Below are 144179 nucleotides of genomic sequence, written 5' to 3' on the forward strand. Positions count from 1 at the left end.
CTTCTCAAAACAGTTTATTTGCATTTTTTTGCCTTGTTGAAAACGTTTTTGTAATTTCCCTGGCCCAGTTCTTAGCAACAGTGTCTCTTGCTGTGGCAACTTGAGAATCGTGAGGCACTCACAGCCCTGTACATTGACTCAGCCTATAGGACTCAGGCTCTGGGCACCTGCTTTGCAGGCAGCAAAGGGGGGGAGACAGGCAAGGGCATGGTCAAGTAAAGACGTGGCTAAGAATGGCCTTGGACCTCTAGCAGCTGGGTGGCTCATTCAGCTTACACATGCATAAATGAAGGACAGCTTCTCCTGGAAGACAGTCTCAATTTGAACATATGTGTAACAACAGACGGCTGTGCCACGGGAGTGGGGGACTGGTTCATTTCTCCCTGAGGACCCCACAGAAGACACGAGTATTGGGTTTGAGAGCCAAGGCCCTGAGGGCTTGTGGACAGGACAGATGGTCATCACCACACTGTCAACAGCACGCCTGTGTCCTCCTGCGCCTCCTCATTGCAGTCTCTTTCCCCCCACGCTCTCTTTTTCTTTTTAATCTTCACCCGAGGATATGTTTGTTTGCTTTTTATTGATTTTTAGAGAGAGAAGGGGGAGAGAGAGAGAGACAAATATCCATGTGAGAGAGAAACATCGATTGGTTGCCTCCTGTACCCACCCCGACCAGGGATCGAACCCCAAACCTAGGAATGTGCCCTGACCGGGAATCAAACCTACAACCTTTCAGTGCACAGGACAATGCTCCAACCAACTGAGCCAACCGGCCAGGACTCCTTCCGCTCGCGCTCTCTTTTTTTTCTCTATAAGAAAGTTTTTACTTTCCTTTATCTTTTTATTAACTTTATTGGGGTGCCAACGGTTAACATGAACACATAGGTCCCAGGTGTGGGTTTCTACGCTACACGATCTGCATATTGCTGTGTGCCCACCACCCAAAGTCATCTTTTTTCCTCTCTTTTGCTTCCTTTCATTCCCAGTGCCTTTTCAAGGTTTCTCATCATTAGGCTGACTTGAGGGTAGAGACAAGATGTGTTTTACTTTCAAAATTTAGAGATTGTGCTCTAGCTCTAAAGTCCCTTTAATATGTAAATGTTGGTTTAATTTTATAGAATTTGGGCCTATTACTTACCTATCTTCTTTTAAAACTAGTCTCCACTCCCCCACCCCAAATAAAAGGTTATTCCTCTAGCCTGTTTCTCGCCCATTTCTCCTATCTGCCCTTCCTGCCTTCCGTCTCTGGCCCTCTGTCAATGTAACCAGCAGTTTGGTTGAACAATGGTGAGATTCTGTTTTCTTACCCTAGTAGGTGTTAGGAGCTCTTTTTTCTATCAGTTCCCTCTCTGTGACCCAGCTTCCCCATCTGTAAAACGGGATAACAAAAGTCTCTCCTCAGGGAGCTACTGTGAGGATAAACAAGTTAATTTACGTAAAAAACTTAGAATAGGGCCTGTATGTAAGGAATGCCAAGCAATCTCAGCTGTTGTTATTTACAGCACGTTGCTGCCTTGGAAACGTAAGTGGGGTCAGAGGAGAGTGGGGGGGCAGGGAGTAGGGAGACCGCAGCAGTTCTTGGTATTTCTCCCTTATAAATATAGTCCATCCTTTTACTGGAAGAGAAGTTCAAAATCCCAGACATATTTTGGATCACTCCCCCATAAAGCCATTAATAATTACATGGTATTTGTCCAAATTTGGGTAGTTTTCAGTCCCCTTCCTTCCACCTAGAGAGACTCATCTTGTAACTTAGAGCCCTGAGCTTGGTGGTTCCTTGGCTGGAGGTGCTCAAGGTCATCAGGGCATGTGCTGACGTCAGTCACGTCTTCTGACCCACCAACATCTGAAGGGACAACTGACTTCCTAGCTGGACATCCACCTCTGCTAATTAGAGGCCTTTTATCAGACACTCGCACCTTCTAAAATGTGCTCCTTCAATCCTTTTCAATCCACATAATTTGTGGTCTGTCCATAGCCTCCCTCGCCCTGAGTGCTTTCCTGTGCCCTCTCTTGGACTAGCTCTTCATCTTTCAGATGTTTTTTTTTCCATCTACTCTGATGACCAGCTGCCCTCTGCCAGCTGGCCCCACAGGGCTGTTCTCCAAACACCTGGCTGTTTTGATCTGCTGCACACATTTTCCCAGGACTTGTAATAAGGCATTTAAAATAAAAACAGTGGTCAGAGGTTCCTTTTCATTTTCTCTTCTCAGGGCTAAACCAATTGCCCCTTTCTGTATCCTTAGAAAAATCAGATCCACCAAGAACCACCTCACCCTCAAAGAAAAAATAGGCCACTGACCAGACTTGGGGCATACAAGATTCTAGATATGTTTGCATCTTAATTTAAATGAACTTACAATGTTCTTTTCCTGCCCGTGACCTTCTGTTTAATGAATATCACATTTTCTCAGCAGTCAAATATGCCAGCAATTCTTCATGCAATGTCCGTAGAGCTTAGAGCTTCCTCTACGTCCCAGGCACAGTGCAAGGAACCAGAGATAAGATAGACATGGCCTCTGCTCACCTATCACTTACAACACTATCCTTGGCCTGCATGTAACTTTGAGAAGAGAGAAATTGCTCTCTTTTTTTTTATCCTTACCTAAGGGTATTTTTTTCATTGCTTTTCAGAGAGAGTGGAAGGGGGGGAGAGAGAGCGAGAGAGAGAAATACCGATGTGAGAGAGATACATCAATCAGCTGCCTCCGCAACCCATGTGCGTGCCCTTGGCTGGAATCGAACCCAGGACCTTTCAGGCTGCGGGCCGATGCTCTAACCACTGAGTCAAACTGGCTAGGGCTATTCTCTATTTTTAATGTGCATTAGAAAAATCCTTGTACAAGCACTCCTTTTTCTAAAGCTACCCTTATGGTGTGAGGTGTGATGAATATGTTTAGATAAGGGATTTTATCTAATGATATTTGCATCCTGCCCAAAAAGCAAATCTGATCAAATTTGGGGAGGAAGGAGTATAGTATTATATGCCACGGGCCCCTGGTATAAATTGACTTGACTCACAGCTTCTGACTCATTGTGAGTAACCCCGAATAGTAATTAAGAGCTCGGGATTTAGAGCCAAAGGGTATGTGGCTTTAAATTTTAGTTCTGTCACTTACTGTTTGACTTTGGTAACTTCATTAACTTCTCTGATTTTTATTTTTTTTTAAGGGGTAGTACCACCTACCTCACAGGATTGTTATAAACATCTGATATTAATGTATTTCAAATGCAGTGCCTTGGCAATGGACAATCAGTAAATGGTAGGCAATCACTGTGATGTCATTGTTACAGTGTGGTCACGAGTAATCTCATGGAAGTGCACCTTCAGTCCCACATGCTCTGACACTGGTGTGCAGGACTAAACCACTGAGCTGATGAATAAACTTAGTTGCCAGCCAAGCAGCTTTGCCAAGGTGCTACTTCTTGTTAGTAATTCTTGAAGTGGCAGAATCTTTGTTTATTTGTTAAGAAAAGAAATGTCTGTCGTCACATGAGAAAGATAAACGCATATATCTTCCAGTGAAAATATAATTTGGGAGGAAGCCGATGAGCTGTAAAAACATTTCTATATTTGTAATTTCTGGGAATACTTGAAGATCTTAAACATATTCCCTATAGATAGCAATGTTTTACGATGCTTTATAAATTATGTTATTATTTCATAATCCTTGTAACAAAGAGAATGGCTTTTGCTAAATAAAAGTGAAACATAACTTCCCACTGAATGAAGTGGTAAGACCAGGGATCAGTTGGTTCTTGAAAAAAATAGTGGCTGCCACTTCCTCTTCTTCCTCAGGGTTTGATGGTGAGGGGAGGAGCCAGGGGCTCCACAAACACACCCTTCTCACAAATACACTTTTAAGACTCCTTTACTTAAGGAGTTTTACTCCTTAAGTAAGACTCTAGAAGAAGGGCCACAACTCCAGGAAAAAGAAATGGAGCTCTAACCTAGCTGCTCAGAAACTCCAGGGGCTTTGTGAATTGCCAACACTGGTAGTACAATCATAGTTCCTAGCTGGTCTACAGGAATCAGCTAAGACATCTCCAGGGATACTTGTCATGGCTGTAATGGAAGTGTGCATTCAAATCATCAAGGATTTAGTTGACGTGTGGCTTCCAGCTCCAAGGCCATGCTTCCCCTAGGCCGCTCACAACCAGCGACTGAGCATGACGTGGGGGCAGGAATGAGAGCCAGCCCATTCCTGCCCAATGGGGCTTTCTTCTAAAAGACACCTTTGCTCAGGAAACCCATCATCCTGGCTGAGACTTTCTCAGAACTGTGCTACAGTTGGAGGTTCTACCTATCCAATCCCTGCTTCTGTCCTTTCACAGGTATCAAACCTGCATTGTGATCTGAAGACCCTCCTTGTCTACAACTGTTCCCCTCCCTGCTTCCCCTTTATCTACACAAGCTTTTCCCCCAATGATGCCCTTGTAGGTCATATCCCATGTTGGCTACTTCTCAGAGAGTCTGAACTAACACTCCCATCCATGAGATGTGATTCACAAAATAATTGGGTATATTAGCTTCTGGATGATAAATCAGTTAGTAGGGTTGCCTGGATCACTATCTCATGAGGGTTGCTGGGATCAAGTCTGGCCACAAGAAACGTGTGATTGATTATCAATGTCTGCAATGGGCACAGAAGGGGATGGGAAGGCACGTGTGCCATGTCTTTGCTCATCATGAGCACAGGGGCTAGTCCAGGCTACCTGGACTTTTAAACTTCCCTGCCTAGGTTATTCAATGGAAAACTGTGAAATTAGAAAAGTTGTAAAATTACAGTTTCAATATAGAACTTTAAACTGACTAAATATCAGGCCCTCTGAAGTTTATATATTCTCCTTGGGACAGCAAGCTAAAAGAGAAGCAAGGTTCCTAATTTTTAAACCTCAGTTTCTTCATCTATAAAACATGACAAATATTTCCTGCCTCCTGGAATAATTATGAAATTTAAATGAGATTATACAAGGAAAGCTTATAGCATAATATATGACGTTATATAAGAATTCAATAAACATTAATGTGCAATATTACAGAGCCACTTGAGACATAAAACTATGATTTTAAGATACATTTCTCTATATTTTTATACTGCTTAATAGTTTATTCAAGGCAGCACAGCATGGTTTACTCATGCATTTAACTAAGGGATATGACAAACTGAACCAAAGTAATAGCATGGTTGGATTCTTCCCTCCTTTGTAACGTAGGAGGCTCACAGGGATCACACTGTTATTAAATGTTCAGGCCGTTTATATAGAATATAAATATCTAGATGGTGAGACAAATAACATTCTTTGAATTACGGAAGAATACTTTAAAAGGAATACTTCCTCAGTGATAGTCTCTCAAGCATAATATTATAAATCAATAACAGCCACACAACACTCCCTATGTACTCAATAAAAAATTCTCATCTAAATCAATATTAGAATTCATAAGGGGTACTAATCTTAAAACAACAGGACTTCCTTTTCTAAAAAAGAAATAATATGTTTCTGGTCCGCTCAGTCTGCAGATCTTACAATGACCACTGGGCACCTTCATTCTTCTCCATAAGCACGTCCCCAGGGCTGTCCAAACCACTCCTAAACACACACACACACACACACACACACACACATTCATAAACAGAAACTTCTAGCTTGTCCCCTATTTCAATGAGAAAATTAAGCTATCAATTCTCAACTCTCAAAACTTCCTTCCCTATCCCTATCAATTTGTCTATGTCCACACACCCATCTCCATCCCCTTTCAGGTGCTCCTCTAATTTAAGATCAGTCCTTCATGAAGCTTGATCTCTTCCTCTAAAGTGGAATCTGATTGGTTAGCATTCTTCCCCCTCCTTCACTGTAGCTTTCTCATTATACCAGGCCCCTATTCAGCAGGACATATATATTAATCTATTAAATCATCTCTCATTTTGAAGAGCCTTCCTTTGACACCCGTGTCTCCTTCCATCCTTTCTATTATGGTCCAGCTGTTCTTAAAGCATCGCAATCTGATTTCTACTATGAGCGCTCACTCCCTCAAACCATCCCAGCTAAGGGCACCACTGCCCTGATTGTCAAATCCTATAGATACTTTCAGTCTTTATCTTACACGATTGCTTGGAAGCTTCTGACACTAGCGATCACTCCCTTCCAAGACTTCCTTCATTGGTTTCTACGACATCGCTTCCTCCTTGCACTTCTACTGCTAATAGGATACTTTCTTAGCCCTCCTTTGACATCTCTTCTTCCTCTGACCATTCTTTCATAATTTATCCAACAATTAGTTATTGAGCACCTGGTATCCTGCCAGGGACTGGGGCAAAATGTTGATCCAGACACAGACAGTACCATCAGGACTTAATCACAAAGTAAACAAAGAAACAACGAGTCCATTTCACTTAATGAAGTAACTCTATGAAAGTATTTAGAGGGAGCGCTTTCCCGGGGAGAAGATTACTTTGGAGGTGGGCCTTGAGGGAGCAATAGGAGTTTGCTGGATGCAGGGAGTTGAGCAAGGGAATGAGGCAGGGAATGTTCTTGGAGGGGGATCAGCATGTGCCAATGCCTTAAAGTTTAGATAGCATGTGCATTTAAAGAACTCCAAATGGTTTAGTTTGACTGGTATATAAATTGTTCTCACTGCCAAAATACAAAACAAAACAAAACTTATACTCCTCCTATATTCCCCATCTTAATGCATAACATCACAGTCTATTAATAAAGCAAGAAACCTAGGAGTTATCCCTGAATCATCCCTTTTCCTAACATAGCATCGAGGTAGTAACGAAGGTTCCATAAAGTAAATTTTATTAATATTTCTATTATTTGTCTCGCCCTCTTTTTTCTCTATTTCTGATTTAGTTCAGACCTGCCATCATTCCTCACCTGGACAATGGTTCCTCACTCACTAACCTCCCTGCTTCTAATTGGAGAGGGTCCAGTCTGTCCTCTAGAAAGCACACAGAGTGATCTGCCTACCCAGTGCTTCCCCAACTTTAATGTTACAAAAATATCATTTAGAGAGCTTGCCAAAACATGGATTGCTGGGACTCTGATTCAGTAGCTGTGGACAGGGCCTGAGAATTTGCATTTTTAATAAAGGTCCCATCTGATGCTAATACAGCAAGTTCACAGACCACACATCGAGTAGCACTGCTCTAAAACAAATCAGTGGTTACTCCGCTGCTGAAGCACCTCAGTGCCTCCCCCGTACTTACCGGATGACTTGCAAATGCTTCACTTTGGGACTTAAGACCCTCGTGATCCAGCGACTGCTGACCTTGGCCACCTCGTTTCTCATCACACCTCTGCCCTGCCCGTGCCACTCACAGCTGTTCTGAGCTGTCTGCAGCTTCCTGAATTTACTCTGCCTCCTTTGTTCATTCTCATAAGTCGTCCTGGAATCCACCTTCCCAGCACCCCTGGCCTCACCGTCCTCTCCCTGGCAAACACAGAATCACCTCTTATAACTCATCTGGAGTGTAGCATTCACTATGCACCCACATCGTGTCCCGAAAGAACTGACAACCCTCCCTTCCATGACTCCACTCTTTCTGCATGGATAGTTATCATTAATCCATAAACACTTCACACATTTATGTAACTTATTTGTCTACTTGACTATGTTTTTCAAGGGCAGGGACTGTGACTCATTTATATCTATAACCACATATGCAACACAGTACCCATTACCTAGCAGTTGCTCAATAAATGCATGCTGAATAAACAAAAATTAAAACAGTTACAATTTACTAGGCACTTACCATATGAAAATCACTGTGCTAAGCACTCTACGCACGCATGCACACACACACACAAATTAACTTAATCCTCAGAACAAGTCAATGAGGTATGCATATCATAATGCCCATGTTACAGACAAGGAAACCAAGGCTTATAGAATTTAAGTAACTTTCCCAAGGTTACACACCTAGTAAGTGATAGAGCCAGAAACTGAAACTGTCTTATTTCAGACTCCAGCCACTTCACTATAGTGTCTTCCTGCGGTGTAATTATGTTACCAAATCATCATGTTGCCAAGGATTCCACCTCAACACACATTATCTTCAGTTAAGAACTTTAAACATTAAATTAAGAAGGAATAAACTAGCCCAGCCGGGCGTGGATCAGCAGTTGAGCGTCGACCTAGGATCCAGGAGATCGAGGTTCAATTCCCGGTCAGGACACATGCCCGGGTTGCGGGTTCCATCCCCAATGACTCTCTCGTCATTGATGTTTCTGTCTGCCTCTCTCTCCCTCTCCTTTCCTCTCTCTGAAATCAATAAAGATATATTAAAAAAAAAAAAAAAAAAGAAGGAATAAACTAAATATAAAAGACTCTACCAAGTAAATACACAAAAACCACACATGGCTTATAAAGGGTTTATTACTTTCGTTTTTAATGCATTGCCACTTTAAATTTTAAAATAAAAATTTAAGATCACTACCAAGAAATACCTAAGCCTTTGCCCTACACTTTTTAAGAGAAAACAGAATGTCCTTTCCAGTAATAATACTAATTATAATGGCATTATTCTACCCTAGTATTTCTCAAAAAAAAGATGAGCTCTTGGACATGCTCCAGGAAAAATAAATGGTCAAATAAATTTAGAAACTCTGCACCATACAGTCTGCCTCCTGAAGATTCACAATGAATGTCAGTTAAGAACTTCTAGAAATCCTGCAGTTTGGGTTTAAAAAAAGTTAAATATATTCCTTGAGTGTCCCAAACGTATTTGAACATAGAATCCTTTAAGAACTAACGTCCTATAGAACACACTCCAGGGAACACTGATTCTGGCAGTGTCTTTTTGACTTAAAATAAATGTCATGAAGCTGCACGACAGCCATTCTTTGCAATGTACACGTACTTTGAACTGGCCTGTTCCACTCATGGGCTTCTTTGTCATGAGCTCCTTACTTTTCATTTTCTTTGAGCATCAGGAGCTATATCTTTGCTATTTTACTGGCAAACCCTCGAGACTGAAATTTTATGTAATTCTTAATACACTGAACACAAAAGGATATAAAATCCTTGAAGGAGATGGTACATAAGGTAAAATGGATGGGAACATAATAAAGCTAAGAGTAAAATTAGCATTATACTTTTTAGAGCTATGTCCCATTTGAGCTCTAACTTTCTAATAGCCAAAGCAAAGAGGGAAAAACATGTTACAAGATGAATCACATCTTTAAGAGAAAAACAAACCAACTGCCTGGGAGTAACATGTTTTTCCCTGGCACTGAGACCCCAGAGCAATGTCTCCTCGAGATCTCCTAGAGGGGACACTGTGGGGTGGGGCAGGCAACGCCCTCAAACACATCCTCACAGGAGAATCAATAGCAAAGGATGCTCAGCTATTGCTGATGAAAACCTGCAAAGCAAGCCAACAGCAGTTCAAATTCTGTGGTGCAACTGAGCCAAAGCACTTAGACAAGGACCCAACAAGGACTGAGGTAGACAGTTCTCTAGTGGTTTTCTTCATCCAAAGGAAACACTTTCTGTATCTGGAGAATTGGATGGACTGTAACATCTGCAAACACTCCTTCATAATTATGATTTCTCACAACCAAGTTTTGATAGGGACTGAACCAGAAAGAGGTCAGGTACTCAAGGTTAGACAACCTGTGTTGCTGGTTAAAAGCAGATCCGTATGCCTGGGGTGGGGTGAGAAGCCAGCTTCAGGAGATACTGGGGTGAACATAAGAAATATGAATCCACTTGAAAAGATTTGAGACGCTTCAGGCACCTGGGGGAAGAGGGCGGAAGAAGGTTCCAGGTAGCTTGCAGAGAACAGGCTGGGCTCCCCGTGCCCCCGGCAGCCCTTAGTGAGCTGAACGATCTTGCTGGCCGCCCGCAACTCATTTCTGGCTCGGCCCAAGAGCGCTTCAGCGGCTTTCCAGTGGCTCTCCTGCCCATGCTTGTGGGCTAAACTCTCCAATCCAGACGAGCACCATGCACTTCCTAACGGCGGTGTCACTGACAATGTATAACATGAAACCAGGCAGAAGAAAACCAGAGCGAGCTATTTTCTGGGCTTTTAAAGGTAAGCCTGAGAAACGCACGCGGGGTGCCTCGGCGGCCGACGCGAGCCACGCTCGGGGACACTCGCCGCGGCCTTCTCTGTGCCGCAGCTCACGACACAGCTCTGAAGGACAAAACGCACCAAATAACCTGGGATGCTCTCCACGGACCACGTACAGGGCACAGCCTGAGACCTGATACGCTTCACGGGTCACGGAAAGGTGAGAAAGCGAGTCTTAGGAACCCAATAGATCAGCCTCAGGACTTTCCTCAGCCGGTACAAATCTTTTGCAGGTTGTCTTTCTACGTCTCTATCAGCTTTACCCTCAAAGCAAGCAAACAGGAAACAATATAAAACGTAAAGGCCAAGTCCGAGCTAGTTAGAGAATAGCACTGCTCAGAGACAGCTTTACAGGGATTTTAACCTTTCCGTGATGACTGTCATTCAAGATTTCAATTTGTTCCAGGCATCTATCCTGCTTTTAGTGTCTTTGGTGCTTGTAGAGTGGAAGGTACAGCCTCCTACCCTCTTCTCTCCAAGACCAGTTATACTTCTATAGCATTTAGCAGGGATTTGAATATAAAGCTTTGACAAACAGAAAATGGATCTGATGGCACGTGTGAAAAGGTAAATAAGAGGCCTGGTGTATCAGCAAACAGTTTACTATGTTGCTGGGAATAGCTTAATGCCACATTTTCATTAAAGAAATAATCATGAGCATATCACGACTCATTTGCCATTTCGTGGCACTGAGGGAGAGTTCATTATTTAGAACATCAATCACATCGGTGTTGTTTTTTCTCCAGCTACTAGGGATTTTTTTGACATTAGAAATGGAAAAACCCAGGCTGTCTACTCTCTCTATTTAAATAAGCATGCCCCTAAGTGAACAAGCAAGCAAACGCCCTTTCCTAAGGGCAAAATGTCTCATGATTAATCAGCATTAAGCATATCTTCTGCCACCCCAGCCCTGGCTGCTCCCTCCTTGCAGAGATTTCACCTTGTTTTATTTTTCATGATAAATTGTGATTAAAACGAACCTCTGCCTTTTTCTCTGCCTTTTTTTTTAACCTTCAATGACTTTTAACTACGCTTTACTCGAATAAGCCCTTCTGGCCATCATTTTTTCTTCACCTGCACCAACTCAAAAATCTTATACTCCAAAATTTTACATTTTTGTTGTTGTTAATCCTCACCTGAAGGTATTTTTTCCATTGCTTTTCAGAGACAGTAGAAGGAAAGGAGGGAGGGGGAGAGAGAGAGAGGAACGTTGATGCATTGACTGCTTGCCTCCCACAAGCACCCCAACCAGGGGCAGGAAGGGCACCCACAGCCCAGGTACTTGCCCCACCGGGAATTGAACCTGCAATCCTTAGGCCAACTCTCTAACGACTGAGCCACATCATCCAGGGCCAAAATTTTACTTTCTTACCACAAAATATTATCCATCCAGCTTCTGAAGGTTAGGAGCCCAGGTTCAAGGTGTTAGCTGTGTTGGCTTCTTCTGAAGCCTCTCTCCTTAGCCTGTAGATAGTCATCTTCTCCCTCAATCTTCACATGGCTTTTCCTCCGTGCCTGTGTCCAATTTCCTCTTCTTATAAGGACACCACTCATATAGGATTAAGGTCCACCCTAATAACTTCATTTTAGCTTAATTATCTCTTTAAAGACCCTACCTGCAAATATAGCCATTTCTAAGGTACTGGGTGTTAGGACTTCAACATTTGAACTTGGTGGGCGGGGGGGGGGGGCAGAATTAGCCCACCATGGTGGGTAAATATGTAGAGCTGTAGGCTAGGAATCATATTCCATCCTTCCCTTTCCTGAAGGCATCCTTATTTGCATCCCTCACAATGATGCCTGAAGAATGTGTTTTAAGTGAGCTGGTTTCTAAACCTACAGTCTTAATTTAGACTATACAAAGTCCTAAAATTAAAAACAAAACACCATAGAGTTCTACACATTTACCAGAAAATTAAAAAAAATATTTATGCGGGTGTCATTTTCCTAGCAATCTGATTAATACAGCATTTTATTTGTGAATGTATTAATAGGAGGCCTGTTTTCACAAGAGACTTGAGCATCTGTGTCATCTATTCATTCTGAGGATTGAGCTCCAGGGAAGAGCTGCCAGAAAGGGTCCACTCAGAAATCATGGCTGGAGCCCATTTGCTTTGGGCATCAAGCCTGACCCCTTTGTAACCACCAGGCCCACTGCCAACAGGGTGATAGATTCACAGCTCTTCTTCTCGCCTTGCCAAGCAGCAGTTTCTCTGCAAAGAACCCCCTTTGGTCTCCAAGCAGCTTATTTGAGGCAATCCCTTGCCTGCTGGCACTGTAACAACAGTGGTAAGAACCACAGCTTAGAGCTGCAAAGACCAAAAGCCCTTACCCTGCTCCTATGGGCCACTTGGCACTTGGGCCCAGCACCTGTTCCCTTCCAGCAGCTTTCTGTAACCTCTACACAAACACACACACACACACACACACATACACCCATGCATGCACACAGATACACACATACATATATGTGCATGTACACAGATACATGTACACACAAATGCACACATACATATAGACCTCATACAGGAAAGGACACTCAGTCAGTGTCTTGCCCTCAAAGAACAGACATTCCAATATCTCTGGCGCTTTCAACACAACACCCTTCTCATTTTTGGATAGAGTCAGGTGACTAAGGCAAATGAACCAGTGTTATCAGGAACATGTGCCGACGGCCTCTTCACCAATGAACAGTTCAGGAGTCCTGGACCTGCGAGCAGGAGTAGTGGCAGAACAGGTCAGGCTTTCCTCTTTCTGTAGCTGAGAGAACTCGGCGGAGTGTGAGGAGTCAAAAGCAAGACTGACACCTAGAGACTGAGGCAGACCCGTACCCACTTCCTGCAATGAATTCCTGCCGGTGACCTGGGGCAGCTCATCCCAATGGCTGTTTCCAGCCCCCAGAAGGAGATGTGTCGGTGTAAGGAGAACATTCTCAAATGTTAGGGGAAGATACGAGCAATATTTTCTACATTTTTCTATAAGATCACCAAAATATAAAATATTGACTGTAGGGGGTAATATGAGAAAACAAAAGTGGCAGGATCGACAGAAACTCATTGTTTCTGCACCGTAACTTACTTTCTGTTTATGAAACTATGCAGCGAGAGAGAGAAACGCAGCACCTTCTGGACACAAGGAGTGGCATTGAAGGGAACTATCTGGAGGCTGTCCTCTGATTATCTGTGAACTATGTTCTGGGCTACAGACTTCTTGTTCTCATTTTAACCCACTTGTCCTGATATGAATTTGAAGAAAAGTTGTTTTATTTAGTGCCACCCTAGATAATCATGCTTGGAAACATAAGCATAGATTTTTTAATACAAATTCCCTCCCGCTCACCACAGGCATTTCACAGAACTTCTTTGCACCTGGATGGTGAGGACCCCTTATTCTGACACCAAGACAGCTAACACAGCGATGTAACGATGAGTGCTTACGGAAAACAAGACAGAGAAGGACACGCTCTGCCATGTATCATTTGCATGAGCAGCTCCTCAGGGGGTGGCAGGCCCTTGAAAATACGCAGAAAGAGAAAGCTGGTGTTTTGCCCTAAGGAACAGAAGTGCAGCAACCTAGACTCGTGACAAGGCAGTCAACTGGCGGAGGGCCCTTTCTGTCCCAAATCGAGCAGCTTTTCCCAAAGCCCCTGCCCTACTCCCCAACCCCCACACACAGACACCAAGGGCGACAGATTCCCCAGGCCAGCTCAGCATTGGTGAGGGCAGTGGGTCTGATGGCGCCGCGACCGGAGCTCACCCTGGTAAAGGAGCTGGTGAAAGATGCAGCCACAAGGGTATGTGTAAATGATCGTGGGCAAAGGCTCAGCTTCTGCAGGGAGACAAGCCTTTGCAGAGAAGGAAACAAAAACGCTTTCCAGAGTTCTTACTATTTTTAGCGTCACAGAAAAATATTTACAGTGTTCAATCACCCCGTCTATTGAAGGCAATTTATGTGCATTAAGAAATAAGCTCATCATTTGAAATGGTAATGAGAGACATCGCAGCTATGCACGCAGATGTGACTGCACAGAAGCCTGACAGATCAGGAAGGATCCCAACACTCCCTGCCTTATCCTGGGGAGCTCCCTGCTATTTACAGCTGTGTGGAGCCTTTATTCAGCATCCTTCAGCTTGTCAGACACCACCTGCTGTTCATTTCCAAATGGGAAACTCGAGTGGACACAGCGGCATTGTTACATGTTTTAGTGCTGTGCCACTGAGTACAGGGTGGGGAGCGGGGAGATGCAAAACAGGGCACGTTTCATTACACACCCTGCCATTCATTTCATCATTGGTTAACCTTCCTTGTGCCTCTAGGTGTGCCAGGTGAGGTCCTCACATAAAGAATGAAGTCCTTGTCCAGGGAAATGATAAAAGCAGGTGAAGCTCAATTTCTTTACAACCAAGGTGTCTGTCTGAAAACTGTGCACAAACACAACACATGGACTATTTTAAAAAGCTCCACATAACCATGGAGCCTAGGATTGGTTCTGCTCTTCTCTGGGTATCATTACTGGGATAACCAGAAGCTCTGTTCTACAAGGAAACAGGAAGTAAATGCACAGTTCACTGTGCAGAAACTGTACCAAATGTCTTCAAGTGTTTCCAAATGTCCCTTGGGAAGTAAAATTGCCACTAGGTTGAACCACTGGCTTAACTGGACTACTGGGGAATTTTTGATTTCTTTTAGGAAACTTTCAATTTCTTAACATGAGGGTTCTCTTGTCAGGTTTCACAACATAACTAATAGCATCACGCAAAGATGCAAAACTATTGTTTCCTTTATTTAATATCAGTCGTATGCCAACCTATCCCATTCCATCCAACCTTCTCCTTACATTTACTTAACATTTTTACAGACATCACACTCTATTTAAGCCCTGAAAATACAAAAGTAAAAAAAAATACAGTCCTTTCCCGTAAGGAGTTCAAAATTTCAAGGGGGAAACAGACTTTTAAACAAGTAAATAAATAAAGTCCAAATACCCTGCAAAACTTGCTATAGTATCACCCTTCCATATCCCCTTTCCTATTGGCCCCTCGCACCATCTACATGACTTCCAACTTTGTCTCACCCTGGACTTGATTAAGAAATTTTGAACAGGTAGCAATTCAGCATTCTATCCATCCATCATCCATCCATCCATAATTTTATTCCTCAGCATAAGGGGACATGGAGTTGTCACGTACATTTTGCATGCGCCGTCGGGGTGATTTTGACACACCTCCCCTCTGCATAGCTGTGGTCCACTCAGGCATATACGGATAAGAGAGAATGTACAGAAACTCAAAAAGGAGGTAAAGAGCTCAGATTTTAATATTTTCATATTCATTTTGCTTTTTTATCAGCTTATGGTACACTAAAGGATCAAAAACCTGGGTATTGATGTGTGAAGCCTGATCTTTGGTCTATCTTCAAAGGTCTGAAAAGAGACATTTTAATCTGCATAACAAGACCAATTATGAACAACTATTCCTAATGAATACCAATTCACAATTAGTAAATAAAAAAAGAACCATAAACTCTTAACACTCCTTCCCCTTCCTCCAAAAACAATAACATCAAATATTGGGATTTTATAAATTTGGAGTTAGTATCCTGCTTTCAGCCCCAACCCGATAGAAAATGAATGCTCTACAGCACAATGGGCTTTCTGGCTCCATAAAAGCCAAAGATCACTTTTCTGCCTCATTTTATTTCCCCTCAACAGCCTTCTGCAGCTCCCAACTCTCTCCTTTCGGCCTGTGTGCCATGTCTCTCTCCTGGTTTTCTTATCCCTCTGGATACTGCTCTTCAGTCTACTTTGGTCTCCTCCTGCGTCTCAGGTCAGCCTCTAGATATTCGAGTTCCTCAGGCAGGGCCTGGATTCTCTTCTACGCTATATCCCTACCTTTCCCTATGTGACTTTATGGGTCTACATAACAGACATTGAAGTTGACTTTCCAAATTGGTTCTACTCCAGGTACTTTGTCTAAGTCAACAGTAGAAATTTCAAGACTGTTGCCAGTTACTGTTTTGGTGACGGGCAGGCCTAAGTCAATTTGGACCAATAAGATGTGAGCAAAGGTTTGCTCAGGCATCCTTTGAAAGGGTCCTTTTTATTCTTGAGAGGCACACATAGTCAGCGTGTTTGTTTCTCCGTCTCTCTGCCTTCTACAATTCCCCACCCCACACCCACCCACACCCCCTTCACATATGAACGAGGAAGCCCGTAGCTCTGATGTCAACCACACAAAAAACAACTTAGGGATAGAGAAGACACTGGCACAGCACAATAAAGAGAAAAAAAATAGTTGGGTCTTTGAAGGCATCATTGAAGCATTTGATAAACCACACCAGAAGTCTGACCTATGTCTGGGCTTCCTCTATGAGTAATTATCATTTAACCTAGTTCAATTTGGGTTTCCTGTTACATGTAACAGGAAATTTCTAATCATGAGGTTAGGTCTCCTGGCAACCAGCCCCCATCCTTAGGTGCATCCCCAAAGTCACCTCATTAACATACCAAAAGACACTTTTTTTTCACTCTCAACAGTAAGAAATTCCAAGAGCCAGGAGCTGTGGGTGAAAACCAGATAACTATGAGAAATACGTTTTGGTCATTTGAATGACCAAGTCCACGTTTCTTATAAATCACAATATAGCAAATAGCAAATCAGATCATCCACTTTCGTACTTCAAACCCTCAATGACCTCTCACCAAACTAGAATAAGACTGAAATTCATCTTTACCTAAAAGGTCCTATATGTTCTGCCCCACGACTGAGTCTCTAACCGCCCCTCACACCACTTATTTGCAAGGCCCTTTCTGCACCCTTCTGTGTAGCCCTCCAGCCAAGCTCATTCCCACCTCGGGGAGTTGTCTGTTTTCCTCTCTGCCAGGAACTGCCTTTCTCCCAGGCCTTCATGTGGCTGCTTCACTCATCATTTGCAGCCAGCCCAGCCCAGCCACTATCACTTCATCCCGGCACACAGTCTTCACTTTTTGGCACGATGTTCTTCGTTACTTGTTTACCTGTCTGGCTGTGCTTGCTAGATGACGGGCCTTAGGAAGAGAGAGCAATCTTGTCAGTCTTGTTCCCTGTTGAGCCACCACTTCCTAGAACAGTGCCTACCACATGAGAGCTAGTAAATAAATATCTGTTAACCAGGTTACATGAGTGGATATGGATATAAGGTTGGACGAATAGGTTATGGAAAAATACTCTTTTGCTTTATTATCTAAATGTCTTCAAAAGACATTTACAAAAATCGTCTTAGGACAAACACACAGTGAAGCCAAACTGATTTGAAGACCCGCTATGACTGCATTAGCTGGGGACTTTGGGGGCAAGACAAATAAACTCCCTGTGCCTGTTTTCTCATATGTGAAATGAGTTAATAATAGCATCTACCCCATAGGATTATTAGAAGACCAAAATGGGATAGTATCTGGAAAGGACTTACAACAAGATCTGGCTCAGAAGGACTGTATAAGTTTGGCTATTATTTGGTATTACCATTGTTATTCCAGAGCTCCTCTCTAGAGTGAGAACAGGCAAATTCTGGTCCAGTGTCAAATCCAGCCCTCTACCTATTTTTGTGGATAACAATAAACCACAGCCCTTCATTTACACCTTGTCTATAGGTGTTTTTGCTTTATGATGGCAGAGTTGATTAGTCACAACACAAAAGCAATAATGTCCACAGAGCTTAAAATATGTGCTGTTTGGCTCTTCTCAGAAAGTTTGCCAGCCCCTATTTTAGAGTATATCCCAAGGGTTTAGATAAATGTATATAAAGAGAGTAATGATGACTCTTTATAGTTATGTTTTGCTGGATTAAAAAAAAAGCAAAAAACAAAAATACCCAACAGCCCTTAGCATCTGGACCCTGGTTTGATGGCCCCTGTCTCCAGTTGTCTGATGCTTTGCAGAAGCAAAAGGCAAAGCTGCAAGTGCCCAAGGGCCAGACCAGCAGCTACACCCACAAGAGAGTGATAAGGAAGCCACATGACCACAGAGAAACGCTGCTAATGGCTGTGCTAACTCTCCCAGTAATCTTCTTTTTAATTAAATAGACAGAATTCAGTAATTACTTATGGTCCACTGTGGAGCAAGCCATAGAGAAGGGCTTACAAAGAATTTCTTAAGCTTAAAAACTAAATGGCTGTGCACATATTGATTAATCAAAGCGCTCAGCATCAGCATCTGAGCTGTGTCTCCAGTTTCCTGTGACATAACACAATAGGCTTTGGTGTCTGCAAAACCCAACTCCATCTCAGCCCCATTCTCCTTCACCTGCTTCTACTACAGAGGTTGGAAACAAAACAAGACAAACTTCTCAGCACCTCTTTCAAGGAGAGATATTTATGTCACAGTTCTGGACAAAAACATGTAAATGAAAATCTCTTGGCAGCACCTTTCCAATTTCTGTCTGCATTTGCCTTGAATATGAACATGGCATCTGAAACTGCCACAACTAGCTAGTGATCATGAAGGAACAAAGACATCGCTCAGCATAGTTTTGAGCCTTTACCCTAAACCAACATCAGCAGTGCCTACACCTTGCCCTGAACTTTTGAGAAGAATTAACTGCTCTTTATGTGAGCCAGTTATTGTTTTGTTCCTTTGTAAATGATATATTTCCCAAACTGAAAACTGGAGGACTAATGAAAGGTAACATGTTACAAGAGAAAAGGTGCAGGACTAGAAGTCAAAAGATCTGGACTCAAATGCTGACCCTTCCATTTATTAGCGAGAGGTCTTCATGGCGTTAAGATCATTTTCCTCTATAGTTCCAACTGTTTACCTCGCTCTTAGGGTTGTTAAAGGCTCAAGTCGGGAAACATGGGAACATGCTTAGAGATAAACTATGAAGCGTATATACCAATATGATTAAAACATGTCACCTAAGGAAATGATTTCAGGGTTTTTTTAATCTTCACCAGAGGATATGTTCATTGATTTCATTTATTTATTTACTTATGTATTTATATTGTTAACAGTATTACAGATGTTCCCCATTTTCCTCCCCTTTACCTCCCTCTGCCCAGCCCCTACCCGCCCCCAAGCCTTCACCACACTATTGTCTGTGTCCATGGGCTATGCATAATGCATATAAGTTCGCTGGTTTATCTCTTCCTGTCCCCTTCCCCCCTTCCCTCTGAGATATGTCAGTCTGTTCCATGCCTCCATGCCTCTGGACTTATTTTGTAGGTCAATTTATTTTGTTCATTAGATTCCATATATAAGAGTTCATGTGATATTTCTCTTTCTCTGACTGGCTTCTTTCACTTCAAATAAGGGGGGGGGAGGGGGGAAGGGAGGGAAACATTGATCAGCTACCTCTTGTATGTGCCGCAACCTAGGTGTGTGCCCTGACCTCGAATCAAACCCACAGCCTTTTCATATATGGATGATGCTCCAACCCACTGAGCCACACTGGCCAGGGACAATTTCAAATTTTAATCACACAAATTGAATATTCCAATACAGGGGAACATGAGTTTAATTTATTTTATATTCTCTCCCTTGGTAGTTTACTTGGGTCATCAACAGGAATAGCTGGTCAGAGAAGCTAAATGTCCTGTTTAGTTGAAAGAAAGGAAGTGACTGTTTAAATATGAGTTAATCGTGCCTGTTCAGTGCTTTAAGTAGAGTTTTGTTGGCTGTGAATTAGACTGTAGTCCTGATCTACCCAGTGCTGAATCTGCTTCACCATGTAAGAGATAGAATGTTAGGTGTTTTTTAATGTGTGAAAAGAAAAAGCACATTAACAAATACAGCATTAGTGTTGTCATAAGGGATTATGTAGAATTCTCCCAACTCTCACAAAAAATGTTTGCTTAAATGAAAAAAACGAAAAAAAACACCCACACTAGTATGAAAGATTTAAGGCTGTATTTAAAGAAAACATTATTTTCTAGCACTAATTTAAGCAGAAACATGCATTCCTGATTATGAGATGAGAGAATGTAGAGAAATAAATCTTAACCCACCTTCTATGTATTAATCTGTGACACATACTTTGACTATACTAATACTGACATACCAGGATTTTTGAGTATCTAAACGCCCATGTAAAAATAAACCGGTTTAAGATATAGAACAAAACCGCCTTTATGTTCCTTTGTGTACTCTTTCCCAACCCAACTCCTTCCCTCCCCACCAGAGGTAAACTCCAGCTTCAATATTGATTAGTCACTTCCTTGCTTGAATACTCGTTCACCATCCTCTGGCTTTTCTCTGTGGCTTTATCACAAATGTGTAGCTGCCGTGTACATGTGTGGGCTTAAACATATCCCTAAAAGAAGTAATTTAGTTTTGCTTGTTTATGAACTTTACCAATACAGAAGCATACTATATATATGCTCAACATTATTTTTGATAGTCGGCCACATTGATACACAGAGCTATATTTCATCTACTTCTACTGTTATATAGTATTTCATTTATTAATACATGAAATTTACTTATTAATTCTTCTGTTGATGAACATGTGTTGTTGTTTCCAATGTTTTGCTGCTATGAATGTTGTCATGAATTTTCCTTTTTTATAATATTTTTATTGATTTTTTTCCTTTTTTAGAGAGAGAGTAAGAGAGAGGGAGAAAGAGAAACATCTATGTGAGAGCAGAACATTGGCTGGCTGACTCCTGCATGCACTCTACTGGAGATCGAGCCACAACCCTGGCATGTGCCCTTGACCGAGAATCGAACCAGCAACCTTTTGGTGCACAGGATGACGCCCAACCAACTGAGCCACACCTGCAAGGGCACCAGGAACATTCTTTTACTCCTCTCCTAATGTCCAGATACAGGTTCCTTTGTGATTATACTGAGGAATGGAATGCTCATAGGCCATAGTCATCTCCATTCTTACTTGCAAATATCTACATATTTTCCAAAGTGTTTATATAAATTTATATCCCTCTCACCAGCAGCATATAAGAATTTCTCCACATTCCTGCCAAGAACTGCCATCCTCAGACCTGTTGCTGATATCTTGTGGGTATGAAATGGTATTCTGTTGCTTTTTCTTGAACCCACCTGACACCCTCTGACATCTGTATGGCCTGCTTCCTCACCTCCTTCAGGTCTTTGCTTGTGTCACTTTCTCAGCAAGACTTTCCCTCACAATCCAATTTAAAATTGTAGCCTCTAGATATTCCCAACCCTTTTCTCACCTTATTTATGCCTATTGGAATTATTACCTTCGTATCCCCCCAAATTTGTATGTTGAAGTTCTAACCCTCCCATACCTCAGAATGTGACTGTATTTGGAGACAGGGCCTTTAAAGAGAAAATTAAGTTAAAATGAGTCATTGGGATGGGCCCTAATCCAACATGAGCGGTGTCTTTATAAGAACAGGAAATGTGGACACAGAGATGCACAGAGGGAGGACTACGTAAAGACACAGGGAGGCGATGGCTGTCTACAAGCCAAGGGAGAGGCCTGAGAAGAAACTAATCCTGCCAACACTTTGATCCCAGACTTCAGGTCTTTAGAACTGTGAAAGAATACATTTCTGCTGCTTAAGCCACCCAGTCAGTGGTACTTTGTTTTGACAACCCTAGAAAATGTAATATAGACATATTATATTTTTATTAGTCTCAAAAATATACTCATAAACCACAGTTCTCTGACTCATTCCTGCCCCATTTGGAGAACATAAAGCAATAATAGTGGACATCTTCTTATTCTTGACTATAAAATAAATACTTTCAATTTTTATTATATGTTAAACTTGATACTTCCAGTGCCTATAGGTTTTGCATATCTGCTTCTGTGTTCTTTGTTCCTGCTATTTCTCTCTTACAATGGCTTATTTCCTCATGTCCATAGGGGTATTTTAAATTATGAGTTCATTTACTTGGAACATCATCTTTGGGATTTTTTTTGAGGCCTAGAAGCTACACCGACCATCGCACATTTACTACACAGCTTGGACTGTTCGGGCACACACAAGATAGTGTGAATTCAAGCCATAATCCTGCATGAGTGATAGCCTGTGTTTCAGGATTATCAGAAGAGGCAATTTTTTTATTTCTTTGTTCCCTTTAGAGCCAAAGCTAAAAGTGCATGTCCACACTATCTCAGGGCAGCCAACTTTCTGGCATACCCACTGAGCACATTGTCTTTGGGGGTCCAGGGTTTGCATGCTAACTCTGCTCTGACCTAATCTGTTTTGAGGCCATAGGCTTCATTTCCCCCCTCGGTACACACAGGCCTACCCTACTAACCCAGGCTGCAGGCCACTGGCATTCAGCAGATACATCAGGTCAAGGCCAGGTTTGGGACTTTGCTTAATTCTATAGAGTCAAATTCCTTATCATACCTGAACCCAAAGAACTGAATTATTCTGCCTCCAACTCAGCTATGTATAAAGTGTGTGTGTGTGTGTGTGTGTGTGTGTGTGTGTGTGTGTGTGTGTAAAATATCTTACTGGACATTTTTAGATATATGCCAGGAAAGAGTTCTCCAATCATCTTATTTATTCTATCACCAGAAATAAAAATATTTAATTCACATACATAAATAGAACTGTTGGGCCTCACCAAGATATACTTAGTCATAATTTTAAGAGTGTGGCCCCCAAATCAATATTTTGGCAAGTTCCGTAGCTCGTTCTAATGCAGCTGGTCCTCCAACCGGTGGTTTGGAGTCACTGCCTGAGTTGGGCATCTTTTATTCATGATGACGCTTCTAAGGAGAAAGTTTAGCCATGCCTGCTTTATACAGAGAAGGTATAATACAATAGAGTCTAAACCTGTTTGAAGGCATTAAATACCTGTGTGTGTCTGTTATATCTGGCTCAACATTACTACTTTGAAAACAAAGTTACTCTGCTCATAATTGCTTGGTACCCTGAGAAATCCTCTTTCTACCCTATTATATGTCATAAAAGTGGTTATATGAGTAATTTACACAGGATGCTTTGGGGTTAGGGGGGCTTACTGGGATCATTTAAATTAATCCTGCACATTGGGGCTACGCAAAGTACAATGTAAGTTTCAGGCTTCTGCTTCCCATGACTTGTTCAAGAGCCTCGAAAGGTTCCTGAAAACCTGAAGGAGTCGAATCTTTATCCCTGAGCAGCAGAGCTAGTGACTAGTTTCTGTGCTGGCTTTCCCTGCTGACATTCACCGATCAGACAGAAGACAGCGTGTAAAAAGGCCATGCACTTTTTAAATTACTATTATTTTTTAATCCTCACCAAGGACATTTTTTCCATTACTTTTCAGAGAGAGTGAAAGGGGGGGGGGAAGGGAGGAAGGGAGGGAGGGAGGGAGGGAGGGAGAGAGAGAGAGAGAGAGAGAGAGAGAGAGAGAGAGACATCAACTGGTTGCCTCCCAGCACAAGCCCGGACTGGGGCCAGGGCCTGCAACCGAGGTATGTGCCCTTGGCCAGAATCGAACCCAGGATCCTTCAGTCCATGGGCCGATGCTGAATTCACTGAGCCAAACCAGCCAGGGAAGGTCATACACTTTTTGTATCACTAATTAGAATTATTCTAAATCATTATTCCTTGCAATTTTATGAAGACTCTTTGTACGTTAGCAAATGTGATAGTGACATCAATATTGCTAATGTGTCCCTTCCCTTTCAAAGAGATTGTATGTTTTTAATAAGCAGTTATGGATTTATTTTTCCAGCAGGTATTTACAGTGCATGTGTTACATGCTAGGCATTGGCCTGGCTATGTTAGATCTATTACTCCTGCCATAGCTTTTCATGGCTATCAAATGTTGAGTGTGTAAAATACAGATCCTGAAACGGAAAAGAGATGTGCTCTACGACGTAGCACAGGTCTACGGTGAACTGATCCTCACACTCTGCTGAGCCACTGCTATGCGGAGCGCCCTGGGGGAGCTTGGCTGGGGGGGGGGGGGGGAACGTGGGCATTGCGAGCAGTCTAACACACACAAAGGTAATGTCTGCTGGAGCGCTGGGAGGAGAAAACCCAAAGCTCCACAGTCAAGCCCCATGACACGATCTCTGGCTGAGAGAACCAAACAGAGTCCCTCCCAGAGCCGAAGAAAACTATTTCTACATGTCGAGAAGGCTAGAAAAGTGTCATAGACTGCAAAGGGACAAAATTCATTCCATTTTCTCTGGCTTACGAGGAGTTGTAAAATTATAGAATAATCTTTTTCCCCAATAGTAAGGCAGCCTACTCGAAGACTCACAGATATAGTCAAGTGGAAGCAGTTTAATTGGAAATGATATTACTCATAGTAACTACTGGACAGGCCCAACTAGTTATTTCACCCAGTGAATTAAAAGTGCTGCTAAATGTTCCTGTTACAGTATCCACATCTGTCTTTTGTTGTTTTAGAACAGTGGTTGCAGTCAATTCATGCAAGTATCTTGACACGGACTAACATTACATATGTAATTAGATTATCCCACTTCATTTCTTTCTTTTCTTTTTTTTTTTTTTTTTCAAATTTAAAAAGGTCCATCTCTAGCAACTACCACCCACTCCAAATTAGCAGGATGCTCCCCCTTTTTGGAGTTTTTCCCTCCCCGCCCCCGATTTGTTCAAGAATCTTGGAAGTTTACTAAAAATCCTATTCCAAAAGACTAGAATTGAGAAAACTGGAAACTGCTCAGGCTCCAGCAATTTTCACTTTTCAATGGAGATTTCTCCTGCGGCTGCCACACAAACTCCACAAAATCACTACTGAGAATTCACACAGCTCCTAATGCCTTTGTCCCTTGCTTATGGCTCCTTGTGGCTCAGATTCTTGCACAGGCCAAGCTGGTTTACCAAGGAAAGGAGATCCTGTTCCCTCAGGGTTAACCCCTTGACTCCTACGGCCTTTTTTTTTTTTTTTTAATTGGAGTGACATGGTTCACAAAACCATACAGGTTTCAAGCATACAAGTCAACAAAACATCATCTGCCTACTGCATCATATGCCCATCACCCCAAGCAAAGTCTCTTCTCATCCCCATTCCCATCCCCCCTTTGCCCGCCTCCACTAAGCTAAGGTAACACAGCCAGTGTCTATTCCTAAGGCAATGCCAAGCTGGGTACCTAGAGTGAGCCCTTCACCCCGACCTGTAAACCCTAATGTTGAAACTGCATTGCCAGCTGAGACTTCTCAGCCAAAAGAAAAAGGTCACATCATTTCTTTCTTTCAGAACTATCCTAAGGACAAAGCTATTTCAAAGTGGCTTTTCTCCTTCTGTCTGACAAGTGACTTGAAGAGTTAATGGCATTCCTTCCAGAAAAGAAATTTCAATTCTCTTCCAACAAGGGATTGTACTATACATTCATTTGAGTGCTAACTGCAAAGTCAGGTGTTTCTGCAAATAAAAGCACCCTTTTTGTTCCTTCTAAAGAAGTAGAAAAGCAAGGAGGCGATTGGGGCTAAGAAACTGCTGGCATCTTTGGCAAATCCTTGTGGGTTTTTTATTTGCTTTGAAGAAGACACAGCACAGTTTTTTAAAAATATGGACAATGCTCAATGAATGGTGCAGCTCCCACTTATTCATATTTAGCCCAGAAGAAAATCTACATATTATCACAAGGGTCTGCTAGTTGAGGCAAAAGGAAAAATTTAGCAGACGTGCATTCCCTCTATCAAATTGTGCAGGCTAATTGCTCTCCACCCTTGAAGAGTGCAAAGGTCAAAAGGCTAATATGTAGCTTAATGGGGAAATTATGTAAATTAGCCCAAATCGAGCACAACATACAACCTCCATAATCAGTAAACTATGCAGTTCACTAGCAAATCAAGGGAAACTTCCAGTTATTTGATAAGTAAAAAAAGAAAGAGGAAAACCCAGATTGATGCTTCTCAACCAAAGTTGATTTTAACATGCCAATAAGAAAAGAAAATAAAGCATTTTAGAAAAGGGGCATAAACTCAAGAAATACAAGGAGACAATTTGGGGGGAAATCACAAGAATGGGAGCACCATGGAGATACGATGCTTTCTATTCACTCGTGTGTTTCAATCACCTAGAACAATGCCTGGAACCTAACAGAACCTCAATAAACATTTGAGAATAAATATTGAATGGATTATTAGATCAAAAATGTCATGAGAAAGCATGACCCTGCAAGTTTTGAACCGAGAAAATAAAGCTACATATTACAGTTTCTCATACTTCCTCCTAAACTTATTTCATATCCAGTATGGGGTCTACTCTATAAAAAAAGAAAAACCTAGAAGAAATAGCACTGATAGAAAAATAGCTTTATTAAAAACAACAATAATAAATTCTCTGTGCTTACAAAAAATACCTATGTTCAAGGCAATTCTGTTTTCTTTTACCTCTGGTGGTTAATGCCTCGCCTAAATATTTGGGAGCATATGGCATGTTATTATCCAGTCTTCAGAGAAGAGAATGAGACATAGAGAGATGGAGGGGTTTTTCAAGAGTCACCATGAAGTAAATACTCAAATACAATTGTCTTTCAGGATAAGAGTCTATTTCAAAGCCATACTTTATTATTACCAAACATTTCCTTATCATTCCTCCCATTAATACAATTCTAAAATGACTCCTGTGTACCTCTACATAGTGTAAAAAAAAAAAGTCATTGTTCTTTATCTCTCAAATCTTGCCACCCTTTCAAAATGTTTCCCTTATATGTTTCCCAGTTGGAAACATAGTAGGAAACATAGTACATATAAGAAATTACATTTGTTATATAGTTTTTATTTACCATATTCCAGAAGAATTTAAGGCAGTTTACAATATTGTACATGCCAAAACCACAACAGATTGCTATTTTATAAAATAATAAGTGGGTGAGGAAATGAGGGCAGAGGGGAAATGAGGTATGGAAGATAAGATGAAAGCAAGGATAAAGTTATGCACAAAATGCAAACTATGAGGTTTGTGCATTTGCTCCTTAGTCACTTGCTTCTAAGCTTTCCAGCAACCAAGACCAACAAGGAAACAGCCATATGATTCTATCTCCAAAAGGTAAACCAGTTAAACTGGTCATGAAAAGCATTCTTGGTCCTGAGAACAAAGAGAAAGAGCTTGCATGATCCCCATTAGGATAGAGCATAATGCTATAAACAACATCCCCAACACCTTCCTGGCAAATACAGTGATGAGTGCCACATGGACTTTTTTAGACACCCTTCAATATGAGGGGTCATCACCAAAGGTCAATTCAATAAAGCAATTGTGTGGGGGATAAGAGCAGCAAATGATGAGGTCCAGGCACTGAGATCAGTAGCTTAATCCAGAAATTGATTTTAGCATGTTTAGAGGAGTGGAAAGGCCACAAATCCTTCAGCCAGTCTTCACAAATGCTGCTTTATGAGCTTCTGAGAAGGACCAAGGGGTGTGTTCAAACCTGTATTCTTTAATCAGGATCAAGAATATAACTATTAGGTGCTAGCAGACCTGGAGTGTATAGCATCATATGCAGGAACCCATGGAGACCCTTGTTCAAAATTATTAAGAATTTCCAGATGGTGATAGCAGAGTATTAAACCAAGCAAAAGACCCTTTTGAAGGTGGGGCCCGATGTGATTGCAGAGGTCACACACCTGTGAAGCCAGCTCTGACCATGTGCTTTAACAGCCAGACAGGCTATTTAAGGCAAGATCTTGGGTGGCCTGGAAAGAAGAGCCTCCTTCCCGTTAAGCATCCCTCTTATCCTGGAGAAATCCAAGATTCTCCCTGTCTAACTCATAGATGAATCAACAATTATGACACTCAGAGCTCAATGACACAAACATGGCGACATTTTAAGCCTGAACAATATAAAAATAGATATTATCAAATGCCTAGTTTGGCTATTGAATATATACATATTTAATGCATATATATGTAAAGCACCTGTAAAATATTTACTCTTGAGAAATGAAACTTCCTTGTACACACTCTAAAATGAATAGCTTACAACGTGTATCCTGGGCAACCAGATAATACACTTTCCTGAAAGTTAATTATAATCCAGTTAATATTAGAAGATGTCTAACCTATCATGAGGACTCTATTTTTGAAGTCCTTCCTTCTGGCAAATAACAGATAGCAGAGCTCATTGCTTACTGGGGCCCTTCTTAGATTGTGGTTAAAGCCACTGTATTTGCAAGTAAAAGAATGTAGGATCTCTCATTCTCTTGAAAGAAAGAGGGAATATTTATCCAGCACGCTCAAAACAAGAATCAAGTTCAAAAGAAGAGGAGCTGCAGCATATCTCTGGTTTACCCATGTAGAAGTGATGACCTTCATTTTCTTTACTCTCATGCCTTCCAATATATTCCACCCATAGGAGCAGCCCTACCAGCTCCTGCCAGCTGAACCAGTTGGTGTTTGTTAGGATGTGTTATTATTATTAATGATTATTATCCTAGCATGCATTGTACATCCTAAGATACAGAACACATTACACATTTCTCAAAGGGCTTAAACGAAGAATGAATTTTTAACTCTCTAATTACAGGAGGGCAGGGGTGAGGCACACTCGGGGTTAATTCACTGACTCAAAGATGTCATCAAAGACTTGGGATTTTCCTGCCTATCTGCTCTGCCCTTCTTGTCACTAGCAAGATGGCAACCAAGCAGACACAGCAGTATGCCGAATGGTGTCTCATTCTGAGCATTTATAAGCCATTCCCAGAAGCCCCCAGAAGATTCTGCTCAGGTCTCATTGACCAGAATTGGGTAACACGTTCATTCCTAAGTGAACCGCAGGCAAGGGGACCAGAATTACCACAATCAGCTGGGGTGGGAAGGATGCTAGGCAGTCAATTGCAATGACCTCTACCTGAGCCCTGGGCCACTGCAAAATAGACCAGGTTTGAGCACAAGACCTAAGAGGAACCTATCCATGGGCATGGTTGAGCCACTGACATTCTTGTTCTCAAAAATTTGAACTAAGGTGCATAGAGCCTGAGGGAGTTGGAAGCTAGCTCATATGAATGGCAGAATACTAGATTAAAATTCCTGGAACTTGAGCTGCTGAGGTCCTCAGGACACCTGAGTCTCACATTTCCTGGAGCCTGGTTGCTCAGTTTTCCTTTGATTTCCATAATACCCCTCATAATAAACCCTCTTTACTTAAGCTAGTAAGCTGGAGTAATATTCTTGCAAATAAAAATTCTGTGTTCAAGATAGCCTTACTGGAAATTAAGATCCTAGATAGAGTCTAAACCATTTCTGGTCATACTATGGTACAGCTGTGACCAGTTCTCCTAGTTTGCCTGAGACTGAATGAGCGGCTTCCTGAGATCCAGGACTTTCAGTTCTTAAAACCAGGCCCATTGGTCATCCCAACTTCAATAATGGCTCTATACCAAATTCATAAAACCCCTCCCATATGCAGTGTTTGTTCTTAGAACCAAAATTTGGGAGCAGATCAGCAATAATTATATACCTACAAACCACCTTATATTCTTACTTTCAGACTTCACTGCAGTTTTAAGGTTCAGAACATCACAGTGATGTTCAGTCCAGGCCCCAACATGACATAAAACTCCCAATGGAAGTTCAATACACAGTGAGAAAATAAGTCCAAAATGAGTGCCATTAACCTAACACAGGGCAGCAGCTTTCCTGAAAGAAATGGACCGTCATGTTGAAGTCAAAAGGCATTCTCTGAGATGACCTGAAAGCATCCCTTCGAGAGGAAGTTATCCTTGGTGGGATCCAAGCCCTGCTGAGGCAGTGCTGACGCATGAATAAAATAATTACGACTAAAAGTACATCACATTTCCTCATAAAATAGGATAAGAAGCCTCTTGTTGCCTTGAACACACACAAGGAGGAAAATATGACAACATTAAGCGAGGATAGTTAAGTTGTCCTGAGAAAGAGCATAGTATAAAATGACAAGAAAATGGGATTCAACAAGCAGGCATATTTCCTCCCTGTCTTTAAAAGCATAATCAGGAATGTGACAAAACAAAATTAATTCTCTCTCCTCACAGATATGAAAGGACATCTTTTTTGTACCTATTGTAGAAAAGGCAGCAAGAAAATGAACAGGAAAACCAATTTCACCTGAGGCTGTGGGCAAACGAGCAGAATCCCATTAAATTCAGTAATAATGTCAGGGGAAAAAAAAAAAAATCCTGGGTCTTTCTCCATCCTGTCATTTTACATCAGAATTAACAGGGTATTCAAATCTGAAATTCTTTTTTTTTTTTTATAGAAAGTAACTCTGATCTCTTTAGGCCTGTTCTTCCTCTCAAGAATCCATATGCTCCTGGATGACAATCTGACTCATTTGCATAGATACTTCCCCACCAAAAAATTCAACATATTGAGCACCAAGAAATATCTTTTGGACAAGCACGTGAAGGAAATGAACAAAGGGAAAAGAAAGCACTACTTGGATTAAAGAAGTTGCTAATATCAAAACTTAAACTTGGTTGGCAAACTTTCAAATAAAAATTAATAAGAAGGTATTTCTTCATGAAGGCATAGAGCATATGCATGTATATACATATAAATGTATGCATTTCTACCTCACCTCTTTCCCAAAAGGTTAAGAGGCGCTTGGTAAAATAAAGACAAAATAAATTAATTAGCTAAGATTTTTAAACAAGAGGAGAAAAGTAAATATTCAAAATATAACAATGAGTCAAGTGGTTGTGATTGAGTGAAAAGACCAACTATAATCTTCCTGGCAAACAAGACAAAGAAGAAAAGGTGATAAGTCACATAAGCATTTGTTCTGAGAAAAGGAAACTGACTACTTTCCCAAGGGAGATAAGGCTTTTCCTAGGACCACCTCTTATGGAAACTTCCCATGTAGGGAGGAAGCAGGGACCCTCAGTGACATAACAGACAATATCTTTACAACTTGGGGGCAAATGCAACAACATCTGAAAAGACGGCACCTGATGGAGTTTAAGCAACAGTTAAAATAATAGCCACCTAACAAAGAAAAATTTAGATTCACATAGCTTAGTCCATAAATAAGTATACAGTATCAATAAACAGGGACATATAATCTTGCATAGGCTTTAACAGAATTTTCCCCATAATATTAAAACTGTATCATAATAATCAAAAGAAACATCAACAATTTAAACAAACACATATTCCTGTGCATTTATTATATACCTGATTCTGGGCTAAGTCCTTTACCCAATATTACGTCATTAGCATTTGCAACAACACTATATAATAAGTATTGCTGATGTTTGGTAAGAAGAAAACAGAGACTCAGAAACATGAAGAAACTTTATCCAAGAAACAGTTCATGCAGCACAGTCAAAATTTAATCTCAGGATCCCCGTCTCCAAACTATTATAATAGTAGCCTTCGTACCTTCCTGCCTCCCTTAGTAACACAGTTATGCCTGAAACCCACTTTTTTTTAATGTAAAATATGGGACTCAATACATATTTCAACCTTCAAATATGTATTTTTTTAGAAGATGGAATAAAGTTTTGAATGTATATTTAGAAAAGTGATGATTCTGCATTTGGGCATTCTATAATTTATTGTCTAAACTATACTTCGAGGCCATTTAGAGGACATCATCCCTGAAAAATGACTTGAAGAAACTTGTCATGAATCAGAGCTTCCTAGTTAGAAAGAGCCTTGAAACAATTTTGGAAATAAGAAATATTCACCGAGAGCCCCAGGCAGCTTATTAGTTGAATCGCTAAGGTAAGGCAGATTACAAAGTTCCATTCAGAAGAGGACCCAGCGTCTACAAAATCTTAATCATTTCTCTGATGAGAAACAGACTTTTCAGATGTCCTCCACATCATCTCTACCCAGCGTCATGCCGTAAGGTAATGGTGGGCCCCTGATTACATCGCTCGTGGTCCTAAAAGCAGAATCTCCCACTAGGATTTGCTATACTCAAGCCTGGGGAGGGGCGTTTCTCCTCCCTGAAGTAATAAAAGTGTGCGTAGTGAGATATAAACTCTATAATGATGATTAACTTCTTTCTTTTTATCCAGTTTTATTGAGATGTAATTGACATGTAATACCGTGTAAGTTTAAAGCATACAACATGATGATTTGAAACACTCATCTATTGTGAAACGGTTACCATAACAGAATAAGTTATCATTAATCTTACATAGTTATCATTTCTTTTTTGTGGTGAGCACATTTAAGATCTGCTCTCTTAGCAACTTTCAAGTATGTAATACAATATTATTAACTATAATCACCATGCTGTACATTAGATCCATCAAACTTATTTACCTTATAACTGGAATTTCTACTCTTTGACCAGTATCTCCCCATTTCCCCCACACTCCAGCCCCTGGCAACCACCTTTCCACTCTATGATTCCATGAGCTTGGCTTTTTTAGATTCCACACATAAGTGAGATCATACAGGATTTGTCTTTGTCTGACTGACTTCACTTAGCATCATGCCCTCAGGGTCCATCCATATTGTTGCAAATAGCAGGATCTCCTTCTTTCTCATGGCTAAATAATATTCCATTCACTATATACACCACATTTTCTTTATCCATTCATCCATAAGCTAGCGCTTAGGTTGCTTCCATGTCTTGCCTATTGTGATTAATGCTGCAATGAACATGTGGGTCCAGATATCTCTTCAAAATCCTGATTTTATCTCCTTTGGATATATGCCCAGTAGTAGGATTGCTGGATCATAGGATAGTTCCATTTTTAATTTTTTTAGAAACCTCCATACCTTTTTTCACAGTAGCTGTATTAATTTACATTCCCACCAGCAGAGCACATCCTGACCGACATTTATCTGTCTTTTGATAATAGCTATTCTAACAGGTGCAAAGTGATAGACACCTCAGTGTGGTTTTGATTTGCATTTCCCTGATGATTAGTGATGTTTTCATACACTTGTTGGCCATCTGTATGTCTATGCATGCTCACTAGCCATCTGCCAAAGCTTGCTCTCACCACCGTCAGAAGCATGCAGAGAGCCAGCTACAAGGTGAGGGGGGGTGTGGGTGCAGCACACAGAGCACTGGGGGTGCCCATGGACGAGGCTTGCCCAGCAGCTCATGGGTGGGCTTCTCGATGGAGTCTGAGATGCAGTTAGTAGGATCCACATTCATTACCTCTCCCACCCCAGAATCCCATCTGTCCCTCTCCCAGCTCTTCACACCCCCAGCCATTTGGTTCATGACTCAGTACTCTGGGTGGGGTGATCCAGAAACGGGCCTCTTTGGCAGCATCCACCACAGCCGGAAAAGCCAGGCACTCACCCACAGGCTCTCACTTTCCCCAGCGAGGGGAAATCAGGTCAGAAGATCCATCTTGGCACAGGAATATGCTTCTGGGGGGAGGGGGGAGTAAAGTCAAGCTGCAACTCTTACCCTCTCCAATGCATCCAAACTCATATTTGTTGCTCCACAGCATGCTGCTGAAAACCTGGGCTTCCACAAAGCTCTCTTGTCCCGGGGCGATTGTCTAAGACTGTTTCCAGGGACTGCCAGACCACAGTCAAAAGGGGCTAGAGCTGATTCATGGGCCGCTGCAGGGTCCACAGCCCCAGTGGAGGACTGTGAGCTTATACCCGCGGGCAAGAGTCCTCCCAGGTTGCGTGGTATGGTGCTGGACCCCACAGCTCCCGCAAAGGCACTTCTGTCCACAGATAGATGCCAAATTGTTGTTGAAGGGAAAGATTCGAACCAGGGATATTTTAGTCAGTCATGCTGCTAATGTCATTCTGATTTTTGCCTAATGTGCTGTTCAGGTGATTTATTGAGTCTGTTTTCGTTTTGGTTTCCTTTCTTGATCTTTATTAATTTAAGGGTAAGGAGGACAAAAAAAAATTTTTAATTAATTAATATAGAATAGTCATGGATTTGAAAATTCCCAAAACTTTATTATAAAATATAAGGGGAAAAATGGGGTAAAGCAATTAGATTTAGGAATGTCTTTTATTAATAAAAGATACTTGAAAACTATAGGGTCCAAACTCCATCTTAATCCCTCACCTCAGGCCACCTGTGTGTATAAGCAGAGTTGAACAGAGTTACATTTGGGGCAAGCATGAAAGGGAAATGATGGCTTTTGATGCAACCTATAGGAGATCACAAAAGAGATAGTTTTTTGTGTTTTTTTCATTTCCAGAATGCTGTCCACCATACTTATGTTTTTCTCCTTGGAAGAATATTATTGGGGTTTCCAATCATGATATGCCCTCAATCACCAGCTCCAGGCACGGCTCCAGAAGTGGGCACACATCTCCAGGACCAGTGACTGGCCAGGAGCCTGGCACACGACCCTCCAGAGGCCAACAGGTATCCTCCTTGAACTATTTCAATAATGGCCATTAGGGAAAAGACTGTCCTTAACCTGCTAGACAGAGAGAAGCATAACCCTATGAGCTGAGGGTTTCCAGGAACAACTTTTTTTGTGACACAGGAAAAAGACAAGTATGCAGTAGGAGAGGCTTCCAGCAGCATGCCCAGCGGAACAGAATAAGGTCAAGATAACACTGATTTAGCCATGTACCTATGTCTGTCGTCTACCACTGGACTTCCCTGAAAGGGGATTCAATAATTCCTCCATTTATTTCATGTGCACAGATCTGGGGTTACTGATTCTATGGATGAACCAAAAAAGGGCTAACTCCAAAGTAATCTAAATCACAAGCCCCTGAGTTAGAGGTATGAGTGATATTTCCCATCAGTTTGTCTCACAGCATGATTTTAAATGAGTGTTTATGTGCTGATGAAGGCTGTGCTCATCTACTTACAGGAGACATGCTATTTATATACAATTTAGAAATCAGATACCACAGGTGAGAATACGGATCGATGGTCCCTGCTGGATGTTATAGTGATCTCTCTATCCCTTCTCTGGCGTCCTCTATGTAAGAGGGGTCACAGCTCAGAAATCTGGGCTCTCTTGATTATGGAAATTGCAACCCCACTAGAAGATTTAAACTCTGAACTATAAGCCCTGATGTTTTCAATTAACAGACTACTGGCTATTAGGTGTGTTCAACCTTGGGCACTGTCAGGATGTGAAATGGTAACTGCAGCTGCGCTCGTTAAGTACAAGGGTCAGACGTAACTTCAGAGGTCATCCTCTGAGGCTGAGGCTCCTCTCTGCGGGGGGCAGCATGGGTAGCAACCTGACTAGAGGGCTGGGGATGACACTGGGTTCCACCTGAGGTAACATTATTAACTGTAGAACAAAGTGACAACAATTTTAAAATTCTCTTAATATTTTATACAGCTAAATAGGCTGTCAAATGCCACTATAGCTAACAAATATTTTTAATTTCAGGTATTTTCAAATGCTGAAGAGCACAAAACAAAACAAAACTTCTCCTCCTTAGATAAACCCTAACACTTTTCAAGAATAAAATTATTACATTTAGTAAAATATACATGTAGTAAAATTTTCATGCAGTTTAGAAAGACATAAGATGTAAAATTCTCTCTCCTCCAAATCCCACTCCTTTCTCTCCAACTCTGTTAACAATAGTTTTTAATGCATTCTTCCAAAATAAAATTATAATTGACTAGCATATTGTATCTGTGTGTATATCATTTTACTTGTATGAAAGAGATCATTCACACTGTTTAGCACTGTTTTCTTTTTACTTAATTTTATATCTTGGAGAACATTCATAGCAACACAGGGAGAATTGCTTCACTCTTTTTAAAGGCTGCTTCATAAAAATCATGATTTATTTGGCCCATTCCCAATTGATATCCACTTAAGTTGTTTATTTCTAGGGTTTTCTGCTATAGCAAACCAAAGAACTTATATGCATTATACATAACCCATGAACACAGACAATAGTGTGGGCAGGGTGGGATGGGGTGGAGAGGGTCAATGCGGGGGAAAGGGGATCTCCGTAATACTTTCAACAATAAAGACAAATTTTTTAAAACAATGCTGCAGCATGTATGATATACATGTATGCATATGTACATATATATCATAAATACACACACATATATATCTCACAAAACACACACACACACACCACAAATATACTCTTATAGAAATCACGATTTTTCCCCCCCTGTGATAAAACTGCACTCCTACTTAATTCACAGGACAAAATGCAATTAACAAGGTCCTTGGAATAAAGGTGGTACATTCTGCAAATGCAAAGAATCACCATTAACTTCTTATCCTTAAAGATTTAATAGTTTCTTTTATTTGAGAAGAGTTGTCACTAAGTTTTGTTCTAGAGAGTGAAATACAATGAGCCCTTTTCCCTACATCCCATTTCATGCTTTTGTTTATATTCTTGGATTTAATAGTTTGTCAAACTTTCCTATTTTTCAGAAAAATATTAACAGTAAAAATATAAACAATACTCATTCTTTTTCTATGCTAAAAAAACAAACAAACAAACAAACAAACAAAAAACCCACCTTGTGGTGAGTTTGTGTATGTAAGTGCAAAAGTACAGGTCTTTCTTAGAATTTTTCATCAGTGGTGTATCTAGTCCTTCCAAGAAAGGAGGGCTCAATCTCTACTCAGGGGCATGTTTATCTATAAATCATATTTGTGCACACATACTTATCTCAATCAATATATAAACAGGAACAAACACCTGATTTCATGAGCCAGGTTCTTGGCTCTTTCTTGAAGCAAAAGTCACTTTGTAATCACAATTGCACCTCTAAGTGTGAGAATACACATGCTTTTTTAAATTGAAATGTTTATAGATAATAGTAGATTCACATGCAGTTGTAATGCATGCTTTTGATAAGCACTCACTTAGCTTTTGCATATGTACTTTAGAAGCCCCCAGACCTTCTAATACAGTTACACAGCCTTGAAACTAACTTTAAAACTTGCTAACTAGGTTCCATCCACGAGTAGCATATCTCATAGCGCATTCATCAGGACATTCCACAGTGCGTTCCTTGTGAATCAGGAAAACAGGGAAAAGGGGACTCATTTCCACAAGGTTTCCTCACCAAGAAAATATTAAGTACACTTCCAAGTTAGTTTGCCCTTCTCACACAGTGACTGGCTGCCATGAGTTACCACCTTCTCTGGCGATTTATCCCTGGAGAAAGCATGTAAGATATCAATGAAAGGAACGACCACTGACTACAGAAGAATAATAAATGCCAACAGATTCTAGCACAAGGTCATTTTTAAACCATAACAAGGGCTTTCAACTTGAATTCCATTTCTGTTTCTTTGTTTGTTTGTTATTGAGGGCAAAGTTTTGCTACCCCAATTCTAGCTGTTCTACCAGAAACATTATTGCTTTTTTGCTGACTCTTTAAAATAAGGTATTTGGCCATTGTAATTCCTTCCTACCAAAGACAAGAGATTGTTGGTTAAACATAAGGACTTTCTACATGAAATTAACTGCTCCAAAAAAAGGGAAGTTGAAAACACAGATAATATTTTTATTACTAATACTGAATTGTCCTTTCGTGTGTGTGCATGAGTGTGTGTGTGTGAGAAAGAGAGAGAGTTGCGAGAGAAGCAGAAACATTTGATCTGAAAGTATACAAAAGGCCTTAAAGTCTAGGATCTGTTCAACCTAAAAGAAACCTTTAAAAAGCTTCAACTTTGCAAAGTGATATATAGGATGCCTATTCACTCACCCAAAGTCTTCCCTCTACAGCTCCTTAAACAACAGCCACTAAATGGCATTGAACTAGCGGCACATTTCCCCCACGACATCTTGGTATGTTTGGTATGTCTGAGTTTTTATCTGGTTCTTATGATGATTCTAAAATGACAGCAGGGAATTTTAAAAGTTAGAAGCTTTTTTTTTTAAAAAGCACTTGAAGTATCACATCTCAGAAGTGAGCCCTGTTAATATTCACTTCATTTGTATTCAGTGACAAACTAGATGAGAATTTTTCAGACTCTGATACAGATTGCCAAATTGCCCTTTAGAAAGGCTACACCAATTTACAGTCTCACCACCGGCGCATCAAAATGTCCATTTCACCAACCACTGGATGTACTGAAAGATATGATCATACTGAGGAGTTAAAATTTCTTTTATTTTGCCAAACCCTTTGGCCCAATTCAGGACTCACCAAACATTTTCTGTAAAGGGTCAAAGAGTGAATATTCTAGGCTTCTGGGCCGTACAGCCTATTGCAAGTAATTGACTCGAAAGAAGCCACAGCGAATGTGTGAACAAATGGGCAGGCTGTGTGCTGGTAAAACTTGATTTATAAAAACAGGCAGCTGGCCAGATTGTGTCCATGGCCATAGTTTGCAAACTGCTCTCAAAACTCTCTGTAGTGTGATTTCTAACACTAATCTCCAGACAATTCTGAGAAATTGTGGGGGGTGTGTGCCTATATGTGTATTCTTATTGTAATACCTATAAACAAGTTAATTCATATTAAGAAAATAAAAAGAGGAAACAGCAACTTAAAACTGACAGTGTAGAGATTCTCTAACTTCCAAAAAATTATATCCATCTTCACCATCATAGCTAAAGCTCTTAAAGCACTTTGCAGCTTACAAACCATTTCTCATTCATGACCCCATTTGATCTTCAAGCACTATGAAGTAGCTGTAATTATCCCAGTTTTTCAGGTGGGGAAACCAAAGCTCAATTGACTAGCTGTGAGACTCAAGGCCAGAGGTGACCTTGTGACAGCAGTTGCCCTTTAAAATGTACCAACCAGAAAGTCAGCACAAAAATCCCTCAGAGCCCACCCAGCCAGGTGAAATTACACACATATCTTGCCTCTGCTTTTCAGGTGAATTGTTTGTTTTTTCTTTAAGACCTGAACATTCTGTCAGTGGGAATGGGTGGTAATTAGTAAGATAAGAGATTGATCTTGTATTCTACTCTGCTAATGTCTGTTTTGTGCCAGAATTGTCCCTATGGCACTGAGCCAGAATGAATGAAGCAACTATAAATGTCTAAGCAAAAGCTTGAAAAATAAATTCACAAGAAAGAAAATCTATTATTAGGGATATTGTGAACTAAATTTAAAGGGATATTCACAGACTCTGCTACGAGTTTACACAGTAGTGAAGACAGAGTTAGATGAAACAATAACAGCAAAAGATAACTGCAATTATTTTTTAATCCAAAGAATAAAAGATACCAGCAAGGGTGCTAAAACATATTGAAAGATAGAGGTAGATGATTTTTTTCTTAACTAGAGAGTATTATTCTGTGACCACAAATAACATTCTGCTGATTCTGACCACTTTTTCATCTGATCTGTGTGTCTGGGATCCATGCACAGTCCCTGGGCAGACACAAACCGGAGTTAGGCACAGCTCTTGCACTCCAGGCACATTCTCTGAGACCTGCACCTTGGTCGGTGAAGGACTTCCAACCACAGTCCTTAATAGCCAAGTTGGTCTATGGCCACATTTCCTCCCCTTCTTCCCTGTTCTTCAGCACTTGAGGGAGGTCTTTAAGAAATCCCTCACAAATTTTGCTTCCCACAGTTTCCACAGCTCCTAAATTCAGCCCACTATACAACAGCTCCCTGGGTATCCTGACGTCTTTCCCTTGAATGCACTAGGCAAGTGAGGCTGTGTTGCAAGCAGCCAGCTCATTTCCAGCTCGGCTGCATGCAGATGGCTGTGCTTTCAAAGTGTACATGCTTTACAGGAAGTGTGCAAAGTCAGCACTGTATTTTGGAACAAGAACAAGCCCAGAGGCAACAGAGGGCTTTCACCAGAAAGCAGCAGGGAACTGCTGAGACTTTCCTTGGAAACACAACCTTGAAAATGTTTACAAAATCCCACTGCATAAGTAACTCATGGTCCAGCGGCAATCTAATCCATAAAATGGGTAGAACCAAACTGGAAGGAGAACTGCAAGGGGCAGGAAAGCTGGAAATCAATCTCTGGGTGGAAAAGTAACAGTGCCTGGTGTGATTTGTAATTCCAGCACCTTCCATTAAGTTATGTAACCTCAACAGGTGAGTTCAGCTGTTTCGGCTGCACCTTCTCCATTAACAGCTATGGAGAAGATGATGTATTCTGTGAGGCTTGTGTGAAAGGTGAAAGGGAATGAGCTTTCTAAACTGTCAAGGGCAACCCTAAAGTAAGGCACTGTTATGGATCTTGCCCTATGAGAAATCACTAGGGAAGCCATAAATTATTCTCATGCAGGTTTACCAATACCACCTCAGAGACACACTGAACACCAACTGGCCCTTCAATAGCATCAACATGAGCACCGGGCACACAGCCAGTCACTGGCATGGAATGGTGCTTTAGGTGAGAAGCTACATTAAGGAAGGAAACAGATTGTACCCATGATTTCAGAGGTGTTGCAGTGTATACTCAAAAAAGAACTGAAATTTTAAGGTTTGATGAAAAGTACTTAAAAGAGCCAATCACCCTGCCCAGGTTTTTGTAGCTTTCACATAAAGTATTTGAATACCTCCATCTTATACTTAGCTTACTGGTCTAAAAAAAAAAAAAAAAAAAAAAAGATTTTAAAACAAGGAAATTACCTACATGGGAAAGAAACTAGAAGTGCTCTTTTCTGGCCATTTTCATATAAAAATGTACTTCTATTAGACTGAATCATATCTAATTGCTTTTTTTAGTAAGTCAGACGCACTCAGCTACTGGCCATTTCAATACAATTGATCAGAGATTGAACACGATATAATACAAACGACCTTGTCCTTCATGAGTTCACTATCTAATACTTGCTAAAACACATCCCACATAATCTACTTCTTATTGCAGCTTTTGTTCCAATTCATTAAGTGCTTGCTTTAAGAAAGCATCTTTTAAATGATTTATAAACTTATACATTCAAGAGGCAGTGTTTTAAAGGAAGTAATAGAGTCTATACCATTTAAATTCTTAAAGGAGCTACTCTTAAAGGGAGCTGCCTTCTCTCTCCCTCTCTAATAAAATTCAACTTCCATATTAGGCTGACTTCTCCAGAAAAATAGAAACAATGTGTGTGGGGGGGTGCGCATGCATGAGAGAGAGACAGAGAGAGAGACAGAGAGAGAGAGAAGGGAAAGAGAGAAGGGAGAGAGACTGATTTTAAGAAACTAGCTCATGCAATTATGAAAGCTGATCATTCCAAAATCTTCCAGGGTGTGCCAGAGACTAGTGACCCAGGGAAGAGCCAGTTCTGCAGTTCAAGTCCAAAGCTATCTGCTGTCAGAATTCCCTCTTGCTTAGGAAGGGTCAGTCTTTGTTCTGTTCAGGCCTTCAAATGATTGGATGAGGCCCACCTACATTATAGAGGGCAATCTGCTTTACTCAAAGTCTAGCAATTTAAATGTCAATCTAATTCAAAAACACTGTCACAGAGACATCCAGAACCATGTTAGACCACACATCTGGGTTCTGTGGTCCAACCAAGTGGACACATCAAATTATCCGTCATAACCTCAGAATATTCTATGTACTACAGTGAGCACAACTGCAGACAAGAGGGAAAGTACTGTGTTTCCTATTACCATTAAATTTATAGTTTATATTTTATTTTACTGTAATGAAATTGTGGCTGTTTTTCCAGGGAGTCCTTACAACAGAAATTGCTTCCTTCATCTCTTTCCAGTACTATTTCTGAGGGAGGCCCCATTCCATCTCCCTAAAAGCATTTTATGACAGGTTTGTGTTCAAAACTCAAGTTTAGCTTCAAGATTTTAATGGCACTTCTTGAGATAATATTTTTTACAACAACAAGCTTCTGAAACCACAGAAAATTTACACAGCCTCTTCCTGTCAGCAGCTAATAGAGCTTTTGCTCTGTTGAACTGTTTATAAAAGGAGAAAATGATCCATGGCCAGGAGACACTAAATTATTTTTAAATCTATTGATCACCTTTCCCCACAACCCTCTCAATTTATTCACTTGAATTTCACCTGCTTAACTGATCTTCATAAGAATCATTAAGAGAGAAGTAATAATAGTAGCTAGAAAACACTCACTTTGAAGTTCATTGTCATTCACCCAGGAGCTTGGGACTCTGGGGTGCAGGCTCTAGGAGCAGCTGCAAAACCCTCTGGGAGTAGGGAGCAGAGCAGCGATAAAGGCAAAATTAAACTTCTAGCAATTTCCCGCTCTGAGGATTTAAGTCAGTGTTTAATCTCATTGGGATGTGGCTTTTCCTGTTGGGTTTTTAAAATTAAATTTGTCAAATACAATTCACCTAATCTTCTATGTAGTATTATTCTTATTAGGGCATTACCATGTAAAACATATTATCATTATAGGACTATTACAAGGGCTAAAGCTCAGAAAAATAGAGCAATTACCATCACTTACAGATCTATGGAGAGGCAGTGTAGCATAATGGACAGACAAGTCTAATAAATTTGATTTCAAAAACCACTAGTGACTCCCAGCGGGGTGGGGCTCAGCGGCTGAGCATCGGCCTAGGATCCAGGAAACTGTGGTTTGATTCCCGGTCAGGGCACATGCCCAGGTTGCGGGCTCGATCCACAGTCAGGGGCCTGTAGGAGGCAGCAGATCAATGATGACTCCCTCATCACTGATGTTTCTCTCTCTCTCCCTCTCTCTTCCTCTCTCTGAAATCAATAAAGATATATTAAAAATAAATAAATAAAAATAAAAACCACTGGTGAGGTTCAAAAACATTTCATTGTTCACAATCACCTTCTCCACAGTCAGGCATTTCTCAGGGTTTCTAGGCAGTCTATCTCCTCTCTCTGGGGAAGGAGGAGGGGTGCACAGTGGGGCCCCTTCCTCTCTCTGGGCCTGGAAGACTGACCCAGGAGGTACACTGGAGGCCCGGGGAGAAGAGCGCCCCAAGTATTTTATTCTTCTAGGCCTTTGTGATAGTATTTATATCATATTAATATGTCGTATTAGAATATTTATCTGATATGAGACAGCCTTATTCTCAATCTTTCCTTTATTCTTCCAATAGATAATATGCCCTTTTTTTTTTTTTTACAAGATCCATGTCTCGTGCTTCCTCTGTATCCCTCCTATCGAGCTCCACAACGCTCGGCACATAGGAGGAGTTAAGTGAAAACATAATGATCCACTGGGTTTTGCTTTTTAATTCCGGGTGTCGGTGGATTGAAGTGGAGAAGGGGAAAGGGTAGTTGTTTAATTCTGTGTGTTTTTATGGTTTTACTAAAATATAAAAGCAAATGAAGCACACTGGTTATTGTATCCTGGAGATTTCACATGGACCTCAGGCATCGTAACTTTCCAGGGCTATGAAAGAAAGGCCCACCCGCTATCCTGACCCTCACTAGTCGGGATGAAAGGGGAATGGAACCGAAAGTGCGTGATGTGCCCCGCTCTCCCTTCTCTCGGGCTTCTCCCCGAGAGGCCCATCTCTCCCAAGCAGGCCTCACTCAGCCTCTCTCCTCCCAGGCCCCGGTCCTAGCCCAGCCAGTCAGGTCTGGAACTGGAAAGCGCCTCCGTGTGCGTGTGCAGCTGTGGCTACCGCTGTTAACTCCGCAGCACACATCCCACCTTGTAGACTGGAGACCAGAGAATGAAGCTGATGAGCAGAAAAGAGAGAAGGGGGACAGAGTGAAAACCGGAGATCCAGCCCCTTTCTGAGATGGGGCTACCTCCCTCCTCCCGTGGTTCTACTATCTATCCCTGCATTCTTATACATAATCCTTTTTTGTTCAGCCTGTTTCAGTTGATTCCTGTTACTTGCTAATAAGAATCCAAATTAATACAGTGGGGGTACATTTTGGAAGTCAAGGGGTAAACAGAGGATATGACCTGGTGCCTTTGGGGACAGATATATTCACTATAAAAATTATTTCTTTCCAGTGGAGCCTCCAAGCCGACTTGGGCATCTGGTATTTCAGCTACCCAGACACTCAACTATCATTCTTATCTTCCGGCTGCTTAAAGTTGAAATTCAGTAACCTCGAAGTGTGAAAAAATTCTATACAGCATGTTCTTTTCCCTCCAGCCCAGCAGATGCACAGCTGCCCTCAGAGATTGTGCGACTGTTCCACAGGCCGTAAAAGGATCTTCATTACTGCTGGTGGGATCACACACGCTCTTGGGCAGAGCCACACATCATGAATATGTAAGAGGGAAATTAGCATAAGAAATGTTACCCTCCCATGCTTGCTAACTTTTTAAATTCCTCTATTTTTATATCCATTTCCTTGATTCAGCCTCTACACATATATGCCCAGAATCCTCAATGGCCTATCACCCCATTTCTATACCATCAGCATAAAAGTTCATTTCAACTTATCTACCATCCTCGTTGCTCTTCCTGGATGTTCCCATAGCATATCCACACGTCTATCATATTTTATTCTAAAATGCACATCTTGTAAAGGTCTTTTTACTTCTGTCTCTCTCACAGGGGCTTGGTGTGATACCCTTATTGAAAACGGCTGTATCTTACTGTTGTAACCACAGTGTCGCATCCAATACCTAGAAACAAATGTTTGACGAATGAGCACATGAATGACTGAGTGAATCAATCACTTGGTTCCACCCAGTGTTCCTCATATTCCAGTCACATATTTCAAATGCACTCTCCCCTTCTTTTATAGTCAGGGTAAGTGACCAGCGGGTTCCTTGGCTGAGTCCTACAATTAGATCTCTTTTCATTTAACACCTCATTCTTAGCAAATTTTCTTAAGAGAGCATGAGAGTCTCTTGGCTAGGTTACAATCCCAGGCATTCAATCAGACACTAATCTAGCTATTATTGTGAAGGTATTTTGTAGACGTGATTAAAGTCCACAGTCAGTTGGCATTAAGGGAGCTCATCCTAGATAATCTGGGTGGGGCTGAGTCAACTAGCTGAAAGACCTTAAGAGCCGAACTAAGGCTTCTCAGAAGAGACGCCAGCTGTGGTCAGCAGCTTCAGCCCCTACCTGACAGTTCTAGCCTTCCTTTCCTTGCCCTATGGATTTTGGGCTTGCCCAGCAGCCTCACAATTGTGCAATCAATTCCTTGAGATAAATTTCTTAATATATGTTTCCTGCTTGTTCTGCTTCTGTGGGGGAACCCCACTAACAGAGAGATTATCAACAGACATAACAAATGTTCAGTAATGGTGATGGCCACCAGTTTCTAGTATCTTTCTTAATCTTTGACATTCACTTTTTACTTCTCAATCACCCTATCTGCCAAAGTTTTCCCCAGACAGTCCTCAAGAAGCTTTGTGTAACACAAAAGTGAATCTACACGTGCTGGAACGGTCACACTCCTCACAGCTGGATTGTACTAGTCTCATCCTGAGCTACCATGTTGGTTAAATATTTTCTTTCTTCATGTTGGATGCCTTAGCTTTGTTTTCACTTTTCCCATTTTTAACCACTTTTCTTGCCCCCTAGGACAGTCCCACAATAAAATGTGCCAGCTTCACAGCTTTTTCTCTGTCACCAGGATTGTCTACCTTTACTTCATAAGCTGATTACCCTGTATCTTCATTGTTATCATAAGAATTCTAGTGCTTTCAAATTTTTACCTGCCAACTTTCCCTAGCTTTTGGGGGGGGGGGGATTCAGTTTTGCCATAGTTGAAGTCTCAAAGGTATTTTGTTGACTTGACAATCACATTGATTGTTTGCTGTAGCATGTAACAACCACAAGGGTTCTATTAATCAACTTTCTCATTTTATGTCCATATGATAAATTCCACTTGAATGTTGTGCTTCAGTCCCACATTCTGGCCAAGTTAGTCTAAGTAGCTGGCTTCATATATCAGATATTGGTTGCTTTGGGTGTCATTTTCTCAAGGTGTAAATTAAATTCTTCCCCCCAACTTTTATTCTCATAATGCAGAAAGATGTATGACCTTAAGTAATTTTTCCATTTTATATATCTTTTGAGGAAGATATGCATTCACAGATCTCTTATTTTTCATCAACTACATCTTTCAACTCAGGCTCCATGCAAGAGAAATCTCACCTTGGTATAGCTCTTCTGTTCTGTATTTGTACTGAGAATACAAGGTTTCTTCCGTTCAAATTGTTTTCCTGATGTTTGAGCCTATAAGAATTAGCACTGAGTTGCTTCTTGACTTAGAAAAGGGTGTCTTACAGATCTCCTTAAGTAACTGGTAGCTCTTCTAGGTACCTGCCAGATACTGATGTTGTGGAAGTATTTAAAGGTACAATAAAAAAATAGGCAGAAAAGCTGTAGGATTTTCTGCATGGAGGAATGTGGTAAATTATTATACATATCATACATAGATTTAGCAGTGTTAGCATGTCAGGTTCTATGTAGAAGGGGCCACAATACATTCCATTGGACCACTAGTGTGGGGACGGGGCCCAGAGAGCAGGTGGTTTTGAACAAGCAGGATTTTGAAAGGTGTCTTCTAGATCCATGATATAAATTGATACCTGGAATCAGAGGTCAGATTTTGCATTCATTGTGGCCATGGGAGGGGGGCAATTCCATTATGAAATCCATAATGATAGCAGTCTATCAGGCCTTGTGGATTAAGAGCAGATCTATTTTCCCCATTGGAATTGTGGGCTTATCTGGTCCAAGCACATGTGACCCAATGGCTGGCGTGCAGAAATGGGTTCTGTCACAGTTAGTGCTACCAAAAGTTCCTATAGCCAAGCTTGAAGTCTTGAATGGCTTTTAAAAGTCAGCCAGTTAGTAATACTGCAATATGACAAACTCTTGTGAATTTACATTAAAAAAATCCTCCCCTAGAGGTGACCCAAGAAATTCAATTATTTTTATCCTTTATCCCTAAAACATAACTCATGACTGCATATTTTTACTCAAATGATTTCCTGAGTTATATCTATATCCTCCTTATCTTTGCTGTTCCCTGTACTGGCTAAAATTCTTCTTTATTCCTAAATGAAAAATACAGGCCTGCAGATAATCTCATTCTCCTGTGCCAAGTCCTAAACATATCTGTGACGGGAGCTGTTTAAATATCACAATCTTCCATCTACTCAACCCACTATTTTTCCAATCTCTCTAGGAGTTAGTGTTTTGTAAGCTAAACAGGAAAACAGAGGATTCCAGAAGTTCTGATCCAACTTCCCTTGACTCACTCATTCACGCAACTAATATAACCAGAGTACTGACAGTATATGAAGGAGGCCTTGGTGGGTTCACAGTTCTTTAAAGTCTAAATTTTGGGTAAATGCCTTAAGGTTAGACTTTTTAATACTTTCGTAACACAGGTCTGAGCATATCTACAAATTCACCCAATTTTACAGAGGCTGCTGCTATTTTCCAATGCATATTTTGCAAATCACACACAAAAAATGGGAGTTTTATAATCGCCCTCATTATTGGAAGACAAATCTTTAGAATGAAAGTACAAAAGAGATTCCTTTATTACTTGGAAGCCCCCAACTATGTTTACATGGTCACTTCCTCTATCATATGAACAAATTCCTAAAACTATCCTGAGTAGCAGCAGCAACAGGGATTAAAAACGCCCTGCCTGCTGTTTCACTGGGGTTTGCGCTATAACTGCTTTGCACCCACCTATTTGTAGATTTCATAGTCCTCAAATTACCCTAATTGCACAATCATCAGATGTGAGTTGTGCATTCACTTATCCATTCATGTAACACGCATTTATTTGGCGATCGCTTTGTATACTCATGTGGTTAAGTTGCACCCAGGATCCACTCATTCATTTATTCATCATTCAGCAGGCATTTATTGAAAACTGCTCTGTCCCAGCACCTGGTCTGGATGTGCTGTGATGACAGAAATTTCAACACTGTGGTTCCTGCTCTTGAGGAGCCAGCAGTTCATTGGGGTCATCACAGTTTGATTCATAAAGAGAGGAACTGCCCCAACTTCTCCCATTAGTAAGGCATGAAACATCACCACAAACTTTCCCCTAACTGGATGTCTCTGCTCTCTTCTTCTCTTTCCAAAAGGTGCAAATTTTTAAAAATCTTCCCCTGTCCTCCCACGGGCCGTGCAGAAAGCAAAAGCAGTCTTCCTTACGCACCCCTCCATTTTCTCCTCTCCCCTCTCTCACAAGGGACCCATGTCCGGGCCATTCCAGCATGTACACAGTTAATCATCACAAACACTTTGTATTTTGGGCCTAACTGCTATTAGAAACATTTGTCAAATGAGGAAACAGATGCTGAAATTAAGATACTTCCCCCAAACCACACAAATCCATGACAAAACCAGATCGAAGATCTAGGTCCTTTCACTGCGCTGCACTAACTCCAACATAATCTCACCTGAGCTAATCAATAGTATCTTCCAAGAGCATACTAGCTAACCTTCGTTGAACCAATCTAATTTAGTTTTCCTTTATTCCTGGAATCATGCCTATTCCTTCATCTAAAATTTTTTTTTTCCACTTCACAATTAGAAACGACAATAGAATGACATTAAGTTGAAGCCAAACTGGCAGGTTTTCCTGACCAGGTTCTTATTTTACCTGGTACTCGCTGACCTCCCTAGAAAGAGTTTATCTGCAGGCAAAAGTCAACTTTTAAAATGCTGAGGTAGCAAGCTTGCTTCTAAGGATGCTGAGCAGGGTGTTCAATAAATGATTTCCTTCCTTTATTTATGAAGGGAGGGCAAGATAGGAATCTACAGACACACTGGCTCTCAATCCTTTAAATACAGACACTGTTGAAATGCACATTACAGAGATAAAGAGCACTAGAAACATAAACATAGACTTCCTCTAGCAGCTGATTGGTGTCTGGAAGAACAAAGAAACCAACATTTTGCTTAATTAACCTTCACGCTTTCTAGAACTAGAACTCTTGTGAGCACAGACTTCAGGCTACTCCCCAGGTTTAAGAGGTAGATTATCAGAGCATCCTACCTGTCTAGACTGGGATTCTGAGGTTCTCTGTGTATGACACTGGGTTGGCAGCCATGTGAGCACCTACCTATGTGTATGGACAAAGACATCTAGCAGCTGTTTCTGGATAAAAGAGAGGGCAGAAATATTGGTGTAAGCCTGTTGGGGGGGGGCAGTTACAGAGGAGGAGGGGACAGATGAGCATAGGGGACGGGATACTGTGGCACACGTCTTTCCTCTTAGATTTAGGAGGAAATCTCAGTGGGCAGGGTGGGGAGACCAGAAGCTGAAGGTATTGCGTTCAGGAAAGACTGAAATTCTGAGATCAAGCAGTGCTGCTTTGAGGCCTAAGAGCCCAAGTTCTTCGCAGAGCTGGGGCGAGGGGTGCGCTCCCACTTCATCACTGAAGCATAGCAGCTCCCTGCAGGGTATGGAGCAAAGCTACACAGCAGTGGGTCCCACCTACCCACCAGGCTGGCAGGTAAGCAGTGTTTTCACGGAAAGCTGACAGCCGAGGCAGTGACAGGCTGCCCTCAAGTGACTCTAGTTAGCAGATTTCCACTAGGAAACCTGAGAAGTCCATGTGAAAAACTCTTGGGAACTTCCAGAAACACATGGTGAAAGAAACTTGGCCCATAATTGAGTTGTGAATGTCAGCAGGTAGCTGCAAGGAGCTAACAATATATAGTATTCGATACTAATATTTGTACTTGGAACCTGGTGAAACGGATGTTTAAGTAAAACATTGCATAAAGCAAAAAATTCTATAGTTGATTACTTTTAAAATTTAATAGGAGGAAAACAAGATGGCAGCATAGGTAACAACTGACCCACTGCCGCCCGCAACCACATCAAAACTACAACTAAAACACAGAAGCACCGTCACTCAGAGCCTCCTGAGATCTGGCTGCACAAAAGCCCCACAACCAAGGAACTGAAGCAGCATCGAGACCAGTAGGAGGGGCGGAGACGCGGGCGGATCGGGCTGAATCCCAGAGACGAGGCCTCCGGCCCACACCCGGTGCCTCGGGGTAAAGCCGGGAGGGAATCTCGGCAGTGGGGGCTTCTCAGAGGAGTGAGCGGTCCCAGCCCCCACATCAGGCCCCCAGGCAGGGCTCCGGGGCCAGGAGGAGACGTCACCACAACTCCGGGCCGTGAAACCAGCGGGGACTGTCCCTGAGGGTCGCGGAGGCTGCGGGAGCCCCAGCAGCTCCTCTAAAGGGCCCGGCGCGGACTCACTCGGACGCTCCCTCTGAGCCCAGCACCGGGCAGCAGCTTAAAAGGACCTGGGACACTCGGGGAGGAACTAACCTGCCTGAGATCCGGGCGAGAGGCGGAGGGCGGCTTCCTCCCAGGCAGAAGGGCTGGCGGAGGCCATGGCTCCTTGGCGAGTCCTCCCCGCACAGCCGGCAGGCAGGCGCCATGTTTGAGTCGCCAGCACCTGACTCACACCTTTGGCCCCGCCCCGTGATTCCCGGAGGCCCTGCCCCTCCCCACCTGCAGGCTCATCCAGGCCATTTCCAGGGGCTTTTCTGTGCAAGTGGCCTCTTGAGCCTCATGCTTAGGACTTTCCTAAAATCTCTCAAACAAGCATCAGCTGCCCCATAGGGTTTGATAAGTGGCCCAGGCCTGGCACTAGCGGCAGCTGCATTGGCTTATAGCTTGGCCTCCCCTGGGCACCTCCAAGCCCAGCACAAGTAGCAGCCAACTACGGTTTGCTGTGTAGCTCATGCTGGGTGGCCCTGGGCAAGGCACTGGCACAGGCTGACTTTGCACCTCCAGGGAGGCCCCAGAGACAGTGCACCTGGTGGTCAGACTGAACCACGCTGGATTACAACCCTACCACATCCACAAGTGACACACTCAAGGGGCACACTTGGTGAACACCAAAGCTCCACTGAAGTAAATCCTGCTCCATAGGAGTATCTCCAGCGCAGCAGCTCTTTGGCCATAGTTGCAGCTGGTTCTCACAGCTGATTGGTCTGGGGGTCAATTCTTCCCAGTGGCCCCAACAGCAACCAAGACTCAACTACAACAGGACAGTGCACACAGCCCACACAGGTGAGCACCTAGAAGGCCCAGCTCAGGTGACTGGGGAGGCTGAGCGACTCGACCCTACAGGACACCTACTACACAAAGTGACTCTACAAATTCCAGGAGACACAACAGCTCTACCTAATCCATAGAAACAAACACCAGGAAGTAGCCAAAATGTGGAGGCAAAGAAACATGTCACAAAGAAAAGAACAGGAGAAATCTCTAAAAAAGGAATTAAATGAAATAGATCCAAGCAAGCTAACAGATACAGAGTTCAGGATAATGGTTATAAGAATACTCAAGGATATTAGTAAGAGTATGATGAAAATAGTTGAGAAAATCGATGACATAATAAAGGACCAATTTGAAATGAAGGCTACACGAACTGAAATGAAGAATAATTTACAGGGAATCAACAGTAGAGTAGAGGACGCTGAGAATCAAATCAGCAATTTGGAACATGAAGAAACAAAAAACACCCAATCAGAAGAGCAAAAAGAAAAAAGAATCCAGAAATATGAAGATAGTATACGGAGCCTCTGAGACAACTTCAAGAGGCCCAACATTCACAATATTGGGATGCTAGAAAGAGAGGAAAGAGAGCAAGAAATTGAAAACCTATCTGAAAAAATAATGACAGAAAACTTCCCCTACCTGGGGAAAGAAATCGACTTACAAGTCCAGGAAGCACAGAGGGTCCCAAACAAGAGGAACCCAAAGAGGCCCACAGCTATACACATCGTAATTAAAATGCCAAAGGTCGAAGACAAAGAGAGAATTTTAAAAGCAGCAAGAGAAAAGCAATTAATTACATACAAGGGAGCACCCATACAACTGTCAGCTGGTTTCTCAACAGAAACTTTGCAGGCCAGAAGGGAGTGGCAAGAAATATTCAAAGATGAAAAACATGAAACTACAACCAAGATTGCTATACCCAGCAAAGCTATCATTTAGAATTGAAGGCCAGATAAAGAGCTTCTCAGACAAGGAAAAGCCAGAGGAGTTCATCACCACCAAACCAGCACTACAGGAAATGTTGAAGGGTCTCCTTTAACAAGAAGCTAATGAACAAAAGAATCTGATGAACTAAATAGCTCCAGAGACATTGATGCATGTATCAGATCATATTTCAGAGGGAAGAGGGAAGGGGGATGGAGGGTGGGAAGAGATTAACCAAAGAAGTTATATGCATATATGCATAACCCATGGACACAAACAATGACAGGCTGAAGGCCTGGGGACGGGGTGGGAGTGAGGTAGAGGGGGTCAATTGGGGGGGAAAAATGGGACACCTGTAATACTTTCAACAATAAAGATAATTTTTTTAAAAAATTTAATAGGAAAAATCCAACAGAAATAAAAGGGTAGAGAGCGAAAGAAATAAACTTAGTTTAAGCTTCATAGCGTAAAGATTCTGGGTTCTGACCTTCCTCTCAAACAGGATGCCTTAAAGTCCACTCTCTAGAATTTCCTTGGACACATCTGTCCATTCCCTCTGCATTTAAGTCATACCAACCCAATAATATCATACAAAACTGAAGCAACATTTGTTTAAAGCCCCAGGTAGACTAAGTTTCAGTAGAGGTCACTAGACAGACAAGCACAGCCTGTTCCTCGTTCTGACTTCCCTACTCAGGATTCCCATACCCTCTGCATAGGCCCGAAGGCCAGAATCCTAGCCAAGATTTCTCAGACTCTTCGACCTTGGAGCTAAATTCAATCAATCCAGTGCTTAATGAGAATAAACTGGAGGGTGGATAGGGTGCTCTGACAGTCACTCTAGACAGTATTTCCCTAGGAGAATGAGATACTAAAAAGATGAGAAGGATGAGGGGAGGTTCTAGTTGCTGCCTGGGCACAAAGTCAGTGCTGCTGGTTCCTCTAAAGCTCAACAACAAACAAACCCCAAAGATGAGAGAACATCTTTATTTTCCCCCAAGGGGTCTCTGAACAAAGGGATAGCTGATCTGTAAACAGAGTTCTTAGGGAAGTTCTCGAACCACTGTTCTAGAGTGGCTCCTAGGCTCTCACTGACAATGTCTAAGGTGTGCAAGGAGAGCTGGTGATCCTTCAAGGTTTGAGGGAAGACACCAGGCCACAGCCCAAGAGGCAGATGGTGGCCCTTGAGGAGGTGCAGCTCAATTAAGACCCTATGAAAGAAGACAGGGGGCCAGCTCACCTCATGGAACCCTAAGGAGACTCCGCCTTCCCATCCCGAGTGGAGGGGGCACACAAAGATGTGAAGTAGTTCATGCCAACAAGGGATGGTCAAAAAGACTCCTCATCCAAATTCTGTAAACGACATTGGAAAATGGGACAAAACTTATTACGAGTAGTAGAGAGCCAGATGCCTGGGAATTTATCTCCTGGAAACAGAAGTGAGGCCTGCCCAGGGGGAAGTCGCCTGAATGGAGGCCTGGATTGCGCAACCAGAGGCCGCTGTGAGTCTGCTTCCCCTTTCTGATGGTAGGAATGAACAGGGTTATCTTGTTTCTGTTCCACCACTGTCCATTGCATGCAGGGGGTGGGGAGGTTGATAATTTTCCATGGGGTTGGGGGTGAGTAGATCTATCTCTAGATGAAGAGAAGCTAGATCCAGAAATGACATCAAGATACTCATGAGATCCTGGACCGTGAGTTTAATGTCATCACTGTTATCATCTCCACTTTAAAAATGAAATGCCACACCAAATCCATTCATTCTGATATGTTCTCTATGCACGTGAGGTATTTATCCATCTAGATGAGGTTAACTTCTGCATTTAGCCTCTGGCTCCCGTGACCAATGCCCTTTCCTCTCCATCTTCAAGACATTGCTGCATGGATTGATTCCTTTTTTCCCAGCATCTTCAACCTCTCTGGTCCTCTCTACTGGCTCAATTAGCTTTGTCTCCTTTTCGTTTTTGTTTTGTTTGACCCCTAGATAGTAGTGTTCCCCAAATTTCTCTTCTCACCTAGTTTCTCACCTTGCTCTTTTCAGTCTGTCTCAAGTTTACATTTACTTTCAAGGGCTTAATAACTGCATCCTTAGCTGGTCACTCCCACATCTACATCTAAACTAACACTACTTTAGTACAGTGTGCTATACCAATACTTTAGTAGGATTACTTTGGCAGCACTTTAGGAGTGATATTAAAGTAGCTAAAAATGTTGCTTTTAAGAAGAAATTGTATGGGAAGCACACACAAAACCCACACATTGCCAAATTTTATTTGTCCCTTGGAGCAAAACAATTGGCTAACAGGCATTCAATAACATGATATTTGAATTGCACGTCTACGTTCCTGTATGTTCTAGTTTGAAAACAAAGCACATGTTAACTCTGGATTTCAGGACATCACAGTCACCTGTTGCATTAAATGCTTTTGAGCTGCTTTTGATCACAGTGTGGGTGTTTGTTACTGACTTCTGCTCACTGTGACTGAGGCAGGCCTTTCTAACTCATTAAAATACAAATGATCCCTCAAAAAAGCGTGAAGCAATAGAGGCACAGAGAGGTTTAGTAACTTGATGAGTATTACAGGGTTAATGAGCGCTGGAGGCAGCATTTTATTTGGGCGCCTTGGCTGCAGAGTCATTTAGTAGTTACACGTAAACTGGAAGTTATATCGCCTGATGCCATAAACATTCTACCTTATCACACAACCTATGTTTACCAGTAAATAAATAGTAACTCCATTTGACGTGTGAAAGTACATGATCTTTAGAGGCTTAAAAGATTTTTAGACATGTTTTAGAGAGCTAAGAGGAGCACAGAGAAGAGAGTGGAAGAAATCATTCCCCCGCCCCCGAGATCACGAGGGCCCAGGACGAAATCCAGCAGCAGGCGGCCGCGTGGTGGCTCGGCCCCGCAGCTGCACCGCTGGGGGAGGGGCGCTGCAGTCGGTGACTCCTCAGCCCGGCTCTGCAAGGGCGGGCGGGCAGGGCTCGTCCCCGGCGCACCGCTGCCCTTCCAGGGTAACCGCAGCCAGTCTCGGGAAGGGCATCCCCTGCGGGAACACGAGCGGCGGGTGCTTCCCGAAGGGCACCAAGGGCGGGAGAAACCTGTGCGCACCCGCGGGCGGCTTCCTCGCGGCACCTGGAAACGCAGCGTTTGGCAACTGAGTCCCAAATCCCCCGAGCAGGTAACAGGGGCCCTGAGGACAGTGCCAGATGGCCCTGGAGCGCCTCAGACCTCCCCCACCCAGCTGCCCTTGGGGCCCCCAGAGGACAGGCCCCGGTGCCGCCAGCAGCGCGCCGCCCCTTAGGCCCTGCGCTCACTGCGCACCCGAGCTCCCCGAACAGAACCGGGAGACGGGGCTCTCCTTTCTGCCTTTGTCCCGCCTCTGGAGCGGCTGGAGAGGAAAGACTGTGCCGAAAACCTCTCTCTAAGGAGCCCCAAGTGGAAACAGGCCTCATCGGGAGGACGCCGCGCCCCTGGCTTCCCGGCCGGGACACGGGCGCGGCAGCGGCCCGTTCGGGTGCTTCTGGGGAAGCTGCCAGCTCAAGGCCCTCATTAAGCAAAGGGCTCTGCTTGCCCGCGACAGTGGCCATCCTGACATCTCACCTGGGGACTGGAGCTCGGGAGGGACCCGCTTGGCAAGGGCGGCTGTGCGTTGACCGCGTTTGACCTCCCCAGGGGGAGAAGCCAAGCGCCCCGAGTGGCAGTAATCACGTTAAGTGCCAGTTTCCTTTGCCAAGAAAACCAGGACGCTCTTTTCTTTCACCCTCCCCGTGGGGGAAAGTCCCACTGAGTCACTCGCTGGGTTCTCTGCTTATCCTGCAGCAGCGCCACTGCTTTTCCAACCCACGGCCGTGGGTTCTGCAAGCCCGCGCCTGCGGTCCCACCGCGCGCCAGCCACGGCCCGGCCACGGCCCGGCCACGGGCCCAGCCACGGCCCGGCCACGGCCCAGCCGCGGGTCCAGCCGCGGGCCCAGCCACGGCCCAGCCGTGGGCGGGACCGGGCGCGTGGCCTCCGCGACCCCGTTTGAAGCGCGGGCCGCTCGGGGAGCTCGCTCGCTCGTGACCTGGCGCAGGCAAGTCTTTGGTTTAGACCATCCGCCAGGCCCTGGCGCAGAGGAGAAATAGTCCCGGGCCGCCAAGTGAGAGACGCCAGAGGCGCACTTGGCCGTGGCCCTGGTTGAGAGCGTAGAGTTGGGAGGGTAGACCGAGTTCGTGGCTCTCCCAGGGGAGGCTCTTTACAACTTTTCTCTGCTATCGAAGCACTGTGTGTGTACAATTACTACAGAACTCACCCTGAGTGACTTACCCAAGCACAGTTATGCTCCCTGCCGCCACCCCCGGTGAACTCCCAGCTCATTCATGAAAGGGATTCACTTGTCTTTTACCATCCAAATAATCATGGGATACTTTCAATATTTGTGAAATAGGTGATTTGGTCTAGATGAAGCCAAACCACCTTCTCCGTCAGGGCCTAAAGAAGACCTGAATATAAATTTGGTGTGTCTGTGGGCAGTAGGGTGGGAGACAATTTATAGCGTACACCTTGTTACCTGATAGAGTAGGTCAAGGAAGGAAGGAAAGAAGGAAGGAAGGGAGGGAGAGAAGGAAGGAAGGACAGAGGAAGCTAAATAGAGAAATGAAGAAAAGAAAGAAGAAAGAAAAAAATATAGAGAAAGATATTGACGTTGAGTTGTATGAGTTCTTTAAACACACACGCAACCCAATTAAAAATTGGGCGGAGGACCTAAACAGACACCTCTCCCAAGAAGACATACGAATGGCCAACAGATATATGAAAAGATGCTCAACTTCACTAGCTATGAGGGACATGCAAATAAACCCACTATGAGATACCACCTGACACCTGTTAGAACGGCTGTTATCAAAAGAAGTCAGACAGAAAAAGTCAAGAACCATATGACTTCACTCATATGTGGGATATAAAACTAAAAGCAACAAATGAACAAACAAGAAAAACAAATAAAAACTCATAGACATAGTCAACAGTATGGTGGTTACCAGAAGGAAGAAAAGGGGGGGGTAGTAAAGGGTAAAGGGGGGTCAAATATATGGAGACAGAAGACGATTTGATTTTAGGTGGTGAATACACACTACAATATACAGATCATGAATCATAGAAATGTACACTTGAAACCTATATAATCTTATTAAGCAATGTGACCCCAATAAATTTAATTTAAAAAGTTATTGAGATGCACAGGCTAGGAATTATGGCTGCAAAAATGCCCAGTGCTAGGTTATATCTTTGAAAAAAAAAAAAAAAAGACAATTATAGGCTCTTTGCCCAGTACAATGACCTTTTTGTGGTCAAACCCTCAATATTAATGAAATGCTAAAAAGCTAATTTTTTTGTCAATCATTAAAATGAATGTATTTAAGCAGCTACAATCTCCATAAACAGGCTTTAGGTGTCCAGCTAAATTAGACTAATCTGACACTTACCTATGCTTGAGCTCAGTAGAAACATAAAACTTAAACTAACAAAAACTGGTTGCATAAGAATTTTGTAGTAGCTTCAGAGCTTGTCCAGAGGGAAGGGCAAAACTAAAGAATTCCTGGAGGCTTCAAACTTCAAGAAATGTCACAAAATCTACCTCTAACTCTCCAGGCTTTTATAATGAAATTGCTAAATTAACAGAACCTTTGTGACTTTAGGGTGCAACCCTGTGCCCCTGGACTTGTGAATTCTCTGGAAGGCTCAGGCAAGACACAGACTCAACAAGATACAATGTCAGGGGGGAGGAGGGTACATCTAATAGTCTCTGCCTTTACGCAAGGAGGAGTTGTACTAGAGATCATCTCTGGTCACTTCCAGCTCAGAAACTCTATAGTCATTACTTGCAATGATTGAAGATAGTGGTGGCAGTAATAGTAGTACTAGTAATTCATTTCAAGTGTATTTTTTGAGGAGCTACTATGTTCAGGTCTCAGTTAACATAAGTGATTAAAACAGATTTTTTTTTAAATCCCTGTCATCTTGGAATTTATTCTATTGGTGGGAAAAATAGATATTAATACACAAAATAAATTAATTGCATAGTATCTTAGAATGTGAAGTGAAAAGTAGGCAGCTTGGAGGTTCTTCTGGCGGGAGTAGGTTGTGATTTTAAATAGGATGGTCACTGAGAAGTGTTGATAAGATGAAATAGTTGTATCACGGTTGAACAGAGGGGAGGAGCTGCAAACCTCTCTCCTTCCCTCCTCTCCTCCTCTCACTGCCCCAGCAAAGAAAGAGTCCTTAGCACTCATTTGCAACGTTTGGTATAAGGATAGGTGGTTCTGGATTCCATGCCCTCTTCTTTCAGCTCTATTGCCCAGTTTTTGGTTTTTATCACTGCACTTTCTAATGCCACTCTCCTGAGAGGCAGTATGTGCAGGGGGTAAGAGCACAGGCTCTGAAGACTGGAGTCCCAGCTCCACCACCCATGAGCTCTACAACTTTGCCCAAGGTTGCTTAGCCTCTCCATGTCTCACTTATCTTGTGTGTAAAGTGAGACAAACAATGGTATCAACTGTTAAAAAAGGGACGACAGACCCCAAATGGAGCACTTGTGCTAAGCCCTACATCAGCAAAGACTTAATACTTAATTGCAGTTTCAACCTCTCCCAGGAATGTAACCTAAAATCTGGAATTGCATGGTCAGTGCTAGTGACATAATCTGCCTGATAGGTCCCTTTCATTCCCCATAGGATCGTGACCTTGCCTGAAACAATCCGCTCTTTGATAGTATCTTCCTTTTCCCACCCCCTTCTGCCTATAAAGGGCTTTCATTTTGTACAGTTCTCCGAAGCTCCTTTCTATTTGCTACATGGGATGCTGCCCAATTCACGAATGGTTGAATAAAGCCAGTAAGATCTTTAAATTTTACTCAGTTGAATTTTTTTTAAGACAACCTACAGAATTATTCTAAGGATTGAATAGGTGAGTGCATATCAAATGCTGAAGAGCAGTGGCTCAGAGCTGGCTCTGGACTTTGCAGTGCAGCCCCCCACGGGCTCCCTGACTGAGTGTCCTGCCCTCAGCATCACTGCAGCGGTCTTAGTGGCTGGCTTGAGCAATGACTTCAGGAGATTATAGCAATCATCAGAGTGTAGAATTAAAATAATAAAGAAAAACAATCAATGTGAGAGGAGAGAGGGGGGAGGGATTATTTGGGCTGTACAGATCATTTATGAAAACAAAGGAAAAGCACAGAGCTAAGCAACTAAATCAGAGGTTGCAATTAGCTCAATTGTAGAGCAACTTGGTCCCGTTTTGAGCAACAATGGCAAGTGATCGCTGTTAATGAGATAAATTAAGTATTCTGACTACTCAGCTTTTATAGAGATTTGTAGCCAGTACAAAGACCCAATTTTTATGAACTCTTCTCCATTCTTCTTGTGTCATTTTTTTATACTTCTTTTCACTTTTCTGTAAGAAAACAAGACAATTATGTCCATGAAAGCTCATCCTTCAGAACACATTGTGTAAAATTAAATGTGTGTGTGTGTATGTGTGTACACGAGCCCACAAGCCTGTTTTAAATAACCATAGCCCAGTGTTGATTATGTAAGACTCTGAGAAACCTGAGAGGAAACAGAAGGAGAAAAGGAAGGAGAGAAAGTTGCCTCAGCGTCCTTGAGACTCAGTAATACAGAAGCCAAGAAGAAAACTCTCTCCAATCACAAGGGAAACTCACACTTTACCGAAAGTTCACTATAATATCTTTAGTACTTGAGCAAAAAAAAACAACAACCTAGTGAAATCAGGGTGGTGATTACACAGCTGAACAGAGTACAGTCTGGGGCATTTATCTCCCCCCCACACACACAAAAATGCAAAAAATAGCATATCAAGTACGATTCTTAAATGCCCCTTTGCATATATAATTTGCAAGATTTGTCAACATCCCTTTATTTCTTCTACCCCATTACACTATTTTGGCAGCCTGGAATTGCTATGAAAATTCATGCTTTATTTGTAGCTCAAAATAGTTTTTCTCAGGCGTACATGGGTGGCAGGAGGGTGCTGCTAATTGTTACTGTTCCAAATATATCCTAAAATGTGTGTTACATGGGCAGTTATGCATGAACCAGAGACTACGAAGGTCATATTCTTGAAACTTGTTTTCATGCAAATGCAGCTGGGATAATTATAGCTCAAAGGGGATCAGAGCAACATCTTTCATGATATTTGGCCTTAACTACCTTCCTTCCTATTAGCAATGTTGCTGCTGCAGACAATGACTATATTATGCAGTCTGTAAGTCTAAGTGTGCTGTTTATTCTGAAGTGACAGTGACAACAGCAGCTGCTGGGAGAGGATAATGGGTGCTCCAGCACTGGCTGTGGGGTAGTCAGCAGTAAGGCCTTCTTCACGAAAATGCCCACACCCCGAAAGGCATGAGGTGATGCTACGGGTGGGATTCTGTTACTACATTTTAAAAATGTATATCTATTAAGCTGTAAAATTAAGATCACTACATTTTACTTGTAAACTATACCTCAACAACCACAAAATGATTATAATGTATCCCTTGATTCTTGCTTAAGATAGGAGACAAGCAAAAACAGGAAATAACATTTCTTATGGTCAGAAGACTGTTTTCTGCAACCAATTTTAATCCTGTAAATTATGACTACTTGGTTTGACCTTGGGTGTGTGTCTCTTTCCCTTTCAAAATTTCAAGAGCACAAGGCTAAGAAGAAAAAACTCCTAGGCTAGGGATATAACACGATACCATAATGGAAGAATCACCAATTTTCACTCTATTCAGTTATCTCCTGGGCTACTACACTGAAAGCAAGGAAGCCCACATTTCCATAACACTTTGTATTCACCAACCCAAACTCTCCATCCACTGAAATGCTTCCTTTCAATGAAGAGAAAAGCCACCAGCCCACTCTACCCACAGTTTCGGCTTTATCTGGCTGGCTTATAAAGGATACTTGCCCCAAAAATGATAATGTTAATTGTCAAATGGGGCCCATATTAACATTTAGAAAAGGCAATGACTGTATATTTATTTGAGGGATAGAAATCGTTTATATTCTATTCTGTACCTCTAAGCATGGACTCAAGTGTTTCTCCATGCCTGGGAATGCTCTAGGTGCTGGCATAAGGAAGCATACCAAGAGGAGACTCCACTTCCTGTCTTTCCCACCTCAAGCCTCTTCTGGAGGCCTTCGGAGGAACAATACTATGCCAAGCTTATGAATTAACGAGCATTATTAAATGTCTACTATGTGCTTAAAATTATGCCAGGTACTGAAGACACAGAAAAGATGTTCATTTTACTGTTAGGAAGGCTTTGTTTCATTTACTAAGAAATGCTTTGCTTCTACAGAGCTGGAACCTGTAATGTATTGAACTTGGCTGCATTCTAATTATTAAGATTTAGAATTACTGAGAATGGGAGACCCAGACAAAGGTATTTCTCCAATGCAACAACAGTTTACTTTTTTCTAAATGCTGACATTAGCCCAAGTCTATTGATGTACTTTCCTTGATATTGTTGCTCTTTTACAGCAAAGAGATAAAGTAGGACTCAAAGTACCAAGGCTCAAATTATTCTTTACTAGCACAGGGGTAGAATTATAAAGGAACATCTCTTACAGAGGCATTGTTCTAAGAATTTTACAGGGATCCACCTATTCAATCCTCACAGTGATTCTATAGTCTGATGCCATTATTGGTCAAATTTTATACATGAGACAAGTGAGGCACAGAAAGGATGAGTGATTTGGGCAAAGTTGTAGAGCTCATGGGTGGTAGAACTGGGACTCCAGTCCCAGCAACCAGTCTCCAGAATTTGTACTCTTAACCATACTGCCTCTCAGGAGAACAGGATTGGAAAATACAGTGATAAAAACCAAAAGTGGGCAATAAGAGCTGAAAGGAGAGGGCATGGAATCCAGAACCACCTATTCTTATCCCAAACATTGCAAATGAGTTCAAAGAGCTCTTTCTTTGCTGAGGGAGTAAAAGAAAAAGACAGAGGGAGGGAGGGAAGGAAAGGGAGAAAGGGCAGGATGCAGTGCTTTCCCTCTGTTCAAAGTGACACAACTTTCCTTCCCATAAATTAGTGGTCTGTATTGGCACACATGAAAAAAGGAAAGAACTTCGCAAATGTGTATATATCATTCTTCATCCAGCAGAGAGCCCTAAAGCAAGTCAGCAAAAACAGCACTCTGCCAAAAATGAACCTTCATAGCTTCCAAAAAATCTATTTAGAAAGCAAACAGCACTTAAATTTACTTGAAATGATACCCTTTACTATGACTGCTCCAGGACATGGGATTCTGTCCTTCTGGGGGGAACTGAGGAATTTCCCCAATGCTGACTGGGTTGATTCGGACTTTGTGCCCTTTCTCAGGGCATGGGAAGAAGTCACCATGACCTACCAGCCTGGAAATTCTGCCAAGAAGCTGAGAGTCATGGGAATCTGCCCAGCCAGCTTCGTGGAGGTCAATGAACGCAGTCTAGACATTAAGTCTTAGTCTTAAAAAGAGGAAAGCAGATACGATATAGTTTCAAAAGGCTGAGGAACCAACTGTGGGTAAATATCTTAACCACTGATATACTATCTTGGGCTGTGTTTTCCCAGGAACCTATTCATCAACATTGATGAAAAATGTGAATCTTCCAGTAGCTCATTACATTCTATGTTCTTAATCATCTTTTCCTGAAGGAAAATGACCTTGTCTATGTGAGTGAAGCATCACTTGTGTCTATTAAAAATAAAAACAGCAGCCAGTGGGCTAAGAGATGATATGGGCACGTGCTCTGCACACTCATACATCATCAGTGACAGTGGAGGGGCCCAAGTCAAAGCCAAGGGTTGGATGAAATAGAAAGAAATCAAAACGACCACAAATAATCCCACAAATTACAGCCACCAACAGATGGATTTCCTTTAGGTTCCCACACACTCTAAAACCAATACTTTTTAGATGATAGGGATACATTTCCTAAATACTCTACTTTTTAAAGTTGTCATTTGAATGGGTTAAGATTTCTGAAGTCCAGGGAGAACAGAAAAACAGCTGTTTCCCTGCCAAAAAAAAATACAATAAAGGATCAAAATGCTAGCTGAATTTTTTCAATAGACTCTCCAACCTGAGTAATCTATTTCTACAACCATAGGCAAGGATTCTGGATGGGGCTCTAGGTTCCCATATGTAGATGGACATTACAAAAGGATAAAGCAGGCATTTTGATGGCAAACTGGAAAACCACTGTTTTTCATTTCCAACTAATTGGTGAAACAGAAATCTCTAACCTTTAACCCATCCCTGGGATTCATCTTATCCCTGACCCTCACCCCATCCATCACCCTCGGCTGTCCATCACCCCTAGCCTATCTCTGGCCTGTGCCCCATGGGTGGGAGTCAGGGTCAGAGCAAGGAGCCAGGGGAAGGAGGTGAGAATATCTGTTTTGCACATTACCTTTAAATTAAAATGCTGGAATTTCAATAGTGCTGTGTAAGAATATCCCAACACAAAAATTACTGAGCCAACGTATCTGGGTCCAAATATCTTGCACTGAAAGATGGAAAGTATCAAGACACCAAGATAGAAGTATCAATGAACATAAAACAGGTGGCAGGAGACATCGGGAAGCATGCTTGAGGCTCATGCTCTGCCGCTCATCTACCCAATACACATCCCCCATGTGTCAACTCCAGTTAAACAGTGTGGGCTGGAGAGGTTACAGAGGAAGAAAGTCAGAAAATATGAATTAGGCCTGTCCTCCATGAGTTTGCCTTGAGTTTAATGTGTACCCTAGAGTAAGTCATTTCATGTCTTGACATATTTGTTTTTCCTCTATAACAGATTAACAATAACAACTGCCTTGCAGTAGGAGGCACTCAATCAATAATAATGAATGAATGAATTCGTGTATATCCCCTAGATGTTTTAAGGCTTTCCAAATTAAGGAGTGAACTGGTTGGTCTTTTGCTGAAAATAAGAACAGGGGTTCTTACAACTGCATAAGGTGGTGTTTAGAAAGTAGGCCTTGGGATATTTGCTGTCTTTGGCTAAACACTTCAATACCCACCCCCCACCCCCAGCTAGCCAGTAACATCTTATTTTAGTGTAGAAATTACCTTCATAAATAAAACCAGAATATCAATATTCTTTCCTCAACAACTATGAAAAAGAAAATAGCTGCTTTTTAGAATAATATGGTACCAGAGTGATGTCACACTAATGAACAATCATGTATGTAGCAAATCTATTTATTAAATAAATACTTATTGAGTTCTTACTACCTGTGGGATATTGTTTTATTATTCCTAAAGGAATCAGCTATTTTTCCTTCCCTCTAAGAGTTGACTTTTTAGGGGAAAGCTGGACCCATAAATTAGCAGCTAGACTTCAGCAGAAGGAGACAGCAAAACACTAAAAGCAATCGTCTTGGTGTCCAACTGCCTGTAGTCACATCCTAGCTCAAATACCTACTCCTGGCATCTCCTTAAGCAAGTTCTTTAATGTATCTAGGCCTCAAATTCTTTATCTGTAAATGGTAGTAATAATATTACCTACTACCTACCTCAGAGGGCTGTCATAAAAATTAAAGGAGAGCCCTGGCCCGTCCACACAGTGATTAGAGCATCTGCCCATACACCAAAGGGTCTCCGGTTTGATTCCCTGTCAAAGGCACGTACCTGGGTTGTGGGTTCAACCCCCAGTCCCAGTTGGGATACATGCAGGAGGCAACCAATCAATGTGTCTCTCTCACATTGATGTTTCTCTCTCTCTTCCTCTCTCTCTCCCTCCCTCCCTTCCACTCTCTCTAAAAAACAAAAAACAAAAATCAATGGAAAAAATATCCTCAGGTGAGAATTAACAAAACAAAAAAAATTAAAGGAGATAGCCTATGTAAAGCATTTTTCACAGGGCTGAGAACATGGTCAGCATTTGACAAGTTGTGTGGTTGTTCTTATACTTGGAGTAAGTACAAAATGTAACAAATGCAGGAGGTAAAAACACTCATCCTTCCTGGAGAAACCAAGAAAGTCTTTGAAAAGGAAGTGACAATGTGAGGGGTCCTTCCATGGAAGAGTAAGTTTTCCAAGCCAGCAGGAGGGGAAGGAGAGCATTCTAAAAGGAAAGAGTTTGTACACAGGCACAAAGTTGTCAAAGAGTTCTGCACCCAGGAGCAGTCCGCCCAAGGCGTTCAGACTCCAGCACCTACTGGAATACCAGGAGATGAGGCTGGAGATGATGGGAATGACTTCTCAGGTTATGCAGAGGAGTTTGGGGTCTATTTTGAATAAAACTGAAATCCCTTAGATGTTTTAAAGTAAGGGTTTGAGCACGTGGAGAAAAGTGAACCCTCATGCACTATTGGTAGGAATGCATATTGGTACAGCCACTGTGGAAAACAGGATGAAGGTCACTCAAAAAATTAAAAATGGAGCTGTCTTATGACCCAGTGATTCTACTTCTGGGTATATACCCAAAGAAACCCAAAACACTAATTCAAAAGAATCTATGCATCGTTAGGTACATTGCAGTGTTATTTACGATAGCCAAGATGTGGAAGCAACACAAGTGCCCACTGATAGACGAGTGGACAAAAAAAATAGTGGTACATATATACAATGGAATATTACTTGGCCATAACAAATCAAAAATCAAAAACACACATGAAATCTTACCATTTACAACAGCATGGATGATCCTAGAGTACCAGTATTATGCTAAGTGAAATAAGCCAGACAGAAAGACAAATACCATATGATTTCACTTACATGTGGAATCTACAGAGCAAAATAAATGAACACACAAAATAGAAACAGACTTGTAGATACAGAGAACAGATGGCTGGTTGCCAGAGAGTCCTCATGGCCCTCCCTAAAGCCCCTAACCTCCCTCTAAATACTCATCTCTCTCCTTCCTTTTGAAACAAATTCCTTTAAAGAAGACTCTGTTCCACCATTTCTATTTCCTTCATCACTCAACCCTAAACCCACTGCGATCTGGCTTCTATAGCCATCCCTCTGGTCTCACTGAAACCAGCAATGACTACAATATTGATAAACCCAATAGATGCTCTTCAATCTTTATGTTACTTAACCTCTCAGCAACAGTTTTGATACTACTGACTATTTTTTTATTGGCTTAACTTCTGTGAAATCACACCCTTCTGGTTTCTTCCAACCTCCATGACTCTGTCTTCTCACTGTCCTTCACAGGTCCGTCATCTTCTCCCAGCCCCTATATACCAGCACTCCTCAGGGTTCTTGTAAACCCTCCTGCTTCTCACTCTACACCCCCTCCCTGGGCAATCTCACCCAGCCCCGCTCTTTCAATCATTCTCTATGCACTTATTCCTCCCATGTTCATATCTCTAACCCAGAATGCTTTCCTGAATCATAAATCTACATGCCTAGGAGCCTGCTGGTCATCCTTACTAGGAGACCTAACAGACACCACAAATATGACGTGTACCAATCTGAACTCATCAACTTCCTGACTCTGTTCCTATCTTAGAAAATAGCACTGCTATTCTACCAGTTGCCCATGTCAGAAATCAGGGAACCATCTTCAGCTACTTCCTCTCCCATATATCCAAACTATTATTATATACTGTTGAGTTTATCACACAACTATCCCTTGATCTCCACTGCCATTATTATGATCCTGGCCACTACCACCTCTTGCCTAGATTATAACCGCACATCTAGACTTCATATCTAAAATCTTACTTCTTCTGTCCTTCAGTAGCCAAGTGATCTTAAAATAAAAATCGTATCATGTCACATACCTACTCTCCTAAGTTCAAAGTCCTTTAAAGTTTTCCTTTTACCCTTACAATAAATCTAAACTCAATATAGTTTTACAAGGCCCTACATTATCAGGCTTCCTTTTTGTCTCACTGTTCACAATTCTCTATTTTGGGTTGTAATTTCCAGACATTCTGAACATTTCATAGTTCCCCGCCTCTCACCTGCAGACTTTTACACTTGCTGTTTTCCTGCCTCCACTTTTTCTTCATACGGCCAAATCCCATTCATTCTTTGGGTATCTCTGTGAAGGTCATGTCTTCAGGGAAGTTTTCCCTGAACCCTAGATTATATGAAGTTCTCCTAGATGATCTCATAACCTCCAAACTTAAAAAAATCTATCTCACTATCAGAATATAACATCCATCTGAATTTTACTTATTTAATGATTATAAGTTCTATGAGGGTAAATATCATATATGACTTGTTCACCATGACATTCAAGTTCATATCACATAGCCGGTGCTCAATAAACACTTGTGAACTGACGGGGTAAATGAATGAATGAATGCAAATGAAGTCATAGGGACTGACTATGCTACTCTCATTTGTACATTACATATAACTGAGAGAGGCAGTAAATAAGTAGAATAACAGAACTGAGTTTATAAATTATCTTGGATCAAAAAATTTTAAATGAATAAAAATAAACATAATGGCCTACATTCATACTCAAAGAATTATTTACATAAATGTAAAAGAATTATTTACATCAATGTAATGGCAGCCAATGTGAAAATGTATTAAGGGCACATAAAAGGACTTTAAACTTCATGTGGCCAACAGAAGGATATGGCTTATTAATAGAACCTGATGCCATCTAACACTGTATTAATAGAATATTAGTGCTACACTCAAGAAAGTATACAGCTTATTATTTTACCATAGCCCTGGTCTTACATTGTGCTTGGCATTCACCAAGTACGTAAACAAAAATTGTTGAATGAAGAGTGAAAATCCCATAATGCTTTGCCATGTGGACAACATGTACACAGTGATACACAATTTTTGACATTGGTAGTAAAGACTATGGGAGAAAAAAGATAACCTGATCTAAAAGCAATAATAATAATAGCAAATATAGCACTTACTATGTGTTGGGCACTGTTGTAAGTGCTTTATGGATGTTAACTCATCTACCATATGAGGTAGGTACAATTCTTATCCTCACCTTACAGATGATAAAAGTGAGGCACAGAAGGGTTATGTAATCAACCCAAGGTCACAGAAGTAGTAAGTGGCAGAACCAGGTTTTAAAACCAGCCAACCAGCTCCCACCAGTCCATACTTTTAGAAATCAATCATATTAATGTCCTATTAGAAATAAAGAAGGAAAATCATTAGCCTAGTGGTGGTGGGGAGAAGATTTCAGAAGAAACATTTAACTGACTTCACACGTAAATAACTAGGCAGATACTGACTCAGCAAAATAAAGAACTCTCTAATACTGTCTCACTAGTGAACAGTTAGACCCATTAAGTTCCCTGTCAACAGAATATTCAGGTAGATGCTAGAAGTCCATCTATAAATGATATCAATGGCTGTACCACTCTGAGAAAAAGGTGAGACTAGAGAAACCCCTCCTTTCTCTAAGATCTATAATTTTAAGAGCACTACATGGATCTCATTCTCAGGGAGCTGAGAACAAGACAAACACAGCAGAACTCAATTAAGATGGAGATCTAATAGGCAATAAAAAACTATCAAGGTAATGGAATGGATGGCATTCGGAATGGCGGGTGCTCACACAACTTTAAAGATAAATACCTCTGCTCCCTAATTCCATATCAAGAAAATTCAGAAACGGAAACAGCATAGCAAGCAATGTCATGGTATAAAATCCTAAGAAAGGCCAAATAACTAAAATATGAGGCACTGGTCAACTCATTATGCACCTGGTTTTCCATATCAATAGAGGGTGTCAAAGAGTTTATTTGAGTTGTTTGGACTGTGAAATCACTTCTTTCCCCTCAAGGAGAAGATCTAGTTAAACCTGAGATTAAAGAGGCAGATAAAAGTGCCCCCTGGATAGCAAAGGCCAGGAATTAGACACGCTGTACTACCATAGCAGGCAGTCTTCAGACGTGATCCATTACAGGGACGTCTTCCGTCGGATGCCAGCGAGGCTAATCCTCTTGCAAAGCATGACAGCTTCTCAAACTTGACTCTAATGAATCCAAACCAGATTTTATGCTATATGATCAGCTCTCTTTTTCACAATACAAAATCATTTTTATATTGTATTTGGTTTAAGTTCATTAGATTTAAATTTGCAAACAAAGATATAGACGCCTGCAATGCAGCTTGCTCTGGACTCCCTTGAGGCTCATCTTGCAGAATAAAATGTCAAATAATAGCAAGACAGAAATATATGTAATCAGGGCTTCTCTATAAAAATAAAAAAAATGGTAACAGAGTTTTCCACTTCCTTAAAGAGAACCATTCAAACTTCCATCTCTGAAGAAAGAGGGCTACAAAATGTCACCAGAACATTCTCATTGATACCATTGCTTTTCAAATGAATGTCATTAACTTAGAAGAAATTCTTAGAGGCTGACTTACCTTTTTGCAGTCAGATAAGGACTTCTCACTGCCCAATGTGCTGAAAACGGTGGTCTGCAAAACAGGAAGGTGGGAGACACGTGAGAACAGTCGGTGTCTAATCATATTGGCCCAGACCTGTGCATCTCCAATTCAAGGTGGGTACCACTTCCTGGAACCCCACTGATTTCTCTGGATTTTAAAAAGTGTTTGCCCTTTACTGCTCCCACTGCCACACACCCCCCAAGTTGGAACATTTATTATGGGCGAAAATGATCCAGTGAAGATTCTTATTTATCTTCATTTCACAAACAAGGTAATTGTAGCATAATTAGGTTGTCAAAGATCATACACCTTGGAAATAGACCAGAACTCAAAGACAAGTGGACTGACTCCAAAACCCACCTTCTCAACCGCACATGGTACTTTATCTTGAAGAAAGATGTCCAAAATGTCAAATGCTAAACATCTTTCAAATGACACCTTTTATGAGCCTGAGTGATGCAATGGAGCTTCTCTCCATTCATGAGGTTTGCGAGTCTGAACAGCAGTACTGGGCCTGCCATCTCATCTCCACTGTCTTTAGCACATCACCCTCCCAGCGACTGGCACACTGTGTGTATGCTTCCTGGGCCTCCTGAATTACTAGAAGAGCACTTAAGTATTCAAGGCCAGTTGAAACTTGTAAGTTTGTTCCTTTTGGATTATCCTATGAAGACTTCAACTGAGTTACGGTCAGCCACATAGATAGGATTGAATTTTTTCATTAAACCTTTCTTTTTCTTTAATTACAAAACTAATATATATTCTTAATGAGTTAATCCCCGTTCTAACATATCTTCCTGAGGTAACCAATAATAACAGTTAGTGTTCACCCTTCCACATTTCTCTATTTTATGCAAATACATATTACATAATATGCAATCACATGTATTACATGTCAATTTTATTTATTATATTACATGGGCACTTATAGAAGTTCTTTATTTCTTGAGATCATCCCATCCTACTAAGACTGTATTATCAGCATCTCTCCAGGTTAGTTCATATAGACCGACTCATCATTCTCAATAGCCGCACAACACTCCATAGTATGGATGCCCCATACTTCATGTATGCTTCCCTTTAGTGATTGATGTTTGGTGATTTCAGGTTTTGATACTTTTTGCTGGTTTTCATTTGTTTTCTTTGTTGCAATAAATACCTACATACACGTGTATTATGTAAATGTGTGCATATGTATGTGTATATATATTTATACTGATAATTTTACTTTGGTTGAATGGGGCAAAAGAACTAAAAGAAATATATAACAAATAAAGACTTTAGTAAGGCTTGAAGATCCAATGTACCTAAACTTTCTCCCATTCTCTCCTCATGTGTCATAAAAATAGTATGTATCGCCTCACCTAGAGTTTCATTTTGTTTTGGGACAAGCACTAGGGGAAGATAAGAATCTGAGCCAGCACGCGATCTGGCCCAAAATAATATGCAGAATTCAAGGACAGAAACACAGATGTGGATATGCACACACAAAAAGCCTTTTCAGTGACGAAAAAATAAGTTTAAGGTTTAGGTTGGGTATGATCTTTAAACTTGGTTTGCTGGCAGTTCTTATTTGTGTTTTTTATTTTGTTTTTGAGGGAAAGAGATACACGTTATTCAGAAAGTTTGAATTAAGGGGGGGGGAGGGAAAGGAGGGAAGAATTTTGGTGGTAGAAGAAAAGAGAAAAGGCAAAAAAGAGGAAAAGTTCATAAAACAGACACACCAGAATGACCAAGAAAGGGCAGAAAATGGGTCCCACAAAGAAACAGCCACTTCGCTCCCAGAGAAAGAGGGCACGTGACATCCTTTGAGTCGTGGCCGAGCCACTGGTCCGCTCCAACCCTGGGCGCAGCGCCGGGTGGGCAGGGCCCGCGCAGTCCTGGAGCCCCACGCCGTCTGTTCGCTGCCCCAGGCATGCCTTAGTTTCTCTCGTTTCCATATTCCTTGGGGATGTAAGGAAAGCTGTTCTTGCTGCTGTTCAAAGATCATGCCAGTAACGAGAAAGGGAAAAGCCAGCGGAGACGGTGCTCACGCGCTGCAGTGAGAACCCCGCCTGCAATCTTCCTTCCCCACGACCTCCCGTGACCCTGCCGCGTCTGCGCCTGAGCACCGGGGCCTGGGGCCCTCAGTGTTCACGCTCGGGCTTCTGCTCCAGGAAGGTAAACACCCAGCAAGACTTGGTCACTGCTGTGGCCCTATCACCTAGCCCGGTGCCCGAGGCAAAGACGGTGTCCAATTAAGATGCATTAAATGGATGCAAAAAATTTTTTAAAAAGTCCTGTCCCAAAGCACTGTTTGGAAGCGTGCTGCTGAAAAGTCAGCCTCCCGTGTCGCAGCAGTGCAAAGGAAAGCCGAGGGAGAGACGCGAGACTCCTGAATAGCAGTAAAGTACATTTTCTCTCTAGGCAGCCTATGTTTGTTCTCTATTATCCACTTGGTTTGGCTAAATCAATTTTTCAGTGTTGGGCCTATGAACATTTTGGACTGGATAATTCTTTGTTGTGGGTGTGTGTGTGTGTGTGTGTGTGTGCTGTGAACTATAAGATGTTTTACAACATCCCAGGCCTCTACCCACCAGATGCCAGTAGAAGACGCCACTCCCTATGTCAGTAGTGACAACCGAAAATGATCCCAGACATTGACAAATGTCCTGAGGGGGTTGCAAAATCACCATCAGTTGAGGACGAGTCTAAAGAAGCAAGTTACAGAAATGATCCTAATTCCCTGGCTAGTGCAACAAAATTTTTTTCCAGGAAACAGAAGTCTAACGGTGGGAATTTCTCCCCTTGTCCATGATTTCAAGTCCCATTCTCTGTCCTAAATGGAAGTCAAAATATGAGGAGGACCCAAATTCCAGCTACTGAAGACAGTGCGCGGGCAACTTGAGAGACTACATGCCTTTTTAACTAAGCTTAAGGCACACAGCTGGGGAGAGTAAATTAACTAATATGTCTAAGAAGTCAGACATTAGTGTTATAGCCACAGGGGAAATGATCTTTGAAATTAAACAATACCATTCAACCTTCAAGAACAGTGTCAGGTAACCTGAGAAACAGGAGGAAGGAGAAATGAGAGCCAGAGATGGGTGAAATTGGCCTCCCTAAAAAAAAATAAATACAATTAGCTCTAAATGTTACACTGTAGAAAGGAAACACTTGAGCCAAAGGACAAATGTATGCTGAAATCTCAGCACCTGGAAGGAGTGTGAAAGAGGTATGGTCTGGGTCAATGAGAGTCCGTATCCTTAATTTGGCTATTTTCTTAAGGGATTTTACTTATACGCTTGGTCAGTCTCATTCCGTTCCTGTCTAAAGACTTTAACTGACATTCCAGTTCACTAATTGCAGCTATTGTAAATGACTTTGGGTGGGCTTTCTAAACCTTCCATAACATGTTCACTTTAATTACTGAAAATGAAAGACTCAGAGCATGGTGACTTACCCATGCTGTGACCTTCTTGATTGTTGCATCAATATTTTTCTACTAAAGAGGAAACTCCTCTTGAGTCCCCTCCACCAAAGTTGCAGGATGCTGGGTTTGTCGCAGGAGCACAAGCGTAATGAAGCACAAGGACTTTTTCAGAGCACTGACTTCTAACCCTGTTGGCAGGGTGACCGGCATGGGGTGAACAGTATTGCACATGGACCATTGTAGCAATTTCCCAAAATGAATCTAGAAAGGTGAGGCCACACTGTTTTCCATTCATACACTAATGCCTGAGATTTCACTTATTAGAGCTCAGTTTTTAGCATAAGGCTTTCGATCATAATACACAAAACCCTCAGGGGATGCTAGGGTATAAGAGTCACTGAAAAGGGGGAAATTGAAATTTTCATGTATTATAATTCATTGGTCTGTTACACCTTAGAAGGAATGAGTTTATCAGATCCTTTCCTATAAGCAGATATTTAAAAATAATTTCAAAAGCAGATTGAACAGGAAATGAAGACTTACATCATGAGGACACTGGACACTCAATAGCTGATGGAAAAAGATCTAAAGACACAGATGGCAGGTTAGGCTCCCTACAAAGTAGACTGTGAGATGGACATGAGCTTGCAGGAGGTTTATTAGGGGGTGCTATTGGGGTCTCCACTGTGGAAGGGAAGAGAAGGGTGCAGGTCTGAGCAGAGGGAGAAGTTGGGCTGTGGTACAAATTCAACAAAGGTCTCAGCCAACCAAATGGGGACATCTGAAGATGGGACAGACCCATCCCAAGCTGGGGTGAGAGGAAGGGCTGTCCTGGGAATGGGGCATGACCCTCGGCAAGATGAATCTTTTCAGCCAAGGGCAATTTCCTGAGAGGACTGACAGCTGAGGGCAGCCGAGCACCAGGGAGATCTGTGTGGCGCATTGCTGTATCCACAACAATATATTTTACTTTGACAAGCTTTTTCTAAGGGCACATACTGGTTGTGGCTGATTTACTCTAGTTGAACAATGACCCCTTATCAGAGATTACAGTTTTGCTTGTCTTTTATGATAGAGTTGTTGGACAGATAAACAAATGGACCGCTTGTTCAGGAGTCTAGGCATTTAATTATTGTCACTTCTTAATAGACCTCCTCATGAGCTAATGATGGATTGCTGGCCTTGAGGTCTTGAATTTTCCATTATGAAATGAGGAAAACCATATACATTTCCTTTTAGGTCATAAGAGCCCTGGCTAATTTGGAGAAAATGGGCCTGATTTTATCAGGTACATTGTTTGAAAATCAATGAGTATACTGCGTACTTCTTGCTTCCAGCCTCTGAGGAAAGAATATTTGACTGAGTAACATGTTTGCTCTTGATTATCTATAGAGGTAGAGAGAGTGTTACAGGTGACCCACAAAAGCGTAACTTATAAGATTTCTTTACCTCTGACTTGGAGACACATTAAATAATGGTTAATTTAAATGACTGAGGTGCTTAAATATGTCTTCCTTAAATTAACATTAATAACCATGTGTAGAAATATTTCAATGGGCAGAAAGGCCAAAGCGACCCAGAAGGAAGAGTGACTTGGGATAACAACTGATAAGGCCATGGTCAGAGAGCCCAGATGGAGGACCAGTGATTGACGGTTCATCCGGCCCAGCCTACAGAAAGAGACTTCTGGAAGGGCAGCTGCTTACCCGACTCTCACTGGCGGGAATGTTTTGCAAAGTGATTGAACACTGAAAAGAGACTCCATATGTTCTATACTCCTTTTTAAGGGAGAGTGTACCTCTGAGAGTTATTACAATGTTATTCTATTCCCATTAAATTAGGTTTAAAAAAACAGAAATAGATATATTCTCTCTCTACTGAGCCAATTTCTGCCATGGAATGTTTCTGAGATTTATATTTTAAAATCAGCAAACATGTGACACTTGATTAAATTGGAATGAAGTCGGGTGAAAAAGAAGAGAATTGTGTTGAGTATTAGATTATAAAAATTAAGGAATTCAGAAACTAAATATCTGAGATGGATGGTAATGTTATGAAATTTTATTTCAAGCATCAGTTCCTGTGTGTGTGTGTGCGTGTTTTGCTCTCAGCCAGACACCACCAAACAGAGGCCAGCTAGTTTTGATAAATGGTCAAATGCAGTTGAAAGCTACAAACCATGTAAAGGAATGATGCCTGCATAAAGCATCTTCATTTGATACCTGCAATTTGCACCCCACAGACACACTGGATGATTTCTGACCCATTGATGGATGTCACGACTAGGTCTACTCATATTACTAACAATTTGAAAGTCTCTTACACTTGAATCGATGGGTCCCAAAAGTGCATACTACTTGGATGCTTTCACAGACATTTTAGTCGGCCAATTTTAGGATTTCTAGTATGAATTTCCATTTGGTCTTCATATTTAGTAGATTAGTATTGATATATGCACACTATCCCTCCAGGCAAAGTTTGGCATTCATTTTTTTTTTAACTGCATAGTTATAAAATACAACCAGCTAAAGGAAAAAAATTATACCACTGAATAAATGATAAAATTACAGTGTTTTCTTATAGTCCATGAATACTGAAAATTTCAATTAACCAAGTGAAAAGCCATTGAATATGCCAGCAGGATTTATATCCCAGACTAATGACCATCATCTGCATCCTATTTAGCTAATGAAGGTTTGGAACACTTGTGGATAATTAAGGGAAAGCTGATGGGAGGAAATTTGAACCATGGAAAGATCAAATCTATTTATGTCTGCATTTAAAACTAAACACTCTAATAGTTCACTCAATCAAGGCATAATGTCTGTTCATCTGGGATAAGACAGATTCTCATAAGTAAAGTAGGCAGGTTAGCTCCCCAAACATGAAATTCATTCCTCATTCATTTATTCAATAAATACATATTGAACACCTACCACGTGCCTCTGCCCTTGTGGATCAAGACGACAGCATCATGATTTCCCTGATGTTTTCCCACCACTTTCCCTCCCCTACCTTAATTAAGTTTACAGCTCTGGGTTTCACTTGAACCAAGTAACTGCCATCCACCTGTCTGTCATGCAGTCATGGCACAGTGCAATTCAGGGGCATGATGAGAAAGTACAGGGTGTGCAATAGGGCCCCTGGCTTATTCTGAAACCCAGCAGGGCACCTAAGGGGTGGGCCTCAGACTCATTAATAAGTAGGCACTCATGTGAGGAAGACTAAAGACTGTTAGAGGGAAGACAACACCTGATGAACAGGGGTAGCCCGAACAGGAACTCTACTAACTTCACTGCATTGCTTAACAGTCGTTTCATTTAACTATTATTATTCCACTTAAGTAGGGAGCACCTCAAAAGCCCCTCTCTAGACCCCCGCCATAATCTCCACCAAGTTTGTGTTTAACAATGGCCATGGTTCGAGGACCTGCAATCCTAGGGTCTGTCAATGCTGAAAAGGGCATGTTGTGGGAAGTCTACTGATGGTGGTGACAACTCCATCTTAGGTGCACACTTCTGTCTTTCAGAATCACTTCCATGTCTGAAATAAAGGCCAAGTAAAAAAAAATATCACCAAATCAGAGCCTAACTTTAAGCCAGTAGATCTCAAATGTTAGTGGCATAAGAATCACAAGGGGATCTTTTATTTTTATGTCTTTATTGATTTCAGAGAAAGAAAGGGAAAGGGAAAGAGAGACAGAAATATCAATGATGAGAAAGAGTCATTAATCAGCTGCCTCCTACAAGCCCCCTGCAGGGGATCGAGCTTGCAACCCAGGCATGTACTCTGACAGGGAATCGAACTGTGATCTCCTGGATCTTAGGTCAATGGTCAGACCCTGAGCCATGCCAGTCAAGCACCAAGGGGTCTTGATAAAACCCCTGGAGGTTCAGATTCTGGAGGTATGGGGTGAGGCCCAAGAATCTGCATTTCTCACACATTTCCAGGTAAGGTTGGTGCTCCTTACCTGAGAATCATATCTTGTGAACCATATCTTTTGGTCTAAGATATATCAAAAGCAAGTTAACAGTAATGATAACTAGCCTTTTATAACCCCACGACAGAAAAAAAAAGTATTTTTGACTGCATTTTCCATAGCATAATTTTAATTAGTAACAATACTAATAATACCTTCTGATGTTTATCTAAAACTTCCTATTTCTAGAGTTCCTGGACACACATTGTTTCACTTGAACTTCCAAACAACTCTATAAAGTAGTTGTTATACTCACTCTAGGACACTAAGAAACAGAAAGGTTACAGGACTTGCTCAAGTTTTCTTAAACACCTTTCTGACCAGTCATGAGTATATATGCGTCTGCACCTGCATTAATTTAAGTAATTTTAAACACCGACTTGCTGGTCATGACAGAAAAGTAGCCAGCCACAGGGGTAAGTTCTGGCTCGAAAGAGCTGGTCAGCAAGGTGTTTAACTAGGAAGTGGTCAAACCAAGGCTCAGGTCATTGGCCTTCAGAAGTATTTCTAGGGTAGAGTGTGCTATGAGAATTATACTCTGGGATCATCGGAGTACAATCTGAAATTCACTTAAAAACTAACAATGTGAGGCTGCTCTACTCTCTACCAATGTCAAAAGTGCTTTACTAACAAATTAATATTAATTCCTTCTTACTCAGCATTGTTTATAAAAGCTAAGGACACTTTGCATTCATAGTGAAGTTTATAAAAGATCAAAGAACCTCCCTTAGAAGGGCTAGATGGAACAGAAACTGAGAAATGTATACAAAAAGTCCAGATACAAAGTTAAGGATGGCAGCAACTGCGAACCCCAGGAAGAGAATACCACTGGGAGAAGAGGCGTTAACTTTTTAGTACCGGTTTCCCCTTCCTGCAGGGAGTGAATCTTTGATGTTTCCAGATTAGCAGCTTTGGGGTAGAAAACCTGTAGGGAGCTCTGAGTCTGCAGGGAACACAAGGAACTCCAAGGTTTACAAACTACACAGGAGTAAAAGATAGGACATGCCCTCCACCAAGAGCCCCCACCAGGATGCCTCCCTTGGTTGTACCCCCTCACCTCTGACCCGGTGAGGGGGACTCTGCAGACCAGCTAGACGTGCTCTGGAGCAAGGGGAAGGGAAGCTGCAGGTCACAGTTCATGAACTTCACCACGGTATTTGAACGTGGCCAGTTAGTGCCAGGAGGAGAGGGCAGAGCCTCCAAGAAGACACAACAAAATGCAACATATCAGGACAAAAGGCACTAGTGGGGTCAAGCTTCATCCCACACAGTTGCAGACCAAGTCTCCCCAAAAGTCATCAACTTAACATAACGAGGCTAAAGGTCCCTACTCTGCTTCATCCCATTATATTTCCCCCCCCCCCCCAGCAGAGTACCCTAACTTGATATGGTAAATGCTGAAGGGAGATGGGTGGAAGGGATTGAGGCAAATAAGAAAAGCAAAATATTTCTGTATATTTTGACTTCAAAAGAATAGTGAGGAAACTTTACACTAAAATCCTATGTATATGCCCAGCCGGGCAAGGATCAGCAGTTGAGCATCGACCAGGAGATTGCGGTTCGATTTCCAGTCAGGGCACATGCCAGGGTTTCAGGCTCAGTCCCCAGCAAGGAGCATGCAGGAGGCAGCCCATCAATAACTCTCTTATCACTGATGTTTCTCTCTCTCTCCCCCTCTCCCTTCCTCTCTCTGAAATCAATAAAGACAAATTTTTTTTAAAAATTAAAAAATAAAATTCTATGTATATAAGCATCTACAATTTTTGAGTCAATAGCTGTGGAACTTTAAATAATAAAACATCAATTATTTTTGAAAGATTACTACTCTATACTAGGGAATTTAGATCCTTAAAAGCCCTCTGAATCTCTACTGCACCTTATCAAACTCCTTTAATGAAACTTACCATAGGTGACTCTGCACTGCACTTACCCCTCGCAGAGGCCGGAGGCCAACTCATAATCATCTTTGTTCCCGATACATTAGCACAGTGATGGTCACAGGGGTGAGGGCACAGAAGGGGCTTCATGAATGTTGAGGGTATAGTGAATGAGGTAAGGGAGGCAGAGAGGGGAAGGAGGAAGGGGCAGGAGGCAGAAAAAGAAGGTTGAGTAATGGTAACGAGAGGACACATACTTTGTGGGAAAAGGGTTATGAGCTGAATTGTTTCCCCCAAAAGGAGATGTGATGTCCTAACCCCTAGTACCTGTGAATGTGACCTTATTTGGAAATAGGGTGTTTGCAGAGAATCCAGTTAAGATGACATTATTAGGTGAGTCCTAATCTAATATGACCAGTATCCTCATTTAAAAAAGGGGAAATTTGGACACAGAGGGAAGGGAAGGAGAAGACAGCCATCTGATGATGGAGGCAGAGATTGGACAAATACAGCTGCAACAAAGGGGTGACAAGTACTGACAGCTACCGTCAGAAGCTAGGAGTGGCAAGGAAGGATTCTACTCAGAGTCTCAAAGGGAGCGTGGCTCTGCTGACACCTTGATTGTGGACTTCTGGCCTCCAGAACTATGAGAGAATAAATGTCTGTTGTATTAAGCCACTCAGTTTCTGGTACTTTTTATGGTAGCTCTAGCGAACTAATACAGAGACTATGTACCAGGGGTCTCTACTTACTGATCATCTATTATAGTGGTTGACAATCTTTTCCTGTAAAAAGACAGACAGTAAATATTTTAGGCTTTGTGGGCCCTAAGATCTCTGTCACAACAACTCAACTCTGTCATTGTCACATGAAAGGAACTGTAGACAAACTATGAATGAATACATGTGTCTGGGTTCCAATAAAACTTTATAGATACTGAAATTCAAATTATATATACTTTTCATATGTCATGAAATATGATTCTTCTTTTGCTTTACTTTTCAACTATTTAAAAATGTGAAAACTACTCTTAATTTGCAGGCCAATTACAAAACCAGACAGGGGACCAGATTTTGCCGGCAAGCTAGAGTTTGTTTACCCTTGGGTACAGATTTAGGAATCAGAAACACCTGGCTCTAGCCTGATTCCACTAATTATTGTCCTTGTCACCTTGATTAAATTACTGGCTTCCATCTTCAAAAGAGCAAAATAAACTTTTCCCTACCCAGCTGGATGGTTATTATGAGGATAAGAGGAAAATCATGTATCTTAAAATACTTTGCATATGGTAATATTATTGATACTTTGATATATTTCGCTTTGTTTTACTCTTCAGAAATAAACAGTAACACTAAGGTCAGGGCACTGATCAACTGACCCTGAGTCATGGAGCCCGGGCAGAGTAGAAACAAACACCTCAGCCCCTTTAATCACCCAAGTCTTCAGACTGATCAGAGACGGGAACAAGAAGATGCCTATCACAGGTAAGGCTTCAGGTGGCCAGAGGACTTTCTGACATAAACAGTAGGTCCAAGGAAAATGCTCATGATTTGTGATCACATGTGACCCTGGGCCACTGCAGAGCAGAGCATTTAGGGAATGCTCTGGTCTGGATCGGGCCTGCTGCTGGGAGGCTGTACTGGAACTCGGTTCCCTGGATCATCATGCTAAACAAACATGCATCTTCCACTAAAGCTCCTTTGGCCATCTTGAGCCCATTTCCACAGTGCCAGCCGCTGGCAAAGCGATCAACGTGGCCCTGCACACGGAACCGTGTCCACGCTCACCGCCACGGCCTTGGAGCGCGGCCACAGCACGTGCTCTGTGGGGGCGGGACTGCAGCTGACAGCTCCAGACTTTCAGGTCTGGCACAAGGCAAAGCCAAAGAAAGCACCAAGGAATACGGAAAATAGTTTGCAGGAGGAATTATCATTCTGCTCATGCTGCATAGGGCTGCAGACCTCCCTGGAACTGAGCTATGCCCTTGAGGAACTGAGAACTGGATAATCCAAATGACTAGCTAGCATAACCCACCATGGGCATAGTCCTTAGAAGGTAGGGATTTTTAATGCAAATAATTATTGTAATGCTCCTCCATCCCTAAGACTATGCATTTCCTTGAGGTAGAGAGATGTGCTGCCACTAAGCATTTTCTCGGCTCCTGACTCCTTATACTCACGTTTGAAGTGAACAGAAGAGAATCTACATCCTTAGCCAACTGCTGGTTGCTACCAGCATCTGGGGGCTCATCATCCCTGTGGCCCCCCTCCCCATCCCCATCTCCACATTATCACCACCTGCCTTCAGAAGAACAGAGAAAAGCCATGGTCATTGAATAGCTCTTACCAACTTGACACAGGAAGAGGCCAAAGGTATCCCTTTGGGGAGCAGTAGCCTAATAAAAAGGGCATGTGTCCAACCCCAGCATTGCCCCTTCTTAGGTGGACCGGGGCTCACCACCTAAATTCCCTGAGCCTCAATTCTTTATCTGTAAAATGGGCACAAGACCATTTACCTTGGAGTATTCTATAAGAATTTGAGAGTGCTCAGTAAATAGTAGTCATTGGTACTACTTCTGAGAATTCTGAATTCTGGTCTTCTCCAGCTCTGTTTCCAACCACACTTACTCCACAGCCTTCACAAATGCCTAATTACAGGGATATATCAGTGCCACTAGAGACATAATTGTGGGTGGGGAAGTAAGGAAAAGGCTACAAGGTTCCCTGAAGCCTGGGCTCTAGAAGAGCAAGTAGCTGGGAGCAGGAAGGAGAGATGAGTCTTTTCTCCCTCTAATGATCGTCAGATTATCATATATTGCCAACATGTCATGCTCCTTGTCAAACTAGATAAATAATGACTTATACTGTGAATATTATGCATACTATGCAGTACCTGAGAAGGAATAAAGGTGATATGAATGATCATTTTACACACACACACACACACACACACACACACACACACACACGCAGTTATGCTTGCAAATCTGACTTAGTGAGAAAATATTCCAGGAACTTCTATAGCTTATCCTCCAGAAAAGCATGATCTTTCCTGCAGCAAGAGAGAGAATAGAATCAGAAAAAAAATGTTTGTGTGTTTTTTAACTTGAAAAACTACCTGTCAGCCAGATAAGACAATGAAACCATGAACCATACCCACAGTGATTAGGGGAAATTGGAAAGTATGTTAGTGTTAAGCCCAGGTGTAGGTGCTTGATGATAAGATTCCCTCCTTACTGAGCAAAAAAGAAAAGAGAAAGAACCAATGGACAGGGACAACAGTGTGGTGCTTGCCGGAGTTGGGGGGGGGAGGGTAGTGGGGGGATAAATGGTGATGGACGGAGACCTGACTTGGGGTGATAAACACACAACACAGTGTATAGATGATGTGTTGTAGAATAGTGCACCTGAAACCTGTATAATTTTGTTAACCAGTGTCACCCAATAAGTTTAATAAAAAGGGTAAAATTTTTAAAAATTAAAAAAAGATTCCCTCCTTCAGGCTTCTCAGGAAAGAGCACTGAAGGGAAGACCAGCCTCGGGCAGTGAAGGTGAGTCGCTGGGCCCTTGGAGAAACTCTTGCTGGGGGGGCTATCTTATCACAAGGCTCTAACATCATGTCTCTTCCTTCCCTTTCCCAGTCATTCCCTGTACCAACGTATGCCTCAAGAGATCCATCTTTAATAAACAAAATACCATGTCCATTTGTAATCCAAGTTGATGAAATACTAACACGTACATGGGGGGGTCAAGGAGGAAAGACATTTTCGTAAGGACCGGCCGTTACCAACCATTTCAACGGGCGCGCGACCCGAATGGAGCTGCGGGGCCCAGTGTGGTGGGCTCCCGCGCGGGCCCAGCGCTGTCATTACTGAATGAATGGTGACGCGCCCTTTCCTCAGACTCTCTAAGTGATGCTTTGACAGAAAACGGATGGCTACGCAGTTTCACCGCACAGCAGAAATAAAGATAAAAGGTCTGGCTTCCCACGAGCACACTCTGCAGCGAGCGCTGGCGCAGGCAGTCCTCGCCCCGTTCTAACTGCTGCGTATTTACGTCTGGAGGGTTTGTTTTGAGTTCCACCTGCACAGGCTCTCCAAGGGAAAGGCTAATAAGAGCTGATTAAAGTGTTCCCCAGGGCTTGAGGAAATCCCGGGCTTCAATCCCTTTTTTTCCTGTTCATTTCTTTCCAACTGCCCTGGGCCCATTTATTCCACAAACATTACTGAGCGCTGGTGCTGCAGGCGTGAGGCCGGGCTCTGCTGGGGGACAGAGGCGAGCGAGATACGATATGTGCCTGAAGACATGACAAGCAAATCCGCGAAGCTCCCCCTATTCCTTGGAGGAGACCTACTGAACTCTTAGCCTGGTTTTCTTCTCTGCCACGTCTTTCGTCCTTCCTGTGCGATCTCCTTCTCTTTTATGCCCCTGTAGCATGTACATGTTTCTATAATAACCCTTTCACACCACTGGTACTGATTATGTCCCGTATCCCAGAGGACTCCTTGGAAGCACAGGCCATGCTGAACTCTTACTCCTAAACGTTGCAATGCCTGGTATATGGTAATTTTTTTTTTTATTTGTTGAATAGGAACACAATCTATTCACTCCTATGGCTTTAACCACTAGCTATATTATGATTATTCTAAATGTGTATGTTCACCCCAGGTCCCCCTCCCAAGCTTTAAATTCATTCTTCCAATTGCCTATCAGATATCTCCCCTGGAATGTCCCATAGGCATCTAGGACTTGACTTGTCCCAAACTGAACACATGGTATCCCTCTACTCCCAATCTGTCTCCATTGTTTGCATCTCGGTTAATGGCGAGACCATCTAGTCCCTCTTTCAACTACAGATCTGTGTCTTTTTTGAGTCTTCTGTCTCTTTACCCACCACAACCTATCGACTGCACTACAGAAAACTCACATCACAAAGCATTTCTTTCTCACTGGCCTCACCACAGCCTTAGTTCAGATCATTGTCACCTCTTATTTAATTTCCCACCAGACTTCCACGTCACTAGCCTCTCCTCTACAATGCCACGAGAATATCTACTTAAAACAAGTTTGATTCTGCAAGTTGGCAGTTTAAAGATCTCTGCTGGCTCCTAAATGCCTACAAGAAAATGTCCTTGCTTCTGAACATGTTGCTTGTTGACAGTGTAACTATACTTTATTTCATCAGGCTTTCCACTCCACATCCTACAAGCCGGCCACACTAAACGTTTGCTTGCTCTCTGGACAAGCCAGGGAGACCTCCCAGTCCTTGCATATACTATTGCATTACCTCTGCCTGAAATCCCTAAGCCCCCGGCAAACGCCTACTTCCCTTTCCAAAGACTTCTCTCTCTCACCCAGGAGAAGTTACTGGTTTCCCTCTCTGTGTTCCTAAAGTCCTTAAGTCTCACGTATTTTATAGTTTTTTATGAATTTCTTGATAACTAGACTGAAAAGTCAGTGAATGCTAAAGAAGTCAACTCCAATCATCTCTGGTACCTCAGGCATGGCTTAGTACATGATAGACAGTCAATGAATGTTTGATAAAATAATGAATGAGTCACTAATTTGAGAGTCTAAGGCTAGTTAGAGATATAGGTAGGCACCAACTGCGTATAAGGGTAGTTGAAGCCATGATTATGACTGAGAGTGCCTAGGAAAATGTGTAGTTATAAGAAATAAGGGACTGGGACAAACCTTTAGGGAGCACTGATACTTATTGAGATAAAGAGAAAGAAGAACCATCTAAGGAAATTAAGAAAAGCAGTCAGGATCGAATAGCCAGCGTGCTGTCACAGAAGAGCACTTCCTCAAGGAAACGCTCCCTGACCTCCCAGATCAGGGCTAGAATCCCCTTCTGTGCGCTCCCACCTCACACCACGGCTATCCCTCCTGGAGTGCTTGTCACAGGACACCTTAGCTTCCTACTTGTCTGCATCCCTCATAGAAAATTAGTTCCCCAAAGGCACGGACTCTGTCTCCTAGACAGCATATGGCACAGTGCATGACACATAGCTAGTGCTCAAGACGTATTTGTTGAATAACTGAATGGATAAATAATTTTAAAAATGAGTGAAATGCAGACAAAAACTCACATAAGATAAGAATTGAAAGATGCCACCTAGTATTCATATTCAGGAAGATACTGGGTGACTCTTATTCTTGTGTTTGACCACATATACCCATGTAACTCTCACTGGCTTCACATCAAAAGGTTCGAGATTTCAGATATAATGAAAAGCCTCCCCCTGCCGGGTGTGGCTCAGCGGTTGAGCGTCGACCTAGGACCCAGGAGATCGGGATTCGATTCCCAGTCAGGGCACATGCCCAGGTTGTGCGCTCAATCCCTAGTTGGGGGTGTGCAGGAGGCAGCTGATCAATGACGACTCCCTCATCATTGATGTTTCTATCTCTCTCTCTCCCTCTCCCTTCCTCTCTCTGAAATCCATAAAGATATATACATTTTTTAAAAGCCTCATGCCTGTCACTTGGCCTTCCCTCCCAAAGCAACCACTATAAAGACGTATGGATGGGTCTGAAAAGGTGCAAATAATTTTCACCAGATAACATATAATTGAGTCATCACCTCTCTTAAAAGATGGAAAGTTAAAGATATCATTTCAAAATTGCTTCAGCAAATAGTATTCTCTTCAAGCCAAGGAAACTTTAAACAATTATAATCAACTCATCTCTTAGTGGCCTTGAATTTTTGGCTCTTGTATCTGGCACATGTTGTAATCATGTGCCCTCTATTTGAGGAATCCTTGCAAAATAGGACAACAGATTATTTATCATCATAAGACCTCAAGTTGCTGATATAAAAGGAGTAATTTAATAATAAATCCCTAGACAAATGAATGGAACAGAATCCCTGACAGATTGCTAATGTTTTGTTTTTAGATTTACAAATGAGGAGAACTTGAAATAAAGAGGATTGGAAATGGAAAATATAAGTGCAGCCTGCAGACAACAAATGCCCTTAAGGACATGAAATGGGGAATTAGAAGGGAATGTATTTCAGCAATTCCTGAGATTTTCTGGGAATTGAAATTTAGCTACCCCATGTCTATGCAAACACAATGGTGATCAGTAAACTGCCTTCTTCCCTCTCAACCCTCTGGACTTTACCAGTGAGTGTAATCTGCATACGAGGACTGTCAAAGCAAGGAAGATGTATGAAAGGAATTTGTTCTCAACTTTGCCCCTTGGGAAGTTAAGGGAGGTCAACTAAATTCTTCCTATCAGTGACATTTTGCATACCCCAAATCTCTAGGACACTTGTCAACTCATTGCAAACACTTCTAAAGTTGATAAAGCTGCTTTCTGAAAATTAGAGACATGAAGGAAGTACATTTTTTTTAAATTAAGGCATTTTAAAAACTATTTCCTGGAGTGGTCTGCCATAAGACTATGGGAATCCACAAGCCCAGAATGAGTCGTGCTGTGCCTCATGCCGCCTCCTGAGGAGCACTGTTTACTCTCATCAAGTCCTACTCCATCCTTTTGATCACAAAGATTGAGGATGGAGCTCAGAAAACCCATTTTTATATTGTTTAATTGGAGATCTCAATATTTTTCATGTTGAGAAAACAACTGTTCCTGTCTGGCCAGCATGGCTCAGCAGTTGAGCATCGACCTAGGATCCAAGAGATCGTAGTTTGATTCCCAGTCACGGCACATGCCCAGGTTGCAGGCTTGATCCCCAGCAGGGGGCGCGCAGGAGGCAGCTGATCCATGACACCCTCATCATTGATGTTTCTCTCTCTCTCTCTCTCTCTCTCCTTTCCTCTCTTTGAAATCAATAAAAACACATTATAAAAAAAAAAAAGAAAGAAAAGAAAGAAAACAACTGTTCCTTATTCAAAGAGGGCTGAGTTCTATGGGCTGTTAGAAAACAACTTCTAGAGTTGAAGAGAAGTGGCATACCCTAAAATATCAATGGAATACGGTAGAAAAAGTGTAAGATGTGTAGTTAAAATACATAATTATGCTGTTTTGAACAGTGACCCATACCAGCAAGATGATTTTGTCCAAGTTATTGAACTTTCTGGGCCTCAGTATCCTCAACTATAAAATGGAAACAGAAAGGCCCTCTTCACAGCATAAAGAGGATTATATGTGACTATATTACATGTAAAGCATGTAGCTCAGACACCTGGTGGACAGGCAATAAATACTGATTTCTCTTCCACCTGAGCTCCTTTAAAAAATTAGACTAGAAAAGGAATTTAATCTGTCACAAAACTTTTCACACATCACTGAATTCTAGCATATTATCACATAAAAGATATCACTGATTACAAGATATCACTGAAAAAGAAAAAGTACTGCTAATTATAATTATACATCACCATTGATTATGTGACACGTCACAATTTCAACAATGTTAAAATGAAAATGTGCACATTTTCACAAAATCGGCGGATACGGTAAGTATCTAGGATTCCAGGTAAGTTTGGAGATAAAACAGAAACGAGCACCAGGAGACAGAGAGACCCACCTTTCCTTCACCAGCTTACTCTATCTTGAGGGGGGGAAATCACGAAGGTTTAGGCCAGAGAGTCAAGCAATTGCTCGGTTGGGAGTTCCTTTAAATACCAGTTTACCAGTTTACACCAGAAAAGGCAAATGGAAGAAGTAAACAACATTTTAGAAGGTTTTACCACCTTCTTTTTAAAACCACAGTTCATTTCCATCTTGGCGTTTTCTTATGTTTGAGTATTTAAAGTGTGTAGTTCTACACCTACAAGGTAGTTCTGGGACTTGTGGACCAACACTAACTTCGCTGTCCGGAGCACTTAGTTATGCGACCTATAGCGACATTTAGTGGCGGCTCCCTCAAATTACAACCAGGTGTCCCAAAGGGCTAGGACAATTGCTCAAATGGAAGGGCTAAGCAAAATTCTCTTTATCACAATGTGAGTGTTGTCTCCATAGTGTTGCCTGACAGAGGTTACTAAGACGTCTTCTGGAGGCGGTGCTAGAAGTGGCAGCCTCTAATATCGCAGTTTTATATTTTATATAGTGTGGTATTTTCTGCATACCTTTACTTCATAATAGAATTATAGGGCTGGAAGGGACCCTAGGGGTTATCTGATCCAATTCTCTCATTTCCGATTAGAAAATTGTGATTTTCCGATTGTGATTCCAATATGCTAGCCCAAAGTCATACAGCCAAGTAGCGGCAGATCGGGGCCTTTAACCAGGCCTTCCCATTCCAAATGCATTGCTCTCTCAATTAACTGACTTTGCTCTTTATAAAATGCAGATTAGAACATTGGCCATGCATATTTCCAACACATTCACTAAGCACTTAGTATGTGATGAAGTGTATTGAAAGGGTATTTACAGTTCAATTAGAAAGCTTGAGATGAATTAGGGACTGGTACATAAAAAACAAAGCCAATGCAAACTAATAATCAGCATTTGTGTATCTCTGACTACTGTATTATCTCCACTTTACAGTTGAAGACTTTGTGGCATAGTTTCTCATCATTACTTACTCAAAAAAACACCCTAAAAGTTACATAGAAAAGTACATGCAATCATAATACCACATGGTTCAGCTATAAATGATAGTAACAGAGGCTCATTAATATAAACCACAACTTTAGAGCATAACCATATTTGGGAGACAAGAGGAGAAGTGTATATTTAAGAATGGGGCCAGGGAGACAGAGATGTAAGAAAGCTAAATTATCAGTTTCTGTGATAGACACCAATAGAAAATACCTACACTGAAAAATTAAGACAAAAATAGTATGCACACAGAGATATTTATGTGGAGGTAAATCCAGATGAAAAGAGAAATGAGTGTTGAAGGGGCTGTCTATGGAGAGTGGGCTCAAAGGTGGGGAGGGGTGGGATGGAGTACTGCTGCTTTTAATTATAAGGGTTATAGAACTATTTATTTAAAATAGGTATATTTATACTATGACAAAATGTAAGATCAGATTTTAAAACTGAGACACAAGAAAGGCAAATCACTAAAAATCTTGTTTTCAAATTATGTTTAAAAAAGGCAATGGGGTCTGGCCAGGCGTGGCTCAGCGGTTGAGCATCGACCTAGGATCCAGGAGATCGTGGTTTGATTCCCGGTCAGGGCACATGCCCGGGTTGCAGGCTCGATCCCCAGTCGGGGGTTTGCAAGAGGCAGCCAATCAATGACGACTCTCTCATCACTGATGTTTCTCTCTTTCTCTCTCTTTCTCCCTTCCTCTCTCTGAAATGAATAAAAGATATATATATATTTTTTAAAAAGGCAATGGTGTTTCACAAGTATCTCTAAATAAATCCAAACTGGACATTTTACACAGTAACATAAAACATTAACCAGAGTGTCCATGCTCAAATCAAAGCCTTGTTCCTGTAATTAAAAGGTAGGCAATAAACACACATTCATATATTTTAAGTTGAAAAGAACTTAACATTTGTGGATGTATGTATTGTTTTTCTATGATTCTTCTCTTTAACTGTTTTTAAGTTAACAAACCGTTAGGGTAATAGTAGTGGGTGCTGTGGTGTATCTGGGAGTTGTGGCAGCTGATGGCTCTCTATAGAAGTGTCATCTATCCCAAGGTCACCAACCATTTTCCAATAATGGGCAATGTGGTGGTATAAAGACTCAGCCCTTTGGATCCAAGATGGAACAACTCTCAACTGCCTTGCAGGACATTTGGTCCTGTCCAAAAGGCCCATGGAGACATTGGGTCCACACCAAAAAGTCCTCGATATTTGATCCTGTCCAAAATGTTCACAGAAACATTTGGCCCACGTTATTATTGACAATACAGCCACAACACAATTATTGGACCAATAAAACAAGATAGTATTTTTTATGTGTTAACTCTGTAAACCAAACATAGAAATAAACATTATGAGCTATTTGAACTCATAGATGTTTTCTAATCATGAACGTTTTTGACAGGACCAAATATCAAGGACCATTTGACATGGACCAAATATGGTCATGGACATTTTGGATAGAACTAAATTTCTAGGACCTTTTGGCCTGGACTAAATGTCTCTGTGGACATTTTGAACAGGATTAAATGAGTGCTGATCCTGAAGCAACATCCAGCTCCAGAGCCCTCCTTCCCTCGTCCCTTCCACAGGAGCTGGTCCCATCCTGGTGGTACTCCCCAATAAATTTCTTGTCCACAAGTTTCCATGTCAGAGTGTGTTTTCAGGGAATCTGACATAAGCCAGCCAGCTGAGATCCCTTTCACTGTTCTATTGGATACAGTACTATCAATATTTTGGTTTAAGAGACATCAAAGACAAAGTCCCTTGACTCTTTGCCACCTTTTACTTAATGTTCCCTTTGAGAGAGGTTTAAATGTTGCATACCATGTACATTGATCTTATTTGATTTTAATAATAAAGTTTATCTTCAAGATAATATTTGTTTGCAAAGTACAATGAAAAGTGAGGAAGGGAAGGGCAGAAGAGAATACGCAATAAGTAAGAATGAGTAAGACATGATTTTTCTTCTCTGGTGAGTTTATAATTTGGTAGAAAGATCAAAATGTACAATAATTGCACAAATTAGAATACAACAAAAAAGTAAAGCCTGCTCTGGAAGTTCAGAGAAAAGAGATTCTGTTGGTTTTGTGTTCAGTTGGGGGTAGAGGAGTGGAAGAGAGGAGGAGGTAGATGAAGGGTTGTTACAATTTCCTGCTAACCCCACTTAAGATCAGCTAGCCTTTCAACACTGGGTTATAGTTTGGTAGATGAAAGGGTAGAAAGGTAATTTCGGACAGATATACCAGAAAGGCTCGGAGGCATAAAGGGTGGTGGCAGTGTTTGGGGAACAGTACTAATCTAGTTTGACTGGAGCACTGGATGTACAAAAAGAATTAATGAAGTCATTAATCCTTTGCGGGGACTAAGCCAGTCATTAATCCTTTGGGAGGGGGGAACCTACCTGGAGAAACATCTCCTTGTTCTGTTACACTTTCCAAATCAGACACCCTAGGAAAAGGACAGTGACCTTGACCAAGCCAGAGATCATCACACATCTTGGGATACATCATAAGGAATGTTGGTCACTGCACTCTGGGCTCCAGGACAGATGGGTAGCCATGGGGCCCTTTCCCACTACAGATGGATTTGCTTTCCATTGATCTACTTCAGATAAACCAGAGGGATTCTCAAACTTCTTCTAAAAAGTTAATTTCAATATGCTATTGCATTATAGTTAAAAACAAAAAAATAGAGCTTCTCCAGGGGAAAAAAAAAAAGTTTCAAACTTTTTCACCTGCTAAATTTCTATGAAGTTATCTTTTATTCTAAATCTTTTGTAATCATAAAGGATTTTTAACAGAATATTTTGATCCTTGATTATCTGTATTTCTTTTCTTTAAATATGTTTTTTATTGATTTTTAGAGAGAGAAGAAGGGAGAGGGATAAATAGAAACATCGATGAGAGAAAAACATCAGCAACTGGCTGCCTCCTGCACACTCCCTACTGGGGATCGAGCCCACAACCAGGATGGGTGCCTTGACTGGGAATCCAACCGGTAACCTCTTGGTTCATGGGTCGATGCTCAACCACTGAGCCACATTGGCTGGGCAATTATCTGTATTTCTAAATTTATTAAATTGTTTTCTTAATTTATCTTTATTGTTGAAAGTATTACAGATGTTCCCCTTTCCCCCCCATTGATCCCCTCCACCCCGCATCCACCCCACCCCCAGGCCTTCCCCATACCATTGTCTGTGTCCATAGGTTATGCTTATAAATATATAAGTTCTTTGATTAATCTCTCCCCACCCACTCCCCCACCTCCACCTTCCCTCTGTGATCCCTCAGCCTGTTCCATGCTTCTATGCCTCTGGATCTATTTTGTTCATCAGTTTATTTTGTTTATTACATTCCACATATGAGTGAGATCATGTGGTACGTGTCTTTCTCTGACTGGCTTATTTCGCTTAGCATAATACTCTCCAGTTCCATCCATGCTGTCCCAAAAGTTTATTAAGTTTTACATAAAGATCCCTATCATCTAACTACATGGAAGCAATTCATTTTCTGTGCATACATATTCTTCTTATTTAGTACCTTCCTTTGTATTTTACACTTCTATTTTATTCAGTCTAAATTCATAGACTGTTGGAAAATCACGTTCCACTCTCTATTTATGAGGTAATGAGGAGGAGAGTTGTACTTTCTTTCATTTCTGAAAATTAGTGGTCTAATCCAGCAATCAACTTTTTAAAATTCCTGACCATATTTTTAATAGTAACAGCCATACTTATTACATGAAGATTTCATGTTTATAACATTGGAATTGCTATGACTCACACATATAAATAAACCCCAAAACAAACCTTTACTATCCTAAAGAAGACTTTTGAACATAAACTGCCCAGGAAACCCTTCAGAACATTGCATGGTGATGCTGCCAGTTTGCCATCAGTTCAATTCCAGCAGTGACACCACCTTTGTTTGTGTCATAGTCATCTTTTATGTGCAATTCTTTGAATATTTTATTTCTCTTTTTGCCTCTATTTTGACCCAAAATAAAACAAAATTAAATTCATTCATATGTTAAAATTAATAAGAAATAAAGATCTCATCAAAATCATAATACAAAAGGGAGACAAGGATAGGATGCCCACTATAACTACTGTTTAATGTTATACTAAAAGCCAATGCAACATGAAAAGGAAAATAAATGAGAATGATAAATATTGGAAACAGAGACAAAAGTATCATTGTTCACAGACCCATGATAGTCTGCTTAGAAAAATAAACAGCTCTAAGAACTTATAAGAGAATTTAGCAAAGTAGCTAACTAAAGATTGATGTATAGAAATCAATAATTTCCTATACCCCAGAAATTACATGAAACAAATAAATTCCTAAATATAAACCTAACAAGAAATGCACCTGACCTATATGAAGTAAACTACAACTCCAATGAAAGTCATAAAAGAAGAATCAATGGTGGTAAATAGCACGTTCATGGGGCAGGGTGGGGGAAAGAAGCAAATTTTAACACTATCAAAAGTGACAAACCCCAACTTTCGGTCAGGATGTGATGTGACTTAAGCTTGTCAATAGTGTGTTCAAAGGGAAAGAAAAAAATAAAAGAGCGTGTATGAAATAAGATAAATGTATCTATGACGATATTATCTACAAGGCTAGGAGTACTTAGGATTTTAGAGCATGTTTCAGCTCTCTAACACTAGCTGTCCATCCTACCTGATGGTACCTTGAAATTTTTGAAATCCCTTGGTCATCTTTGATGCATTTAGCTTTCATGCACATTTTCAAGAATTCGTTATGTCTGAAAATAGGCAATCCTACTGATTCAGAGCTTTTTAACATATTTCAACATAATAGTATTGGCAGGTATTCAAATGACATAATTTATAAGAGTACACCTATGTCATAAATTTCATGGCTAGTTACTAAAATATAAAGCTATCATTTGAAATTTAGCACAAAATTAATTGATGTCCGCTAGGGAAAATGGAATTTATAACAGGAGAGAAAATTAAACAAGACACACAGGAGTCATATCTCCATATAATACAATACTATGAAAACCTGAAATAAAAAGACAAAAATGAAGACCTAGAGAAAGAAAGCCAAATGTGAATGAATGATTACATGCATATGCATGCAAAAGGAACACTAATCTATTCAAAACATAGAAAAAGTAGCAAAAAGATTGGAGCAGGTTGATCTGGCTGATGAAGCCATCCATCTTCCAGCATTCCGAGTCCACACTGCAGACTTTGCTCTCTGGTTGGAAATCTCCCTGTTCTCACCAAAAAGGGATCAAGGGCTTTTAATTAATTACTTAAGCGAAGGAAGCAACCTGACGCTGTTCAAGCTCTCCGTGTTTATAGAGAGGTTCACCACGAGGGGCAAGACGCTCGTTATAAGATGATGAATGTAGTTATCAACTTTACATTTCACATCCAGTTGCTCCTACCAACCAGACTCTCTACTCCTAGGTTTCCAAACCCCATCATCAGAAGTGCATGGAACCGCCTACATTACCCAAAGATAGAGTTTAACTTCTTAAACTTAACTGAAAATGAAGGGGAACCTATACCAATTCTCTCTTTAGAATAACAATTACACTTAGAAAGTATTACAGAAGAGAAAATCGCCTAAATTCAAATGCAATTATTAATAGAGGAGTTCATAAAGAAAATAAATTATCATACAATTAAAACAATTTACAGAGAAATTAGTTATGAAGAGAAATAAAAACAAGATGAGTGAAAATAGGACTTCACATGTTCTCCAAGAGATACACCTTAGCCTTGGTTCATTGTCAACTCCCCTTGTCAGACTCTAGGCCAGTTTGTTCACGGGGGCTGGCCAAGAAAGTCTTCCTTGGTGCCAAGCTTCTCTAGCCAAATATCAGCATGGGACACCCCTGTGTTGGTAATCTCCAGCTAATTTACCAGCATTCCAGAAACCCCACATGAAGTAAAAATGGCTCATGTCTGCTACCAACCAACAAAAAGCCACAAATTTACCAACTCAACTGGCAGATCTTCAATGTAAAGTCCTATATATTAGTGACTGTGACCTACACCTTGGAGGGTGCACAGGTCCCCAGTTAAGGAAAAGGCTTGGGTTTATTCCACAGTTCAGCATATGTCTGTCTGACTGCACAGTGGGGCAGAAATCTTGCCAAATAACCTGGCACTCTTCACCCTGGCTTTCAGAAGACTAAAAACCATAGAACCATTTTAAGCAAACAGCCAAGACAATAAATTGGTCCGCCTCCCAAATAATTTATTAACTCAGAATGAAAATAGACTTGGATGATTTCCCAATCTTCAATAATTTCAATACAATATATTAATAAATTATTTTAAAATACATAGAAGCAAAAGAGTAAAAAATGCTAAAATTGTATCGGTTGCTGATATAGAAGCTACCCACTCATGTGCTATATAACAGAGTATCTGTAATTCAGTTTAAATCCAGAAACAACAATCAAAATTTCAGTTTTTGTTTCTCAGTCTCTCTCTTTCTCATTTGCCATATATTTGTACACAGCATCCAGAACAATGCCTGCACAAATAAGTACTCAACAAATATTAATAAGTGTTAAATGAACAAATAAATTCAATCTTTAGGAGCTCAAGGCTCTTCCCAGTTTTCCTACTCCTACTCCCAAGAGGCAAGGACACATTGGGCCACAGAGGGTGAATTTGGGTATGACACTGATTAAAGTCTGCCTTCCGGGTAATTTGGTCATTTAGAATCCTGACTTCCAGGATTTCCTCTCCTGCCGTCTTCCTGATGGATTCCCCACTCCTGCCCCACGGCTGGGGGGACCATTCTCCTTGTTGCCCTCTTCCTCGCTGCCTCCACACCCCCTCTTTAGAAAGGCAAGTAGGAACTAGTGTAGGCCCAGGATAAATACGTTCAGCAGAAGCTGCTGTGGGGGTCCAGAAGGAGGCACCCCAGATGTGCCTGTGCGGTCTGCAGGTTGTTTTGAACTAAAGGCAACTTCAGCGCAGGCTCAAGAGAAAATTCTGCCCGCGTGAAAGAAGCCAATCACCCTGCATCTTTATGTGGTGTACCTCAGCAGATATACACCCCAAAGCCTAGCGTAATGAGGACACCCGCTACTCCTGAGCCAACTGATGCCTGAAGAGTGCACAGATGAAAAGAATACTATTAGACAACGTGAAGACTGAATTTCCTACAACTATAGGTACTCTATCCTAGAAACGAAATGGCGAGTCCACGTAATCGAGAAGCCTAGCTCAGCCCTGGCCGGCGGCTCAGCCGCTTGGAGCGCCGTCCCATACGTGAGAAGGCTGTGGGTTCGATTCCCGGTCAGGGCACATACCCAGCTTTCAGGTCCGATCCCCAGTCAGGTGCATCCGGGAGGCAACCAATCGATGTTTCTCTCTCACGCTGACGTTTCTCTTTCTCTCTCGCCTTTTTCTCTCCCAGTTTAAGTTATTTAGAGGACAAAGTAAAGACACAGAGACACTGGTGAGAAAGTCACAAAGATTGAAGGAGATTCTCTTCATTTTGACATTAAATTATGTAAAGCATATGCAAATCTGCATGAAGACAGGGAGAGGGAAGCTGTGGTTGTTTTTCTTTCTTTAAGCCTTATGTAAACACCTTCAGAAAGGAACAGTGAGGGAATGGAATGTGAATTTCACAACAGTATGATTTGCTCGGTACTTTAAGTCTCACTCATAGAAAATGGAATTAACCACATATTCAAAAAATGTAAATGTAAAGGAAAACGTTGTATTTCCTTTATTATATTGTCATTTAAGAATTTTAAGTCTCTTCTAGGACTCTTTCTATTTCCAGAGATCTGCTTTCATACAGTATATCGTCTCCCTTTTGCCCTGGTACTGAGAGGCACATCAAAAGTTAAGTGCATCGCACAGAATTGGCATTATAAAGGTGAAAAGACTCAATCTGACTATGACTATATCCTAACCCTATACCAATAAACTGGACTGTAACAAGCTGCATTTGATTCCCTGAGGTCATTTGCATTCGCCTACTCCTTTACAGAGTAACAAATATTTGACACTAGGCTATTTTGACTTAGGATGAGGACCATTACATGACAAAGCCTACTCTTTAACCTGTTCCAGTAACAGAACAGCTACGCGTCACTGCCTTATCTGCTGAATCCACGGCCCTTGAAATAAATGAAAGAGAATTCTGCAAACTAAGAAGAAAAAGAAAAGTAGATGCATAGAAATTATGACGAGCATGGAGAAAGCCAATTAAAAGGGCCCAAAAAGCCCAGCCAGGCATGGCTCTGCTGTTGTGCATCGACCTAAGATCCAGGAGATGGCAGTTTGATTCCCAGTCAGGGCACATGCCTGGGTTGCAGGCTCAGTCCCCAGTCAGGGGCGTGCAGGAGGCAGCTGATCAAAGACGACTCTCTCATCACTGATGTTTCTATCTGTCTCTCTCCCTCTCCCTTCCTCTCGCTGAAATCAATAAAGATATAAAAAATAAAATAAAAAGGCCCAAAAAGATTTCTACCAGTTACTTCTTTAGAAAGAGAATTCACGACAGGACACTGGAGATACTACAATAAATAAAACATGGTTTTCCTGCCTCTAATCTTCTTAGATTTTTTTTTAACTTTTAGCTGGAACCCAGGATATGAAATTTTACATTTATCAAAGAACAAACAGTCCTAAATGAGGCCCAGCAATTGACTGTTAAGCAAAGTAAACTATCCTGTTACTCGTGAATACAACATGCCCTACCTGTTATTGGCAGTAAAAGGCAGGAGATCCAGTCTCCTTTACCACTTAAGCTCTCTTAAAAGGTATGGTGAGAAAGGAAACTAAATCCACTGGGTGACATCCACAAAGTATTAGCACCAGGAATACTTCAGAAAATTTGTTCAAATGCCTCCTTGGTCAGCTGAGGAAACAGAAGAAAACCAAGGCCAAGAGGTTAAATGAATCTCAAAGGCACACAGTCACTTAGTGTCACTGGAAAGGGATCCAGTCTCATATTCATTTTTACTTGTTAAACCAAAAATTGTCATCCAAGGATTTCAACTCCTGATGCTTTCTGAGACCCATGTTATCATAAATAGCTGGCTGCTGACTGCATGGTCCATTAAAATTAGTGAGTAACATCTACTCATGGATTGCTTCTAGAGGATCTTACCAAATGTACTGTTACCCGTGTCATTCCTCTGCTTTAAAAATCTGTTTGTCCCCCCAAAATAAAATTCAACACAGATAGAACATAGGTTCTTACATGGCATAATTCCCCAGCCTAGTCTTCCAGATCTCCCACCTCAGACCTCATATTCCAAAAACACCAAACTGCTCCTGGTTCTCAAAATGAGAAAGATTTTTGGACTCTGCCTTGTTTTGCACAGGCTCCCCCTCCATCTGACATGCTCTTCTCCCACTTGTTTTTAGGAAAAGCTCCTACTCATCCCTTAAAACACATCTCTTTCCTAAAGCCTACCCATTCCACCTTTCAAGATGGAATTAATCACAGCCTCCCTTTGCAACATTCCTCTGTCGTTGAACTAATCACACTGCTTAGCAATTATCCCTCTATCTCTTTCTCTACTGGACTGTGACACCTCAAGGGGACAGTCCATAGCCTTACATCTCTACATCCAAGAAGTATATTCAATATTTATTGAATAAATGAATGGGAGGGAGGCTAAAGTAGACATTATTATTTCTGGCACTCTCTGCTTATGTGAGAGAGATCTAGTTCAAAATACGATTGACAACAATGAAGCTAAGGATTAACATATGTGATTATTATCCATTTTAAATTAGGAGAAAAATATTTAAATCCTAACTATGGATAAGGGGTTGCAGCAAAGAAAAATCCACATACACAATGCACATTGATTTAAGACGGATTTTGGGGTATGTGCGGGGGGTTGGTTTAAGAAAAGCTGTCTTGGAATAGGTGACCTTTATTACCACTTTGCTTTAATTGCAAATACTTTTAGTACCTGATGCCTATTAATTTGTCAGCCCTGCCAGGAGCAAAGCCAAGAAAACACAACAAAAGAAAAATAAACCTTTAAATGCAGGCAATAAAGAACTCACTCTGAGTAACAATTGCTTTGGGTAATGTAGAAACACTAAGCAGCCAGCACACTTCACTTAAATAAATTTCATTCTTAATTATAGAAAATAAGGACAAAATAAAATGAAAAAACATCATCATTGCCCAGCCAACATGGCTCAGAGGTTGAGCATCGACCTAGGATTCAGGAGATCGCAGTTCGATTCCCGGTCAGGGCACATGCCCGGGCTGCGGGCCCGATCCCCAGCAGGGGGCGAGCAGGAGGCAGCCGATCAGTGACTCTCTCATCATTGATGTTTCTCTCTCTCCCTCTCCCTTCCTCTCTCTGAGATCAATAAAGATAGATTTTTTTTTTTTTTTTTTAAATCAGCATTCACTGTACATATAGGAATCCAAAGGGAAGTACAGGTTACTTGGTTTCCTTTTTATGGAGTAGAACAGTTCAGCTTCACTGGGCAAGCTCAGCCCACAGAAAGGGCCTTGCTGCACATTTATAGCAATCTGTGTGCAATCAAGGGGCAGAGGATCCAGATATAAACTGCCAAAGGCTGCCTCTCCAGCCATTCCACAGGTCACTTCAATGACACCAAGTAGAGTAAACTGAAGAAATATTCAGCTAATGTCTAACCCTTCCTAAAAATTGGCTGGGTGCTAAACTTAGCATCAATAAAATATTCGCTTTGATGTTGCAGTATACCAGAAGATACATGTCCTAGGCATGCAGCTATTTCCCTGGAAATCAAAGTTCTTGTGAGTTCTTGGTTTTGGTGATTTCAAATCTACTGACTGGCCATGGGATTGATTGCCCACTCCTGGAGCTAGGGGCAAGGAGAGTGGAGGGAGGGCGCATTCAATCCCACCTACTTAAAGAGCTCAGGCAGAAAAGAGGGGCTCCCTGAAGAAAAACTCAGAGGGCTTTACCAGAAGAAGAGAGAAGGAAGGAATGGGTGCTGGGCAGGTGAAAGCGCCCAGCGTGCACTTTAGAATCTGAGAAAGTTAAGGATCGCTCCACGAAGGCCAAGGAATAAAGATGTAACGATAAACACCGCCAGTGCTTCCAGTCTGCAGGAACGATACGTACATTTATCCCGTGAGTGTCGGGAAAACAGAAGGAGGGCCCAAGGCAGAACTGTACACAGGTAGCTTCAATCTAAAATAAACTTTATCATAAGAGGAGAGGTTTAAGAATAAGCAGGCTGCTCTGAGGAAGGGCGGGCTCCCCTGACTGAAACAGGCAGGGACTTTCCTTCCAACATTCCGCAGCGGGCCCCTCCGTCTCATTCTAGGAGAAAACCTTCTGCTCTGCCTCCTCCGCTCACCCTGTTATGCGTCTCTTTCCCGGGCAGAGGGGACACCCGAGCTCGTGTTTAGCCAAGGTCCTCTCTGGACGCTCCCTTTCAGGGCAGCTGTACATGGGTCACGTGCATTCTCCTCCCTCTCTGCCTGCTCTTTGTGGGAACCCTCCCAGGACACATCCTGCCCCTGGGGTGGGGAGAGCCCCGGGCTGCATCTGGGCGGAGGGCTCAGTCAAGGAGGGAAGACACGGGAAGTCCACTTTGACCACAGGATTCCGAACCAGCTCCGCCTTAATTAGAATCAGTGTTCGATTCTTATCTAACTTCTATATGTATTTCTCAAGTGCCTCAGAATGTTTTTAAAAGGGAGGTGTGGTTAATTGGCTCCCTTGAACTCTAATATTTTTTGGAAGGGATTCCAGCATGGACTAGGAATGATGTTTGGCATGAGGATGTTGCTTGGAATAGTCCAATAGACTTCCTTCCAATCTGTGATGCCAGTTTATATAAGGCATAAAAGGTCACTGAAAACAGTTAATCATTATTGGCACATATTTATTCTTCAGAGATAGCCCGAGACTTTTACCTGACAGACCACTAGAAAATTTAGCATATTCCTTGTATTGAGAATTGACACCATTTGATAAGACACTTATCAACTAACCCTCCTGCCCCATTTTCTCTCTGTATGATGTAAATAATGACAGTGTTTTACAATAGGGTCGGAGAATTGCTGATTAGATGCTTAGTATGTATAAAATACTCAAAATATGCTCAATGCTTAAAAGGAATTTTTAACTTCTAAAAGAGGACAGGTTATTGTAAAAAATTAATTTGCTATGTTCTCAAACTAAAATTAGTGGAAAATATGACAAAATGCATGTAACGGATCTAGAATATCCAAAGCAATTTTGAAAAAGAAAAATAAAGTTGGAGGACTTACACTACCTGACTTTAAGACTGACTATTAAGCTATAGCAATCAAGATAATGACTTACTGAAACAGTAATCAACGGGCAACTCACTGTAATAGATAAGAAATAGAAACACTCCCTTAATTTTTGACAAAGTTAATCTAAGGGGGAAAGAAAAGTCACAGCAAATGTTTCTATAATAACTGGATATCCATATGCAAAAAAATAAACTTTGACCTTTACTTCACACCAAGTATAAAAATTAATTTGAAACGGATTCTACACTTATTATAAAAGTTAAAAAATAAAGCTTTTATAAGAAAAGGAAGGGAATATCGCCAACACTTGGAGATAGATAAGTGTTTTTTAGATTAATCTTCCCAATATAAAGTGGGTAAGAATGCAACAAACCCATCATTAAAGCAGTTATATGAAAGGTCAATAGGAATAATTGCATTCTCATTAGAGAAATGCACATTTAAAACCTCAACAGCCACCAAGATGATTGAAGTTAAAACACTGACAACACCAAATGTTGACAAGGAGCAATTGAAACTCTCCTATACTGTTGATGGGAATAAAATACTACAACTAGTGGTGGCTGGCTTGCACAGGCTCACAAGAGCCAACTGTGCACATTTCTTCCCATCTTAACCCTCAGTGGCTTTACACTGGTAGCCTAAAATTGGCCACAATGGTAGTATTTACACTATGGAATCGGCAATTTTGCACCTGTAGTTATGAGTGATCCTCTTCCTCCTCCTTCTCATCCTTCCTCTCCTCCCCCCACCTCATCATTTTTCTTCATTTTTGGAGATCCAGTTGGTAACAATTTACTAGCACACCACTTGGATAAACAAAGTATGGTATAGTCATATTGAATGGCTCTCAGCAAGACTAACAAAGGAACACTAACATGGATGAATCTTAAAAACATAATGCTGAGTGTAAGAAGCTTTACACAAGAGTATATGCTATATGCAAAGTTATATAACAGAAAATACTGATCTAAGATTTATAAAAAACAGAGCAGTGGTACTCTGGGGATGAGGGGAGCAAGGATTAACTGGGAAGGCGCATGAGGGTGCCTTCTGGGGTAATGATAAAGTTCTGTAATTTCATAGGGATTTGGGTTAAATAACTACAAGCATTTGTCAAAACTCAGTAAATGTACACTTAAGATTTTGGCAGTTCACTCTATGTATATTACCTCAAAAGAAAAAATGCGGACAAATAATGAGCTCTAGTTAATGATTTACTTGCAGAAACATTTAGAGGACGTGAACTCATGTCTGCAACTTCCTTTGAAATTTTTCACAAAAATAAAATATATTGATGGATGGATAAAGAGATAGATAAATGAAAAGAGTTGCAATAGAGTAAATATAGTAAAAATGTTAATAAAAGAATCTAAGACATGGGTAAGGGTGTTTATTATAAAATTCTTTAATTATTCTGTATGTTTAAAATTTTTCACAATAAAATGTAGAAAACCAGTAAAAGATAAAATTTACAGCTCTTATTTACTGAGTGCTTACCACTGCCAGGTACTATACTAGATGTTTTATAAGCATTATATAATTTAATCCTGACAACCATTCTATGAGTTAGATGCTGTTATTACTTCCATTGTTATCTCCTTCCCACGTAGAAGAAAAACAGAACAAAGTCAAAAAGAAAAGCAAATTCAACTGGTAACAAACAAGAGGTAGGAATATTTGGTCAGAGTCCCTGCTTTATCACTTTTCTTTTCTTTTTTTACTGAATAACTGGTTTATTGTAGAAGGATATAGCTCAGGGACAGCCAGGTGGAAGAAATGCACAGGGCAAGGTGTGGAGAAAGGGCACAGAGCTTCCATGCTCTCTCCAGGCACCCCCTCTCCCCAAATTTCCACATGCTTACCACCCTAGAAGCTGATATATATCTTTGGAGGGGTTTTGTTGTTGTGTTTTGTTTTGTTCAGTGTTTGTTTGCTTACCATCTTTTAAGACTAAATTACAAGCAGAACTGGCTACATAATTTGTGGACCTTAATGCAAAATAAACAGGAAAGATTCCTTGCTCAAAAAATTAAGAATTTCAAGAAGGTGATAGCAGAGCATTAAACCAAACACGGGGCTCTTCTGAGATCCTGCATTCCACACACCCATGAATGGATCCACAATACAAGAACAAAAAGTGCTCAGTGTGATTAAGATTACTATAAATTCCTCAAAATACCCGCCAAGCCTTTGTGCGGTTACTTTTTCTCCTGCCTCCCTCTCCTGGAGGGTTTTCTATCCAAGAAGCAGAAAAGGCAAGTTCAAACCTTGGTGGTCATGATGTCTGAATACTGAAGCTGTAGTAAGTCTCCATAAAAGACTGCTTTATGTTTTTGCCAAAATCAAGACACATTAGTCATAAAAGGTACCGATCTTCCTCTCAAATTGGTCATCACAGACACCGCTGGGAAATGCTGATGGATCATCCTACAAAAGTAAACAGGTTTCAAAGAGGCAGGCCTTGTCACCGTTGGAATCAATGGGTTATCCGTCACTCCCCTCCTATTTCGAGAACTGGCTGGGCAGTCAGAGAAAGTCCCCTCCATTTATGTAGCTGCCTCTTACCCTCAGGATTTCTAAGCAGAGAGCTCATTTGTACTTTAGAAAATGGAGACTATGGCACCAACTGAAAGTGCTTAAAAAAATAAAGCTCCCATCTATTTCCAGGCCAGGATTCAGCAGCAGCTTAGATGCTTTCTGCCTGGGCTGTCGTGGAATCAGTGATTCTCAGACGAACGTAAGACAGAGTGGTTTTGCTGTGGATAATAGGCTGGTCATCCACTGAAAAGACTCCTATATTTTTTCATGTACTGCACAAAATGCTTCATTTCAACTAGAATCAAAATGACAAATCCTTTTACATCAGAGAGTTGCTGGCTTGGGAGGATTTTAAGAAACCCCAGCTAGGGAAAGGCACAGGAGACAAGATTGGCCTCCCTTTCATTCTGCATCAGATACTACCAGGGTCATTCAAATTAGAATGATCACTCTGCGAGCCCTGATAACTCTGCATTCAAAAATGACTCCCCGAATTACTAACCTTAAGATCCCTACCTAAGAAAAAACACAAGAAATTGCAGCATACGAATGGGTTGTTTTGAGGGCTTCCAGAAAGTCCTTCATTTTAAAGGGGAGAAACCACTTCAACTGGACATGGGGGAGAAATGATGATTCCCTAGCAATTTCTGGGCTGCTGCTCCATCATGGGCTACAAAAGTCACTTTGCAAAATCCAGAAAGCAGCATGTTTCCACGGTGACTGCCTTCCTTTTGGAACATAAAAAGTGCTATGCATTTTTTCAGTAGAAAAGAGATTCTCCTCTCCTTTGCAGACTTTGCCCTCAACAGGCATGGAAATATGTCAAGAAATTCTGCCTCACAGGGACAGCTGGGCTGACCTGTTTGGATCAAAGTCTCTTATGTCTTGGTAGGAGCTGAGAACAAGGAGGGGTAAAATCAGTGTGGGTTTTTAATTTGGAGGATTCGCCGGCACTAGGGCAACGGCATCCAGTGAAGCAAATCACTAGAATGAAGACTTGGGGTAGATTTCCTGCCAGGCGCGTTTACAGCACAGATCAATGCACGCCCACCATGAAGTGCAATGCTAAGGAGGTGGCTAGAGACATATGTGTGTATTTATAGCTTGAACTACCTCCAAGCAAAGTCAGCCTCTCCCTCAAATAGCGAACAAATGCATAATTTACCAGGACTGGATATGCAACAGATAATGTGTCTCACTACAGGTAAACCAACTGTTCACTACCCATTTTCAGTTAGATGTTCAAGGATATCTTTGGAAACCATCTTGGTTTTTTTAATTTACTTTATTTTACTGTTGTCACGTAATCTGAGCTGAGAGAATAGCATCCTTTTAACTAGGATGGGGAACCATCTATTTATTCATTTATTTATTTATTTATTTTTATCCTCTGCTTTTCAGAGAGTGTGAAATGGAGAGAGAGAGGGAAACACCAATGTGAGAGAGACACATCGATTGGTTGCCTCCCACACGCTTCCCAACCAGGCCAGGACTGAGCCTGCCCTTGGCCGGAATCAAACCCAGGACCCTTCAGTCCACAGGCAACACTCTAACCACTGAGCCAAACCGGCTAGCGTAGAACTATCTATATTTTAAGTAAATATGTTAACCTGGAATCCATATTTCTAATATTTTAAACATATCACCATATGCACCTCCCAGCTTTTCTCCAAAGTGTCAAACTGGGATCAGTAGACCTGTTTCAAAACCTGCCACCATCAGTTAGCAGTTAGCTGTGAGATTCAGAGCAAGTACTTAGCTTCAAACCTTGGATTTCCTCTTCTGTAAAACAGAGGAAGTGATCCTACGGCATCCGTGTGTTGTGAAGATTAAATAAGATAATGTATGTAGGACATCCGGCACAGGCCTCACACGCGGAAGGTGCTAAGCACACGTCTGGGGTCCTTGTCACTCCCTCCTCCCCGTCCCCTCACCCAGCCCTGCACTTGCCTGCTAATCGCTGCCTGAAGGTGGATTGAGAGCAATTTCAACAATCTCAAGTTGTGCCACTTGTAGTTGCAATGAATAATATATACAACTTGTTCATCATTCCAGACAGTTCGTGCGTTGTAAAATCACATGAGCAGTTTTGCATAACAAAAGGTTTAAATGTGAGCCTCAAAAGAAATAAAGCTTGATGACTGGGCTCAAAATTCAGTATTTCATACTTTTGCCTTTCAAATGAGTCCCGCTGAAGTGCTTACAATTGCTTTCACCAACATTTAATCCACATTTTTCTCTAATAGATATTTGTAAATTTGCAAGATTCTCCCTCAAAAAATAGTGCAGTGCTCTGGCCCAGGGGCCACACCACCTAGGTTGGAATCCCAGCTGCTTCACATAGTGACTGTGTGAACTTGACAAAATACCCTTTCAGACCTGGTTTCTACAGCTTTAAATGAGGATAACAGTAGCACTACTTTCATCTTACCAAGCTATTGTTAGAATTATATAAGTTTATAATGCAAAGCATACAGATAGTACCTGATAACTTTCAATCTAACTAGCCCATCAGCTGGATCAGGACAGTGGACTGCTCTCTTCAAATACAATGTGGTTACCATTTCCCTCAGTGAGTCAATTTCCCATTTGTGGCTGTTTAGATTACTAGATGTATGAAACAAAGGGGAAAGTGGATGCAAAGATAATACACAGATCTATTGACTTGAGCCTGAAAGGCACAACCCAAGCACACACACAGACTTTTAGACCAACAACCTCCTCATAAAGAGAAAGAACTTGAAGGCAGAGAGATTAAGTGACCAACTCAAGCTCCATATCTGTTTTCAATTTACAAAGACAAAAAAGAGTATAGAGTGGTTTAATAGCCCCATTACTAATGATGATACCCCAAACCAAGTTAAGTGACCGAGTTCTAGAAGATCTCTTCCGAATTCTAGGTCAAAGTTGGGTGAGCTGTATTTCTCCATCTCAAATTATACACAGGAATCCCCTGCATTAAATGCAGGTTCTGATTAAGCAGGTTGGGTGGGCCTTGAGATCCTGCATTCCTAACAAGCTTGGGGTGATATTAATGCTCCTGGTCAGCAGACCACACTTTGAGGAGCAAAGATTCAGAGACCTACTCTCGTATAATCTATTAGTCACACTTGCAAATTTCTCCTTCCTAAGAGAAAGCAACCCAATATCCAAAGAAAACTGGCCCATACAAATCCTTGGCTACCAGGATGGCTTACTCTGGGCTTTCAATAGCTCTATGGGAAGTGGTTCAGTTGGTGAGAATATGCTGCTAATGGGGGTCTAGAACTGGAACTTGACTCCCTCAGAGCTTACACTCTGGTGAAGGAGAGAAGAAAGAAGTAACCAAGTAAATGAACAGCATGCCAGGGGCTGATGATGCTGTAGAGAAAAATAACATGAGTAAAAGAAATGAGTGCCATGGTGGGGTATTTAACACAGGTGATCAGGAGAGGCCTCAGAAATAAGCCGGCACTGGTACAGACTCCTTAAGGAGGTGAGGAACAGAGCTATGTGGGTATGCTGGAGGAGAGTGTGGAAGACAGAGCAAACAGCAAGTTCAAAAACTGAGGTTGAAAACGAGAAAGCCCAGGTCCTGGAGTATCCAGAGCGAGGGCAGAGCAGTAAGAAATGAGGTCATGTTTTAAGTTGCTCTACAGTATAACTTTGAGTTAAAATCAAGCCAAAGTGAAAATGGGAACAAAACGATGCTATAATGTTTTTTCTAACTGATGATGAAAATAAACTTTGACAAGGGGAACTCTTATTATCAGTGGACTGTAGTTAGAACTCACTGGTGGACTATCCTCTCTACCAGAAAAACAGATAAATCAGTGTCCTCCTGACAAGTGTTATAAGAGGAAAAGTAATAAGGTCTTTAACATGAGAATGATAATTCTGAACAGTGAAGTAATTGCTAAGGGGCACTGGAGTGTGGGGAAGTGAGTGCTTTTGTCATTTGGTCAATGGGGTACCACAAATTAGTTTGTCTATCAGAATTACCCCTCCTGATGGATGCACCTGCCTAAATGCACATTCATCCAAATGTGCTTCTGGACAATTGCGAACAGAAAGCTGCTGCAGAGCCAGGGCTTCCGCCATCAGTCTGAGTGAACATCCAGATGTTCACACTGGTGGCATCACATATTCAAAAGGTGTGCAGACCACCGTTCCTGGAATCCACACTCTCCCAGAAGGCTCAGATGAACACCAGTGCTGACACACCCAAATCACAAATGAATGACAAGCCCATATGCCCTGCTTCTACATCATGCTACACCCTGCAAGGAATGCCCTGTGCCAGCGAGAGGGGGTCCGAGAGAGGAGACGGAGCAGGGCACTGGAGGGCAGGACCAGCGGTGCAGAGTTACAGCGGAGCTCAGTGCACCGCCTCACTCACGTGAAACCTGAGCTGGACTGCGGGAAGCACCCACCACTGAGTGAGAAAAAAAGATGTTACCGATATTAGGGCACGAAACGATGCACTGGAGGAAAGAGAAGGAAATAGGGCAGAACCAGTCCCCCAGGAACATGGCAAAGATAGACACTCCCAAACGATGGCATAAATGAGCAATCGAGGAGGATCACAGGGAGGGCGCAGACAAATGGCTGCAAACGCGTCTTCTACGTTGAATAAATAGTAACTTAGCAAGAGGAGGTGCTCAATGGATGCTGGATAAAGAGGCTAATGATAGTGTAGCACAGAAATTGGTGAATCTTCAAAATCTGCATAGCCCAGAAGTACAAATAATATTTTTCTCAAGGAAGATTACATTACAAATACAACTTTTATGACCAATGGCTGAATATTCTTAACACTGTGATTTTTTCCACAGGACCTACGTTCCATACTAGGTGACAACTTATTTATTCAATCATAAGCTATTACATGGGTCATAAACTTAAATGCCCACTGGAGTCAGGCAGGCAACGAGGAAATGAGGGGAGTCAGGCTGGGGCTACCTGGGGACAGCCACCATGCCCCTTCCATTGGACAGCAGCTGCTCAGCTCCAGCCAGAGTGAGCACTTACGTTGTTAGAAAGCCTGGGTTTTCTGGTAAGATTTCTTGATTTTTACCACTGACAGCGAATTCAAACATTTTATAAAGCATGCAAATAAAATATATTCCCAGTCACCATAAGCCTTCAGTTTGTGATCTCTGATAAATTATTCAAATATAAACTCAAGTAGAAATAGACCTACTTTCTAATCATCTGACCAAATTTGTAAAAATGTTTGATATCTATACAAGCCCAGGCCTTTTTGTTAGATATAAATGCGGGAAACTTTGAGGAAAATCTGAGATTCCACATAAGATAACAGCTATGGGCTTTACTAATGGGACATTAATGATAAGATGATTTCATTTTTATCCATAGACTCAAGGTCTTAATTACATTTATATGGCTAACAATTCAGTTATCAGGTATTCATTAAATAACCACAAGATTCTGATCAACATATAAAGTACCTGAAAAGCCAAATAAAGATTGGCTGGCATACTCATTCCTAATCTATTAGTTTAACTAATAAACGAGCCTACAACTAACATAGAAAGCAAAGACCATTAGTATTTGTGGTTTCACTATTTGCAAGTGACCCCTAACGGGCCATGCAATGCAAAGATGCATTGGCTCATTGAGGATGAACTTGATGAATGAGCCAGCACCTGCCTAGCATGTGCATCTCACTGCAGTCTTACCATTCTGTATGCATCATCACACACAAATTTTTACTAAGTGTCTAAAAGAGGTGTTTTTTTTTAATTTTAAGTCATATTTTACTGCACTCTGTAATCAAATTTAAATGTTACCCCAGTAATAGCATACTGGGAAAGTCACGAAAGTACTGGTATGTTCTCATTAATGCCAAGATATACCTCACCTATGTACACAGAGTGAAAGCAGTCCTTACCTTCACAAAAACCCACACTGTTGGGAGGCCTCCCCACCCTTCCTGCTCTCAGCTTCCACCTGGCTTCACCATCTCACGGGCATTTGTTTCCTGGCTCCTGCTCCCTGCTGATCTATTCAGCTCACCAACCCTGACAAAACTCAGTTATCTCTTTCCTGACTTCCTAGCTGAGCCTGCAGACTTAGTGGGATGCTGCATCTGTTTAGGTTCAGTTGCAGACAACAGATACTACTATAGCTGGTTTAATAATAAAAAAATTAAAATTAAAAAATTTTATTGCCAGGTATTAGGTGCTTAACACAATTATTAGAGGAAAGGGAGGAACGAACTACGTCAAGCTTCCAAGCACAGCAACCACAATCATACATCCTCTGTTGTGATCTAAAAGGCTCCTGTTGCAAGTGCTGAAACACAGCCCATCCCATGGGGAGTTGCTGATGGAAGCCAGCCAGCCACCTCCACCAGGATGGGGGAAGCCCTGCAAGGGCAGGAGCCAATAACTTAGGAAGTTAGGACCTCACACCTTGCCTCTGGCTCCTTTCATACATCTAGTATCTTGCTAGTGGTCCAATAGGAATAATCTAAGTCCTCCCTGGAAGAGCATCTCTGAAGGTCTGAACCTCCCAGCCCCTCCTTTACTGTAGAGTGCACTGGAGGGAGGTCGGAATGGAGGTCGAGCACAGCAATCCACAGTGAACACCACAGACTTCCTCCTCGGGATTAAATCTGTGTGGTTCTTATTGTAATTACTGTTCTATTTTTGGTGAGAATCTTTAAGTCTCTGAAAACAAAATCAGAATAATCAACAGTAGAAAAACAGGCAGTGCTATTTCTGGTACTGAAAATGTAATGGGCATTTCTGAGTCAACGAAGAGAAAGTGTAGGGATCACTTGAAGGCTATCCGAGTAGCTTCCCTTGATAAGGTGGGCAAGTGGAATGTTCTACTCCCTGAGATGAGATACAGTAAACCTTTATGTCTAAGGGTCAAAAAATTGGAGGTGCCAGACCTCCTGGAAAAGAATGGGGACTCTGGGTTCATAAAATGGTGGATCCCTAACAACGCAAGAAATGACAACCCAAGCCAACTGCTTCTGTGATGTCAGCTCTCACCATGCTGCCCACTTCAGGAGAGGCCATCCAATTCCTTTCTCTTCACGTGAGATAGGGATGGGGACCCGTGTCCCATAAAGTCCATATCCTGGAAAAATCCATATCCTTAGCCGTACTAGGGCATGCCACTCAGGTGCACACTAAGCTGGGGAAGGGGAAAGTGACCATTATGGAAGTGGTGAAATTCCCATGACCATGCTCATGGAGACCATGATATACTCCATACCTGGTGCCACTGCTGTCCTAAAATTTTCTTGGTATATTTCCTATAAGATTATTCAGATAACTTGTTTACAATTTTTTTCCATTTTCTTTATTACTCTGTTCTCTCACCCATAACTCTTCCCTTTCTTCTTCCACCTTCTCTAGGGAAGTTTCCTACACATTTTCAAGCCAGTGCCAGTCTCTCTCCCCTTCTAGGTCTTCTTGAGTACAAGTCAGACCCTGCTTTTATAAGCAAAGTTATAATGGAACACAGCCAAGACCATTCTCTTACCCATCATCCATGGCGGTTCTCATCCCGTAATGGCAGAGTTAAGTGACAGAGGCCATCTGGCCCACAGAGTCTAAAATATTTACTATTCAGCCCTTTACAGAAAAGTGTGATGTCCCCCTTCTACCCTCTGAAATTTCCTCTTATCAATATCTCCCTTCTCTCTGTTATCTTCAGCCTCTCCATTGAAGGGTTTCCTTCCCTCCAACCTTCAGCGTTTATGTCGTCATTCAATCCCTCTTCAACAAACCCCAATTAAGTGTCAGGTCTGGAGGGTACAAATATTAATGAAGCCCAATCCCTGCCCTCAAACTGCTTATGGTCTAGTAAGGGAAGGCAAATATGTAAGCAGCCAAGTTTTCTCTAGTATTTCAGAAGCAATGCTCATTTCCACCTGGGGAGTGAAGGAAAGTCAAACATACCAGATAAGTCCATGAGAACAGAAGATTAACAAATAGTTCAGAAAGGAGGCAACTCTTCTGCACATTTTCACCTTTCTAACAAATGCGCCCCCCCTACCGCCTCCTTCATCCTATCTCTACCACTCCACTCTCTCCCTTTCACTTTATGGCTAATATTCTTCACCTTCAACGCATTCTGTAAGTCCTCGCACCCTGGTTCCACCTGCATCACTCTAATATTAGACTCTTTTCCTTCAAAGGCTACCAGGGCCTTGACTGACTGTTCCCAGCATCGTCTGTTCTCATCTCGCCCTCCGTGTAGTGCTGGACTGCTGCCCACTCCTGCCCTCGTTCTCCGGCCTAGGCGCCTCATTGCTCCACCTGTCCAAGTTCCAAATCCCCACATTACCATGTAAAGCTCATTCACAAACTCTGTGTGCCTTTCTGTCCACAGAGCACTTTTCAAGTCCAAACGCTTTCCTCGTTGTGCTGTGTCTCCTGGCCTTTTCATGCTTCGCCCCTTGCCGGGTGGTCTTCACCAGCTTTCCCCATCCTCCACACTCCTACATAGGCTTCAAAACCCAGTTCAAGTGCCAGCTCTACTGTGAAAGTGCCCCAAGCTGACTTGGCTGACTCTTCCCTCCTCCTTCCTCTCTACTCTTAAGTACTTGGGTTCTGGACTCCAAATATTCGCTTATGTGTAGGACTCTCTCATTGTACTATGTACAGGGATCATGGCTCACAACTCTTTAAATCCCAAGTATGCAGACTAAACCCAACTAAAGCTATGCTAAATAAATGATTAGAGTCCCAGTCAGGCTTAGCAGTTCCAACCGGGGTGGGGGGAAGAAATCCAGATTCTTAAATATATCAAGACAGGTTATTACTCAGGCACACTCTCTTAAAATTCAGTAAACTTTCAGAATATGCAAATGATAATAAAACTTCCCTTAGTACATTAGAGTGACAGTTACAAGAAAATGACATAAAACTGCTCCCTAAGGAAGCATCTCAAGATAGCATCAGATGAAGTCGGGCTTTTCACTAGGAAGAGCACCTCCAAAGTCACTTTTTTTTTTCAGTTTTAGTAACAAAGATGGCACAGTTTTCAGCAGATTTCCATTATCATCTCTGTCTTTAGAACTATGGGCAGAAAAGTACTTATTATGAATGTTAAGCATGTGACAGTGGAGGGCTGTTGCTTTTAGGCAAATAAGCAGGAGATGTGGATTTATGGCCCAGTGGGCTCCACCTTCTCCAGGACAGCAATGGAGATGCTCTACCCTGGAGTTTCCCCAAGTTTTCCTGGTTGAATACAGAGTGAGCTACTAGCTCAAGTCCCATCAGAGTGTGTCCCAGATGCAAGGGTCCCTCAGAGCTTTAGGACCTAACGAAAACCCTAAGGCAGGAGGAAGAAGGCAGGGCACTCCCACACAATAATATTCTTGGTGCACCCACGGGCACAGTGTTGGGAAGTCAGACAGTCTCGTCACTCCGCACACTTTCACAAATAACAATGTATCAGATCAAAACCGAAGCAGAGCCCATTGTCAGTGCTGCAGGGCAGAAGGGCATTCATCATCTCCCGTAAAAAATGTCCCCTTCCTGGCTCCTGCGTGTACCCAGCTAGTCAGTGTCAGCACAGAGCCTGGAACTCATAAGCTTTGTGGCTTTCAAGGTGACAGCTGCACTTCCAAGCCTATGGTTGCAGGCAAGACAGCATTTGTAATTGTCTTGTTAGCTAAGGATAAAACAAATTCACATTTAGATCACAGCAGATAAACACTTCCCCTGAATTAATCACATGTGGAAGCCAGAAAACACACTCCTATCAGGGGAACTGAATCTCATAGTGGAAAACCCACCCACAATGAAGACAGAACCCCTTGAAATAGAGGGAAATCTTAGAATATTTACAGTATCCTTGAAGCCAGAGTTCTTGTTATGAAACAGGTGCATTTAAAGGCAGCAAATAGATAAGGCCAGCTGAGAATGCCTGCAGGGGAATGGTAGTCAGGGGTCAGGCTTCTAGGGAATCCCTTTCACCCCAGATAGTGAGATAGCACTGATTACAGGCTAGGAGAAATTCATTTTTTAAAATTGATTTGAGAGAGAGGAAGCGAGGGAGAGAGAAAGAAACATCAATGTGAGAGAGAAACATCAATCAGTTGCCTCCCACATGCGTCCCTACTGGGGATTGAACCTGCAACCTGGGTATGTGCCCTGACCTAGAATCAAATCTGCCACCTTCTGGTGTATGAGATGATGCTCCAACCAACAAAGCCACCCAGCCAGGGCTGAAATTCATTTTAAAATATACTTATTGCAGGCTCACTGTGTGCTTGGCACGGAGGACCATGAAATCTGCCTCCATAATTTACTGGCAGGAGAGGAAAGCCGCAGAAGCCCTCTTAGTGAAAGCCCCTGCAGAAGCCATAAATAGATTTTCCCCTTTTCTTCTAACAGATGAATTTGGAAGGTACATTGTTGTTCTATTCAGAGCAGATCTGGGTAACTTTGACTATGTTTGGTGGGCAGTAAGGAGCCTGAGAGAAAACAGATTTTGTAAAAAGCACCTTCTGTATGCAGAATATAACACCAGTACAGGTCATCGATAGTGAAAGGTGAGCGGAATGGTCCATTATTAAGCAAACTCACTGTTAGCTGGGCAAGCATGTGGAGGGAATTCAGGAGAATGTGGGTAGGGCCCTTTACTTCCAGTTGGAGTCCTGTTGTCTAACTACACTGAGTTTTCCCAGAGGTAAAGAGGAGTTCTTTATATCGATGCCTCAGGGACTGCCGTATAGGGCAATCCACAAGGCAAAACTCCCTCTCCTGTGGGTCCTCTCCCCTCTGCTTTCTTTCCCTTCCCTTTTCTTCTCTACTCTCATAAGTCCAGTCTCCCAGGAAACAGACTCGGTCAGAGAGTCCTACGAGGAACTTGAGTGGGAAGTGCTCTGGCAACCGCAGCTGTGAAGAAGGAAAGCAGGTTGGGCAGAGGCGAAGCTGAACTATGTGCAACAGCCTTCCCCCCTGGGAACTGGAAAGCCGGGATGGCCCTTCAGAGAGTCCACAGTGGGCCTTGGTAGTGCCACCTTGACAAGGGGGGATTGTAACCTTGGGCTAGTCCGCTCCCTTCAACCAAGGGCAGTTTCTGGGAGAGGACTCAGCTATGAGCCCTCAGCAGCCAGCACATTCCTGGAAGCTGGGGAATCAGTAATTCAGTCCCAAAGGGGAGATCCAGTGGCCCACCACAGCTCTGCTTCCCTTCCCTTCCTCTCTTTACCCTTCCCTGTCCCTCCCTTCTCTTCCCTTCCCACAGCCCCAAGTCCTCTTTGTTCTCCTTTCCTCAGGGTCCTGTCTCTTATTCTCTTTTGTCTATGGGATGAGTCTGTAATAATTCCATTCCATCTACTGCCACTAGGATAGGGTGAGAATCTACAAGACAGGCAGCCTTTCATAGACAGTATGTAACTTCTCTTAGAACATCTGCAGTAAGTTTTCAAGAGAAAATTCTCCTTCTTATCTATAAGTCCACACTATCAAATGGATACCATATGTTACCCTAGCCTTGTATGTGCCATGGCCCCCATAGGAGTTATTAATCTAGAAGTCTCCACCTCTTCTACTTTGAGACGTGCAACTGCATGTTCTCCTTGAGTTGCCCTCATTTTTGGTATGTGCCATGCTCACGGTTAAAGAAAAAAAACAGTTAACACAGTAAGTATCTTAACCAATTGAAATATGAAAAGTAACAATACTATATTACTCTCATATATTAAGTATATGCTGAGCACTATGGCTAGCTACTTCAAATACATGCACCATTTAATACTTACAACAGCCTCACAGGATAAATATATTATCCTCATTTACAAGTAAGGAACTCAGACCTGGAGAGGTTATAAACTTGCCTAAGGTCACACAGCTAGGAAGTGCTAAAGGCCAGATGTGGTAGAGATGGCCAACTATCCGCTAAAATCCATTTGACTCACTCATGATGTTGGGTTTCTCTCTGAGAAAGCTGCCTAGTTTCCTAGGTAGGGTCATGTGGCTAGCTCTATGAATGTAAGCAGAAGTGATATGTGTTATCTGTGCCTTCTTCATGCTCTCTTTCCTGTCTGCCCACCATCTGCAGTGAGCCCTGAAGCCCAGTGAAAAGTGGAGCCGTGTGATGGAAAAAGCCTGAGTCCTTTATTTACCAAACAAAGGAAAGCCACCAGTCAACCACAGACACCACATTAGGCTATTATGAGTGATAACTATAGTTCTGTTGTTCGAAGACACTGAAGTTTAGGGGCTTACTTATTGTAGCAGCTAGAATTACCCTAATTTGTACACAGGATGAAAAATAGTCCTCTACTTATATACTCATTCAACAAAATGAATGGTAGAGGTTATTTTAGTAACCTCTACCAGGTTGGTAGGTATTAGACACTGGGGATGTAACTATGCACATGACATAATCTCTTCCTTCTAGGAGCTCATGGTGCAGTGATAAGAAAGATAATTCACAACACAGTGGAAATACTGAGGGGAATGACTGGTTCTGCCTGACCTCATTTATGGAGCTTCTCCCCTGTGTAGGCAATAATTTACATGGCAATCTTATTTTTACTGATCTTTTCTGAATTTATTACATTAATACAAATTCTTCTCATGTGGATATTCTGATAAACATAGAGACCTGTTTTAGAAAAACAAAACAAAATCCCTGAAATCAATTCAGCAGGAGAGAGAGGAGGGGTTCAGTTTGAATTTAAACAGTGATTACTAGTAACTCTCTTAAAAATGATTTTTTGAGTGCTGACCACTTTTGTCTTCCTCCTTCAAAAACTAGTTGGTACATGGATACATTAAGAAATACAGTGATTATGGATGCATTTCTGGGTCTCACTTTAAATTATGTATTGTTGTCAGAGGAAGAAAACCAAGTAGAGAGAAGAGATAAAAGAAATGGGTATCTGTATACACTCCTCACTCCCTCCACTGTTCCACCGTTACCCCGCATTCTCACGCCAGCCTGCAACACTCCCTTCCTGCTCCATGTTTCCTTTGGTAGAAAAACCTTCTCTTGCGCTCCTATGTCTCATCCATCCTTCCGTTCCTACCCGTCCTTCCATATCTATTCATGCACCACCCTTCCCATTTCCCAAGTCATCCAGCCTACTTCCTCTCTTTCCCTTTTTTGGGCAGTTCTGCATTTATCTTTTAGTTGTAATTAAGAACCGAATTGTTCCCTAAGTATTGTGTTTATATACCTCATCTTCCAATGTGATTGAAAGCTTCTTAAAGACCTAAAGCATGACCTAATTTCTTTTTCACCACATGCCTAGGAATGTACTGAGCACTTATATAATCAATAAAGAAATGCTTAATGAGCAACTGACTAACATGATCTTCCTGCACGGTCTCCCGGGGCCCCACAGGGTGCTGAGGGAAAAGGCCAGGATTAGGAGCAAGTCAGCCTGAGTTCCCTCTGTTTCAACCTCTGCATGGCCTTGGGCTTACACAGCCCTTACATACACATCTCTGAGTCTCAGTTTCCCCACCGTAGGGAGGGAATAATAATACCTGCCTCTTAGAATCAAGACAGGTTAAGTAGAAGAGCGCCCTTTGAAACTCTCCTTTAAGGGAGTTCCATTTGATTGAATTAGTGGAGAGCAGACACAATCCAGTCACTCTTGTCCAAAGTAATTCTAATAAGCATCCTGATATTGACTGAAGAGGGAATGCATCTCAGAACCAAACAGCCCTCCCTTCTAAATCCATGTTTCTCCTAAAAGCAACCGACTAAACAAATGAGGGATGTGATGCAGTTAACTCTGTGCCCTTTGCCTTTGCCTCCCAGTTCTACAAACTGCTGAAAAGGCGCTTCTCCTCTAATGGAACCAGGAGGGCAATGGTGAATCATCTGGTCACAAGCCCAAGATCTGAACAATATGGAGAGGTATCTCCTGTCATCACACTGTTCATTAATTGTCCCATATAAGGCAAGTCATGTGAGAGAGAGCCCTATTCCAAGAGGCAGCAGGGAGGCTGGGAGCCGGGAAGCTCAGCAGCAGGGGTCTCCTGCTACTCAGTCTACAAGCTCCAGGCCTCACTGGGGGCCCAGACTCCCAAGGAGAGCTTTATTTTTCTGTCAGCTGTGACTCCCCCTCCTCTCATTAATGCACGCCCTGGGGTCTTCTTTTCAGAGGCTGAGGCAGCATTTTTCCAGCCAGCTCTCCTAATTGGAGAAGGTTGTGCTTGAGGGGTACACATTCAAGCAGAAGCAAATGTTTACACAGCTCCTTTCCTCTCCCCCTCTTCTCAGCCATACCCACAAGACCCCTGGGGCTCAGTTTCCTTGAATGCTGTGGATACAGGCTGCCTCCTTTGTCCCTACCTACTGCCTCCCTGCTTTGCATGCACTATCTCCATGGTCTCTTCACCTCTAAGGAATAGGTTAGTCCAGAAGCTCCAGGTTCAGACCCCGGGGATTGAATCCTGCTTCTGCGTAAACAGGCAAGTCACTTCATTCTCTGCTTCCTAACCTGTGAAACAGACGTAATGGTATTTTCCACATAGGGTGATTATGAGGATTATACGACATAAAGTAAGTAAAGTATTTCCAAGCACAGTCCCTGCCACATAGTAAAATGCTCAATATCCATTCTCATCAACTGCCCTCTTGGGCCACCTGTAAACTAGTTCCTATTTGCATCACTCCCACCAAACCACTCTTCCAGAAAACACTTTAACATGCTCCTTCCACCCTGATCCAGCCATCTGACGCTCCTATTCTCTCTGCTAATTTAAACACGATGCATCTGTTTAGATGAAACCAGAATACTGAGCACTCTTCCTACATCTTAGGCTTGTACTTGAGACTTCTGTGCAAAAAGGCAACCACATAGATAGGTCTGGCTATGAGAAAAAAATTAAGAAAGACATTTTACAAAGCTGGTGGAGGGTATGAAAAGAGTTGAGCCAAACATTAGAAGGTGGTAAAGCAAATAAAAACAGTAAATGAGTCAATTATTAATTCCAGGAAAAATAAAAGGTTATAAAATAAAGCAAATATAATCATAGTCTACTATTTGGCTTAGCAGAAAATAATATTTACCTAGCAAAAATAGTAAAACCACAAATATGGAATTAAACAAAAATTGTGAAATAAATAGAATGAAATGACAGAGGAGGTAAGGAAGAGAGGGGACGAGATTAAAAATTCTGGTTTCACAAAATAGAAAGTCATACAAAAGAATTGCAAGTAGTTAACTGCCTCTTGAGAACAGCATTGAGTGAGGGGGGATGACTGCTATTTTTTATATGTAAGTCTTTGAGCATCATTTGACTTTTAAAACCATGTATATGTATTTATGTGATAAATTTTAAAAGTTTACATAAGGGGGAAAAATGGATGAAATTACAATAGTTAACCCTATGGGCTTTCTTGTTGCAACTTAAATATTTCTAAAATACACTGAAGAAATAAAAAACAATTTTCCATTAACAGAACTAAGCTACACATTTGTACTAACTTATTTAATTTAAAAGGTTTGGTTATAGCCCCAGCCAGTTTTACTCAGTGGTTAGAGCACCAGCCCGCAGACTGAAGGGTCTCCAGTTTGAGTCCAGTCAAGGGCTCGTACCTGGGTTGCAGGCTTGATCCTGAGCCCTGGTTGGGGTACATGAGGGAGGCAACCAATCAATGTGTCTCTCACATCAATGTTTCTCTCTCTCTCTCTCTCTCTCTCTCTCTCTCTCCCCCTTCCACTCTCTCTGAAAAGCAGTCAGGGGGAAAATATCCTCAGGTGAGGGGGGGAAAAAGGATTTGGTTATAAAGTATTCATTCCTCCCCCTCATCTATCCTTACAGCCCACAAATTACCAAAATCTAAAACTCTTTGCAGTCATCGTTCTTTTTCATATCATTAGTACTCACTCATAACTGTAGGAATTTAAGGGGGACTCAAAACCCTGGGAATATCTTTATGACAGAGTATCACAATAAACACATGAAACCTCCTCCCTTATCCATTCCCCAGGGCTAAAACATGAAAGAAATGTGGACATACGTCCTGTACTATCTACTACATGAGCCTAAAACTTTTAGCAGTGATAGTTATCATTTTTATCATGCTATATTTATTAGGATTAATAATAAACTCTAAGGGCTATAATAAACAAACAAATACTGGGAGCTAGCAATTTTCTGATGTCATGAAGAACATGAAATTAGAAAGGATTCTCTTCAGAATTTCAAAAAGATAAGGCAGAAGGTTAACTTGGGGGTTCTAAATCTCTTTCCTCCCCACCATGCCTAAGGGACAGGACATACTCTGTTGTGACTCAAGCTCACCAGTTACCTCCCCGCTTCACTGGGGGGCATATTAGCATTTCTAAGAGTGGAGAAGAGGGGGTAGCTTGAAAAACTCCCACGGTTAATTCTAACAGGCCCTATGCTCTGCTATCTCCTTCCTACCCATCATGGGTGTGTTTCCTACTCTCTCTTTTCCTCCCCACTTTGCTCTGCTCATCCTACAGAGATAACTTTAGGGATCAAATTAAGAAGAAGATATCAAAGGGAAAAAGACAAGAGCTCAGAGCAGGGAGCCCCAATCCAAGATGGCAGCGAAGTAGGTGGAAGTTGCACTCACCTCCTCCCATGACATGAAAATTACAACTAAATTATAGAATAATCCAACTGGATAACCATCTTTAAAGACTATCCCAACAGAAACCATATAACTAAGCATACATAGAAGAAGCCACATTAAGACTGGTGGGAGGGGCGGAGATGCAAAACCGGCTGGTCCCACACCCATATGCAGCAGTTGAGAATCCAGAGGGATACCTCAGGCTGCAGAAGTCCCCTCAAGGAGCAAGGGGTCTCAACCCCATGCTGGGCTCCCCAGCTCAGAGCACAAGTGCTTCGAAGAGGAACCCACATAATATCTGGCAGTGAAAATCAAAGAGGATTCTATCCACCAGAGTGAGACAGAAGGCTTCCAGAAATCTAGGTGTCCTCTAAAAGGGACAACATACAAAATCTCACTCACAGGCACTCACTATAAGCTCTGGCAAAGGGATGGCAGCTCAGAGGGTGCCAAAGTCATACAGGGAGAGACTGAGTTGTATGGCTTCAGAAAGAGGGCTGGAGGGACAGCCACCAATGTCCCTATGTTGAGCCCCTCTCCCGCACTGCTCACTGATGTCATCTTTCCTGGGTGAAGGAATCCTCCCATAGGGCACTAGCCTGAGAGGAGCTACACTAGACCCACCCTGAAGACTCCCCCCGCACCCAGGTCAACATGGCTGTGGGCTCTGCTGTTGGCAGCCAACCTGGGAATGCATTGCAGTCTTTCTTAAAAAATTCTTGAGGAATTCTGGGCAAGGTCAGGGGATACCAAAGACACAGGAAAGGGCTGAGTTGTGTGGCTTTAGGGCAAACGGAATCTTCCCATATTCCTGAAAGGCACCACCATTTCTGTGCAGAGACTTCCCTCCACATGTCCAAATTTTAATCTGATCTAGCCTGATGAACTCTACTTGCTCCACCCTGATGACTCCCTGAGACTCTGCCCCACCACAAAGGTTTGCAGGCCCCAAGCAGGTGGCAGTTTGCCTCAGTGTACTTTTGCTGAGTGGCCTGAGACCCAGCATTGGCACCAAGTCTGAATCTGTATTAACCTGGTAGACAACACTCACCCTTACCTGGCGACTCACATACCACCTGAGGTTCATTCAATGACTGAGCCTAATGGGCAGCTGGCAGGTGGCAGCAGGTCTTCAGGTATCTTGGGCCTTTTGCTGACCTGCCCCGGGTCCAGAACTGATAGGGGCCAGCTCTGGTATGCATCTTGGCCACTCCTATGCACACCCATGCCCAGCACAGGCAGCTACCAAACAAAGATCACTTTGTGAATCCTAATTGGTAGCCCAGAGCCAGTCACAGGCAATGTCTGACACTCATCTGTACCAGAGCTCTTCCTAAGAGGCCCCAAAACCAACATACCTGGTAGCTGGCTTCAGACTACAACAGAGCACTACCCAATTAGCTCCATAAGCATCATACCCACAGGGAGGTCTTGGCAGGTACCAGAGCCTACCAGTACAAATCCACTTCATGGAGTCAGCCCACACACAGCAGCTTGTACACTGTGGTCATGGCCAATCCTCACAGCCAGCCAGTCTGAGGGTCAACCTCACTCGCAAACATGTCTACAGCAATCAAGACTCAACTACAACTGGAGGGCTCACATTACCCACACACGGGACACACCTGGAGCACCTAGTTCAGGTGATCAAAGAAGACTGCACCACTGAGCCCCACAGGACACCTTCTACAAAGGCCACACTACCAAGACTGGAAGACATAGCAGATCTACCTAATACACAGAAAGAAACACTGAAAAGCAGCCAAACTGGGGAGACAACGAAATATGCCTTAAGCGGGGGGGGGGGAGAAATCATCAGAAAAACAAAAACTAAACATAATGGACGCAAGCAATCTACCTGATACAGTGTTTAAAACAATGGTTATAAGGATGCTCAAGAAACTTAACAAGAACTTCAACAGCATAAAAAAGGACATAGAAACCATAAAAATGAACCAGTCAGAAATAAAGAATACAATAACTGAAGTGAAGAATACCCTAGGAGGAATCAACAGCAGATTAGATGAAGCAGAGGATCGAATCCACAATTTGGAAGACAAAATAGCAGAAAACTGACATTCTTTTGGGCCACCTCTGATTTCAATCATGGCTGGGACGGACAATTATCTGAGTTAGACTCCTTTATGGTTACCACCTCTCCCCCAGAGAAGATGCAACAATGGACCCATGACCCCAGGATCCATTGCTCCTATTGTATATGGCATCATCCAGAAGGACTCTGCCTGATAGAATTAGAATGGCCTCATATTGGCTCAAATATGGCACTAACTCATGCCTACAATCTGCAGAGTTGGGATACTATTCTCCAGGATGCAGTATATGAATTGAAACTATAGCCTTTACATGGTGCTGTGTACCTCAAAGCTAGAAAACAAAGGTCTGGGTACCACGGGGTGCAAGCACTGGTTGGCTTCCCTCATCACTCCCAGTGACACAGTTGCTTAACTTGGACTTCTTGCTTTCCACAACTTTAAACTTGGCTAAAATAGCGGTCCTGGTTCATGGAGAGCAGCACTTCAAGAGACACTGAGCCTGAAGCTATGACTCCACCGGATCACTTGGGCATTTCACACCAATAGACCACAGGCAAAGAGCAGATTTTCTACATTGGCAGAGAAACTGTGTTAACCCTAGTGAGACGTGGTTGCTGCTACACAATGGGGAAAAGGAGGAGTCAGTGTGGCTCTGAGGGGATTCACTGGGTGTCTCTTGTGTTTCTATACCCACTGACCACATGGAACAGGCAACTGCAGGGAGTGGGTCAACCCAGTCTCAGACCCCTCAGGGTGAGGACCTGGGTCGCCTGCTGACCAAGCCACCTCAGAAGTGCTGGCGGAGAGTGACAGAAGTCTGGAATGGATAATGGAGGAGAGAGATGATGGATATCAATTGTGGCCTCAGAATCTGCTGTGAGAGGGACTGTAGCTTATTGCACTGTTAAACCTTTTCTTAGAGGCAGGGGTCAGCCTAGTCTTTGAAGAATCTGTGACAGATGGAATTAATGAAGAGCATCAATGGATCTGAGCAGTGCCAAGAGTGTAGCAAACAAACAACACACTTTCCACCCTGGGTGTCATGCCAGCCGTGCCATGCGGGCCTTGGCTCACTCCCTGCTGACCAGAGCTTGCCTCAAGTGCACATGATGGAGCCTGACCCATAGCTCTGCAGGGGCCTCCGCGGTGCATCTGGCCTTTCCTCCATCCCTGTCTCATGCTCCCCACTCTGTCACTCCTGTCTGCTAAGATCACCTCCAAAATAAACTACCTTTACCCAAGTCCTTGTCCTGGGCTATGTTTTCAGAGGAATCCACAAGAAAGCTGAGATCATGGTGAAACTGGGGTCTTCACATTAGCTTTAAAACTTGGCATGGCCCTCTCTCCCCAAAGACTAGCTACCTGATTCCACAGCACTTTCTTTCCAAACACATTTATGAGTGAAAGAGAAAATGATTGGGTGGTTGTTATTACCAACTCCCTGTCTTTTTCCTTATTTAAACAGATGAGGAGCCTGAGGCTTGGAGAAGGTGTGTGTCTTGTCCAGTGCCAAAGGGTTTGTAAGCGGTGCACTGATACCTGTACATGCTAGGGGTGCCCCCCACATATCTCCTTTATTAGGTTAGTTCATCCATGTCTCAGCTGCTGTAGGCGCTGCTGCTAAGAGAGTTCTCCAGAGAACTGCCCTCCGCGGACAGAAATGCCTGGGAGGGTATGTGCCTCTACCCCACCAGGGGCCACACACAGTGAATGCCTGACCCATAACAGGGGTAGCAAAGCCCCCCCTCCCTGTCTCAGGGTGGGACTCCTCTGTGGTCTCACTCTCTCTCCACAGCCCCCTGTGATCGGGCTGACGCTCAACTTCACTGAAACGCATCTTTGCTTGTCTCCCTCCCCTGCCCTGTCCTGTTCCCTCGCCTCCTCCCAGGTCCTTCCCTCAATAAATCACTTGCACATCCCTGTCTCTGGAGAACACAACCTAAGATAAGGCCTGTGTTTTAGGATTCCTAGTCCAGTGGTTTCCCCACTGCAGAATGTCACATGGTTAAAGAAGAGCAGAAGATGCTACACACTGGCCCTTTAAGTATTAATGCTGGCAACTCATCCAGGATGGACATTTTTCCTCTTACAGTAATTTTGGTCGCCTATCTTATAGTACTACTACTAAGCAGTATGTCTGCCTTAAATAAGGATACAGGGATTGTGCTTTTAGGTATAAACTTCTAAGTATTTCAATTAATATATTTTAGCAGCATCACTTTACGCCACACCATACCATTGGCTAATTACAAAATGCTAGAAATCCAAGGTGTACAATGAAACTCACAGGTCTATGTAATTAATGTGCCTCACTTTAGAGCAGTATATAAAATAACTTATCAGCTCAGAAGTACTGATCTACAAAATGATAAAGTTATTATCTGTTTTCCCACATTATTCTGTTTCTTGAGGCCTAAAGTGAAGTAAATTTTATAAACTTTAACTTTCTGAAAATTCTTAACAAGACAATGGTTCGTTTTGTTGGCAATCATCCCTGAGAACTGATACCTGTATAAGTCAAGCCCAACTAGGAAATCAGAAGCCACTTTACACACCTAAAACAGGGGCTTTAGTAACAGAATTAGTGTCACAGGCAAGGGAATTGCTATTGAGAAGCCAAACAGGAAAGGGAGGTGACCCAGACGTTAGCAACAGCAGGAAGCCCTGGGCCAGAGGGATGGAGGCAGGAAGCAGCTGCTGGGTCCCCTGGAGGAGCTGGTGCCCTGGCTTCATCCACCCCCACCCTGCAGGTCCCTGCACTGGCTGACCCCTGCCAGAGACCAGCTGGCAAAGAGGAGCCGAGGAATCACTGCAACCTGCCAGGTTCCATCCCCCATGGCAGGGAGCATAGCAGGGGCAGGGTAAGGAAGGCACAGCAGGCAAACAGGACCAGGACTCGCACATCCACATCCTACACACTGCAGCGAAGACCTCCCGTGTGGGAAGCGCATGTCAAGATCACCGCCTAGAATTCTAACACCAGAGAACAAAACAAGGGGGAATCTGGTGTTTGATTTTGCAGTTAATGAAATTAGAAATCAAAACCACAGTGGGAGTCTCTGACTAGAGCTGGTAGCAGCACTTGGGGCTTATTTCAGAAAACCTCACCACCAGACTTAGGAACAGCCTTGGGCACAGGCTAGGCAGCTTTGTAATAAGTATTTATCCAATCAGATCAAAGAAATGTGTATCCAGTTTGTTGTTGTTGTTGTAGTCCCCTTACCTCCAAGCCTTCTATAAAATGTAAATATTTTCTGCCTCTCTTCTATGGGAGGCTTAAATATAAGGGATTACTGAATTTAAAAATGTGTTTCTACATTTTGGAGTGAAAATCATAGTGTGAACGCTAGATATTATAATTAATGATTACAACAATACTCATTAAAATAAAAGAAAAAATTGATTCAAGCATGAAATCTTTGAAGCAAAAAATTAAATTTAGCAGAGTAAAACTACTGTGCAATCTGAATGAGCACTCATGAATATAATAAGTCCAATGATTTCTTTGAATCACTCCTTTTCCTCTTGTTTTGTTTTTTTAATTTCAAAGACAATACCATCAGAAACAGGCGTATAATCAGAAACTTATGAAAGATTGAGATTTGGGGAAGCAGAAAACTTGCAAACAAACAAAAATGTCATAATCCCACCAGCACAAATACTGCTAGCATATTTGTGTTCCAGTCATGAATCAGTTTTTGAGAGCTCCAAATGGGAACCATTGTGGAGAGTCCTGCGCTAGACCATGGGCAGTCTCAGTCTGATTATTAGTCTAAATCAAGATCAACTCTCACTTGCTCACAGCGCAGGGGAGCAGCGGGGAAGAGAAAGAGGAGGAACAGTGGCCTGCCGCGCGGCCCACCGCATGCAGGCGGAGCCGGGTCAAGGAGGGCACCACGCGCAGGGTGCCGCGGACCATGAATCAGCCGTCTGCGTGCCCAGTAGGGCTCCCAGCCCCAGTTAGAAACAGCTTTCACGGACTCCATAAACAGCTCCTGTGAGAAGGAAATCCCTCTAGGAATGAAAACTGAAGTTCTCTGAAAGAACATTTTCCCTGCCCCGGCTCGTGTGGCTCCGTCGGTGGGAGTGTCATCCCGTACGCTGGAAGGCCCCGGGTTTGATTCCTGGTCAGGGCACATGTCTGGGTTGTGGGTCTGACCCCCAGCCCCAGCTGGGGCATGTGTGGAAGACAACTAATCGATGTTTCTCTCCCTCCCCTCCCCTCTCCTCTCCTCTCTCTGAAAAAAGTCAATGAAAATATCCTCGGATGAGGATTTTTTTAAAAAAGAACATTTTCCCATCTTCTTGCTTCAAGTGCTATCGCCTTGTGTTTAAAAATATTTGGATCTCACCCTGGCTGGTGTGGCTCAGTTGGCTGGAGCATCACCCAGGACACCAAACCGTGTGGGTTCAATTCCCAGTCAGGGCACATATCAGGTTACAGGTTCCATCCCCAGTCGGGTGCATATGGGAGGCAACCAAATGATGTTTCTCTCTCTCTCTGTGTCTCTCTTCCCTCTCACCCTTTCTCTCTCTCTAAAATCAATAAAAAAAAATATCCTTGGGTGAGGGTTAAAAAAAAGAAAAAAAGCATTCTTTGAAATGGAAAGAATAAACTATAAACATAAATATTTCTGATGAAATTAACTTGTGTTTCCACTTGACTTCATAGCAAAGTATCCTAAAAAAATCAAATCTAGGAAAATTAGATATTTAATTCTGAAGATGTAAGCCCCACAGTGTCCCCCCAAAACCTAAAATCTGTATCACACAATTAGCACCAAAGAAATAATTAATAAGTACTGTTTTGTCATTTGATACTTTTATGTGTATTGTTCTCAACTTCCACTGAGGCTGTAAACAGGTGGCCAAGGTCAGATCTCATATTTTCCTGTTACCCAACAGCCCAACTCACCCACCAAGCACCTCGTACATGCAGTGAGTACTTCTGATACTAGTAACTCTAACTTCAGAATAAAACACAAACAATTCATAGAAATCACAAGTTACATTCTGGGGTATATTTCACCAGTCATGCGGCTTTCTCCTTTATTTCATTCAGTCCTACGCTCACATACGGGCTCCTCAGAGAGACCTTCTTTGACCAAGTAATGAGAACTCCCTACCACTTTCTATCCCCCTTTCCTGCTTCTTTTGTTTTCTTAGATGGATGTTGAACAAATTTCCCACGAGACTCTGAGCTCCATGTCCTTCTTATTTATTGCCATATCCCCAGTGCCCCGAACAGAGCCTAGTTCATAGTGACACTCAATAAGTACGCATGGAACAAATCAATATGTGAGTGAATTAAATTTGTACATACTCAAAAAATAATATATAAAAACATAAATATAATTGGCCTAGAAAAGGTTTAAGCTACCACTAAATTTTTTTAAATTTTATTTAGATTTTATACACGAAAGCCAAATAAATTTGACTCCACGAATTGACCACTGTAAAAAGCTCAAATGATACGAGTGTATAAAGTAGGCCATCCACCCACTCTAAAGGCAGGCGTCCTGAAGAGTTTGGGGAATAGTCTGGAAACTTTTCTCTATATACTACATCTAAGCATAATAAATGATTATTAATGAGTAAAACATTATAAAGATTTAATCCTTTTAAATGAAATCCATTGGAATTTAATCTTTCATGAACATAAAGGATTCTTAGAACAAAAATCCTTTTTTTACTTTACATTTTGAGTATTTACTCTCTGAGTCTCAATTTCCTTGTCTGTAAAATGGGGATAAATAATAACTAGCTCATAGGATTGGTATATGATATGTGACAAAATATATCTAAAGTGCTTAGCACAGTGTCTGGACATAAGAAAAACAAAATAGGTGATAAAGATACCAAGTTCAGGGACCAGGGAAAACCCAAGAGAAGGAGCGACCCATGACAGTGGAAGTCAAAGAAGCTGCTTGGGAATGATGGCACTTGAGTTTTGAAGGATCACCAGGCATCAGTCAAGCCTAGGGACTGGAGATTTAAGGTCACTTTAGGCTGAAGGAAGAGCCATGTACCTTGGACAAAAATCTTAACAGCCAGCAGCCTTAGGGAAGAAAGAATCTTTACAGAAAACATCCCGAAGGGCTACTCTGCAAAGGGAAAGTGAAGAGACCTCAAAACAAGACAGAAGCAAAATTGCTCAGCATGAAATCTGAACCCAAAACTACAAGTGCGTGAGAGCAGAGAAGACAGAGGATAGAAGACTGAGAAGATAGAAGACCTGCTAATACAGCAAAAACCTTGTTTATAACTATTTGAGTCTACAATTGAGCTCCACTTTACATATAATCACAAAGTATTTTTGCACATTTTGTGCAATAAATTTTCCAGGAAGGAAGCTATCATATAAATTTTATAAAAATTGAATTCTGACAGTCGGGAATTTTCCAAGAGTTGGTTACGATATTAGTTTCCCTTTGCTGCTGTAAGAAATTACCACAAACTTAGTGGCTTAAAACAACACATATTTATTATCTGACAATTTTAGAGGTCAGAAGACTAAAACAGGTCAAGGCTGTGTTCCTTCCGGAGGTTTTGCAGAGAAATCTCTTTTCTTGCCTTTTCCAGGACTCTCTCTCCCCCTCCCCCTACCTTGTCTCTTCCCCGCCCCCACTTCTCTCCTAACATTGGGTTATACAGAAACCATCTAGTGTGGGGAAACCAATAAGCGAGGTCTTCCCATCAAATTAATTCAGCTTCTCTGGGCCAGTCTGCTCACGGCTGCTCTGAGGTCATGAACTTATCTCTGATGTGTCAGGAACGCCAGGACAGTGCAGTCATAGCAGCATCCACAGACCTTGATCTAACTGTGGGCTGAGCCACCGGGCAGTAGCAGGTGGTATAGTGCCATGGACACAAGCAGTTTCTGGAGTCAAGCTGCTTGGATCCCAACTGTTAGTTGTGGGCTGTAACCTTGGGCAGTTACTCAACATCTTTAAGCCTCAGTTTTCTCAGCTGTAAAATGAGGAGAACAAGAGAAAATAACAGAACTTATCTCCTGGAGTTGTTCTGGGTATTAAATTTTTTAAAGAAAAAAAGCATATAAAGTCCTTAGCACCACAACTGGCATAAGTATGCTAAATGCTGGCCAAAGTACGGTCTGTTGGCCAACAAGACCATTTTCTCCATCATGGATTACTTTGCTTTAATTTTGAATTATAAAATATTGCATTACATTTTAAAGTGTTGCATTGAAATGTTCATCACGGATACTACATATTTGGCCCCTCTTCAGTGCTGTGCCTCTCCTGCACCTCGTCATGGATGTAGACGTGGTCATGGCAGTGATGTTGTAGTTTGGACCCATCAATTCAAGCATCTGGAATCCTATCATTTGCAATTTTATTGTCCAGATTTTCCTTGCTACTCTTTCCTTTTGTTTTATTTTATTTTATTTCTTCCCCCTATTTTATCCCTATATTGGTTGTTTTGTGATTGAGTTATTGGTATTAATATTTTTTGTTTGAGAGATGTACGTCTAACATAATGTCTGGATTTGGACTTATGTCATTATGTAGGAAACTAGCATATTCCTGTATTAGACTCCTATCCTTAGTTTCATTTTAAAGGAAAATTATTCTTAGCTTAAATAAAATGCAGAACAGATGTTTTGTAAGCCCATGACCTGATGGAAAATGCAAGACTCATGAAACTAATCTTTTATAAGAAAGTCTTTAATATCATAATACGTTAGAAGAAAATAAGTTTAAACCAAAGAATGTTTAAAATAATTCTTTGCTGAAGCTTAACATGTCACTAATAAAACCTGAACCCTAATGAATGAATTTGCTAAATAGAATGTGTTTGCAACACAGCCTGGGGTTGACCTCAGTTAAAATATCTATGTAAGGTCTTAGAACTCCTCTAGGAAATAAGTAGTATAATGTCTCATAGCAGTCAAAAACTCAAATACCTCTTGGGGCAGGAAGGCATGAGTTGGAGGGTGTCAGAAAGACAGTGGAGAAAACTAAGGAACGTGGTGAACTAGAGCAGCCTTGCCCTTAAGGGCAGTGGCTGTTGAGCTACAGTTGACTGCTGTCATCTGGAAATTTATGCTAACATTTCAGATATTCCAATTTTTTAGGACAAGCCTGAAATCCAGACATTTATGTGAAAACACTCATATTTTACAATAATCAGAATTTTTTAAAAATCACTTAAATGGACAAAACAAAACATGATTGAGTTGTAAATTTCCAATTTCTGCATAGAAAATCATCTTTATTATTTAAAAAGGGGAGGATGCAATTTCATTCTTTCTTTCTGAAATTCCATCTATAGTATTTCTGAGGTATGGGAGATTTTAATTTATGCAAATCAAAACAACTGCTTTATCTTAATTAACCTAAAATACAAGGCCACTTAGAGAAAGCTGAAATCAAAGATAATTCAGGATTGTTTGTTTTGTGTGTTTTTTTCCTGGGGGAAAAACTAGTAGGCTCTCCTAGAATCCCTATTGCTGTGAGTCCTTAGAGGTGATCTCCATCTCTTTTAAATTCATCCTGCTAGTTCTGTCATTTTTACTCAGCTGCATCTTCCAGAAAGCCACTCTGCATCTCTCACAGGCCATGAAAAGATAGCCATGGACGAAAGATAATATGGACTCCACTTCAGGGAGTCTGATTTCCTTTCTAGCTCCTGTCAGGACCTTCAAGGGGAATTGTCACCACCAGCAAGCAGTGACTTTTAATTTCCCTTAAGCTAGATTCAGTGTTCAGATCTTCACTGTGATGTAGAAGGCCCAAACGACTCTTTTTTTTTATGCCCGTAGGAACTGCATGAGCAGACAGAATTTAACTCTTGGGTGCTATAAACTCATCTTGTTTTCTACTTCTTTCCCAAATCCAGCTGCTACATTAAAAACTTCTGTATACTACAATTACATAGTGTTTCTCTCTTTCCTTACATTCCTCCAAGCGGGGCATATATCATTCTTAGAGACTCTAGAGGCTCAATGCAGAAAGCACATAGCCAAGAACACAAAGCACATGTGGGAAAACACGCACGTTGGAGCGAATACTTGACAACAACCAAGCGAAGGCGATGAGTCACTTGTGGGAAGATAATGAAAAAGCAAAACTGATCCAGCAGTCACACTCTTCGGTATTTACCCAAATCAGTGAAAAACCTGCACGTGGATGTTTATAGCAGCTTTATTCATAATTGCCAAAACTTGGAAGCAACTGAGATGTCCTGCAGGAGGTGAATGGATAAATAAAATGTGTTATATCCAGACAATGGAATATTGGTCAGTGTTAAAAAGAAACAAGCTATCACCCTAGCCAGTTTGGCTCAGTGGTTAGACTGTTGGCCTGCAAACTTAAGGATCCCTGGTTCGATTCGGGCCAAGGGCACATACCTCGGTTGCTCAATCCCCAGCCCCTGGGTGGGGGGAGTGTTGGGGGCAACCAATCAATGTGTCTCTCTCACATCAATGTTCCTCTCTCTCTTTCTCCTCCTTCCACTCTCTCTGAAAAGCAATGGAAAAAATATCCTCTGGTGAGGATTAAAATAAAGAAAGAAGAAACAAGCTATCAAGCCATGAAAAGATGTGGAGGAACTTCAAATGCATGTTATTACCTGAAGGAATCCAATCTGAAAAGATTACATACTGCGTGATTCCAATTATAAGACATTCTGGGAAAGGCAAAACTATGGAGAGAGCAAAAAGATCAGTGGTGGCCGGTGGTTTGGGGGAAGGAAGGCACGCGCAGGTGCAGCACAGAGGTCAGGGGAACTGTTCCGTATGATACTATGACACTATAAAGGTGAATGCAGGTCATGACGTTTGTCAAAGCCCATAGAATGTGCAACACCAAGAGTGAGCCCTCCTGTAAACTGCGGACTGTGGGTGCTCAGGAGGCATGAGTGTAGCAAATGTATCACTCGAGTGGGGATGCTGGCAGAGGGGGAGCTGTGTGTGCAGGTGGGGGAAACTGAGTGAAGGGATCAGAAGGGCAAAGAACACTGCTGGAGGGGTATAAGGATAGAGTTAGAAAACGAAAATAGAACCACAAGAAATGTTCAAGATCTTTTTTTAGTCTTTAGCAAGAAAAACTAAAAGCTCTTTCTCACGAACCTGAGACTAGCATTGGCTCCATTTACTGTTCGTGGCATGATTGGCTCTGGTGCAAATGGGGGCATGGGGTGTTTTTTTCAATACACTTATCAACATTTAGGGAGCTCTCAGATACCAGGTGCCAGAGAGAAGGGGCTGGAGGAAGGTACAAGTATTAATAAAGCACAATTTCTGTTTGGAGAAGGGCTTGCAGTTCTGTGGGATAGAAGGACCTGACGCTCATACACAAGGAGGCTGACGGGAAATGGGGGTGCGAGGAAGAGATGGCAGTGGGCTGAAGAGAACAGTGCCAGCCTCGATGCTCCAAACTGGGGTATTGGCTCCCTACCAACTCACTATATACATTTGTGACCCTAGGTCATCTAACCAGTTAATGTTTTGTCTGAATTCATTTTATAGGTAAACAATGTAATTTTAGGAACAAGGATAAGATCTTCCTACCAACCAAAACTTGTTCCTTGTTTGCTAACACCAGAAATCCCACCCTTCAATTCAATTTCATTAGCTTCTGTTGCCTATTAAAATGCAAATACCCTTAGGAAAGATTAGACTTTAAGCCATATAATTCAAGTGTAACTTACTGTGAATTTATTTATCAGATCTGTGGAGATGGCTTTGAGAGAAGAAAGGATATAGCAAACTCAAGATTACTGAACACCAGGAAATGCTTGGGCAGGAGACAGAATATTTAAAACACTCTGTTAACTATAGGCTTTGGCGATTTAATTTCACTCTGATTAAAATCGAATGAAAACAGTACAACCATGGAATGCTTGCAAAGCAACCAGAACATTGGCTGTATACTATTTTTACTATTAATATTGTTATTAATCTTGAAAAGATACTTGGGGAGTCGAAACTGGGTTTTGTGGAAAGGAGAAGAAAGGGTCTTCTACTTATTTCAGCCTTGCTCACTGAAGTTCTGTGTTGGGTAACAGAATATTCATTTGCCAATCTTTGTTTTCTATGTATTTATTTCTCTCAGATTCCCTTAAGCTGAGCGGTTCAAGAACAGGTTTGGGGTATTCCCATGTCCTACAATATAGACCTCAAGACAACTTAACCTCCTTAATTTTTACCAGAACTTCTAGAAAGATCAAGATCTAGAACGACTCTGACCACATTGCTGGACCTTGGAGTTCTTTCACGCGCCTCCTAGATGCCACCACTAGATGCCAGCCTCCAAGGCCAGCTTCCTTTCAAAGTTCTGGCCAAAGTATACACATAAAGCCCTTCCCCTAGTTCCCTTAGGGATAGCAGGATATTTGGCACTTTTAAGCAAAAAGATAGTAAACATAGAGGGGAAATAAAACATAAAACAGCCTGACTTATCCAGAAGAGGTTCTTGATGCTACCACAGTTAGCTAATTACAAGGGTCTAAGGCCCTTCCCATTCTAGGCTCTGTCTCCCAATCTATTGACCACATGAGAGCAAAAAGGCCCAATAGCATCAGAGCTCCCAGCCTGGGGCCCTGGACTCTCACGTTCCTGCGCACAAACACCTGTCACCTACCACCAGGCCCAAGAGCTTTCCGGGGAAGCTGCCGCTCGCTCCTCCCGCGTGTTCCCTGTGTCTGGTGTGAGACTTGCCTCTTTCCCAGTTAATTCATGACTTCGCCTTTCGGAAGAAGCAGCTGTCACACCCTTATACTTTTCCTCCCTCCCCCATACAATCCGCCTTGGATCATGGTTGACTCCATAGTAGGCCAAAGAGATATTTTACCCACAGGGTAGCATTTTTATCTATGTAAAAAGGAATATACGCAGCTCAAGGATGAGGAGGAATGAGGGGAAATGAGCAACTGGGTTGCTGCATCATTTCCCCCTTCCCCCCAGACTGGAAGAAACAGCCTCTAGGGCAGGGTTCATGTCTGAGTATATCGCCCCTAATGCCTAGCACGGTGCCTGGTGTAATTAGGTACCCAATAAATAACTGTTGTGTTAAAAAATGAAAGAATATATTCAATGATTTCCCCACCACTTAAAATCTGAAGTGAAAGACTAACTTAGTGCTCTGATGCAGCCCCTGAGAAATTCTGACTGTCAGGACATCATCAATAAGGCCTCCATTGATTAAGCTCCAGCGTTAAATTCTCTCTACCTTTCATTTTCCAATATAAACTGTTAAAGATGCTAAGCTGGAGAGAGACTTATCAACTAAATAAATAACCCACTGGAGATGGAATCACCACAAGGCAAAGGCAATACTTTCAAAACATGTCAAGTCACTGAGGTAGAGTGAAGTTCCTACGCTCATAACAAGAAGAATGCCATATTTAGTAAGAGCTAGTATTTATTAGGAAGTTATTACGCACCAGGAAATATAACAGGCACATAATTTATATTGTTTATTTAATCCTTAGGACAACCCAACAAGTTAGGAATTAACATCCTCATTTTGCAGATTTTAAAAGTAAGGCTTAGCCCAGCCGGGCATGGCTCAGCAGTTGAGTGTCGACCTAGAATCCAGGTGATCAGGGTTCGATTCCTGGTCAGGGCACAGGCCCGGGTTGCGGGCTCGAGGCAGCCGATAAATGACTCTCTCATCATTGATGTTTCTAGCTCTCCCTCTCCTTTCCTCTCTCTGAAATCAATAAGATATGTTAAAAAAAAAAAAAAAAAGCCCAGCTGGGTGTGGCTCAGTGGTTGAGCGTTGACCTACGATCCAGGCGATTGGGGTTTGATTCCCAGTCAGGGCACATGCCCGGGTTGCGGGCTCGATCAATGACTTTCTCATCATTGATGTTTCTGTCTCTTTCTCTCTCTCTCCTTTCCTCTCTCTGAAATCAATAAAGATATATTTAAATAAAATTTTAAAAAGTAAGACTTAGAGAATTGTTTAAGCTCATGGTCACTTGTTCAAGAGGTTAATAGTTTTGAATTTCAAAACCAGGCTCTCTAGGTTTAAATTCTGACCCTGCCTCTTCCTACATGGGTGTCCTGGTCTGTTCTGGCTACTACAGTCATCCTACCTTATCTATGGGGGATATATCCCAAGACCTCCAATAGATGCCTGAAACCGATATATAGTATGTTTTTTCCTGTACATACACACCTATGATAGAGTTTAATTTATAAATTAGGTAAAGTAAGAGATTAACAATACTAATAATAAAATTGAACTATTATAATAATATACTGTAATAAATATATCTTATGGTATTGTACTCACCTTTTCACTTAAAGGAAGCATTTTACAGCTTCTCTTTGGCATATCCAAATTACTAGCACCATTACTCTTGTGTTTTGGTGCCATTATTAAGTAAAATAAAGGTTACTTAAACACAAGCACTGTGCCATACAGCCACAGTGGGTCAGAAAACCAAGATGGCTAGTAAGTGACTAGCAGGCAAGGAGCGTCTACAGTGTGGAGATGCTGGACAAAGGGATGAGTCACTCCCTGGGTGGGGCAGAGCTGGACAGCACGAGATTTCATCACGCTGCTTAGAATAGCGCCCAATTTAAAACATGAATTGTTTATTTCTAGAATTTTCCATTTAATATTTTTGGGCTGCAATTGAAATTACACAAAGTAAAACTGGGAAGGGTGGGTAGGGGGCAACTGTATAACAAAATACCACAAACTGAGTGGCTTATAAACAACAAAAATTCATTTCTCCCAGCTCTGGAGGCTGGAAGTCCAAGATCGGGGTGCCAGCATGTTGAGGTGATGGTTGCAGACTTCTCACTGTGTCCTCCCATGGTAGAAGGGGCTAGAGAGCCTTCTGGGATCTCTTTTGTAGGCATTAATCCCATTCATAAGGCCAACTTCCTAATACCATTGCCTGTGGGGGATTAAGATTTGAATTTGGGGGAAACAAATGTTCAGACAATAGCACTAGGCAAACACAACTTAATACATCTGTGCCTCAGCTTCCTCACCTACAAAACAGAGCTATTAATTGTACCAGTTAAATTATTGTCTCTCTCCTACAAACCTATCTCTCTGTAACCAGCTTTGTGCTGTAAGGCTTGGGACTCTGGAAAACACATCCCGCTTAGTCAGCTGGCTTCTTGTTAGCTCTGCCAGTAGGGGGCGCTAAGGAGGCTGCAGTGCTGGAAGAGCCTGAAGGCACTTCCTTCTTGTGCATCTTCTCTGAGCCTCACCTTAGCACGCCCATCTCGCCTTCCTGCAGAGCCACTGACACCAGTTTGCAGTCTTCCCCCAGCGCTTGCAGAATCAGCAGGTAGTGGGCTGCCCAGCACCCTCTCCCCAGAGGTAGTTTCAACTCTGTGGGGCCCTTCCTCTAAGTATCTAAGAAGTTTTAGTAGTCCTGGGATTGCCATCCCCATCTCAGAATTCTCTTTTTACTCTTTCCATTACCTAGTAAACAACTTTACAACTGTTAGCATAGGAAGCTAGACATTTAAAAAGGAAGGAAGCAAATGGAATCAGACATTAAGCCTAATGCACTGGCTAAGCTTAAACCTGATTAAGTCTGGAAGTTACAGCTTCAGATGCCCCCCCCCAGTGGGGGGACAGCCTCATCCTCCACGGAGGGGACCTAATCCCCAAAGCAAGCTCCTCGGGGGACAGCTGGCCATTATCTGGGATTACTGAGGGAGAGATAAAACAATAAAAGGGAAATTCCTGTGCTGGGTGCATGCCAGGTAAGTGGCAGTCAAGATGGCCCCGGGGAGGTGCTCCTACTCTGCCGCAAGCACAGTAAGACCTAGGACGGTGATGACAAAGGGCAGAGCCTAGCCTGGCAAAGGACTGGATTGGACAAGGGACACAGAACCCCAGAATATCTAGGAAATGGGTTGGTTACGGGAGGGCCCAGCACAAGGCTGCGAAGGACTGGGGGAAAAGATTGGTTAGTTTGAAAGCCAGCCCGAGGTACTATAATCAAAGTTTAACGCAGCCTCTCCCGGGAGCACGCATTAGCCCGTTGGTTCATTCTGTGCGGTCTCTGCAGCAGCCACGCGGGGCGCCAGCAGCCTGAGGGCCCAAGCAAGGGCCTGGGTGCAGCAGCTGGACAGGGACCCAGCTGGCGGGGCGGGGACAGAGACCCAGCCGGCAGGGCAGGGACAGAGACCCAGCCGGCGGGGCGGGGACAGAGGCAGAGCTGCACTAGGCTACAGCAGGGCTGAAACTGGACTACCGCCACTTCGGAGCCCCGCCGACGCCAGGCCAAAGGCACAGAAGCTCTGCCCCCGGCCCTTCTCCTGGGCCAGATGAAGGCAAGGCTGGGCTTCCACAGCGGGACGAGCTGAGCCACCCGGCCGGGGATGAGATGCGGGGACCTGGAGGCAGTCTTTTATTTCACTCAGTAAATCTTACCACACGCCCACCCTCCCGTGAGTGGGTCACTGAAATGCTTTTCTCGTGGCTCCATGGAAGAGCCCTATTTCCACCAGCAACCCAGCCAGTTAGTGGTTCTTTATATTACAGTCTCTCTGTTGAAATTATTGGTGTGATTTCATTCCCCTGACAGACCCGGAGGGATACAAGAACACCCAGCTCAGGGGGCTGTTGAGAGTAGAAAAAGGGTTGATAGTTGTTCGGTGCGCATAATTGACCCTGGAGCCCAGGGTTTGCCACGTCGGTGGCAGCTCTCATTACCCGGTACATGCTGAAGCCCGGTCGCAGCCCAGGCCTTCCCATCTTCTTTTCAACTACGTAATGTTTCTCTAATAAAAGTAGCAACTATCTGCTTAGACACTGGGCTTAGAAATTTCATAGGTGTTACCTCTTTTAATCTTCTGAAGCACCTCTTAGGGGCTCTGCATTCTTGTTTTCTCCCCTAACAATTGACATCAAGAACGGTATTGAGTTCCTATGTCCATTATCCTGAGAAGTTAGGCAAGCACTTTAAACAGCTCAAACACCTACATAAGAAGAATACTTTTTTCACATGAACTTCTCCAAATCTATTTATATCACTGCCCTATGTAGCACCAGGAATTAGCATATTTAAACGCATGTGTGTGTCTGGGTCTGCGTGTGTTCGTCTCAGGGTTGAGATTTTGGCATTCCAGGTTGCATTTGAGGGAAGATGGCCAGAGGGCACAAACTTTCCATTTCAGGATAAATAAGTATGAGGGACGCGATGTAGAACATGCTGACTACAGCTATAGCTGAGGTCTGACACACAGGGAAGTTGTGAAGAAAGTCAACCCGAAGAGTTCTCATCACAAGGAGAACATTGTTTTACCTTTTTTCTTTTCTTTTTATTGTATCTATATGAAAAGATGGATGTTAGCTGAACATATGGTGGTAATAATTTCACATTAAATGTAAATCAAACTATCAGGTATGCCTTTAAACTTATACAGTGATGTATGCCAATTATTTCTCAATAAAACTGGAAAGCATGATAGCTTAGCATTCTGACATGGACTATGGAAAGAACATTAAAAATATTTGAGACCTAGCCAGTTTTGCTCAGTTAATAGAGCGTCAACCCATGGACTGAGGGGTCTCAGGTTTGACTCCCAGTCAAGGGCAGGTACTTCAGTTGCAGGCTCAATCCCTGGCCCTGGTCAGGGCACGTGCAGGAGGCAACCAATTGATGTCTCTCTCACATCGATGTTTCTCCCTCTCTGTCTCTCCCTCTCCATTCCCCTCTCTAAAAAAATCAATGGAAAAAATATCCTCAGGTGAGGATTAATACACACACCAAAAAAAAAGAAAGAAAAAATATGTGACCCTGTCAAGACATTTTGCAAAATTAATACATATTATTATAGTTTTTAATGTGTGGTTACTATGCAGTACTTAACCTCTGTGAATATTGATCTTTTCATACCAGTATAAGTTTTTAAACTTTAGAGCTTAAAATTTGCTGAACATGAGTTGAGAGAAAGCTGCAGGGTATGAGACTGGGAAGGGCTCGCATATCTTTCTCCCTTCTTCTTGGATCATCTCCATTCAGTTTACTAGTCCAAGTAAGGGTGATCCTTTTGAAAATGGCCTCTAAAGAAATAATTTAATGGTGACAAGTTCAGCTTCCCACCCAGGCATATCACTTAGGCAGACGACTGATGGGTGGTAGAAGCCCCTCCATCCAATTACATCTGCCCCACTGGCACTTGAGAGTTTCCCAGTGTGCACTTCTTCAGAGAGGAAAACAAAAATTACCTGGATGTTTGAGAATGATATCGGCAAATGAAAAAAATCCAAAGACAAGTAATCTGTTTCATGGGGATCTAAGAAATACAGTATATGAGGAATAATTTTTAAAACTATGATATTAATAATGTGCAACACAGAAAAATTTGGAGGGTGGAAACTATTTCTTTCCCAGTCTAGGAAAGGCTGCCATGTGTGAGAGAGAATGTGGCACACTGATTCTAGCTAGCTACAAGGGCAAAAGTAGGAACAGTGCTAGAAATCACAGGGTACCCAATGTGAATAAATACATTTTTAAAATTTTACAATTTCAGGGATCTAAAATGAAATAAATTGCCAAGGAAATAATGGTACCCCTGTCAAAGGGAGTAGTTATGCATTGGTTAGAAGCCATAATAGGGGTAATGGAGAAAATTAATAAATCAATCAACAAATGTAACTGTGTGTGTGTGTGTGTGTGTGTGTGTCTGAGGATTAAGACTTTGGAATTTCAAATTTCTATTGTTTTGTATATATAAAGTACCAATGAAATATTATAGAATTTAAAAACTAAGTGCCTATTTTGTGTTAGGCACTAAGATGTGAGTGTTTCACATATATCATCTCATTTTATTTCTAAAATAAACTATACTAGTAGGTATGATTATCTTCTTCATACAAATATGTCCAAGGTCACATAGCTAGTAAAGTGAGCACACTAGGAACAGAAGCCAACTCTTTCTGACTCACAAAGAGCACATTTCAGCCAATTCACCACAGGCCACAGGCGAGGCTCATTCTCCATAGCCGATGCTGAGAGAGTCACCTTCAGTGAAAATGTGAACTGAGCTAGGGATGGAAGCCTTCACCGTGAAGGGCTTAGAAATAAAGAGCTGAAACTGGAAGAGCATCTTCCTGACCTTGCTTTCAGAATGGTTTGTAAGCCACAGGCAATTCTCAAACTGTCACTGGGTTTCCAGAATACCTCTCATTCCATTTCATTTCCAGGATCACTCTCCAATCTCAGTTTTACTATTATGGAGGCAAAATAAATGAAGACCCCAAAATACCTTGCTTCTGGGTGTATCCTTTCCTTCCAAAACAAGTCATTCAATTCAGGAAAAAACTAAAAGCACCCACTGAAACAATTACTTTTTAAAGGAACCATGCAGGGAGAGGGTTGGGGGGGGGGGGGGGAAGCGTACCTTTTGCTTCGTGCTTGATTTCAGGCCAACTCGGGAATGACTCTTGGACTAGAGGAAAAATGAGAAAGAAATCTATGAAGAACACAGTCTAATAGAAGAATTTATTTTGATGCCATTTCTTCTAGACAGTGTAAGTTTTAAGTTAAAATCCTTTCCCCTAATCTTCCTTCACAGCTTTCTAGAAATCTAAGAATAGAAACTCAGCATGGACTCCAGTGCTGAATTTTCCATACTAAATGGGAAACTGTTTAAGTCCTGGAGCTGAGAGAGCAAAGATGCACCTACACTTTGTCAATGCCTTGCTCATATTTACCGACTCAGCATCCTCTTAGGGGACACGGCAGAAACCAAAAACTGCAAACATAAGGAAATACTTCCAGCTATCATAAGGCAAAGGGAAAGAAGGGGGTAATAAATAAGAGGTAAGGAAGAAAGAAGAGCAGGAAAGAAACAAATGCACTATAAATTGGAAAACAAGAAAATAGGGACAGAATGAAAGAGCATGTTTGACAAGAGTCCCAAGTGTCTTTCTACAGGGCAGATTTTAATCTCTGCTAATTTAAATGCATTTTCATTAGATTAAAACAAATCTCTAAAAACATTAGTTCTTATAGAGGGTTTTTTATTTTCCAGTTTGTTAGTGATTATCTAATCTTATATGGAATTAGGAAAGATGAAAGAGTCATTAATCTATGCATGAGAACAATTGGGTATAGAATGCCATTATGACTTTTCTTCCAGTGGAGAAAAAAGCAGAAGTCAAGCTTACTATGTTTAGCATTCAGATAGTGAATATATTTTACATTAAGTGTAGCATGCTTCAAAGTTAACTCATCCAATTACTACAGTGTAGCTAGAAAAATGTCTCCCTAAGTCAGGAGTCCTCAAATTGTTCAGTCCCAAGATCCCTTTACACTCTTAAAAGTTATTGGTCCCCAAAGAGCTTTTGTTTATGTGGGTTATATCCGTTGATATTCACTATAAGAAATTAAATTTTTATTTTTAAAATTTTTTAAATTTTTTTCAACTATAATTTATATTCAATATTATTTTGTATTAGTTTCAGATGTACAGCATAGTGGTTAGACAATCATATGCTTTACAAAGTGTTGCCCCTGATATTTCCAGTACTCCCCTGGCCCCATATATAGTTATTATAGTATTATGGACTGTATTTCCTATGCTGTATTGACATCCCCATGACTATTTTGTAACTACCAATCTGTACTTCTCAATCCCTTCGCCTTTTTCACCCAGTCCCCCAAGCCCCCTCCCCTCTGGCAACCATCAGTCTGTTCTCTGTATCCATGAGTCTATTTCTGTTTTATTTGTTCATTTATATTGTTCTTTAGATTCCACATATAAGTAAAATCATATGGTATTTCTCTTTCTTTCTCTGACTGACTTATTTCACTTAGCATAAAACCCTCTAGGTCCACCCATGCTGATTCGAATGGTAAAATTTTGTGGGTTTTTTATGGCCAAGTAATATTCCATTGCTTGAATAGCTTATTTACCCACTCATCTACTGATAGAAACTTGGGCTGCTTCCATAGCTTTGCTATTGTAAATAATGCTGCAATGAACATAGGGGTACATATATGCTTTTGAATTAGTGATTTGGGTTTCTTTGATAAATTCCCAGAAATGGAATCGCTGGGTCATCAGGCAGCTCCATTTTTAATTTTTTGAGGAAACTCCATACTGTTCCACAGTGGCTGCACCAATCTGCATTCCCACCAACAGCGCACAAGGGTTCCCTTCTCTACACATTCTCGACAACATGTGTTGTTTGCTGATTTATGGATGGCAGCCATTCTGACAGGTGTGAGGTGATATCTCATTGTGGATTTAATTTGCATTTTTCTGATGAGTAGTGATGTTGAATATCTTTAGAACTGAGACATTTTTAAAATATGTATTTATTCATTTTTAAATAGCAATAATAAACCCATTATATGTTAATATATTTCTATATATTTTATGTATATTCCTAAACAGAAAAATATTAATGAGAAGATGCAATTTTTTCAAATGTTTGCAACTATAATGTTTAGCTTAAATAGAAGATAACTAGGTCCTCATATCTACTTCTGCATTTAATCTATTTTGCTATGATATGCTTTTGGTTAAAGTAAATGAGGAAAATTCAGTCTCACTCAGATATGTAGCTGGAAAAGTAAAGAGTATCTGTAATAATCCTTTCAGATAATTGTGAATATTATTCTCAGATAATATGCCAAAACTTGACAATTGGTAGTTTCGTAAATGAACTTTTTATACTCTGTTACATAAAAATTTGTTGGTCTACCTTGCACTTTGAATGGATCTTTAACTCATGCATGATTTTACAGCATTCCACACTGGATATTTGGAAAACAGTGGTTTAGTGAGTTGTGGAGGTTTCCCAAATATTGACACATTTCATTATGTAATATGTTTTTAAACTTTTATTTATTGATTTTAGAGAGAGAGGAAGGGAGAGGGGGAGAACCATTGATTTGCTGTTCCACTTATTTATGAATTCATTGGTTGATGCTTCTATGTGTCCTGACCGGGGATCAAACCCACAACCTTGGTGCATTGGGATGACACTCTAACCAACTAAGCTACCCGGCCAGAGCTACCTAATATTTTTTAAGTCACGTTTATTAATCACCAACCTCACCAGAAAAATCTTCAACAGTCTGTAAGTTATCAAGGTCATAGTAACAGACACAAGTTTCCTAAAATTCCAATTTTCACTTAAAAGCCTGAATTTTATTATGAGCAACAAATACTGTCAGTTGCTTTCCTTGAAGCAGCAGACTCACTTCCTTCATTTTTGCAAATACGTCTTCCAGCCACATGAGCATGAATAATCGTATTTCATCCATCACTGTTTTTGAAGTTAAAATGGTGGGTGTTTCATGAAAAGAGAAGCAAGTTTGGTGGACAGTTCAACCACATACATGCTCTTCCTCAAAACAGCCCTGAGTGTTTCTGTACAGAGGTGCTTTGTGCAAGCCTCCCATTTTGTCCCAAAGAACCTAAAAAGTTGTGGACTCAAGGATTGAGATTTAGTAAACAATAATTGTTAAGTGAAAGGCTTTTTTTTTTTTTTTTAATATATCTTTATTGATTTCAGAGAGAGGAAAGGAGAGGGAGAGAGAGAGATAGAAACATCAATGATGAGAGTCACTGATCGAGCCCGCAACCCGGGCCTGTGCCCTGACCGGGAATCGAACCCCGATCGCCTGGATCCTAGGTCGACGCTCAACCGCTGAGCCACGCTCGGCCGGGCGTGAAAGGCATTTTTAAGTGAAGCTGGCTTTCTTTTTTTTTTTTTTTTCTTTAATCCAAATGCACAGTGGTAAAATTGTAAGAACTACTAGCACAACTTGGAGCTACTGCCTCAATTCATGCTGAAGCACCAAGTTCCCACCACCATTGCTCTTGCACAATCAGTGAAGATGTCATCCAGTAAAAAAAAATAAAAAAATAAAAAATTAAAGAACATCTCCTTAATACTCATTATGAGAAGAGTTTTGGCTTCTCACATTCCTTTCGACAACCATCCCTCATAATCACTGAGAGAGTTGAGCCAATAGTACTTAGACTCTCTTCCATTCACAGATACAGAGCTTAGGAGGAACAGTCAATGGAAAAGCAAGTTGTCGTTGTTCCTGCTTTGTTCCTGCTGCCTGAGAGGACAGAGACCGAGAGACTGATCAGGAGTAGGCTTTCCTCTGTTGGACGGAAGCTGTGATGGGCAAAGGAACTTTGTGAGAAATCGGAAATGTTCATCTTTCACTTATTCGTACAGTGTTTTGAGATCTATTTAAATGGTTATGGGCTGAACTGCCCCACTCCCAAATTCGTATGTTGAAGGCTTAACTGCCAGTGCCTTAGAATGTGACTGTATTTGAAGATAGAAAGATGGGACCTTTAAAGAGATAAATAAGGTAAAAATGAGGTTATATGGATGGGCCCTAATCCAATATGATAGTGTCTTTATAAGAAGAAGAGATTAAGACACACACAACACACATACCTGAAGGAAAAACCAGGTGAAGACAAAGAGGACGGCCATCTGCAAGCCAAGGACAGAGTCCTCACTAGAAACCAACCCTGTGACACCCTGCTCTAGGACTTCCAGCCTGCAGAATTGTGAGAAAATCATTTTCTGTTGTTTATGCCACCCAGTCTGTGGCATCTTATTGTGGCAGCTCTAACGAACTAATATTACATAGACCCTGAAAAACTTACCCAAAGAAGTCAAGGATCTGTAAAATGAAGGTCCAGCAAAACCAACTCCTGAATAAAAGGGGCCATTACCATCACATTCATTGTCAATGGCACATGCATCCCAAGGAAGAGTGTCTGGATCAGTGGTTCTCAAACTTTAGAGTTCATAAAGGTCATTTAGGGGGCTGTCAGCCATGCAATTTACCAAACCCCAACTCCAGAAATCCTAGGTCAGGAGATCTAGAGTGGCTCTCGGGAATGTGCATGTTAACAAGCACCCAGGGAATGCAAGATAGATATATATGGTAGATAAATTACAATTTGAGGACCGCTTGCCTACCCAGGACAATGGTACCTTGGGATGAAAAGTAAGAAAATACAGAAACAGGTACTAATTC

The sequence above is a fragment of the Miniopterus schreibersii genome (genome assembly GCF_964146895.1).
Source record: "Miniopterus schreibersii genome assembly, chromosome: 1".
Classification (NCBI taxonomy): domain Eukaryota; kingdom Metazoa; phylum Chordata; class Mammalia; order Chiroptera; family Miniopteridae; genus Miniopterus; species Miniopterus schreibersii.